Source organism: Cygnus atratus, chromosome 6 (assembly GCF_013377495.2).
Source record: "Cygnus atratus isolate AKBS03 ecotype Queensland, Australia chromosome 6, CAtr_DNAZoo_HiC_assembly, whole genome shotgun sequence".
Classification (NCBI taxonomy): domain Eukaryota; kingdom Metazoa; phylum Chordata; class Aves; order Anseriformes; family Anatidae; genus Cygnus; species Cygnus atratus.
This window is the reverse complement of record NC_066367.1, coordinates 28517400-28661578: the sequence shown is the minus strand read 5'-3', so window position 1 is coordinate 28661578 and position 144179 is coordinate 28517400. Positions and strand designations below refer to the sequence as shown.

At 39.6% G+C, this 144179-nt stretch overlaps 1 protein-coding gene across 4 annotated transcripts; it reads right to left on the bottom strand.

The window, feature by feature from the left end:
- Window positions 1-49974: 49974 nt before the first annotated feature.
- Window positions 49975-121639, bottom strand: GYPC (glycophorin C (Gerbich blood group)). Of its 4 annotated transcripts, none has more exons than XR_007708513.1 (4): window positions 121416-121639; window positions 94987-95037; window positions 92151-92441; window positions 49975-50287 (listed from the first exon to the last, which is right to left on the bottom strand). XR_007708513.1 is itself a non-coding variant. In XM_035571533.2 (3 exons), the coding sequence occupies exons 1-3, from the start codon at window positions 121447-121449 to the stop codon at window positions 92245-92247; spliced, it is 282 nt and encodes a 93-aa protein (XP_035427426.1). In that variant the 5' UTR covers window positions 121450-121637; the 3' UTR covers window positions 89216-92244. The 4 variants fall into 4 exon arrangements, 1 of the variants encoding a protein (XP_035427426.1); XR_007708512.1 differs by lacking the exon at window positions 49975-50287 and adding an exon at window positions 86455-89209 and having other exon boundaries at window positions 121416-121638; XR_007708511.1 differs by lacking the exon at window positions 49975-50287 and adding an exon at window positions 86455-89209 and having other exon boundaries at window positions 89902-92441; window positions 121416-121637.
- Between the last annotated feature and the right edge of the window lie 22540 nt (window positions 121640-144179).

Below are 144179 nucleotides of genomic sequence, written 5' to 3'. Positions count from 1 at the left end.
CTCCTTTTATATCCTATTTCCATTGTGCTTTCAATCTTGCAATCCCTCAGTGATGTCTTTTTTTAAGACCTGGTTAGCAAACACATGAGAAAGAAGAGCTGGTCACAGCTGTAACACTGTCAGGATTCATATGGATGAACGTGTCGCTTCTACTGCCTCAATGAGAAATGAAAGCTTTTTCTCTATGCTCTGAATTTTATAGTGTTTCTCCAGCGTTTTTTTTTTAAAACAAAAACTAAATTGCAGCTGATAGAGACAGTTGTCTGGGACAGCCTCTATTTTGTTCATCCCAGGCAGGTATTGATGGCAAAGCCAAAATACAGGAGGTCTGTGGAGTTCAGCCAACTTGCAAATGGGTTATTCTGCTATGGGAACCCAGCCTACTATATGGCAGCAGCTCTGCTTTCCTTGGGGACCACTTATGGTTGTGTCCCTGCTATATCCTAATTAGCCCAGAGGAGAAAATGCCTGGCTTTATCTGCAGGAATAGGTGACCATCACCTTGTTGTGGCTGCAATTTCTCCCAGAGGATGGAAATAGTATAAGTAACAGCAGCTACGTCTGAGACAGCACCAAGTTCTCAGTGTATTTTGGCAGTCTTGGTCATTCTCTAAGATTGAGATAGCTGAAGCACATAAGGGAGCAAACCTTTTGCCCTGTTTGCCCTGCTTTCTCATGTTTTGGTATAAATTAAATACTTGTATTCTTTTTTCCTACTAGCTGCCTGATGTTATGGTATTCCTTCTTATAAACATATATTATTCCTTAGAGACAAAAAAAAAATATAGATTTAAAAAGAAGTGGATGTATGATACTACTTTTTTTAAACAAACCACTCCGGGAATCATTTCCTCCTATTAAGTGTTTTCAGTGCTTTAGAATGAAGCTTTTGTAGGGATACTTCATTGCCACATTATGTTTTTCTCCAGGGTTTATTCCAATTACTGGAAATCATTTGAAATCCGGCTTGGACATAAAAGACATGTTAGGGAGAAGATAATGTGTGAAAGATATGATAGTGAAACATAGTGTGTACTTTTCTAAAGTTTTATTTACTTTTGCATTTACATCCTCTAACTGTCAGTAGCCAGATTCGGGGTGACAGGGCCAAAATGACCCCTTTACCCTTGTGAGACTGCTGCAGAACTGGTGGGTCTTTTGAGAACACTTGCTGTCCAGCAAATGTTCTCAATCATGTTTAATAAGTACAACATGTTTAATAAGTACTTTGTTCAGACAACTAGGCCTCTTAAAATGAATGGAGTCCATCCTTATTCTGAGAAATAACAACTCCCTTTATTTAATACAGCAACCTTTATTTGTTTGCTATGAATCATTTTAGGTTTTATGATCCATAGTTTTGCATGGTGTGCATGCTTTCAACACCAGCACTGGATTTAAAGTTTAACATTAGAAGTCTATATCTGCAATTCAGGAATTTTTCTGAACCTAACCCAGTGGAGATGATGGTTGAGTGTTGACTGTTCTCCAAGCTATTCTTCAAACATATCACATGCTGCTGTCAAAACCTCTCTTGAGTCTTCTCCAAGGTTGCTTGCCAACAAGGAAATCCATCCAGAACTTATGTGAAGTTTTTAATGTCACTCTCGCCATGCATCTTTGACAGCAATTCCATTGCAGTTTCATAATTCATTTACCCCAGCAAACCTGAAGCTGAGCCTTTCAAAATTTTTTTTTCATTTTGAGAATAGATCTGATAATCTGGTAAAACAACACTTAACTGGCACAAGGAGATGAAGAAAACAGTAGTTTTCAATTCTTTTTCTAATAAGTATATTATTACTTAGGCTGAAGCTTGTTTCTGTGAACCAGAAACTGGTTCACATTTTCTTTCTGGTTCAATTCTCTTTCTGAGAATTCAGGACTCTGTTTCTGATTTGTCTTTTTTCCTGATTTAAATAGTGGTTCATAAATCACATTTAAAAAAAAAAACACATTTTTTTCAGAATTGCTTATGAATGTTAATGACTGTTCTCATATTGAATGTCTGATCTCTCTGAGGTGGGTGTTCTGTTTCTCACCACCTTCCATAATGATGTCAGGAGTATAAAACAGTTTAAATGGCTACTATGGAAGGGAAGTTAAAAATATGCTGAATGAGGTTGTTCTGTTCACAAGCGCATCTTCTAGGATTCTCTTTTTCTGTCTTCACATAGTTCAAGTCACAGTTTTACAATACCTGCAATTTAGAGGCAAAGCTGCCCTGAGAATAAATGAAGGACTGTTTTTAACCTTAATACAATTTGCATTGTCCCACAAATATTTATACCAGTAAACTGTGAGAGTGCTGTTTTAGGGGTGTAGGAGCAGAAAGCAGGAGGGAGGAATAGGCCAGGAGAGAAATGACCTGTGAAGTTGGAATCTCGTGATACTACAGCCTTGGAGAAACTGCAGCGTAAACCAGTCTCACCACAGTCTCCGGCGTATACACTGACCTGGCTGCTCTGATGCTTGTTGTACACTTGAACTGACACTTTCCTACCAGAAACTCTTCATATTTTGAAGATGAAGGAAGGTGAAGAACTTGCAGCTGGCTCCAACCACTGGCACTGAGTTCTAAAGGGATGTTACAACACCATTAGTTCTGCTGCTATTTCTACATTTTGTCTCTTCACTTATTAGGAACAATATTAGAAACAATATATGTTCTGTAAATGGAAACAGGACAGAAAAAGATGCTTTAAATCACTTTCCAGCTATTCAAAAAAAAATGTTCTTAGAATATTGAGTAGTTGTACGAAAGCTGATATCACAAGCCATTTCTAACTGATAATTGAATTAGTCCCAAGTAGTTAACATTTCTTTAAACACCCCCCGCCAAAAAAAAAAAAAAAAAAAAAGCTTTTAAATATTGATCCTTCACATTTTCCAGGTTGGAAGTAAGAAAAGTTTTGCATTCTTGTTGGTTTTTCTTCCTACTAAGATAGCAACAAAATCCATATTTATGTACAAAGAAAGTAGTATGTTTTTTTAAAGCTACAGATGAAATGCTCTAGCATCTGTATTACACTGATTGTACTTAGGTACTGCTTGCTGCTGCAGTTGCTTTGACATTTCCGTTTTAATTTCTGTGGAAAAAAGGAAGCTAGTAAGAATATGGGCTGCAAAGTACACTGAGGCTCAAGTTCCTGACAAGAGAAATGACATTTCTTACTGTTATTATTAGCAGTAGCATCAAAAGAATGTCTAAAATCTGAGCTAACAGGATTCTTCTGTGACGGCCACTAGATAGGCACTTGGTGGGAGAGAATTCCTTTCCCAGTCAGTTTACAGTAAAAAATAGCCAAGAAGAACAAAATAGTCACCTTCAGCCTGTTTTTCAGGGATTCCAAACTGGGTCAGGGAATGAGATGAAGACAGGGTTTTCCCGCATCACGGAAAGCTACAGTTTTGGGTACTTATCAGGCATTCCACTCAGTTGTTTCAGCCATAAGAGGTTCCCACTTTTACCTGGAAATGGTAGAGGTGAGTGTAATTCTGCACAGCTCAGTTCTTCTAAAGACTGCATGGTGCGACTAGTACAGTTTAGTGAGAAAGGACACTCTTGCCATGACTGGGAAAGGCCAAGATGTCAGGAGACCAAAACTATCTTACAAGATTGTTCTCTTCTTCCATGTAGCAATTTTGTCAAAAAAAAAAGTTCAGTAATTTGTCCTGGGTCTCAACTGAAACAGAATAAACCGGTCTGCTTATTGCAACCAGTCCATTTTCTGCAGTAACACTACAAAAAAAAAGTCTCTTGGATGCAATTAACTGACAGTGAGATAATTTTCATAGTGGTGGTCTACAGATGGGTTATGAGTGAGCTGAACTGGGATGACTGAGATGTTTCTGATCATGTGAAAATGTCCTTAAGCACTGACACACAATGAGAGCACAGCTATTCTCTCACCGTATCTCTTTCCACTTACTGAAGAAGGAAAGATTGGACCCTTGGGAAAGATGTCTGGTAGCATGCTGCCATCATCAAAACAATTTGTCCAACCTGTGCATCTTCCATTTCTCTTTCCTAAGAAGTCACCAGGAATGGCATGAAGGAATTGCAAGCTTTGTGCAACATTCAGGAGCAGGTTGAAGGATAAGCATCTGACCTTTACAGAAGTTTTTTTTTTTTTTTTTTTTTTTTCTCCTCCATGTACAGAAGAACTTCCCAAAATATTTCACATGAACTCTACAGCCAGGAGCATCCTACCAGGTACTTCCAACAAATATTTTTCCAAGAGAACAGGTGATGTTTGCATTAGGAGTAGTTTGTTCCCCAAACTGTGGAGACTAACTTACACTGCAACATTTTTGATTGGAGTTAGCAGGGTAAGGCAGCAAAATTAATTAGGGGGGTTAATTTCTTATATTAGTGCTTGGATTCTGTTCATTTTCTTCACCTGTACTAACCATAATTTTTGCAACATCCTTTAGGTTTGCTTTAAAAGCTATTTAAACCCTGAGCATCTCAGGAACCTGCTGCAGAATATAGATATACTTTCTTGAATTGTTATCCTGTCTCCCAGTAAGAGAGCTTTGTGCTGTTAATTACAGCCTGAAGCCATTGAACACTACTGCTGTGTTAAAGTAAGTGGAAGGAATGCTCTATGTCTCTGAACACATGCCACTGAGCATGATGGGTTCTTTGTAATCTTGGTAATTTTTTTGGGGGTGATAATTTCACAATTCTTAAGAAATATTTTGTCATATTAAGCGATGTGGATGAAAGTCCTGTTTAATTATTGATGCACTGAGAGCATCAGTATGGATCTAACCTACTATCTGATGGTGACTCTTCTCCTGTACAATGAAGGTTGAATCTTCAGGAATGGCATGTTGATGAATTGATGCAAGGTTCATTGCCAACACTGTCTTGCATATTTTATGAGGTAAGCAAATGATGGGAAAGCAGGCTGAGTTTTCTCCTGGAAATTCTACTTTTTTAACGAAGACTGAGACAAAAGGCAAGCTCTCTTCCCCACAGGAGAAATCTTTCATATAAAATCAGTTTTTTTTTTTTTTCTCTACCTTGTGTGATCTTTGCCATTGAGAGAATGAATCTGTCCTTTTCATTGTCTATTTCCCTAATTTTGTGAAAGTTGTGATGACTAACAAACTCATTCCCTAATCTACTTTGTATAAGCATACAGGAATAACTGCAGATACTTTTCTGGAGCATTGTACAACATACCTGGTTGCTGCAAAAAATCATGCTGAAGATGATCTGATATGAGTGTAAATAAGGCCCAGAGTTAAATGTATGGGTGTGCAAAGTGATCAGCAGCCAATTCTCTGCACAAAAAGATAATTTCAGATCTCTGGAAGATAGTCTTTTCCTGGACCAGTGTTTTTAGTTTTTTTCTTCTTTTTAGACAGCATAGGAGACTGGAAGAGTTTTGAGTAGCTCCTCACAAAAAGTATGCTGTGTCTTGGTACTTTACATCACTTGTTGTACAGAGGAGAAGGAACCTGAAACCAACATTCACAGTAATTGTATCTATAGTTGGGGACATCCCCTAAAAATGAGTATTAATGCATTTGTTGCATAAGAACTACTTTATTTTGTGGACATAAGTTTTCAGTTTCCATCCTGTGCAGGTGGGCCATGGATATGGCTTAATTAACAGATGTGATACCATGAATTTCCATAGCACAATTCATAAATAATATTACTCTGTAGGTCACAATAAACGAGACTTCCTTGAGAGAGGAGTAGAGCAGAGGAACCATGGACTAGGTGGGTTTCAGCAACCTCGTCTAAGGCTGCATACAGATTGACATTGTATCTACTAGTGATAGCAGCCCTCCCAAGACTTACGAGCCGAAGGCGAGGGCCAGGCCTGAGGGCGAAGCCCAAGCTGAAGGCAAGGGCCGGGCTGAGGGTGAATAGGAGCCCAGATAATTTGTGGATGTCTCATCCCTGGAAGTTTTCCGGGCTAGGTTGAATGGAGGTGTCAACAACGTTGTCTTGTATCCAGGTTCATGTAGGGGAAGCTGTAATATGATCTTTGTCATCCTTGCGAGGGGGAGTGGAGGGGAATGCGCCGACCTATTCTCCCTAATCACCAGTGATAGGACCCACAGGAATGGTGTCAAGCTGAGGCAGGGGAGGTTTAGGCTGAACATCAGAAAGAGGTTCTTCACTGAGAGGGTGGTTGCACACTGGAACAAGCTCCCCAGGGAAGTAGTCACGGCACCAACCCTGTCTGAATTTAAGAAGCGTTTGTACTGTGCACTTAGTCACATGGTCTAAAATTTTGGGTAGACTTGTGTGGTGCCAGGAGTTGGACTCGATGATCCTTACGGGTCCCTTCCAACTCGGGATATTCTATGATTCTGTGATCCCTTCCAACTCAAACCATTCTTCGATTTTTCCCATTAGGTATCTACTGTAAGAGAAATACACTCAATATAGTGTGTTTATTCACTCACAGGTACTCATTACAATAGAAGAACAATACAAATCCAGCCTGTTATAATCTGTCTCAGTTGAATCTAGTCACTAAAACAATAAACCTGGAAAAGCTTCCAGTGAATATTTTATCAAACTTCAAACAGACACAAGAAAGTTCTACATAGTCTCCCAGGTAGCCAGCTAGCTCCCATGGAGCTAGCTGTATTACCCAAGGTAGAGTAGATACAGTCCATCACACTCAGTGCTACTTAAAACTTGGTTGGATGATTTTTCTTTTAAATTTGGCTTGTGACACAATAAGTTGCGAGCTCTGCTTGATCCATGGTGTCCAGTACAGGTATATTTGATAAGAAGTCAGAGATCAGAACCTGTTCCAACAAATGTGCAGACTAGAACCTGGAAAATTATTGTAATCTGCAAGCTGAGAAGTGTGCCTGTATACCAAATTGTAGAACACCATTGGAGAACGCTAGCATAACAAAAAAAACAAAACAAAACAACATTAAATGTGAGGTCTTTTGAATAATATCATTCTCCAATTTAGATCCAAGAACTTTTTCTCATTATCCAACGCATCTCTTCTGTACCCCTTGTGAAAAGACTAGCTGGGAATGTGAAAAAACAAAGGCTGAGACCAGAGCGAGCATATGCCTGTAGTTGTTTATGGCTGTTCACAAGTTGGTTAATAAGCTTTGCATTATGTTTTTTATTTATTTTAACCCATTTTATATATCAAATTTTATAATGCACTGTTCAAGTCCAATTTACACTCATATATAACTACATATTTTCATTTTGTTTTAAACTGTGCAATGATTGTTATATATTCAGTACCCTGTCTCATTAGATTTATAGATAAATGCTGCTCTATTTTTTTAATTTATAATTTAACATCATTCCCTCTGGTTGCTCTTTCTTTCCAGAGATGATAATGCATCTCTCCACACTTATATTGTGCCAAACATGATTTAGAAATCAAGAAAGGAAACACTTGCAGAATTTTTATTCCACCACAGAGCAGAACAGAGGTCTACTTCTGCATGTCCATTTTAATACTTTCCTCCTACTAAGTAATATCTGAGTTTGTACCAGACATTAATACGACTTTGGGTAGCCGCCCTTTAAACTTGTATCTGAATAACTACATTTATTAACTACAAGCCTATCTTCCCTTGAATATACCTTCTGTAGCTCAGTTGTCAGCCTTGGACTGGAAGCTGAGAACAAGATACAATGATCAGAAAAAGTAATTAAAGGTTCTTCTTTCCTGTAGTCGGTATGCAATTGATCAACTTTGAAAGAAAAACATAAACCTTAACAGAAGAGATGACATATTAGAACTAAGCTACACACATTCTTCAGAATTTTCCAGCTTGCATGGCAACAAAAGACAAAATGCAGATGTTTGCTACCACTCTCATGTTCACACCCTAATGTAACATCCTGAAGATAGAACTGAAGCAGGTAACATGGAGATAGTTATTGCTGCTCAGCTGGGAGGAGGAATGATGGCTGGACCGGAGTTCTTTCTTCGTGTCCGTGCAACTCCTTATCTCTGAGTAGAGGCATAGTTGCAGCTTTATTTTGTGAGCAATGTGATCTGGACCTTGGTGATATAGATGAGTGTGAGGAGGAAGGGAAAGGAAATACAGATGAAATTCACTCTCACACTTAAATAACAGAATCTCTATCTACATGTCACCTCCTTTAAAGCTGGGCAATGCCAAGACTGATCTACTTTGGAAACTAAACATGAAAAACTATTGCATGAGCACTATTATATATGTATTTATAAAAATTTAAATAAGAAAAATGAGTTATTTAAATCAACATGTTTTGATTATATTTAAATTCAATCTATGCCTGAGATTAATCTTAAATCCCCACAGAATCACAGAATTGAATGGGTTGGAAGGGACCTCAAAAGATCATCGGGTCCAACCCCCCGGCCAAAGCAGGTTCCTCTTTTGAAGAGAAACAAACAAATATCCTCGCAGAATAACTACAGAAATTGGAGTGTATGAGATTCACAACAGATTAAGATATTTTCTTTTGATAGATCTGTTCTGGGATTGCCCCCTTCTCAGGAGTTTTGAGTCAAATCAGGAATTTGCCAGTACTAAGCTGGAAACAGTACTCAGAAACATCTGATACTTTGATATGCTTCAAATGGTTGGATAGGATGCAAGTCATTGCTTTATACTTGTTTTTACCTGTCTGTGAGGGAGGAGCTTTTTTGTACATCAATCAAGCAAAAACATCAGAACTACCCATCAGGCAGGGGCTTGGGGAAATCACTATTGCTGCATATACCTAAAGCTATCTCAGTTTCTGAAGGATGTTTCTTTTGGTCATGGGTTTAGTTGGAGAATGGGACTTGGTTCAAAGTAGGCAGTGTAAGGTTGTGCTACAGTTTGGCACATCACATGGCAAAAGTTCTGTGAACCAAATGACTGCTTTCAACTGACAGTGGTCTCTGTCATTCATGCAACAGCGATGAGTGAATATTGACCTTTCTAGATTGAGCTTAGTGCTGGCACATGAAATTACTCAGCATGTGTCACCAGTCATATTTGCCTTCATCTGTCTCCACAAGCTGCTGTGTCAAAGTTGAGATGAACAAAAAAAAATAGCACATAGAGAGAGAGTAGTATTCTGTGCTGGGATATCTTAGCTTGGGAATTTGTTCTTCTGGTTGATTTCCAGTAATCTGAATGTCATGGTTCTTAAAGCACTACCTTAACCAAGTCACTTTAAAATAGGAAAGAGAAAAGGAAGGGAAGATAGAATAAACTTTTATTGACTTATTTTGATATTAAAGAACTATACTGACTTCTCATGGTAAGTCTAGAAACTCAATTTCTTATTATCAAGTCATACTGAGGATAGCTACAATATATAGATAGGTTTCCTTTTTTTTTTTCTTTTTTTTTTTTTTTTCCTGAGTATGTATATCAATCTAAGTAAATTATATACTTAAGCTGTCAACAAGATAAATGCATATTAATCTGGATTGAAAGGTATCATGAATATATTTCCAAAAACAGAGGTAAAGTTGTTATTGGAAGGTATACAGTGAAGTATCATATATCAATATTGTCTAACAAAATGCATGAAATATAAAGGTGACAGAATATTTATGCAAAGTGCTTAAACTGCTTATATCCATTCTTTTTTTCATGTTTAAGATTTAACTTTCATATCTTTGTCATTTTAAGGATGACACTGCTTACAACCTTAGCTAACTGTAAGTTAGAAATGCTGTTTGTGTTGGAATGTAGGTAAGTTATCCACAGTCTGAAAGTTTAGCTGAACCTTTTGGTTTACAAACTGGGATGGATATCTGGTGTGGTTAATTCTTTTTTTTTAAAGAGATGTCTGCAAAGAAGGCATTCTGGGAAGAAAGATGAAATTGTTAGACACAAAGATATGTGTTCACTGCCTAACTTCTTTTTTTTAAACCAATGACAGTGAAGTATATTTGTAGATTACAGTAAAGAGTTTCATTTACTATTCATTATGAAGATTCATTGTGGTCAAATCTCATTTTAACTAAAATATTTCCCAACACAGGTTATATTTGTAGAAATCAGTGTTCCCTCTACTAAAGAAATCTCCAAACCTTTGTACATTTTTAAAAGTCGTATGCTACCTGTGCGTGTATTACAAACTCTCTTACATTTCATTATTAAAAAAAAATTAATGATTATTATTGTTTCTAGGATCCTAGTACTGACCTGGCTGTGGGTGAAAACATGTTATGACCAGAAGGTACATGCAGCATGGTTTTTGCACATGAAGTTGCATCATTCCTGGTGTTTACTTATTGACTGTTTTCCCACACTTTTAAGGGAATATATAGAAAATTAGCACCAGAGACAGATCCTTGCTAGATGAAAACCATCAGACTTTGGGTGAAGCAGGAGAACTTCGACACAGAGGGGAACATTTCCTTCGTCATTATTTGACAAGACTGGTGTCTCTAAACAGGTCCAAGGATTAGACTGTAGTGAATAAATTTGTAAAACACCTGTCAATAGGAATAGATGTGTACATTTTACTCTCAAATAATAATTGTTTAATTAAAATATTCTACTGAAAAATAGTAAACCTAAGGGCCATGTTTACACATTATGGATTGAAAGTGAGAAGCGAACTAACAGATATATAACATGAATGAGAGAGAGACCAAACCCTGGGGGGAAGCAGTGAGCTGAAAAAAGTGCAGATATCAATGTTCCCTAAAGCTCTGGGGGACCAAAAGCAAATTTTCACTGATTTTGAAAGGGTTTTGTGAATTCATCTAGTTGGAGGGTCTGTGAATTTCTCGTTTCCTTTCTCACGTGCATCTAGTTACAGAGTATGGAGACCTCTTGAACTCCTGAGTTTGGTTTGAAATTTTTTAAATTTGCTGACTGTGTGCTTTTAGGTCAGGGGCTTCACCTCTGAGCCTTGGTCTGCCTGTTAAAACATTATAAGACTCGAGCAGTAATTGTACTGCTGTAACCACGCTGTGCTTTGAGATCCACAAAGGAGAATTGCACTAGTAACGCAACACATTACATGATGTAGGAAACTCATCCCTTCTCCTTGTTGTGGTTTTTTTTCAGGTGAGCATGATCATGGATTGGAATGGGGGATTTGAGATTCTTCTACTTTTTATTCTATTATTTCTTTTTCTATTATTTCTTCTTATTCTATTATTTCTTTTTCTATTATTTCTTTTTTTATTCTATTATTTCTTTTTATTTTTTTAAATCTTTTCTAGTTCACATCTAGAATTTGCTAGCTTAGCCAGCTAATTTCACCTTCTCTTTTATGCATTCTATTAAGAAATCTGAGAGTCTTTGGGGCATTGTGACAGGTTGAGTTAAAAATTACTATAATTATTGTGATCCCTGTGGAATTTGAAGTGTGTGCAGTTTATGCCTCAAGGGGCTGGAATCCTTGGAGACCCTATTTTCTGGGACAGCAAGAGCTGTGAAATATACAGCTCTTGATTTGCACTCAAGATCAGTCTTATTTGTACAGTTAAATAATAAAAAAAATGCTGATTTATACAATTTTGTTCCTGGGTCATAATTATGGTCTAGAATTAATTGAATAGCCTGGAGGTTTCACTGCTGTACATGGTAATGATTACTAAAAATTGATTCTCTCCTATATTTCTTTATTAACTTATCTGGAAATGACATATCATGAAGAACAGCTTTAAATATTGCTGTGCTGAGCAAGTTTGTAAATTGCTATTCAAGCTGTTTGTATTTTTTCTTCCTTGACTTTTTTAGGTAATTTATTATTTTATAAGTGCCTGAGCTGTAAGCCTAATCAGAAACATGATTTTTTTCCCCCCCATTTTTCTGAGTAAGGACATTTTACTGATAGCCTTCAGGATCATATATACAGGCCTTTCCCAACAGAAATGCTGGATTGCACCCTTCATACACAAGGCTCTTGCAAGCCCAGTGGGTTATTGTCACCAAGCATTCCTGGGCCAACTAAGCATGGGCTGTGTGTACAGGAGAGTAGCTGAGATGCTGTCTACTTTTGGCCACTTTGAAGCTGTCTTTTTTGGCATATGCAGACTCTGGATGGAGTGAGTTAAATGCACAGCTACAGACTGAGACCTTTGTTACTTTTTTTTTTTTTTTTTTTTACCTTAATTACTTTTAATTTTTCATTACTGTTATATCAATAGGCTTCTCTGGCGAGGCCCCCATAATGGATTTTAAGTTTTTATGGTGCAGTCACTCAACAAGGAGTTCTGCAAATGCTCTCTTCTCTTTGCTCACCCAGGTGGGGCCCAATGGGAAAATATAGGAGGGTTTGACTGTAGTTGATCAAATCCTGGGAAGCATTTGAAAGTCTCTGGGAGGGGTAGAACCATTCTGAGGTTGAGATTAAGATATAGATTAATTACATGGAAATCCTCAAGAAGGAAGATATAGTTGAGGATAACACCAGTTCCTCTGAAATTTAAACCCAAGCTATAAAGATGGAAGTGATGTTACTGCTATCTTTTTGTTAATGCTATCATATATGTTTAAGTTTTGCTATCAACATTATAGATATTTGTTCTCATGCTGTGAAAAGTATATTCTGAAAAGGCTTCACTTCAAGCTTGTCCAAATGTTTAATTTAGATAAAAGTTGACCATGGCAGAAGGAGAAGAAACCCATTATCTTCAATAGTATTTCTTCAAATATTACTACGTCACAGAAAATCAAATGAGAAACTTTCAAATGTATTGAAAATTAGACATTTGACCTTATGTAGGCATTTTTTTCCGGTGAAACTTTCCAGTCAAGATACAACTATGAAACTTTACATTTCCCCAGGTCAGCATTTTCTAGCCAACTATTGTTTTACTAGGAAGTTTTCATCTAGTCTCTTCATTTGCATTGAATATTCAGGGTCTAATGAAGAAAAATGAAAGCATTTTAATTGTGCATGTTTCAAAACCTAGAAAAGGATAAGAAATAAGGAAAATGCTCTATGTTTTCTGTTACTCTGGACTAACAATTATAATTCATTGATTTAAATGGATTTCAGCTGAGCTCTTTTGATATCAGTTTGACAAGGGAAGAAATGGTTTGTTTGTGACCTCACTGTGGTTTGCTTTGGCTGCCTCTCTAAGGTGATGAAATTATCTTCACCTCTAAAAGTTGTCTAAGACTTGACAAATGCTTGTGGCTGCCAGCAACAGAAGGTCAGACTTGCTGCGCTCAGGTCTGTCATTTCTAAGAGGGCAGATAAGAGGAAAGAGCACCACGGTCCCTCTCCTTATCAGCTGCCCAAAAGATGGGTGGCTATTGATAATGGCCATTTCTCATTTTTTCCCAAAGCAGAGAGGGCAGGGCCTTTTGCAGTATCTTCTCCTCCATGACAGCAGAGCCCTTCCAGGTATGCCTATGCTCTCCACAATGTCTCACTGGGTGATGGCACCATTGAGGAGGGCTTTTATATCCACTAACACCACTGTATTTTCATAACTTTCAGCTCCAGTCAGAAGAGCTAATTTTATTTAATGTCTTGATGGCAGTCTTGCTGCCTGTGCATCACTCACCACGTTGGACTTGCTGAGCGATGCTTCCTTAGTTCCATGAGCTAGATCTGTTCATGGATCATGCTCCTTTTTATTGCAGTAAGTTGCTCTGAGCAAAACAAGCGGCTGGGGCAAAGTTTAAGTGGGTGCCCATCACTATCACTGGTGTTTGTTTTTACCAAAGTCATTTGACATCACATTGGCGAAAGAAGGCTGAATGTGAAGGGCCATGGACATAAAGAGAATCTGGATGCCTTTGCTAGCAGCTACAGAGACCTGGTGACGTTTCATTGACTGCTGAGGACAGAGGCAGGGGACAAAGCATGGTGCGTGCTGTACAGCCGAGCCTTCTTCCTGCATTTTCAGCTTAGAGAAATTGTTTGTTATGATGCGAGAAACTTTCATTGATTTTTACGCCAGAAAAGGAGGAACATGGAAGAATACTCTATATTTATAGCTGAACAAGAAGAAATAAAATAATACTGAATTCCTCTTTGGGATGTTCATAGAAAATTAGCCCAGTTTGCCTTTCTGACATGGTGTGAAACTTCACACCAATTATTTAGGCTTCCCCCCATCAATGCCACCTCTCTCCTCTTATTAGCCCCTCTTATCTCTGCTGCAGATTTTCTGTCTCTAGAGATACACAAGAAAAGCACAGCAATAGCATTTTTTTTCCTGTTATTGTTGCCTCTATTTTGTTGTATATAAATGTACAAGGATGTCTCTGATTGTTTATCAGTTTTAGTGCTCTGGGCAATGTTAGAATTCAAGCTATCAAACTATTAAGGGTCTGTCTCCGCAGAATGTCTTCAAATGGATGCTAAAATATTTCTGTGTTTCGTGATGGACTTGGATGGGTGTGGAGGACATTCATCCCTTCAGGCAGAGCTGAGGATCAGGCCCTAATTGGTGTTAAATTTAGGACAAACAGCCACCAGTGTTTAGCAAGGATATGTGTTTGCCAGAGAAGAAGGAACCTCATGCTGTGTTGATTGATGCTGATTTCCATTCCATTATTTCAGGATGTGCACTACATGCTACCGAGAGGCCAATTATCAAAGGTTGTTTAAAAGACACACCTCTGAGTGCTGGGATTCATCATTAATTCAGGGGGTTATGTTTCTGCTTTTCCTGAGTACTCTATTCCACCCACAACAGAAGCACTTGTTTTACATGTATTTCTGAGTTTCCACCTTTGGATGTTGTCCTCAGCTTCCTGTGGAACTTGGTTCAGTGCTTCCCATAGGATAACACTGCTTTTGGGAGTGTTTTGTCCTCTGAAACATCATGGGTCCCTAAATCTCAGACCTGGGCACAGGAGTAGCAGCAAAAAGACAGTCCACAGTAATAGCTTATACTGTACATGATGCTCTTGGAGAAAATACAGGAAGCAAAAACCTTTAATTCCTTTCAAAAGGAATTAAATCAATCACCACAGAATTATAAATAATTCAGAAAGAAACACTACAATGAAGAAGAAGAACAACAAAACATCACCCCCACAAAAATGCCCACAACAAGAAAAAAAGTGTGTGGAAGAGGTGTGGACCAGCCCTTTGCCAGGGATGAGTCACACCAGCTAGGGAGGCAAGAGGAATGCCAAATTTGCCAGTAAATAACTGGTATTGCTTTACTGAGGGCTACAGCTGTTGCTTGGAGGGGTGTGAGGAGGGGGATTACGCCACCAGCATTGACCTGTGCCAGGTAGATTAGATCAGTATGTCTCACTCTTCCACCCTCAGCTCAGGCCTCACTGCATTCCCCAAGCTCATCAAGACCTGATTAAAACTTAACATTTATCCAGGTCTCTGCACATGCTACCTAATTAATAGTCACAACACCATAGTGGGGAAGATGAAAGCAATATTATTATCTTAATTTTACACATGGGGACATAGAAGCAGAGGGGGATGCTGAGCTAGTATTAAAGTGCCAAGCTCCCACACTCAGAGTCTTCCCCAGCTGTATTCTTTAATACACAGTCTGGATGTATGAATATAATGAGCTATCCGTTGGGTTTTCAAGATGCTGACCTTGCTGTAAGCCTCGGTTGCAGTCCACAAATGTGAAAGTGTTCACTCAATCTGAGAATGACTGTCTTTCCACATTTCAGTCTATCCCTAGTGCACCTGATTTCATTCCATTCAGGTGGCTTCATTATGTTTTTAAATGCAATGCTATCAATGTCTGGTCCATTCAGATTGCTTCTGGGAAAGTCCCTGGTTCTGATTTGAATCTACAGGGAAGACTTTGGTGGTATGGAAGAGAAATTAAATTGCTCAAAGTAATTCCTTTTAAAGGTACTTCCTATAAAATTGAGAGAGAGGGATTTTAAAATCTATTTAATAAAATATCATTAGAAAAAAATTGTTCTGTTCTATCCTGCAAGATTATCTAAAGCAAACTGTAAAAAATAACACATTTTCTAATAACTTTTCATATTAAATGAATTTGCTCTGTATCAATCTCTCTTTGCTATTGTCACTGGTCACTCTGAATAGGATTTGCCCTATGCCTTTTTACAGTCAGTAGACAGACATTTTCAGAGCAGAAATCATTTCATCCAAAAATAAGTCAGGTGAATTGCACCTTAAAGAGAGTCCTATTTTCCTCTGAGCACCAGAAGTGAGCAACGGGAAACTAGTTCAGGTAGAGTAGTCTACATTACATTCTACAGATGTTGAAAATTGGATGAGATGAAATCTGCTCTTTATTCTCATTTTTTTTCCCCTGCATTGAACTGTGTTGCTGATTTCCTGTGAAATGTCGGAGGTTGATTCAGTCAGCGTCAACCCTTCTGTGGACTCTTCATCAAGTCCTAAGGATCTCTCCCTGAAAACTCATCACAGATGTTAAATTTCAGCATTCTTCTTGCTTTAAAGGTTCTGCTCCCATGCAGAAATATTCCCAGGATGAGTTTTCTCTTTCCAAACCGAATTACTGTATTGTGAGTTTGTAAATTTCTGAGATATCCTTGGGGGGGTCACAGTTCCCACAGCATGGGGATGTCATCTTTGTCATAGCACTGCTGTGAAGTTTTGGGTAGCTTATGGTCACATCCCACAGCCACCAAGAGACTGCAGGCTCACCTGGGTCTCTAGCAATCTTCTCATACTCAAATAAATAAGTATCCTCTAAACACAGAAAGTGCAGAGGGCATTGCCATAATAGGTCTCCAGGGCTTTACAATGCAGTTTTATTTCCTTGCTAAATATAGCTGCCTGGTTCTTATTTGCCCAAGGGAACTAACATATTATTTAAAGGCTATTTTCTTTTTTGCTTTGCTAGGGAGACTGTGTATGTGAGTGTGTGTTTGTGTGTATACAGTATACTGTGAAAATTTGGTGGCTATTTGCCAAAGCAGATAATAACGTTGCAGCTTTAGTGTCTGTTTATTTCTCCCCTTTCTTGTCCAGCCCCATCCCTCACCTCCCTATTGATTTAGTGCAGCCAGTAAAGTTTTACAGTCCGCATTTAAGGAGGCCGCTGCTTGAAATCCATGAGGGGCTGCTAATCAGAACTAACTGCAAGCATCAGGTGCAGCAGGCATCTCTGTCCTGGCCTATTGGCTTAAGAGAGCATGAAGGGCTAATTTCATGGCTGATAAAGCTTTCTGTCAAGGAGGCCTCCCAAACAAATGAACATTGACTTTTCTTTACAAGGGATATAAAAATGGTCTTTTATCATGACTGCCTGCTTTTGCAAGGTAAGAAGTCACATCCCTGCTGGGCTACCACTAGCCACCTGGGACTATTTGACAGCCTATCGAGTTGCCCAGGCAAAATTTCCAAAAAGGACTTCAGAACCTAATTCCTCTTTAGCACTCACTTTGCCTTTGACTTTCTGGGTATTTTTAGTTTTTGATCCAGAGGTGACATAAACCACTGTCAGATCAGGCTTTGTGACAATTCCCTTGGCATTTCCTAGGAAGTCCAAAGGCTTTTACCATCTAAATAGGAACTCTGGGCATCTAAATCCCTTTCAGAATCTGGATCTTTATTGCTTCTCCTCTTTTGGTTAGCCAGTTTAATTCCTTCCTCCTAGTTTCATCTGACCAATCTCATGCTATCACCTATACACTCTGTGCACAACTCTTTTGTTTCCCTGCTCTGCCAGGAAGATGGGCTTTGACTTCTGCTGGAAGGGAGCACCCACCTTCCTGCTCATCTGAAGAAAATAATATTGATTATTTCAAAGCACGTGGTTTGAGAGCCTTTCTGTGAGAGGGAATGATGCCAACTTGATATCATTCAGGTGTACTTTTTTCATCCATTAAGAGTCTTCACCAATGGAAGCGGATGCCGTTTCTTACAAGTATCATGTAACAAGTAGTTAAGTGTGTGGTTAAAGACTGATGCTTTCAAGAAAATCATTTACTTGCATAAAATCAAGCAAGTGCTAGGATACTTCATAGAACGTGGTCTATGAAGCTTTTGAACATGGCATCATTTTTCTTTCATTCTTTCATGTTTTGATGAAATGTGATTTCAACCAGCAATACAGACTTTTCAAGGACACACTCCTTGCTTTTAATAGTAAGCTCTCTGTGTTTCTCTTTAAGTTCCTGAAAGAGAAATGTCTCCTCCAAATCTTACCCTGATCTCTGTTAATCTTAAATCCATTGTTCTTTTATGACTGTTTTTAAAGATCCTCTTAGGGCTGATTTGCACTACAAAGGTTATACTGCAAAAGATATTTTGGCTAGGGCCCCTAGCAGAGGTCTGATTTATTCTGGCAACAGGACTTTTGCATTTGTAGATAAATCACCCATTTGAACAACAGACACATTTCCATCAAAATGTTCATTTTGCCAGCGTAACTTCATTTACGCAGAGGGTTTTTTCCAGCAGAACGATGTCTATGCATGTAGCAGTTTTCTTTGTCCTGCAATTTGTCAGCATACCTGAATGCTATATAATATAGACTTGGCTTTCAGCTTAGGCTGTTGAATGATTCCATAAGCCAGTAGTAAAACAGTTTAAGTCTTTCGCTACAAATCCACAGGGCTCACTCTGGTCTTGTACTTAAAGCAGTCTCCCTGGTAGATCCAGCTGCACACCAACTAGTTCAGGAATAAGAATCAAAAGCACTGGATGTGATGCAGACTCTATATCATTGGTATTAGAAACCGGTGTGCTGTGCCTTCACCCTGCCAACCTCTGAGTCACCTGGCTCCAAGTGAAGCTTGCATTTAATTGCTTACCAAGCTATTTTTCTTGCCATCCTTCTTGAATGGTGAACTTAGATTGGGATTTTTCCCCATCTCTGTCTGCATATTGGTGGTGGTTTATGTATACCTCTTCCTCAACAGAGACTAAGAAAAATTCACGTCACAGAGGCAGACAGCTCTCTCAGGACTAGATACCAGACTTTGCCAAGACCTTTGGGATGTTGTGGAAGGATAAGCAGAAATTCATTTAAAATATCACATCTATGACAGTTTTTAGAATGTTATTTACATATAAATGAAAAACTGTGTGCCAAAACAAACTTGGATTTCTACTACATTACATGCTCTTGTTGTTGATGAGGGATACAGTCACAGGTAGTAATTATAGTTAATGCTGACAAACAGGATTTACTATAGGCAGAATTTTGCTCTGAGGTTTTAACTGTTTGCCTCGTGGGCTGTCTGAAGACATTGCTTGTTGGTCTCTTGCACTGTAACGGAACTCCCTTTTCTTTGTGGTAAACATTTGCTCTCCAGTTAAATTAACAAACTTCATACTTAAATAGACACACCATTTTTAGTCAAAAGACATTATTTTGTTTGTGGGCTGTTTACTGTCTCCCTTGCTTTATGTTATGGCTGAGATTTCAAGGCAGCCCTGCAGCCGGAGCAGGTCAGTATAGCTCCACTGAAACAAATGAGTCTTTGGAGGACAATCAGTGGTTGTAATGTGACTCTTAAGAATGTCAAATAGAGATACTGGTTCTTTGCAGACATGACCTGCAGAATGGACAGTTTTCATACATAGATTTTGCATTTCCATTTTAACAACTGAGTTCAAATATATTTCCAAGTTTCCCCTCCTGTCACCAAATTTATGACAGTTTTTTTTTTCCTTAAACATTTGCAAAATCACAAGGGTGGTTGAAAATTAAAATGCTTTATGGTAAAAAGACAGATATGATTATGAACATGAACACACCATCCCCCAAGGAAGCCCCAGTTTCCCCTTTCATCACGATTAAAGAACGTTACATATGAGAATATTTATGGAAGAGTTTATGTCATTGTATATTGCTTATGATTATGTAGTATACATTTACATTCTCTGCAGAAATACACAGTCTCTTTTTTGCTTCTTCACTTTCGGCTCTATTGTGTTTTTTGTAATATGTTATTGCAAGATGACTCTTAGGGCTTGCTTTGAAGAAAGAATACCTGGGAAGTAGGGCTAACATATTGCTTTGGGAAAACAAAAACAAAACCAAAAAAAACCAACAAACTACCTCTGACTTTTAAAAAGCTGAGAGGGAAAGAAAAAGGAAGATTAATTAGTTTAAACCGATAATTTTCTTTCTGCCCTTCAAAAATGTACTCTGTGAGTTGGAGGCTGTACAGTTTTCATAGTGTCCTGGTTTCAGTTAGGACAGAGTTAATTTTCCTCCTAGTAGCTGGCAGGGTGCTATGTTTTGGAATGGAATGAGAAGAGCGCTGATAACACGCTGATGTTTTAATTGTTGTAGAGCAGTGCTTACACCAAGCCAAGGACTTTTCAGCCTCTCTCTGTCCTGCTAGCGAGCAGGCTAGGGATGCAGCAGGAGCTGGGAGGGGACAGACCCAGGACAGCTGACCCAAACTGGCCAAAGGGGTATTCCATACCATCTGACGTCATGCTGAACAATATATAGGGGTGGCTAGCCGGGGTGGAGGGGGGGGGGGCCGGCTGCTCGGGGATAGGCTGGGCATCGGTCAACGGGTGGTGAGCAATTGCATTGTGCATCACTTATTTCATACACATTATTACTATTATTATTATTATTATTATTATTATTATTATTCTTTTCCCTGTCTTAATAAACTGTCTTTATCTCAACTCACAGACTTCACTTTCCCGTTTCTCTCACCCATCCCGGAGAGGGAGCTGGGAGGGTGAGCGAACGGCTGTGTGGTGTTTGGCTGCCAGCCGGGCTAAACCACAACACATAGTCTTACTTTATAGATTTTGTTTTCTCACTTGAACACCATTTTATGAGTGCTGCAATCATTCCTATTTCTGTTTCTTTGTTCTGGAAATGAAGCTGGAATCTGGAGACAATGTGGGACTTGCAGCATGTTTCCATCCTAGGCTCATGAATGTGCTGGAGAGGAAAAGTGAGTGTCTTGATTTTGGCTGGGACAGAGTTAATTTTCTTCCTAGTAGTTGGCATGGTGGTGTGTTTTGGATTTAGGATGAGAATAATGCTGAAAACACATTGATGTTCTACCTGTTGAAGAGCAGTGCTTACACTGAGTCAAGGCCTTTTCAGCTTCTCATGCTACCCTGCCAGTGAGAAGGCTGGGGGTGCACAAAAAGCTGGGAGGGGACAGAGACAGGATAGATGACCCAAACTGACTATGTGGCATCATGCTGAACGATAAAACATGTAGGTGGAGGATGGCTGGGCTTCAGTCAGCATGTAGTGAGCAGCTGCATTGTTCATCACTTGTTTCATATATTTTATATTTATTTTATGTTACTATTATTATCAGTATTATTATTTTCCCTTCCTTTCATGTCCTATTAAACGGTCTTTATCTTAACTTGGGTTTTACTTTTTATTTTATTTATTTTTAATTATTATTCTCCCCCCAGTCCCACAGTGGTGGCGAGCGAGCGAACTGCTGTGTGGTGCTTAGCTGCCTGCCAGGTTAAACCACAATAGTGCGATAGTTCCCATGGCTTCCAAGACATACACTTGCCTAGGAGGGATATCAGATTATGGTGTGTCAATTCAAGAGAGTCACAAGTCATTTAGACCACCTGGGCTGGAGGTTGGCCAGACACTGGATCCCAGAGCAGGCAACAGAGAAGTTGGCACAACCTGTCAGGCACCAAAAAACACTATCTGATACAGCACCAAGTGGGAGCTGTAAGTTGGCAGCCTAAGCAAAGGGAAACTTGATTCATTCATCACTTCCTTAATGCAAGTGCCTGAGAGTCTCTAAAGTGCTGTGAAAGGTGGTGATGTGGTGTGAACAGGGTCCTTGCTCCTGGAAGATGCTGCTACTCCAGAATGCATTGGCTCCAGAAACCCCATTGACAGAGCAATGCCTTATTGCACCTCCACAGCATCTAATTTCAGCTGGGACTTCAGCTTAAATATCCATGTGCTTAAGTACCTTGATTGACTACAGCTTAAAGGAATTCGCTTAAACTTAAGAGTAGGTTCATTGATGTTTTCTCTGCATGCTGAAAGAGACTTGAGCTTTATTCTCCAGGGGAATACACAAATCAAATGAGTCCTTACTCTTTGGACATTACACTCGTGCATGGTGAAGGCTTTAGGAGTCACTAGCTGCACAAGGGTCTTGCCAGGACACGTCAAGGAAGGACTGCAATGCAAATGCAAGGATAAACTGCTCAGTGTTTCTCCCAGCCTTGATCAACAGGCAGCAAATACTATGTCCAGTGTTTCCAGAAGGCAGATGAATTTTCCTGATGTACCCCACTGATTTTGGTTCACCAGTACAGCATTTTGTTCAACAAGGAAGAAAAGGCTAAGACCAGAGTTGGATTTCTTGACAACGGTCACCTGCCATAAGCCAAAGTTAAAAATATGCTTTCCTGGGTAATATGCGGTCTCCTCTTGGCAATCATGGTCACTTTTATGCTTTGAGCTTTTCCCATTTTCCACCTTGGTGATTTACTCCTTTCCCAGTTAAATTGCTTTTTAGCTGACTGTGGCAGCTTTTGCAATTTAACTGTGCAGTTTAGAGGTCAGCAGCAGAGAGGAATGATCCTCAACTGCATCTCAAGGTCCTCTCCAAGGGACAAATGCAAAGCGATCTATGTCCAGAATGTTCTCAGCAATGTATGTGAAGTCCAAACATGTTCAGTCCTGTCTATATTCAATTCCCCTTCTGAGAATTCCCAGCTTTTACATTGTTCATGGTGTGATTGTGTAAAAGGAAACAGCTTGATAATACTTGCAGGTTTGTATTGCAGCACACAACAGTGGCCAGACAGGTGCACACTAACAAGAATATTTTATTCCTTTTCTTTTGACTGCTGGGATACCCTGATTAGGCTATGGGTGAATTGTTTAAATACGAAAGTCCAAGTTTTGCTTTTAAAAAGAGTTAGTAAAGCCTAGAATGCATTACTGGCCTATTTGTCATCCTGGCATGGAAACCATTTTCCATCTCTTCTCCTGAAGCTGTTCCACTTAGTATAAATAATGAAATATTCATTAAGCTATGGAAAGAGACTGACTTTTTAGCCTGGGGGGCTACACTGAGTAAGAGACAGCCCAGGTGATAAGGTTTATCATGGATGTATTTGCTATTCTGGGCACGATCTGAGAAAATTGCCATGAAGTATTTTGGCTTTGATCCAGTTTGCCTTTTGCAACAGAAAAAAAAAGAAATATCATGGCAAATTTTTCATCAGCTCTATTATAGGCATGCAATACATGCAACAGTTCATAAGAAAAATGGGAATTAGAAAAATGGTGGTAGCGCTGTGATTGCTACCACCTTGCATACCATACCTGTCACTGAGCTGGACATTTCTAGATCAAAAACAATTTAGAAATTTAGTCTGAATTGTAACAGACTCAAGTGTTTGTGAATTAGAAGGAGTTACAGGACCCTCAAAGCTATTTGTGCTAGAGCAGCTTACACCACTAACAACTAAAAAGTGAAACTGCATATAAACAAAACTGAAATAGACTGGTTTTCTGCTACTCTTCTGAATGTCAGGAAGTACAAAATATAAACCAACAAAAAGGAGGAATATTGCTTATTCAAAATACATATTTTATATAAATAATATATAAAGATTACTTTTTAAACATTTTTACTGCCAATTAAAGTTTTTTTCTTATAAAGTGCAAAATGTTTACAAAATAAAAAATGTATTATAATATACCAGAATTACCCTATGCCTAAAACTGCATAAATTACATAACCATCATGGCCTGCAGAGATGTTAGGCAGACCAATATCTAGCCCTGTATCTTCAATTGTAATAAATATTAAATTAACTTGGGATCAGGGATTCTGGAATAAGAGAGAGACAGGTCAAGAGTTTTCTATTAGTCTGGGTTTAATGAGAAATGCATCATATCTCCCCAGTGAAGTCACTTGCACTTTCTTTGCAATTATCATTATGGCTAATCAACAACAAATGCTCACATCCACCACCTTCTAAAAGGAGTGGGGAGGAAGATAGATGTAAATTTTTAACACCTTGTTCGCCTTAAGTCCACATGGGAACCATGAATAATAGATGGTAATGGTGGTTAACACTGAGGACATCAAAAGGGGTCTTTGCATTTTATCCATTCCCCCTTTCTGCCCCACAGCAGCTCTCCCTTGCACACAAGGTGGCTTTTAGGGGCACCAGGCCCTGATGAGATATGTTACTACCTATTAAGGATGTCAGTCGACAGCTGCTCTCTAAACAGAGGCTTCTGGAAAATACTGTGGCTCCCAAGCCATCTCCAGCTGCTTGTCATGGAGGCTGGAGGCTGCTGTCCCTCAAATTTGCAGCATGAGCTGCTTGGTAGAAGCCTGTAACCCCATTCAGCTGCGATCAAGCAGATTAGTTGACTGTGTGTCTGTATCATGTTCTGGCTGACTCCAGTCACTGTAACCGAAAGGAGTAAGCGATTGATAGCACAGGCTGCTCAGCTGGCTGTTAACTTTCTTCATGGGGATGGCCACCAGGAGGTGGCTGGAGGCCAGACATTTCTCTCAGTTGGACAAATACACGTGAATGAATACATTGTCCAGTGTTTAGTTTAGTTTAGTTTAGTTTAGAAGCCAGCTGAACTCACAGATTACATTTGCATAAAAAATAAAATGAGAAAGGATCTGTTCTCTGACGCTAGGGGCACAAAATCAAACCTTCTCCCTCCATCTTCCCCAGTCCCAACCCCCAGTTTGGCTGTTCACAGTACTTTACAGGCACAGCACTCTGTTTCAGGATGTTTCCTGAGCTTCAGGAAGAGCTTGCTGGCACAGGCAAGAACAGTGGTAAAGAATATGGTAAAAATAAATCAAAATGGGTGATCATGAGTCCTGCTCAATCTGCTGGAATTGGTCAACACACCAGAGCTGACCAATGCCTTGCTGACAGAAGTTGTCCATAGTCTCTACCAGAGAATAACTGGCAGGACTTGGTTACCAGTCCTACATTTTGTTTGTTTGTTTTTTTGTTTCTGACAATTGTGGGGTGTCCTGGAACTGCAAAGGGACTCCCAGAGTTTGAGACTGGTGCTAAGACAAATTTGTCCCTTCCACTAACACAAGCTGCTGAGCTGTAGACCTGTGATAACCTCATGGTCTGGGAGACAGGAAGGCTGGGATACTGCCTGCTTCAGATTGATTTCTTAACTGAAATTGAGGACTATGTGCTGTGGGGCTGAGGAACTCTGTATGGCTCAACTGGCTCAGGAATATGTCTGATTACTATGACATTTTGTTTTCGGTAGAAGTGTTGAATATATCTATTAAAAAGGCTGTATCCTGGTCTTGAAACTGCATGATTGTGTTTGCCTATTTCCTGTTCCTAATGGTCTTCGGTAGCACAGGCAAGAGGCTTGGAGGAATCTGTCTCGCCACCTGCAAAGCAATCCTTCTCTGAGCAACTTAATACATTGGTTAGCCTCCTACACAAGTGTGCAGAGATGGAAAATCCTATAATCCACCAAGTCTGAAGCTGGATTTCAGTGTATTTTTTCAAAAAGCTTGTGCACTGTCTAAACTACACCATGGTGGAAAAAAAAAATAAAAATTCAGGAGCTGTTGAATACATGATAAATTACCTGGATCTCTGCTGGAAGCCAGAACAATACAAATGTTTAACTCCACATGGCTAACAAGGTTTCTCAGCTCCTAGTCAGTGTGGCACAACAAAGGAAGGGCTCAGATGGCAAGTGGTCAGATGGGCATACTGACATTTCTGGGGGAGGTACAGCTGCTGTACCTTCTGATCCCTCTCCTGAATGAATACCAGCTTATGCCTGCATTGTGTGTTGTATTTCAACAACATGACATTTGGGACAGATTAGGTGAAAAAAGTTCCTCCAAACTCTGGATTTATAGAGCACTTCTTTTCTTCACTGCAGAGGATCTGCAGGCCCATGCAGCATCAATCAGCCAAACATGGTGCAGATGAAATTGTGAGGTAGAGTCACGTCTGATGAGGTATCTCCAACTATTGGGAACATTGGGAGCAATGAACACTGGAAAATGGAAGGTAAACCTCACCGCCAATGTTTGTTCTTCTGTCTGGGGACACAGGGAACAAGACCTTTACCACTGGCATTTGCTCCCAGGAAGTTTTGATGCATGGGTACCTCATGCATCAGATAACCCCACTCAATTTTAACTCTTCTGGCCTTTGAAAGCCCTTAAGAGTGAAATCTTATATGCCAACTATCTGTATAGCTTTTGCCTTCTGGAAAATTGTCAGAGTCTGCTGTTACTGACATGTGTATTGACACCAATGGAAGCTTTACCCACCACTCTGCAAAAGTTCAGTGCTTTGAACTGAAGACATGAATGGAGAGGCCTGCTCTGAAGGAGCCAGTAGGATAAATTTCCTTCTTGCATCCCACAAGCCAGCTAAGCAACAGCCTGGTGAGGTGGGGCGATGAAGATAGAGAGAATATGACAAACTGAATCACATTGCATCCTTGTTCTGTACTCCAACACCAAGCTGTCTTGAACAAACAGGTTTTTTTCCTTCTGTTACCTGGTATTGTGACTTTTTTGTTTTGTTTTGTTTTTGTTTTTAACTGGAAAGTTACTGAGACAGAGCACAACAATAATTTTCCTTTTGTGTGTGTGTGTGTGTGTGTATTTTCCCCCCTTGCAGGGCTTTTTGCCAAGCTAGGAAGGGTAAGAAACCCATATAGACATAGCACAGCCAGCCAGGAAAAAGGATGTGGAATCAGGAATGTTTGTTCAACCCAAAGTCCTGGATGCAGAAGTTCAAGTTTCCAAGGCTAATCAGGGAGAAACACATTTCTCCTGTGTGAGACTGAGACCCCGGTCTGAAACCACTTGCTGAGATGGCTCCATTTCAAATCCCTTCCTATGGGACAGCAGTTTGCTGCTGGGACCTGCCCCGAGATGGTGATGTAGGCACAGGGAGGCAGGGATGGGTGTGGGATTCCACTGGTGCCTACAGGGAGCCGATTATTTCCTTTTCTGTTACTGGAAAAATAATCCTACCTGCCAGAGTGATGGCAAAGGTTTACAGAAAGGCCACCGGTGAAGTGTGGATGGGGGAAAACGAGCTGTGAGATCAACTTCGCCTGTTAGCACAAGTCTTATTTAATCAGTTTTGACCTGCTTTGAATTTGGGTCTGCATCAGAGGAGCTGCTGGGAAGAAAGCAGTCATCAGTGAGCACAATTCTTGTCATTATCTAGAGCATTTACTGGCTTGGGTGACAGGTGAAGAAACAAAGCCTCCTTGCAGCTGACAGCCTCCTCCTTCACACAAGGTCTGAAAAAAGAGGAGAGCTTTCCACTTCTTTTCTGTGCCCACCAGAAGCTCTGTTGTGCTAGGGACTGTACAAACTGACCAGGAGACAGGCATGGATTTGCTGAGGGGAAGGAAAAGAGGTTTCCTTTACTCACACACACCAGCATGATTGCTGCAGCATCTACTCACCAGCATGGGCAAAAGGGATGTTTTCACCTTGCAGCTGCACCAAGATCTGAGAGAAAACTGTGTCTGGAGATTACTTGCTGGTAGAAAAAACAGCAGATTGGAGAGTAAAGAAATGTTGAAGGAAACACTGTGACTAATTCAGTGTCCTCCACAGCTCCGGGACAATAAACCTTTCTTCTGCTCCATCTTAATATCACCATAACTGGCACTTGCTTTCTAGTGACCGTTTTTATTTATTTATTTATTTAGTTTTAGTTTTTTTTTTCTTTATCTCCCATGTGTGCAAGGAGATAAGAGATACTTCCTCTCTTTCTTTGAGGACTCAGTTTCATCTTGGCTTTATTTGGTGTCAGGCAAATGATCTTTTGCACATACTGATCAAGTAGCCTGCAGCTATCTGGGCTGTAGCTGTGTGCTGAGCTAGGTGGATCAGCAGAGTGCTGAGGGCTGTGATGAAGATGGGCTTATAAAGTCCCCAGGAGCCTATATGCACAAATGGAAGGGATGCTGGATGGAGCAAAAACCTGATGTTTTGCTGTTATATCCTGCTTGTTGCCACTTGTTGCAGAGGCTTTGCAATGGCCAGAAATTGCTAACAAGTACATACACATGCTGTTGCTTTTCCCTCTCTTCTCTCTCTGCCATACAGTCTTGCTTTGCCCATCTGCTTTAAACTCCTGAGACTTACCATATTTCTGAGAAATTCAGGTCAAACTGTCCCAGCTGAGAATATGCCACTCAGAGTCAACTTCTAGTCCAGGCAAACGTGACATTTATACTGCAAAATGTGATGCTTGAGGAGCCTAATATATGGAAGAGGAAAGGGTAAAGTTTGGGAACAAGAAGAGAGATGGGGCCCAAAGAGAGTGTTGTTATGAGCATCCTTCAGTATCCTACAAATGTTTTGGAGGCATGCCCAGAAAAGGTCAAGAAATTCCTGACTTGCGTGAAATCAGCAGGGATCTTGCTATGTGTTCTAATGGTTTTAGGACAGATGTTAAACCATAAGGTTTAGGACCAGTTGGAGGGAAGATTTGCTTTGGACTGATCTGCTGACTTGTGAGTTAGAAGTTGGCTTGGAGATGTGGTCCAGGATATATGTAGAGCTCATGGTAACACTTGGCACTACTAAAAGAAACTATTAAAAAAAATCCCAAACAAACAAACAAAAAATACCTGGTAAAACAATAAAAAATAAAAACACAGGGGAAAAATACAAGTTATCTGTAAAAGCCCAATGACCTTCGAGGGCTGTCTTATCTCAGAGGTCATGTCCATGAGTGTCAGGCACTCACCTATTTTCAAAGGAGCCACCAAAGGCCACTTTTAACCTCTCCAGTTCACCTCTATCACTGCTCAGCCACCTTTGATTTAAGTTAGATGTTTTCCTTCTTGGCCCTCCATCTCTGGTGGACATAACTGCCAGAGGTGGGGTTGGCTTTCCTCCATTTGCAGAAAAGTCTTGCTGAGAGTAATCTTCTTTAATGGAAAGTTAACTCTGTCTCCAGAGTGTCTATAACCACATGGAGAACAGGCTGCAACTTATGGCAAGATGCCTGAGTTAGTTTTAAACTAACTGTATTGGGGGCTGCAGAAAACCCATACAAATTACAAATTCTAGGTAAGGATTTATCAGGTCTTTTTTTCATTATCCTCCCTTAAGTGGATTAGACCACGTTAGCAGAAAGAGAGCAGACATGGAATGAGTGTTAAAACCATGCCAGATCTGAATATATTTGTCAAGTTATTATACACAGCAATAAAAGGCAGCAGGATTCCAGTAATAGTCAACTTAATGTGTTGTTAGTTTCAAGCGATTGTACATCTTTTCTCCGCAGAAGAATTGTTTGCTACACAAGCACATTATATTTAGGAATAAATAAAAACACACTCTAAATCATAGCATTACTGTGGCTTCGTTTCCATCTCGTGGGACCGTACAAATCCAGTGAACTGATACTAGATGAATTTTGCTCCAATGGGACACTGTATGCAGTTTGTAAGCATGTGTAAACCTTTCACAATACATTAAATTTAGTTAACAAATACATATGCCTACAGTACCATGGGTACTTTCTCTCCAGAAAGACAGTGAATTTCTTGCCAGCTTTCTACTGCAGACTCCATGTTTTCTTTCCTGTTTCAGGAGACATGCTTAAAACAAATCATGGTGATCTCCTGTCTAAAGAAAAGACTCAGGTCGAGCAGAGGATCACTTGCCAAAACTTGAAGTTGTATTCAGTCTGCTATTTCTGAAATGCGAATCCTTGGAATAAAGTAAAGATGAAAGCTGAAAAGAAGAATGGTACTAATAATTCTGGTTTGGGACCGTCTTCCATACCTTCATGCCTGATCTCTAAAGTAATTTGTTGTAGAAACTCCGTGTGAAGTTCATAATGAGATGCACTAGGTTAAGTAGGAAAGGAATACGCTTTGCTAATCAGTACATGGGCTTATTGTCCTAGCAGCAAAAGAAGCATTTGACAAGTTGGTTTTCAGTGATCTCCATCCTTGAAAGGACTCATCAAGGAGTATGAGAGATGTGTAAACAACTCAAATAACAATTTAAAGCTTTCTTTTTACTAAAAATAAAAATAAAATTCTGGACTTTTTCCTTAATGGAAATTGCCTTTAAAATATTACCATATTGCTATGAATGACAAAATTGTGAGTTTTAAAAATAAATAGGTAATGTCACAGCTTGCCTGCAACCTTACAAGCTGTGCTGCTGCCCGATGCCTCCCCGGCTACCACAGAACAGCTCCTAAGTCAGTTATGCTCCTGGTAGTGCGTGTGCACCTTTGCTGGGAGCTGCCACATTTTGGGAAATTTGGACACTGTTTTTACATATTAACTTCCAGTATGAATTTCCTGTGGCTCTGATGGATACTTTCATAAATAAACACATTTTCCTTACTGGTGTTATCTACAAGGAAAGGAGGAAAAGGCCTGAAAAATATGACAGATTTCCTCAACCTGAATTGAGTTCTCAACCAGAGTTTCATTATATGCCTGTGTAGTTTTCATCTTTCCTCTCCTTAGACTCATAGCCTGGAGCTAGCAGATTCTTGAATGTTTATAAAGACTCTTTTCCCTTATAGATGTATGTTTATTATGAGGAAACACAAGGAAAGGACTGGATGTCAGTGAATGAATAGTAAGAAACTTTTAAAAAGAGAAATAAATCTGAAATAATATACCTTTCTACTTCTGGGACTATTTAGTAGACATCTGTCTTTAAAGAAATCTATAAAATTTTAACCCAGAACATCACTGAATATCTTTAAAGCCACAGTTCTGCCATAGAATTCCTGCTTGTTCTAGGGCACATAATTTAGCGCTAGATGGCTTTTGGTTTTAACTGAGAAATGTAGGTGTCTAAGTATCTTTGACATGAAGGCCACTGTCTCAGTTCAAGGTAACAGCAGCTCCCTAACTTGGTGCAGTTCATAAGGCCAGATTTCAGGTATTACAGCAGTGGAGTCACAAGCACGGAGGCCCAAACCCAGGTCCACACCACAAAAAAGTAAACCGTCAGCATCTGTGTTAGGAAATACTTGGAGCCTTGACTTCCTTCATGAAAATGTCTCATCATATCAGTAGTCCACCTGAAATCAACAGGATCAAGAACATGATTTAAGCTAAAATGCATTTAAGTAAACTAAGAGGCAATAGCTCTCAGCAGGGAGATTTTCCTCTCTTTTGTGGACTATCCTTCTACCTGTAAATGTCCAAGGTATCCCAACAACGAAGATGTCCTTATTTTCAATTCCATACCCTACTGGGAAAGATAATCTTAACTTTTTGTATTTTCTGTATAATGAGCAAAATAGATTTTTTTTTCCCTCTCTGCTATTTTTCCCACCACTAAATTGTTGACATCTGTGTTAAGTATCTCAGCAAATATACACTTGTCATTAAAAATGAAAACACAACCTTCACCTAATTTTACAAACATGTTTCATTTTCTTCCTTTAATCATTCAGTTCCACTGATTTAGACACTTTCCTTTGTTTTTCATAATTAGCCCTGCAGATGAAGAACATGACAACTTCTGTAAAGGCTTATTAATTATTGGTAATAATTATCAACAGCAGAACTGTAGATGCATTTAAACAAACTCTAGAGGAAGAGAGGAGGGAAGGGCTGGCTGATATAAACGTCTCCTTCCTTTCTTTTTACTTTTCTAGTTCATTTGCTCTTGCTTCTTGCTAGCTCTTTCACACAGAATCTGCTCCCCCCCCCCCCCCCACGCTGTACCACTTTCTGCTACCTCTGCATCAAAATGTCTAGGACCAAAAATTATTTCGCTTATTGGTATTGTGGAAAATACCATTTCCTTTCCTGCACAGACAATTTAGCATAGTTTCTAAAAGTCAGTAAGTCTTCCAGATTGGCTGTAAAATGAATGAAATGAGGCAATCTGTAAAACTCTTAATTTTCATTATTCTGTTTAGAATCCTGTAATAAATAATTGTTTTGTGCCCTAGTAGTTATGGTAATTAAAAATAAATAAATATTATATTCAGTTCAACCAGAAGCAAAACACTTTGGAAATTTTCAGTGCTTGGAAATTTAGGAGGCAAAAGAAACTTAACCCCCTCTGTTTCGGGGTTAAACAGAATGTTTTGTTTGCCCTTGTCCTCTCCCCTCCCCCCAAAAAAATAAGGCTTTTGTTTGCCTTGTTGAAATATTTTTTATGTTTCAGTTCATTACATGCCTTTAATGAAATTGCAATTTCAAGACATAACACCCAACATCAGCTGCTGAAAAGATTTCATTTAGAAAATATTGTGATTATTTTTCTGATTTATTTTGTTAATCATAATTATTTTCTGATGTATTTTTAAGTTCTTAACTGAAACAATTTAAAAAGTATTCCTAAAAAAACTTCCATTAACTGAGATCTGCTTCTTCTTTGGAAAAAACAAAATGAAATAAAATGAACCTACCTACCATTTGTACAGAACATCTGAATCTCTTTGCCGTCACTGCCTCTTGTAATTTAATTCATTTCTCTACTGATTATCCTGTTTGTCTTTATTAGCTACAAATCCAATCACTGTCCTTTGTTGGGTTAGGCTTGCAAATGTAATTTTCTATTGTACATAAAAATCTTCCTCTTCTGACCATAGTTTTAATTATACTGCATGGGCATTGACAACCATAGAGTCTGTATTTATTCCTAGTCTGACCCAATCCCACAACATGACACAGACACATGTCCATACCCAAATAATATTGCATTAATCCCCAGGTGTTTGGAAGTGTTACTGGTGCCAAACAACAAATATTATCAGGGCTTATGTTTATATTCACAGTAGATTTCACTGTCTTTGGTATTTTACACTATTTGTTTGTTCCTGACTGTTATTTCTCCACATTAATCTTGAACATAGCTTAATATGGTAATTTTTGGTTTACTTTACCACTCTTCCCTTGATTTTTTATTTTGACCTTCCTTCTTTTTTTTTGGGTTCCACTTTGCAGATTGACTTTTTTTCTCCACTTCTCCATGTTTATTTGATTTGTCAGTCTTTCTGATGACCTAGGCAATTCCAATTTCTCTGAGATGGAAAGTTACCTAGGAGGTGAAGGAGCTAATGGGAAATGGATAGTTTTCCCTCTCTGGCTATTAGAAAGAGTTGTCCAGTCCATTCCTCATTTCTCTGAATTCTCTGTCATTTCTCAAGATCTCAAACCACTGCTGACCCTTTGACTCTCACCATGTATAATGAGGACTGAGCTTAGCAGCCTCTCCTGACCTTCCTTTACTGTATGTCTGGGACTTGCAACCCAGATTTCCCATGAAACATGTACAGCAGCATAGCTGTGCTAGGTAAATTGAGCCCAGATCTGTTGCAAGTGGGGAAGCAAGCCACCAAAAGGCAGTTGGGCTGATGTTTCTAACTTGTATCCCCACCTTGCTTTGGTTCTCTGGACTATATGACAATGTTGCCTTGCAAACCCTCAGCTGTTTCATGGTTAGCTGCAAGCAATTTGCTCTCAAGGCCACCTTGAAGGAATTCACCCTTAGGTGAGCTTTCTCTGAACCCAAACCGAACACTTTTATTTACACACAAAGTGGAAACACCAGAAGTTGCTTCCACTTTAAGTCCATATGCAGGTGAAATCTGCTGTTGTAGTTTTTGCCACCTGCCTTGCCCTAGAAAACAGCCCCCTTTCCTAATTAACTTGGAGTGCACAGTGCTGCTGCAAAGCTAACAAACCATTACCTGTGCTGAGAGCAGAGCAGGAAGGTGCCACTAGGGCAGGCAGCTCTGTTAATTACAAACTGCTACATCTCCTAATAGTGAACGAAGCTGCTCCATTGCTCCAGAAATGCTGCTATTTTCTCCCTCTCACAGTCTGATATATCCTGTAATCTGAAACGTTTATCGACAACTTATTTTTCACCAGAACCCTTAGTGTGCTCTCCTTTACTTTAACCTCCCTCTAATCTTAGCCAGCTGCAACCAGATGCACTGCTTCCTTTCTGAGATCTTCATTTTCTCGTAGCAATTTGGCCCCTCTACAAACCTTGCTATTTTCTTGACATTCTTTTTTTACTGGTCCCTTTTTGTCATTTAAAGGAATAAGATCTTATATAATTACCTTGTCTGAGAGCCAGAACTCCAGGGACCTGTATTTTGATGGCACGTCAAACAGTGTCACTGGCAGACTTCTCAAGCAAGAGTCACGGGTCAAGCCCATGCTGTACATTATGGAGTAGTTTTGGGGAAGGGCTTCAGTCACTGCTTTACCTGTGTTAGGTCCTCTCCAAGGCTGCTGTGTGTGGATATATTCTGTTTTAGAAAAAATGATGCAGTAAGTGCTGGGAGGAGCTTTACAGCACGTCATTCTGGGAGATGCAGTGTGAAGTCCTCAGAAGTAAGGTGAAGACTCATTTCACGAGAAACAAAAAAGCCATGCTTGCAGAAAAAAAAGAAAAAAAGAATTTCTGACTCCCCTTGAGATAAACGTAGTTAGAGATAACACATGCCAAGAACTGAGGTAAAGAACAGCTAGAGGAAGCCATTTGTCATGCAGAACAGTGACGCCCCATTTTAATTGGTCTCGCAAAACCTAGTAACTAGGCCACGTATTCTTGACATCCATCTACTGATACCTTCTTAATCAGTCAGCTATTTGAATATGTGTAGATATCTTTCTCAAACAATGGGAACTCCACAGCCTTTCTGTAAGGTGTACTAGGAGGTGATATTTTAAGATGGAAAACCACTTTTCCTTGGTATAAAGGGTGTAGGAATAGGGTTGTGAAAAAGGTGCCAGCTCTGTATGTAACACAGACACAGGCTGAATTTCTCGATGATAGTGGCAGTAAATGCAGGGACCTTGTTCAGTGGAAGGACAGGAGTGCAAGAGGGGAAAGGAAAGTACAACATATCTGCTGAAGTAATGGTTGCATTTTCCCCATTCCCAACCCCTTATGAACATACACTGTTTCTCCTGAAAAGCAGTGCTCAGCCCTTGCAGAAGTGAATCGGTGTTGGTGGTGTGGTTTGTGAGACAAGGTGACACATTGGTTCAGGGTTGCTGGAGCACTTGGCACCAGCCATGTTTATACAAGCTTTTTGTGTCATTCCCTTCCTGACTGGTGAGAAGTAAAAGGGTTGGATGACATGTTTTTCAAAACAGCTGCCACTATTTGTGTTCTTTAAAAATCTCGTATTTCATTACCTATAGTCTCCTGAGGACAGACTTTAGGCTTTGGCTGTTACATCCCAGTCAAAATGCCTTCCCTGTATCAGTTTCTTCTTTAGAAAATTTGCTGTGGAAATGAAGTACATGAAATGTGAACAGCCATTTGACATCCCTTTGGAAGTTTATCCAGAAATAAGTGTTAGTACTTATATGTCTGATCATCACTAAAATCTATAACTGGTGTAGTACCATAGCATTTGCTGGGAATAGAAATGAGATGCGAGGTTGGAGCAAACTGGGGAATATGACAGGAGGAACAGCAGCAATGGAAATGAAGGGGTTGGGAGATGCCTTAGAAACTTTTCTGTGAGCACATGGCAAGAAAGCTCACCCGACTTGCAGCACCAACCTGTAGCACTTGGAATAAGAATTGTACAGTGAATGCAATGTTTACTAAGCTGCTATTTAAAGACAGTATTACTGTATGTGCCTCACTTTAAGTAACTAAATAGATCCAGTAGATATTTGAGACTGAAATGTTCAAAGAACAACCAAGGATTTTGGCTGTGAAGACTGAAGACACTCACTTTATCATTTAACAAATAGATTTGGAAAATCTGCTTTTTGATTTCAGTAGATAAAGTCCTAATCTTAGAGCCATGTGTATGCTTAATTAACTTCAAAACTCAAGGCTTCAAAAAGAAATATGATGATAGGAATCGGGAAATTGCTGTTGCTACTGTGTCCAGCTCCTGGCATTGCAGACAGCTGTTTCATATCATTTCTTCCATGCACTGAATCATATTCCCTCAATAATTCCAGTTAGGAAATTAGCCTTCCCTATGACAGGCTGTTCTTTCTAGCATCACTGCTCTGACAGACAGGGAAGATTTTACATTTTCATTTTTCAGTCTAACTATATTCTTAGAGAGGCCACAACTCTTGCATGTTACAAAGGTCAGATTTGGAGACCTGAAATTGCCGAGCTCACTTTTCGCTTCTCCTCGTAACCCTGTTACCTCAATACCGGTAGTACATTTGTTATTGTCCAAGAGTGTACTCTCATTCATAAGAACTTGAAAGATTTACTAAAAATTCTTGTACCTGCAGTTTCCAAATGGTGGGTGGAGACAGCCTGATTTCCTAAATTTTAGTTCATCCAGTTCCAACTTTTCCTTTTGCCTCAGATGTGGTCATGCTTTTTCTGCTCTCTTGTCCCCAGCCTGAATTTGTCCACATGGCTGACACTACTGCCCTTATTGAAAACTGACACAAAGTATGCAGGGCCACCCTGAGAATATCTTTCATCTCAACTCTATCCTCACTGCTTAGTGGCCTAATCTGTCTCCTGTCACCTGAAGGAGGATCTGAGCCTTTGGATTATTGGTCACATTTATTTTTCAGTATATATCTGGAAGCTGGTCTACCTTAATGACACAATTCTCACTAGTTTCTCTCTTCCTCTAATAACATTACAGAAATTGCTATTCGTATCCAATGCTGAAGCTGGAGGGGGGAGCATCTATAACAAACTTCCAGCACTACTCAATAGAATCTCTTATTATGTTTCCTGTGAGCAATTTTACACAAATGTGGTCTGTTTTATCCATCCTGCCCCTTCTCATTCATTCTACTGTATCAAGCAAAGGCCCTCAGCCATCTTTCCTTTCCTTTCCTTTCCTTTCCTTTCCTTTCCTTTCCTTTCCTTTCCTTTCCTTTCCTTTCCTTTCCTTTCCTTTCCTTTCCTTTCCTTTCCTTTCCTTTCCTTTCCTTTCCTTTCCTTTCCTTTCCTTTCCTTTCCTTTCCTTTCCTTTCCTTTCCTTTCCTTTCCTTTCCTTTCCTTTCCTTTCCTTTCCTTTCCTTTTTTTTTTTTTTTAAATCTGTTTCTAAAACTACTGCAACTATAGTCATTATTTTGTTATGTTTATGTTATTCCATTTATGTCTGATTTCACATATAGCATTGTTTGTTCTAGGTCTTCTTTATGGCCCAGCTAACTTGTATTAACATAGCTTTTCACATTAAGAAATCTTCAATTTCTTAAACTAGGACAGTAGGACAGGCATGGTCATTTTAATAATTGGATCTTCATCCTGACAAATGGCAAATCTCACAGTTATTAATCACTGTTGGGACCAGTGTAGACCACTAGGCAGTGAGGACCTTTGGTTTGGTCCAGGTTGATCAATATAATAGGCCAATCTCTGCAGCACTAGGCTTCCTTTCTTTTTGCTGTTCATTTTCCTAGTCACTTCTGTTCATTCCTATTTTCTTGATATTTGATTTTCCTTTCATTCTGCAGTACATTCAGGGGTGGATTCTACACACATTACTCTTTTCCCTTTATTTAGTTTGAAACTTAACTACTTGATCTTGTCTGCCTTGACCCCATGATGACTTGGCAAAGGTCAATAAAATCCTGACGTGCATGGAGAATATGAATACAGAAATATTATGGCTTTACACAATACAGGAAATGAGGAGGCAGCCCAGGAAACTGTGAGGCAGTGTACAGAAAGCAAATGAAAAGATACACTTCATTCCCCATATTTTGCACAATTAAACTGTTGCACTCAGGATGTATTCAAACAGAGGAGTTCAAGAAGAGATTTAACATATTATAGGAAGAAAAATCTGCAAGTGCTTTTATGAAAAAAGAAACAACCTCAGGCTCAGGAGGCCTCTGAGCCTTTGATTTGCAGGAAGAACCACCCCAGGGGTCTGTTGTCCTGTCCTTTTTATCCATCCTTAAGCTTCAGATCATGAACCCTCAGCGAGGTAGCATTCATGTCATTCATATAATCTTGGATCACTTAGGGAGAGTTTACCCTTCTGTGTATCCCCTATTTGTTGACATTTTTCTTGTTATGCTGCTTTAATTCAAGGCAAAAGGAGAACATCATTGGGGATCTCATCAATGTTTATAAATACCTGAGGTGTGGGAGACAGAGGGATTTGGCCAACCTCTTTTCAGTGGTTTGTGGAGACAGGGCAAGGGGTAATGGCCACAAAATGGAGCACAGGAAGTTCTGCACCAACATGCGAAAGAATTTCTTGGTGAGGGTGACGGAGCACTGGAACAGAATGCCCAGGGAGGTTGTGGAGTCTCCTTCTCTGGAGACATTCAAGGCCCATCTGGACGCCTACCTGGGCAGCCTGCCCTAAGGAACTTGCTTTGGCAGGGGGTTGGACCTGATGATCTTTCGAGGTCCCTTCCAACCCCTACAATTGTGTGATTCTGTGAACATTTAGAAGCTTCTAGCTGGTCTTACACAACAGGCCTCTTACTAATTAATCACAAAACTTCATGGCAGTACTTCTTCATAGTAAACTGGGACAATCTTGTGACCAATCTTGGCCTTCAGTGCTCAGAGGCAGAGCTACACACGCAACTGTACCCCATGCTGCCTCCAATGTGCTTTGCAGTGTTTGCAGTTACTCCCTGTGTGCAGGGAGGGAAGTTTTTCATCTTCCAATATGGGCTGTGAGAATAAGCATACAAATTTCTAAGAGGCACATGACGTTGCTGTTAAAGCGACTGGTGTAAGAATGGGGCATTCAGTAATGGCAACTTGAATTTTGTTGATTGTTTTGCCTCTCAGATCATCAGACTTGCTTTTGTTTTTGTTTAAATGAGGCAGACTGAACTGAAAAATCACATCTTGCTCTTGCTGAGTATGTTGACTATGTATTCTGCAACCAAATCCATAGTGCTGGCATTACACAAAAGTAGTATTAGAGACACAGAGAGGTTGCATTTCCCATCTGGCCATGTCCATTTTTTTGGCTAGTCTAATACATTCTGCAAAGGGGAGAGAAATAGAGACTGCTTCTGCCCTCTGAAAAACAGAAAGCATTATGAAAAATAATGAAATACAGTAGAGCCCTGATTATCCACATGCCATAGGGAAAGCTGAATAAGCCTGAATAACAGAGGTTTCACATATTCAAAGGAATTGTCAGCATAATTAATAGATATCGGGGGACATGGCAGTGTTTTGGATAATAGAAAGTTTCAGAGCACTGAGGGGCAGATGAACCAAGGTTATATTGTAATATTGAAACTGTACTGTAGCTTCCATAGCTCTCATTTAAAAAGTCTTTCCTAATATCTGGTTACCGTCAGAGAATGTACTCTGTTTCAAAGAGAGAAAAAGAGATTGAGAAAAATCATTATGTGTGCTGCTTACAGAAAAACAGGACCAAGAATCCTGAGGTTACTGAAGAGAACAATAACTAATGTTGTTTCTATTCTTTTCTCCAGAAGTGATAAATTTAACCTAAATGAAACCGCACAACATCCTACCAAAGGGATAAACTCCTGCTTGGTTTAAATCCCTAGGACTTTCACTCTTTCACAGTGTCCATTCATGCATTGCCCATTTATCTGTGTACAGAAGCTGCCTTGCACTTGCCATCCACAGACCATTGCAGGGTAACAGTCTGTAGAAGCTGATATTTAAATGGAAACGTTTTAATGACAATTAGAATAAGTTATTCCTATTCCTTTTGCAAAACTAAGCTACATTCTGCTTGAAACATAAGGCACACAAACAGATAGCTGTGCAGACATCCCTTTCAAAACTAACATTGGCTGATCACAGGGCAAGATTACATTTGGCTTCTCATTCTGCAAACGTTGCTTTTCCAGAGATATTAGAATTATTTTTCTACATCCTCAATGAAATTTTGATCTTCGATCTGTGAAAAAATCCTCCTAAGGAACAACTCTATTAGCCATACCTGGGATCTGAAAACAAACCTGAGATGACTTTAAACTTCGAGATATTGAGAACTGTTAAAGGTTTGATCAATCTAACTGTCCACAAAGCCATACAGAGACCATCTCTTTTTGACATGAGCAAGTTTGCAAATCAACATCATGATATTCTTAGAAAATGTCTAATAATTATTTTACCGTATTTGGAAATAAATATCTGCATATAAGCAAAAGATTTTCTTTTTTTTTTTTTTTTTTTTTTTGACAATTATCTCAGCTTAGAGGAAGAAAACAGGTTGCTTTTACCAGTATACATTTATACATTTGGAAAATATATGCTCAAAGTGGCATTACTGACAGGAAATTTTTTACCTGATCTGTTTCATTGTTATAACTTGTGCTGAATATTTAATGGTTTAATGTACTGATGAATAATGCAATATTTTAATCTATTGGTTTCAAAATCCCACCCACTAAAGAAAACAAGTTCCTCATTTTGATCTGAACATAATAGCCGTACATCAGAAGCAGCTTCATCCCCCTTGCTGCAGCATGGATCCTCTCGTGCAAGGTGACCACCTCCCTGCCCATTCTCTTTGGCTAAATCAGCTTTGCTGTTCACACTCAAAGGGAAGAGGAGGACAACTCTCTCTGCTTTCTCCTGTCCTAACACTACTGTTGTTTTAACGTCTGTGTGGCTATTTCTGAACTTCATGGGGGAACTAATCCAGGCTAAAATTATTATTATTATTATTATTATTCTTTTTTTCCTGGGAGTATCTGGGACACTGCTACAAGGACACTTCTTTCTGGAAGTAAGGTTGGGTTTCTGCTAGCATAAAGCTCAGGTTGAACCACAGCATCACGTACACCTGGTTTGGTACTCTGGCCCAGGACCTCCTGAAACCCTGTCTTATTACAGATGTCAGCCCTTAGACCTCGTAGTTCCTGTGCAATGTTTCAATGTTATCTCCTGATTAACACAATGAGAACAATAATGGGGTCTGTAATGAGGGTATTAATGCTTACCTTACTCCAAGGCTTGTTCTAGAGACAATTGATATATGGTATTTACTTTGAAAATTCAAAATACCGTGGAACTACTAAGTATTTTTGCTGTGATTATCATTAGGTGTTTCATCAACAGTGACACATTATCTCTATTAGCAACAAAGTTAGGACAAAAGCATGGAAAACTCAAGGCTAACCCCTTGGCGTGGATCACTGTACAAACATAAGATTGAGTATGCTTTGCTTTCTGAGAGAAAGGTGCATAAGGGATCAATTATTAGAACTACACACATCCATGCTTGAAATTAAAATATGAAGAAATTTCAAGGATGTATAATGCAGAGCTGTTTTTTGAAGCATCCAGGCTTCAGAAGGCAGTCAGTTCAGGACCCAGGGCATTTTATTTGGTATATTCATTTTTCAAGTGATTCACCATGAATTTAAATGGTGAGAGCTCATATTTCTCTGTTTTAATTTACCGCAGCAAAGCAACTAGGTACCTCTTACAGCAAATCAACTCAGATGATTAACATGTATAAGCTGTTTTTTTTTTTTTTTTCCTATCAACAGTGTATTGCTTACATCAACAAATTTATGACATATCTACCCATAAAACTATTCCCTGGACTGCACAAAGTGAAAATGAATGAGGGAAAAGCCCTGCAGCAACTCCCCATCACCTAATGTACTGCTAGGCCAGCCTGAATAAGGAGGGTCAGAAGGAGGCTGGCCCTAACTCTGGGGTTTTACCAGAGGCAGAAATACTCAGAAAAGGTAATTTGTGGCTTGTGGTCTGGCAACCTTGTGTTCTTGCACCAGTAGATGGCTCTGTGGGATATCTGGAGGTAGGGTGGGCTCTGAGCTCTGCTAACAGGGCAAAGCCTGGAGCTGGAATTATACAGTGAAAACCAAGCTTTATGGCACTGCTTTCTTAAGGGAGAGAAATAGATGACTTCAGAAGAAAAAAGAAAGGGGGCGGGGGGGATGACAAAACAATAACAAACGCATTCTAGCAAAATTTCTTATTGCATTATGAAACATAAAGACTATCATGGTTGCCAGCCAAGGAACAGTCATGATTCTTTTTGGTTCAATAAGAAAAAAAAATCCAGCTAACTGACAGAAAAAAAAAATCAGTATGAATTACTTCAAGTGTGAAAGAACATTTTATTTTTATAAATATACAGGAAATTCACAACAGCTGAAGTTAAAAATATCTTTTCTGCAACCAGCCACTTAAAATTTATCAGACTGACAGAATTTTTGTGCAAGTATTTTAACTATTAACCAATATGAATGTCTGACACAATGACGTAAGTCCTTATGTTAGTCTGCTAGGTGATCTTCTCCTTCCAGCATCCTTGTCATTAACATCACAGGCAGACAAACTCCAGTACTAGATAGATACCTGTGAATAGTGAGTTGTGTTATCAGTTCTGGAGGTCTTGTTATACATGTTGATACATATACTATTAATATATAATATAGAGACTTAGGACCAGGAAGATTTTTTTTTTAATTTACTTTTATTTTTGTCTTTTATTCCTATTTTCTGGATAACTAGATCTAACACAGTAGGATAAAATATATCTTGCAGATCTCGTCCAATCTTTCCAACCTTGCAATGTGTTTTTGTTAGTTTTTGTTTTTGTAATGAGAATTTCAGTCTGGTGTTATAGTTTTGTTATAACCTCTATTGTCTTGCTCAGATACACATGAGCACAATCACCTTCATACTTCCTACGTCAAATGTTCAATTGACTTTATGGTCCTAAGATGGTATCAGAGGACAAAGGACCAGAGAGAGAGGATGGATGTACAGCAGTCTGCTAAGCAGCAGAGGAACTGTCAGAGCAGCACAGGGTGGTGATAGTGTGGGTAGGCTGGTCAGGTGAAGGCTAATATGGGAGAATGAATGGATGTGGGTGGAGGTGACCAGGAGTTTGGCAAGGAGACAGAGGGCAGGGTGAGGGAGCAGTGGAAGAAGGGATAATGAGATTACAAGTTCAGAGAGTTCAGGTGAAAACTAGCTTGGTAGGTAGGTGTGAGAGAAAGTTCAAGGAGGTCAATGGGCTCTTGTTGGAGAAAGTTGTGATGCACCACAGAGGAGGAGGAGTACTCCAGAGCTACAGTAGCCAGGAAGGCCACTCTGAGGTGGCCTCAGAGATAGATACTAAACCGGCTAGCTTAATTGCTGAACTATTTGAGCAAATTAATTACATAAATGTTGCATGTTCCTCATTTAACAAATAGAAAATTAAAGAGGTTTAAATTACAAAGCAAACAGCAATTAAGCCTGCTGCATCTGCACATGTGTGTATGCACCTGGATACCAAATCACTGTTACCCAGCACCAGGACAGTCTGCCTCAGTAGTAGCAGCTGAAGGGTAAAAAAAAAAAAAAGTGAGAATCTGACACACTGGTGAGAAAATCAGTAAGTGCTGCAATGTTTTTATGGGGCATGCTTTTAACTTAGACACATATTTTTATGATTTATTTTTCATAAATCTTTGTAATGTAAATGCATGCAACAGAGTACTGGAAACAAGAAGTTAAATCCTGTGATACATAAACATGCATGCATGCATATTGTTTTGGGAAATAAACTTGACTGAGAAGTGAGTCATTAAACCTCTGTATTTTTTAGTTAAAAGAAGAAGTAAGAAGGCTGGATGTAATACATTATACAGAAGTGAACAGAAAAGGGTCAGGCATGGTGTCAGCCTTGAAATTCAGATTAAGGCAATTACACAAACCAAAGGCACAAACAAGAAAGCCAGATGTAGTGAGCACTCAGACAAACACCCTCTTCAGAGGAGAGCAAGCAGAGTGAAGAGCTGCCATTCACCCCCGAATGTTATGCCCTAAGGCTGAAATATAACAGCTGGGGAACGTACTGCAAAATTTCAACTGAAGTGCAGATCAGCTCAATGTTCTGCTTCTGTGCATGTGGAAATGTGTTCAGTGCTTCCTGGGAGAGTGGGGACAAGGCTTATGGGAGAGCAGGGACAGGGGTTCTTCTCCTGGCAAAGGCTTTGTCTGTGCCTGCACATTGCTTAGGCAAGGTCAAAGTGCACTGATACCCAGCTGCACAAGTGCAACAAAAACTCAACAATTATGTTGATTTTATGTCTTGTAACAAACTGCTTCTCACCTTGCCCTCTGCTAACCTCTATCTGTTTCACAGATGCTCACCGCTTGTTTCTCTTCCTCAGTTCCTGTAATCTTTTTCCCCTTGTTAAGAGCATTTCTATTCCTCTTGGGTACCAATGTCCCTTTCCCTTCAAGTGCCTAACTGATGAACACATTTAGGCTAACCTGAGGGCATTGTTTCTAACCAGAGATCACAGCTTGACTCTTGCTGCATCTTTGTTAGGGCTGATGAAGGAACTGCATACCCAATCGCTTGCATGCTTTTCTATCCTATGGGGTGTCACCTACACATTATGCTTTGTTAAATGTAATCACTGCATTTTTGTCCTACTAAAATAACTAAGGAAATCTAACAGTATTTTAACCTGAACACAGATAGAAAAAACAAATAAAGATGTCAAAGTTATATACTTTCTAGCTTGCACTGAATCCCCTTTGTGACAATTCTCTCTCTTTTAACACAAAGGAATTATCAAAGCCCACACAAATATCTGCTCCAGTCCAGAAATGAGAGTCTTACCCTGGAAGCACCTGCATTTCCCCTGGGTATAGATGATAAAGCTTCACTGGGCACCTTTTTTTTCAGCTTCCAGGCATGAGCACAATACCCTGTAACTCACAGCACTGAGCGCTGCAGAGAAGGACAGTTTATACCTTGTGAGAGGATACAGGCTGAGGTCCTGGTGTAAGCTCCCAGCAGGAGCAGGTGGGAACTAGCCCTTGAGCATCCCCACACAAATGGGTCTGAGCCTGAACTCTGGAGATGAAGTCCCCAGGGCACTGGGGGGAACTTTCTCAATATGTTTCCAAATTTGTCTTCTGATTCAGATCAGGGCTTTGCTGATTTGATCTGGGAGCTACAAAGAAGTAGTTTAATGGATGTTGAGAATCCTTCCTGGCCATTCCACTTCTATGTTTTTGGACCATAGGCCCCGCACTCCTTTTCTGTACGAGCATTTCACTACAAGGCTGTTGTGCTCCTCAGGACAGAATTTATCTAAAAAGGAGCTGGGCATCCAGGGACTCTGCTGTTGTCTAACTTCAGTTTATACTAATTTGTGCCATGCCAGTTTTGTAAGATACCAAACATTGTCACTAGGGTGCTGTAAACTCTGGCTTCCCAAAGGGAGCAGGATCAGTCCCCACAGTGTGCTCAGAAGATGAGTTTCAGTCAAGACATTAACAGTCACAGGTTAGCTGCAACTCTTCTAAATGTAAGGACTTTAAATGTATCCTCTACTTTTTGTTCTCTCTCAGCCTCAGGGCTTTATATTCCAGCTCCACAGCAGTTCTTCCTTTTGTTTACTCAGCTGTGTAACACACTCAAAGAGTTTCCTTCTCAGAACCACAGGCAGAAAAAGTCCTAGTGCGACTGCTCAAGTGAGCAGCACTCTTGATCTGCACTAAATCAAGGGAAAGTCAAACACTTTTTCTGAATCTAAATTTGAGCTTACATGGGGTTTGTAAAGGCAGAAAAAATCCCCACCACTAACAAAACCTCAAAGTACGGAGTCAATGATGGCATTTATCACAAGCTGTCCCATGAATATGCATGCCTGTTTCCTTCCAGAAGGCTGTATTACCTCCACTACACAGGGAGAGAGAGAGATGGATAGAGAGGGCACAGTAACCCAGTTAATGGATAGCAATCTGATAAAAGAAATGCTAAGGTCAGTCTTCCACAATTCCTGCTTTTCCCAGAGTGGATATCTGTCTGCATGAGATTTGAAAAGCTGCGAGGGATAGAAATGACCTGCTGCCTGCTGCCATTTTACCAGAAGAGTGAAAAATAAGTGTCTTCCTCTTCATATCAGCTTCTGGGGAAGGCAGTCCCAGAACAGAAAACTGCAGTAGTCCCCAAGGCAAAAGTCTGAGTTAGGTTTTGCCTGCTGCTTCTTATCTTTCATTTCTGATGCAGTTATATATTGCTCAAGTTTGGGAAGCAGGAAAACTGGATTCCTCTCTGATGGGTCATCAGGACTGTTTCCCTTTCCATTCCAATGAGAAAAAAATCTGAGTTGTGTAGAGCAGCAACTACCTTTTCAACGACCAGCACAGACAGTTGCTTTTATCACCTGGGATGCTTGGGGTGCTGTTATAACATATATAGACCACACGGCTGAAGCCTTCTTTCCCCAAATCATGTGGCAAATCCAAAATTCGTTGCAGGCTGCCTTCACCTTTTGCTCCACATCCAAACAGCCATCTTGCTGGATCAGAGAGAAAGCCACCATTTTAAGGCTCATTTTCCAGGAAAGTTTTAGCGAAATCAGAAATGGACTCCCCCACTGTTTCATTTTTTACTTAGAAGGAGTTGTAATTCACCCTACAGCTTTTGAAAGCAAGGCCAGGAGTTCAAGCTGTCAGACGTATGCTCTAAATAGGAAGGAAACCAACTCTGATAAGTGAACATAGGTGAGCCTAAATCAAAAACTCCGGATCAAAACACTATTGGGGAAGTTCAAAAAGCCATTATGGGGATATAGATCCAAATCTTGCAGGTGGCTTTTCTTTTTCTGATAAGCTGAACCAAATCCCTACATCTAAAGGTCTCACATCTTTCAAATGCCCTAAGCATGGTGCAGATCTGAATTCTATGGTGAGAGCTGGGTGAGGCAGGCTGTCCTCATCCAACTAAGGATACTTGTCTCAAAACTGTTTTAAAAATGTTTAATTTTGTTAATGGAATCTGTTGTGGTTTAGCCCGGCTGGCAGCCAAACACCACACAGCCGTTCGCTCACCCTCCCACCTCCCTCTCCGGGATGGGTGAGAGAAACGGGAAAGTGAAGCCTGTGAGTTGAGATAAAGACAGTTTATTAAGACAGGAAAAATAATAACAATAATAATAATAATAATAATAATAATAGTATTAATAATAATAATGTGTACGAAATAAGTGATGCACAATGCAATTGCTCACCACCTGTTGACCGATGCCCAGCCTATCCCCGAGCAGCCGCCCCCCCCTCCACCCCGGCTAGCCACCCCTATATATTGTTCAGCATGACGTCAGATGGTATGGAATACCCCTTTGGCCAGTTTGGGTCAGCTGTCCTGGGTCTGTCCCCTCCCAGCTCCTGCTGCATCCCTAGCCTGCTCGCTAGCAGGACAGAGCGAGAAGCTGAAAAGTCCTTGGCTTGGTGTAAGCATTGCTCTACAACAATTAAAACATCAGCATGTTATCAGCGCTCTTCTCATCCTAATCCAAAACATAGCACCCTGCCAGCTACTAGGAGGAAAATTAACTCTGTCCTAACTGAAACCAGGAGAGAATCCTTTCCAGTCACTGAGAAGCTTGCTTTTTTGTTTTTAATTTTCTCAGAAAAGGGTGCTTTATTTCAATAAAAAATATCACAAAAATCCTTTACATTTCAAGTCAACTGGAAAAAAAAAAGAGAGAGGGAGAGAGCTGGCATTTTTTTGTGTCATCTCAACCTCTTTTTAACTTTTGATGAAAAATTATGGCTTGGCTGGTGATCTCCAGCTGAAGACCCCATCAAGCACAAGAGTAGCAAAAAATTACGTCTCAAGTGCAGAAAGAATAAAAAAATGACAGCAGTATTCCCAGCAATTACCTGCAATCACTTTTCTCTCTGTCCTTCTTCCTAGTAGCCAGGCCATGCTTTATTAATTTAATTACAGCTCTCTAACCTCCTCAGGTGGCTGTGATACCTGAGTCTGAGAACGGTGAAAGGAGCAGTATGGCAGAGAGATTCCTCCAACCCTTCATTTTAGTAATTCAAAGCATGGCAACTTATTAAATAACATCTTAATTGCCAGAAGCTCCAGAGCTTTTGTGGATCAGAGGTTAATATTTATTTTCTCTCCCTTGCAGCAGAACAGTGGTTCTTCAGCAGAGTGTATCTCTCTTCAGTCACCATGTGGTGGTGAGCCTGGCTGGAGGGAAGTGGTGTTTCAGAGGTTTGGGGAACATCTCCTCTATTTTCAATTTCAGTGGCCTGGTAATTATAAAACTCTACTCCCATCCACATTGTTCATTTTCATTAAAACTAGACAAGTGTAATCAATTCTCAAGTTTGCATTTGGGGACCTTTTACAAACTGCCCAGACAAAACTGCTCCAAAACACTGCAGCTTTTATTAACACTGGAGAAACTGAGAGCCTGGTCAGAAAGGTAGTGAGTCATCCAGACTCCTCAGTGCTATACAGGAACCGGCCTTTTAATAAGAAAGTTAAAAAACACCCTTTTCACTGTCTTCCTTAACCTAAAAACCTGATGCCATATCATCCATCAGGATGCTGGAAATTATATAAGCCCATCATTTACCACCAGTAAAAACAGATTGAGACTGGCTATGCAGTCTAAATTTGGTTTAATATTTAATGACTCATGCGTTGCATTTTATTTAATCTGCAGCAGTTTTCTGCCTCCTTATTTATTATAATCAACTTTATTCCCAGTAGTAGAACCTTGCAATTGGACCATATTCCCAGCTGCTTTGGAGGGTTAAAGAAGCCAGCTACAGAGTTAAGAAGAAAGAGACAAAGAAAATAAGAAGATGAAGGAAAAGCAAGATGGATAGAAAGTGAAGGAGTGGAAGAAATTGTGTTTGCCTATTTCTTTTAGATAATGGAACAAAGGATTTTTCAAGGTCCTTTTCAGTCCTATTAATGATGGGTCTACTTTCCATACTAAGTTATATGAAGGTCTCATAATCTTCATTACATTTTACCTTACTTTACCTCTGTGAGGTGAAGCAGGACAATTAGTCCTGGGATATAATGAGGAGCCAAGCGTCTCACGGCCCCATCCCACTAGGTCACCTCAGCTAGGTATTTATTTTTTTTGGCTCAGTGAGCTAGTCAGATTTTAGGTAAGGCCAAAGCCATGGAGAGAGGTCAGAGATCTGCTAATGGTTGAAGTGCTTAACTCTAAAAGGCAGTTCCTCAAAACCTGATGTACAGCCCCCAAGCTTGGAGTATATCCTCCAACGGAGCTTGGTCAGGCATACAGAACTGCCACGTGGTACAGAAACACACCATATGCACAAATGGGCCAGCCATCTTCTTCTGATAGGTAAGGTCACATATCTGGTGTGGAGAGCAGAAGGTATAACCAAGGCAAACCAAAGTCAGAAAGCTGAAAGAGCTGGGACATGCTTTCATCCAGAAAGCAAAGACAGAGAATCACCAGTGCCCACGTTGGGATGAGGAAAATAGGAAAATGAGCCACAAATATTGCCAGTGCTATAAACACAAATAAATCAGAGACAAAAGAAGGCCAGGGAGGCTGAGGAAAACAAATGCTTTAGGATATAGGAAGTTTTCAGAAAGAGATACATAATGTGATGATATAAACTTCTCTTATCATTTGCTTTGGTTACAGTGAAATAGATCATGGTTCCCATCTATTTAAAAGGGTTCATTGTCTTGTCTTCTTCAGTTACAGACTGATTGTTTTCAACTTTTATTACAGAATAACTTGTTGTATTGGAGATATTGGGATTGGGATTTTGCTATTTATGCAATGGAGTTGTTTGCTGGAAGGTGGGGTGGGTGTCCCAGCTGGAGCTCGCAGGGAGCAGTGCTGCCATTCTGGCTTCAAAAGAATTGCCCTGTCCTTGGACAGTGAAAAATTCTTCTCTGGATCCCTTGTAATGGAATTTGAGCTCTAATTTGAAGCCTGGATTGTCATATTATGTTTTATTTTAACATTAAATAGCTGACTAAAATAGTGTAATTAATGATAATTACTGAATTACTTTACACACTCTGGCATAGGGGTACATTGCTGATCCAATATTATGTGCTCAAGTAATGCCAAAGGGTTAGCACATTAACTTCTGTTATTGCATCATGTCAAGTTTTTTTTTTTTTTTTTAAACCTGTAATATGGCTTCACTTGCCATGGTACAGCAGCATTGCCTGAGACATGAAATAGACCTTTTAAGAAAAACAAACAAACAAACAAACAAAAAACTCTGGCTTTTTATTTAAAAAAAGGACATGATCAGGTTAAGTTCAAGGTGCAATAGAAAAAAAAAGCGTAGAAGGAGAACCATAATTCCAGTACAGCTGGACGTTACATGTTGGTGTTGAGGGGAAAAAAGAGAGAGTGATAGGTTCAGGGCATTATTGACCTCAGATTGCAAAGAAAAGGGTTCAAGAAAAGGTTTACATTTTCTGTCTCCTCATAATGCCTCATAACAATAATAAGAGTCCCATCTTATTCATTAGTCCATGTTGTATCCATCTCAGGCATGTTCATAGCAGGCAAGGGGAGACAGGGCGAGACAACAGCATACAGAGGTGCCATGCTTTGCCATTATTACTGTGGTTCCTGGCACCTCCCATGGAACAGGAGCTCATTTCAGAAATGACTGAAATATTTTGTATGGTTGCTAAGGCAACATTCTAGTAAAATTTAGTTAGCATCCAGGTCTTGTTGTTAAAACATTAAACCATTTCGCCACCTGAAAAATGAAAAAAAAAAAGAAAAATGAAATTTTTATATATTCACATTTCTTAAACAGTTCCTCTGTCCATTTCCAAGCCTGGAAAACAGTTGTATTTGCCAGGTATGGATGGAGAATCGAGACTGAATATATGAGAGGAGTCACAATAAGAATCACAGCTAGTGCTGGTCCTTTGCTGTAGAGGGAGGAAAGGTGGACCAGCCTTGAGCAAGACTGCTGCTCGTTGTCTTGAACTCAAATATCATGGTCATTGCATGATCTGCAGTACTACATAATCCCTTTTAACCAGTTGCTTCCACTGAGTAATTCTTAGAAAAGAGTCCAGTTGCAAACCACTGACTATATGGAGGGCAAGAGTCAACTCCTACCGACTCTGAGAGCTGATACTGAATATAGGAAAGATGTTCTTTATATTGGGGAGGAGAACAGTAAGGAAAGCCTTCAGACAAGGTAAAACAATTTCTGGAATAGATGGCAAATGGAAGAAGTTGTCAGGGCCCTTGAAATAAACAGCAGCCTTGGGATAAGGGTCTTCCTCTCTGTCATGTTTTAAATTCAAACAATCAATATGAAAATTCTGCAGATGAAATCAAAATGCTCCCTTCTACCTCAGAATAGGAGACAGGGATTGGTGTCAGGGTCTGCCAGAGGGATTTCTAATGAAAGAGGTTTGTGACAGTAATAAATCCTGTTCAAGGTTATTTACCATCCAGAGTCTGAATCTGCCACATCCAGCTCTGAGTTTTCAGCACGTTTGCTGCCCCTCCTCAGAGGGAGAAGGACTGTAGCCTGGCATGTAAGGATACAGTGTCATGGTGGAACAGACAGAATATTGTGAGACAGTTGGACAAAAGTCTGCTGTGAGGATGAGCATGGAGACAAGGAACCTGTCCCTGAGGGTCATTTGGAAAAGTCTTATGAAGAATATTGCAAGCACTTGGAAAGTTTGACAAGTTTGTTTGATTTTGACCCCCTTTATTATTATTATTATTATTATTATTATTATTATTATTATTATATTTTAATTTTATTTTTGGCAAAATTAGTTAAAGCTTGCTATAACACAGATATGCTTGTCTGTCTCACTAGGGATCCTGGTTTGGGAACTACTGAGATAAACAGGATTGCAGAACACGTTTTGCTGAATTTGAGAGCTCTGCTTTCATTCCAGTTTGATTATCTCAGTGTGCTACTTGTAGTTCATTAGTGTCATAAATTTAGTCGAGGTAGGAGAACAATGCCAGGTAATTTGGGTGACCTGTTCAAGAAACCTGGTGCATCAATGTAGGAAGATCATATCCTGACAGGTCCCACACAACAGCCAAACTGTGATCAACATTCAAAGACAGAAGAAGGCTCATGGCTTAAAAAGTAACATAAACTTATTGGCTGCTGTTATGTGGTAGACCTCACTAATTCAGCCACTGATCACTGCATCCTTCCTCACATCCCAGGCTCTCCCTGTTAATTCCAGTTCTTCTCTGGACTTCTGTTGGGCCATTTCAGCACACTAAGCCATTTAAAACAATTAACAATTAACAATTCTGTTTGTTGTTGATTTTTTGTTTTGTTTTGTTTTGTTTTTCGTTTTTTGTTTTTGTTTTGATATGCCAGCTTTCTGCTAGCTTAGCATGCAATTAAATTGCTGTAGGCTGTTGTGGCAATGCTGCCAGGGACGAAAGCTCCATGGATATTTCTTTGGCAGCAGAGCTAGCTGGGTTTCCTCTACTCAAGCTCACCAGACAGCTTGTGTACTGCTGTCCCTGACACATAGTGAAAAAGAATGGGAAGAAGCCACCTTTTACACACATTTGATGTGAGATATTAACACTTACATGGTTATTTACTGTAATTTAGATGATGTGCAGTAACACGCTACCTGCAAAAAATACCCTTTTTTTTTTTTTTTTTTTTCCCCCTAAACCTCTCAAGGATTAATGACAAATAACTTGTGAAAGTGAAAATAAAGGTTCCCTTTGATTTGGTCAAATCTTCTAGGTCCCATATATATATATATATATATATATATATATATATATCAGCACCAAAAAACAGGAAGCATACCACAAAATGTTTAAATAGTAATTGCTTTTCAAAAATTTGTGGTCTGCTCACTGCCATGTTTCATCTGCTCATCTTTCCACTGAGAGTGAAAAATACAGAGAAATCAAGCACAAGTAAATCTTTTCAAATTGGTCACATATCATAAAGAATTTGACCTCTTCTACTGATAAATGTGGGTAGCTATATGCCTTCAATTTTAACCCTGCTACCAACTAAAGTGATCCTAACTTCAATGTTATACATCGCAGTTAGGCTTGAAGAATCCTCAGCGGGCAACAGAAAACCTGATTTGGAGAAAAAAAGGGGAGATCTCTGGTGTCTGTGTGCTCCTAGTTCTAGAGACTCTAGTGGGAGTGTCCCTGCATTGTGCATTCACACACATTGTATGAAGGAGGTGACTTTTCTATTCTTTCTTTCTGTTGCCTGCATTGCCAGAGGGAAGGAGAAATACTCTGCGGGAAAATGTGTTTCTGTAATGGAGGAGATTAATTAATGTTAGCAAGAAGGTTATATTACTTAGATCAAGACAATTTGTATATCCTTAAGGGAACTAAAAAGAAATATGTATCTTAAAAACAAAACAAAATCAAAAACAAAAACCCACCTCTAAATCATAATTATTCTCAAACAGAAGATGGAATATTTTGATTTATAAATTTTAGAAGATCCTGGTGAGTTTTAAAGACCAGTGTTAAGGAAATTCAACTTTGGGAGGGTATAATTGAAATACTGTTCCTCAAGTTTATTTTCTCCAATGAAGAGCAGCAGCTTGTTTACAAAGGTTTACTTCAGAAGATGAATTAATGACTTGAAACCTAGAAATGCAGATGGTATCTTGTATAAATGTAGATCCCTTTTTATCCAGCATTAATTAGAATACAACATTAGAGAAATCATGTCAGTTTGTCCTAGATAGATTTAGAAAGTGTATTGTCTTCTCATTCAGAAGGTGTATGCTTTTTGCACAAAAAGAGAAAAAAATGAGATCTTTTGGGAATTAAGCAGCAATATGTCAGTGCCTGCTGTATCTCACCCTCACAAACTGCCTGGAAACATCTGTCCCATCACAGAAGTGATCAGCACAGAAAAGATTGGTGCCACCAGCAGTGCTGCGCTATGAAGTAAGCAGAGTGACCAGAGTTGCAGGGTAGGCCTTGACTGACTCTGTTACACTTTTCATCAACATAATAGCAACTAGAAGTGGATGCTGTCTTGGTTAAATCAGAGCAGACTTCAGGGTCCTCTGAACTGAGCTCAGTCCTGCACAGCCTCAGGGCACAGTGCTGTCCTGCTACCATAGGAACATACTCTTTGAGTTGCCAGAGCATGCTGAACTTTTTAATGTTACAACGTTCTTGTGAAACAAGAAAACAATCACCAAAAGATCACCAAACAAAAAAATCAAAACCTAGGAAAACGGTTAAGTGTTGCTGTGGGACATAAGTTAAGCCTTCTGATTTTTTCTTCAGAAAGAACAGATCTTCTAACATGAACTATAGAATAAAGATGGAGAGGAAAAAAAGTACCAAAACATTTACACGATGCAGAAACTTACAGCCTGATGTGACTAAATGAAAGCCCAGTCACCATGACCTCAAGGTCAAGAGCATTTTACAGACTTGAACTTTTGTCTTCAGTGAAGAGTCATCCTGGTTAAGTTACAAATATGCAGACCAATTGACAGTGTTACATCCTCTGGGAGCAATAAGATGTGGATATAGTTCTCAGTTTTACTCATTTGGGGAGTTATTAGTGACCTTTAAACTGTACAATGTTCCTAAGTACTCAGTGAAGCCACTAACAGAAAAGCTAAATTAACTATTTAACTTGGTACTTAGTCTGAGGGAAATCAGGAGATTCCCATACAGGGAATGAATCTGGAAAGAAAATGTTCTAGAACTGAAGTGTCAGCAGAACACAAAGTTATGCATTTCACAGCTCACCACAGCAGTCAAAGCACATGTTGAAAAGGATTCCTTAGGCTGATAAAATACACTTGGATTTTCAGGAGGTTCTGGGAAGGTAAAAAAGTTACTTTGGTAAAATATAAATCTGTGTAAAACAAACTTTTGGGCAAGTCATTGTGAGAAGATAGAAAACCTTATGAATTAATAACAAGCTACTAAAAAGTTATCACTTTTCAATGACCCCTGCTAAAATCGGTTGCTTAACACAATCCAATAGAGTGGAAGTTACCATAGAACTGGAGCTGTTCAAAATATTCATGAATGATATGGGAAAAGCATGGAGTAGTGAAGTGACAGAGTTTGCATTTACTCAAACTTATTTAGATTTGACAGTCCTGAAGCTGATGGTGCAGATAAATTGTTGCATATGGATGAAACAGAGAGGCTAAGTAATAAAATGGTAAATGGAATTCAGCATTGCTAGGTGTGAAGTAATGCACAGGGGAAAAATAGCTCTAGCTACCTACACACTATACGTTCTAAATTAGTCTTTGCAGATTTCCCAGAAAACGCTACCCCTGTGCTTGGCAGGGGTCAAAAATATCAACCAAATCATAGTAAAGAATTGTCAGTTAAAACCAGAAAATCCAAAATGTCTGTTGGAAATTATGAGGAAAGTAATAAGACAAGGGCAGGAAATTAATGCCACCTATAAATATGGGCTATGTCTATATCCCCAACATAAGCATAGACATGACACAGTTTGGATACGTGAACCAGAACAGGATCAGCCTGTTTGAGTGCTATGCCAGAACCACTGATATCTTTCGGACATGGGCTGAAAGATGACCTCAGGAAGGTCAGGAGAGGGGGATCAGCAAGAAGTATCCTCTCACAAGACCTGATTGAAGTAGCAGAGGATGGTGAATGTCATGAGATGCTGCTGACCCTCCCCTCTTGCTGCTGATAGTGGCAGAAGGCTGGGGCAGAGGCCCCTTTGGTCCAACACAGTGGGGAGATTTGTGTCTGCTTGTCTTTTTAGCTGTATTATTTGTGTAAATGCTTTCTGTTATTTACGTTTGGTAAATTCTCAATTTTGTAATATTCAGATTATCCACCCAGCTGCATTATATACCATAAGGTCGAAGCTACTTCTTATTTGTTGCTGTTGTGCTATAATAAATATTCATAGATTCATTACAGGTTATGGTTTCCCAACCTATGTTCGGAGGTATTATTTGATGGTTTTATTTTAATGAGGCACAAAAACTGTAATAGCCCTTTCAGAGTCTTATGCAACAATATGTTTTGCTTCTAAAAGCTAAATAACTCTTGTTTTGAATGATTCAGTAGCAAACTCACTTAGTTACTGTGTTGTGGTTCAATGGTCTGCAAAATTTTCTTTTTAAAAATACAAATCCATTATGTAAATACTAAAAAGCATCTTCAGGAAAACTAAGTTCATTTTTTTTTTCTTTTTTTTTTTTTTATTTTGGTTTTGGTTTATTTTTGTTTGTTTCAAACTTTGCAAGCTTGAGATCACTCAGCAGTCCTTTTTTTTTCCTCAAAGTATGCAAAACAAAATTGCTTTCTGACTAAAAGCATTGATGTAAGTTTTAGCCCAGAAGCAAAATTCCAACTGAGTTTAATGCCCCCTGAAAATTAAGGTAGATGAAAAGGGATTTACAGAGCACACCCTTGAGAAAGGATGTTAATGGTGTAAGGAACTCTGGTTTCAAAACTTGGTCAGCCTCTATTATTTAGTCCCTTCATCTTCTTGCTCCTGAGTTTCCTACTTTCTGAATGGTTCCTTTGCAGCATAGACGTGTACAACTGCCCCAAAACACTACCATCCACATCAGCTGGAGGTCTAAAACTGAATTTGTTCAAAGCTGTGGGAATGTTTTTTTCTATAAGTCCAGCTTCTTCCACACAGGATCGTGATTCTTTCTAGTGGGTTTATATGCTTCTGGTGACAGTTCTTGGGATTAAATTTTTAACATCAGAAAAAAAACCCACAAAACTCATTAAGGATCTTCATAGTTTAAAGGCTATAAAAGCTAAAATTGAGTGAATACTAAGACTTAACAATTCCTGTCACTTCTGGTGGAAGGTTTTGACCTCACAGACATGAACAGGAGAGGTATCTTCTAGCATGTATCAAGTCCATAAAACAGAGTCCTAAATGTGAACAAAACATTTTGTAAACAGTCGAGATGAGACTGAGAAACTAACTGAATCAATTTGTCAGACAGTGGTGTTTATTGTGCCATTAAGTCTACGTTATGAAAAGGCAGGTCATTAGCAGAGCAGGTGCCATGCTGATAAAAAGAAAACGTGTGAGAACTGGAAATGATTTGGGAAGAAAGTCACATTTTGGCTTAGTTTTCCTTTTCTAAACAGCACAAAAATAAAGTGTTTAATTAATTGTTTGCTCTGCATTTAACAACTTCCCATTAGTTCATTTGCTTAAGAGTAGCAGCAATCAAGAACACATTAGCTAATGTTGCAACTCAGGAAGGGAAGAGGCTAGAGGCAGGTGTCGGGGTCAGTGTGTGCACAGTCAAGGGACCATCAGTCTCCTCCTGCTTTAATTTGTCTGCGGGAGCTTCCCAGATTCACAGTGGCACAGTTGTAGTCACCAGTCATTTCCAGATGGAGCTTTGAAGAGTTTCATGAGCAGACAGAGCTGGAAAAAGTCTGTAGTCAAAGAATCGGATACTGGTGACTGGCACATTGTATTGTCCTTCTGTGAGTATCTATTAACTCTGCTGTGTGCGTCGTTCCCCATCAAGTAGGATGGTAAGTAGATTATGGCACCAAGCAGAAGCCATGGAGACTTAGAGCTGAATTAGTTCTCCTCCCCACATTCCCTTGAACAAATCACTCATGGCAAGATTTGAAAGGGAACATGAGCATATGCTTATAATTTTCAGAAGTTCATAATCCCCCACACTGTAGACACTAAAAGAAGCAGTGAAGAAGATACAAAAAGTGACATGTTTCCTGGTAGATACAAGCATATTTATTACGAAGAAAATTTTAGGGATCTGTTGGCAGAAGCTCCTACAGAAATTATAGCTTGGTAATTTTTAAAGGTTGTTTGCTGTTGTTGGTGGTTTTTATTGTTGGTTTGTTTTTGTTTTTAATATGGACATGCTGAGCAATGATTACTGCGTTGCACCTCAGTGGTAGCTGCATACTTGTTGTGAGTACAGACAATTAGATCTCCACACTCAGTTCAAACTTACTGAGATCTTTTGGTTAGGGATAAGAATTGTCTCTGTGTGCTATCTGGATCAAAATCTTTGGGCATGTCTCTAAAGTGATGAAATATTGTCTTTCAAGGATTTTAGAAGTCTTAAAAGAAGTCAGTGAATTATTCTAGTTTGGCTTCACTTGGACCATGATTCATAGCCTCACACAATTTGTAGATTAACCGTATGAGACATCAGAACTCAACTCAGGTCTGTCAGTTGTCCAAAGGCTACAGGAAAGAAACCCCTTTCTGGGGGACCAGAAAGCTTTATTTGTCAAGAAATTTTTGTCAGAGATTTTCTTTTGATTTAATTTGTTTTCATTAGAAAGATGAGGAAGATTTTGGATTTATTGGAGAGTATCTATTCGAGATACATCTAGCCCAGAAAGGCCAACTGGCAAGGAGCTGAGGTCTACTGAGATCTGCCAAGGCTGTAGTCCTGTCTCCCACCTCATGGGCTGTGGTGAAAGTTTAAACTCCTACTTAAGAGCAATGAGACACAACTGAATAACCAGGACTTACCATGTTACAACTAGTCAGCTGAACAGTAACCAGCCACATGTGTACTTTTAGTTCATTGTGAATATGAGGTAAAGTGCTTTGTCTTGAACCATCCCGGTAAGGATTTTGTTGTTGTACATCACAGTTGCTGTACTGGACAAAGGCAACTATAGACAATATAGTACACTAGGATGAAGTCAACATTCCGTATTTTCTCTCTACAATACCAATTATCAATTAATTTTGACAATTGATAGGTTTCCATTTAGGGATTAATTCATCCTTGCTTTTGGTTAAAAGTAACCCAAAACAGTATCCCAAGTTGGTGAGCACTGGGTACTAGTGGGAAGAGACCCAGAAAGTGTCCCAGACTAAACTATTGCAACACAGAAGCTGAATGATACAGCTTACTGTGTTTAAATGTGTAAAGTCTCATCTTCTTCTTTTTTTTTTTTTTTTTCTTTTCCCCTTTCTCTCCCTCCTGGGTACTTATATTTCTGTAAAAGCATGTTTAATCTTGGCCAATTAAACTTGCTAGCATGCAGCACTTAACAGGTCTTTTCTCTCTCTTTTATTTATTTATTTATTTTTTTCAAGAAAAGTATTTGTTGATGATGACAGTCTTTTCAACCAAAGGAGCTGTCTTTGAATTAAAAGGGATGATAGAAGGAATCATTAAGAATGAGTGTGAGTTTGGTTTCTGATTTTCAGATATTTTAGCCTTAACTATTTTCCTTTTATTTCCTGGTGTGTTTTAAATCAATTGCAAAAGGTATCTGCTTCTTTCACCTCCTCACAGTGGCAAGTACAGGTAACTCTGCAAGAAAAGCCAACATGAAACATAGCTGTCTGGTGATGCAGAAGAAAGGATGTACAGTATCTTCAAAATGCCCTCTCTTTAAAAGCACAGTGAGAGTCTAGGAACATTTACTGAATTCAAGCCATGACAACATGATCACTTGCTCCTCCAAGCACAGCAGAACTGGTAGGACATGATGTATTTGCAATCATCTAATTACCTAGTCTGTTCGCTTACCCCACTGTAGGGTTCAATACTCCTGAAACTTTTACAGATCTTGACCGTTTCTGCAGGAATGTTGTTGGGTTAAATCTATTTACTGCTGGTTGCTGTACACCCAGGAGCTATAGCACCAGCCCTTAGAGGAAGCCCATGTCTAAGCTTTGGAGTTCCAGGCTGGCTGCTGCTGCCATCTCTGAGGAAGAATGAGCATCTAGAGATACACTGATGGATAATTCACCACCTCCATGACATCTCTCACGCTCTGGTCCCTGCTTTGTCCCCTCATCCCCTTTCTTTCACTGCAGTGAGAACGGTCTGGCCCTACTCATCTTCTGGGGTGACAATATTCAGCTTTGCCTATGTTTTAGAGAAGTGGCTTTGCCCAGGTACCACAGCCTAGCAGAAACATGGGCTTCCCCCACAGCTTCCTACTCCTAGCTAAGAGCTAGATGAAGTCTTATTAGTGACAATGCAGAACTTTTAAGGATAATTAATTTTTCAGCAGTTGGCAATAAAAATATCATGATTACATTGTGGACATGAGATTCAAGTACTTTAAATGCAGATCTTGATGGAAATCAGATTTTAGTATCTGATTCAGACCAATCAACCTTTTTAAACAATAGCTAAATTCACTCAATAATTTTTGATCCATTTTTAAAAGCAAATGATAATTCAGGGTGCCTGACTGTCCTGCTGCCCAGTGCAGCTCTCTTGCAGCGAGGCAGGCAGGACACCCTGGCTGCCATCCAGCTGCACACAAATTTACCTTTTGAAAAATCTATTTTGGGAGCCAGAGCTCAAGATATAAGGTTTCTGCCCCATTATTTATTTAAGAAGAGGCCTGCTAAAATCTTTTAAAGCATATAAATACCTGCCATTCTCAAATCAAGACATAAAAAAGCACAATTATTTATTAACCATAACTCTGTAGAGGTAAGCTTTGCAAAACCATGTAGACTAGGCACTTGTGAAATCCTCTCTGATTTCAAAGGAAGAAAAAGATATACAGGGCTTCACTGCTTAGTTATGTTGTTGATATTCTCTTGACTGAGGTACTCTTCATATTTTTTCTATTTTGTCACTAAACCCCCCTGAACCTTGCTATCATAAATGACTCAGAGAGAGAAGCCAGAGATGGGATCGTGTCTACAATGGTGCCAATAGCAGACTCTAAGATAGGGTGTTATCACACAACAAAAGCGATTATGCTCTTCCAAACTCCAGGGCTGTTATCTTCACATTTAGTATCCTCATTTCCATTCCTCTTCTTTTGCCATTAATTATTATTGAAATACTTTTTTTAGACCCATTCTAACTTTAAAAAACATTGGCTAGGAAAAAAATCTGAGACAAAACAATGTATAGCTATAGGTGTGCTTAGTGTAATTCTCTTAAGTTTTCCTCATTTCTTTGCCTGTCATAGATCAATAAAGTTGCAAGATGCAAGGCAATAGAGCCACTGGAAAGCAGCACGGAACGTGTTGGGAAGTGCAGGTTGTCCTCTCTCCCTACAGCTTTCCCTAGAGCAATATTGGCAAAACAGGGTCAATGCTGTGCTCGCCAGCTTAAAGTGAATCTCCTTCTCACTGTTCTGTAAAGCACATTAAAACCTTTAACATGCTTTATGTAAAGCATAGTCCCCAGGCAAAATGTATGAGCTGGGCTCTGTCTGGGTCATTCCTCCACATTTTTGTTGCTGCCACACAGTGGGTAAGTAGCCAAGGGGGAGCTGCTCCTCTGAAAGGACCGTACAGCTCCCATTCCTGATTCAGTCTGGTGTTTAAATCACTTTGATCCCATCTCAGGCACCCTACCACAGCCTGGGAGGAACAACGGGTTCATTGGGTGTTCAGAAATTACCTCTCCTGGATGGCAAGAATCTGTGTTTATGGCAACACTCAGGATAGCAAACTAACAACAAGGACAACATTTTTATGGGGTAGTTTAGAGCCTCAGTCAAAAATAATGGACCATAATGTGCCAAACTGCCCATTGGTTCAAACAGAGGGCTGGCAGTAAAAATGCTTTCCAGTGTCCTGTGTACATTGGACCCACACACTAATAACCCTATAAAAAAGAAACATTTAATACTGAACATTCATAAGGTAGCTGAACAAAGGCCTTAGCCAGTCCCTGAGGAAGTCAGTGGAAAAATTCTCCTTGATATCAGCAAGCTTTGAATCTTCAGCTGTGTCCCATTTTATCACGAGGATGGCATGCAGTATTTGATCCCAGTGACAGATGCCATTTTCAGTAAGGGTAACAATCTTTTTTCTATTGCCTCCAATGTGCCAGGCCATAAAAATAAACAACTTTTACACCAAAGCTGTAAGATCATTTAAAGTGAAAGGACTTCTCTGTTTCAATTATGGTAAATGGGTGGGCTATCTACCTCTAGAAGAGGAGGGCATAAAATCTGAAGACTCCCAGCTTCTTTCTCTAATTCTGCCTCAGTATCCTTACACCGCTCAGAGGAAGAAAAATCTTCTTTCTGCTCCAGGTCAGACAAGGTTCAATGTGATTAATCAGACCAGTGGCAGATGAAGTCAACAAATACTGTGTTTCAATGGTATCTTTCAGGGATTCTTTCTGAGAAATCCTTTATCTGCTCCCTTTGGGCAGATCCTTACCTAGATTTCATTCTGTCAAAGCCTATTATGGAGAACTATGTCTTCTGCAGCTCTTCCTGCTGTATCTACTTGCTTTGTGTTGCAAGCTAAATAATGATGGCATGCCTTCCAAAGCCTTAACATTTGTTCTCATTTTGCAAGGGTCTCAGATAACTGTGAGTACCTGTCATGTCGTGACAACGGCAGCTGTATTCTTAATTAACACAAGTGACAGGGACTTTGACCAAGCAGACACACAGCATAATGCCTGAGATCTGTAGGTCCGATACAGCATATTGCTGCTTTCAGTAGCGAAAGAGTTGCTTGATGCAGCACTTTGCAGCAGGTGCCTACAAGTACATCAGAAAATCCTTCCAGGGTAGCTGTTGAAGACAGCATTGTGCACCTACAATTTTGCTCTTCAGCAGGACCTAACCTTTCATTTCAACCATCATCAGAAGAGAGAAGCAAGTCACTTCACAGTACTGCAGCTTATTACTCTCTAATACAAGCCTATGGAAGCTTCTGGGTGAAGAGAGCACCTTTAGAGTGCTATTACTGCCTGTGACCAGAGTTAGGCCTGACTATCTGGACTCTCTGGTAAGGGGTGGAAAGAAATCTGCAGTGGAGCCAATTTTTATTTTTTGTAATGGAGTTTACAGAAGATGGCAGCCAGTCCTGCCCATAATGAAGTGTCATTTTGATGTTCATTGGTATGGCAGCTGGCTCCTGAATGGCCTTCTGAGCATTATTATCATATAAATCAATGATGGAAAGAGGATTCCAACATAAGAGTGGCACAGGCTGTAAATCAAAGCAGAAATCTGAATCAGCATAAATGTCATTTGCCCACATTGCTTTTGTGACACTGCCTGTTCAAGTTAAGACAAAGTCTTGCCAGTGGTTTGACAGGGTTATCTGCTAGGTCTAGGTCTAGGTGACCTGCTAAAGACACTGGAATACTCAGTATGACCCATACTCCATTAGTCACCTGCTGGGCCTACCAGTGTCTATGATCAAAATCCTTGCTGCCCAAACTTGTGGTGAGCCTCATCTGGTGATGATGACTATTTGCAAGATAGTCCTCAGGTGTTGTCAGAGGGCTGACTAGATTTGTGACACTGCAGCTGGACTAGATGATCTTTGAAGGTCCCTTCCAACTGAAAAAATCTGCTCTACTCTGAAGCAATGGAATCAGATATTAGGGTTGGACCAGTAACAATGAAAAAAACATTAATTACAGCCACCAAAAATGTTCATAATTATTCACTGAGTAGTGCCCATGAGATTTATTCATTAATGCTTCTTTTTTGTACAAGCCAAATCTTCCTCTATGCCTTTTTAGGTCTGGAGGCTGTAAACCTCACATGTAGCACAAGCTTCCCAATATTTGTGGTATAATCTGAGGATGAATTGCACAGTCTAACTGCAAAATTATTTTTACTGTTGTAGTGAGAACATTGCTTGGATGACATAATACTGGTAAAGATGGTTAACTCTGATTCTCTCAATCCTAGAAAAGCTATTTTCTTTTTCTTTTTCCTTTTTTTATTTTTTTTTCCTTCTTTTTATTATTTGGCTTTGAAAGACCCATATGAATTTTATTCAGTGTTTCACAGAGAACAGGAGTTCTCCAGGGAGGAAAACCCCTGCATGTTTGGTGTATATTTCAGACACAGATGGCAGCTTTATAGCAGAGAGTTTGTGTGTAAAAACATTGAAGAGACAATCAAAACATCCCATGAACTCAAACACACTTAAACAAAACCAGAGGAAAATCAAAGCAACAATTTCTTGGGAATGTGCGGGATACTAATGAATATTGTAGATCAAAGAGCTAAGGGTATAGTCTCCCTGTGTTTGGCAGAGTTTGCCTTCCAGACTTACAGGCCTTATTCGTTGCAGCTGAGGGAGTAGTCCAAAGAACGAGCAGCACAATATTCAGACTTCCCAATACTGAGTTGTGCCCATATATTGTAGTTATAGGTGGCTAATAGTACTGGATTGCTAAACTTTTTTTTCAGATTCAGCTGGATTTACCCAATTCTAATGCAGAGCAAATAATAAAACATGAAATAGTCTGCAAAATCCAGCAGCAGCAACTCCTTTGCCTATAGAGATGTGCATCATGTGTGACATTGGGTGCTACTGTAGTGTAGTGCTGGAGATGAAATCATGCTTAGACACCCTGCATTAGATGAGAAATGGGGCATGACACACCATAATTAATATATTCCACAAGCACCACATTTTAATGGAAACCTTTTTTTTTTTTTTAATGGAAACCAACAAAATTGGCATTTGGGATTCTATTTATTTATTTATTTATTCATTTATTTATTTTTGTGTGTATGCATGTGTTTAAACCAAAAATTCAATTTTATATATAAGGAAACGTACTATTTAATTTCTACAATATTTCTGAATTGAATATTTTCCCTGTATTAGCTATGAACCATCCCAGATGAAAGAATTAAAATTAAGAAATGAAATAAAACTTCAAGTCTCCATTTTCCTAAGCTGGGAATGCTTTGACTTTTGCTAAATCTTAGTGTCTGAAAGCCAAAAAGTATGACTTAGTGTAAATCTTAGTGTCTGAAAGCCAAAAAGTATGACTAGCGCTATGCATGGTTGTTCTGGATTCACCTAGTCAGTGTTTAGAAGCTGTGAGCAAAGAGAGCTACTTTCTTAGTGAGCACCAAGAGTTAGGAAACATTTATCCCCAGGATAGGCTACGCTAAGATAGGCTAGTGGCATCTCTCTTCTCTGATAGAATAGGAAACTCTCCTCAGATATATGTGGTTTTGGACAGGATGCGGAGAGGCCATGTCATGTACCTCTGCTAGGTTTCACTTTGTTGAAACTTCACCCTCTCCCAGCATCTCTGTGTCTTTCTGGGAAGGATAATTAGCCTTCGAATGATAACCCAATTACAGAAACAGCAAGCCTGCTAAAGGGAGGCAAGAACAGCTCAAACTCTTCCAGGCAGGGAAGAGCAAATCTCAGGGTTTCTTTCCAGAGTTCCCCTCCCACCATGTTGTATCATGCTGCTACTTCCAGCTTTATCCTCTTTGCCTTTCCCTCAAGTGGTTCAATTGCTTTCATGTTTGCGTTTACAGATCTTGCAATGACCTGTCACAACATGAGCTCCCAGCAGCAATAGGAAAGATGCTGATTTAGGCTGGGGGTGGCTGAAAGCTCACTTCTTTTATTCTTCTTTCCAAATCCTATTGAAAAGAAGGAGTAAAAGTTTTCAGGGAGAGAGATAAGACCTCCTGGGTCTTCCCAAAATCCAGCTGTTTGCAGGTGTGTACTACAGAGAAGTTCACATGTATTGTACCAAGCATCCCATGATCACCAGTGCGTTATGCACAAGAAATGGTAGGAATATTGCTGTCCTTGACCAAACTTTGTGACCGGGTATCAGGGAATTGTATTGAACTCCCTTGAAGACTTCTACCTGTCTTCAAGTTCTACAAGTCTAAAATCAGGTTATGGTGGTATACAAGGCTTATGACTTTTCTATCATCCTTCAGTCATTTAGACTGTTTGTATTCACAATACTAAGAGTAATATTTCACTCAAATATTCACAAACCCACACAGAGATGAACAAAAACTTATTTATTCTGGGTAGGGAGGGATGCCTGCAAAAATAACTCCTGAGTCCATGCCCTTCTGTTTGCATTCAAATTGAACAAAAGTCCCTGCATGGCTACCCGTGGGAGGTATGGAAATCCTTACTTCTTCACTTACCTATAGGGAGTCCCAGTATATAGGTTACTAATAGTGTTACACCTCACAAAGGAAACATGACTGAATGTTTGCCATGTATTGCCAATTGGGCTGCATTCATAGCCCAGCAAACACTAAATTTGGGGTTGCAAAATGCTTGGACTGCTGTGTGTCTGAGGCATGGTGCACATTTAGCACAGAGTTACTGGTTCAGCAGTGAGCATTTCATTCAGGAAAAGGGCAGGGATCGATTGCACTATTCCTCTAAGCAACGTTGATCTAAGATATGTAAGATAGCTGCTTGGCTAAAGGACTAAATATGCAGCAGCCTGCATGGACACAAAGAAAATAACAGAAGGTGTCAGTGATGAGCTGCTAACATGAAGGGTGAAAATACAGTTCTCCTAACTCCAGCAAAATGGGAGAGGGTGGGGAGAAAAGGATAATCTTGTCATATTTTCAGTGCACAAACCAAGAGAGAGGAGCAAAATCTGGAAAAGCACTAATAGCAACAATTATGATAATGAATTGGTGAGCAAAAAATGTCATTTCAAACCATTAGTAGTGAGTTCAGTTGTATTTATTTTCCTAAAAAATAGCCTGCAAATAAAATGTTGATGGAATGAAAAATACTTCATTTTTTCACAGCACATCAAAATAGACTGTTTCAACATCTTTCCTTTCCTTCCTTTCCTTTCCTTTCCTTCCTTTCCTTTCCTTTCCTTTCCTTTCCTTTCCTTTCCTTTCCTTTCCTTTCCTTTCCTTTCCGTGATTCATCCAGAGGGACCAATTCATGCCAAACATTTTGTTTCCAAAGAAAGCAAAATTTCTTTTGAAAGCAAAAAATATTGAGTTAATAGAATTTCCAACTGTCATTAGAACACTGAAAAGCTTACAAAGATGATCATCACAGCATTGTTGTTAGAGGTGAAAAGCAAGAGTGGAGGTAAAGGGCATTAAATACCCTGTCTGGTCTATAACAATTAGTTATGCTGAGTCCCCTGATAAGTGCTGTTAATTAATCTTTAGAAAAATTTTGAAATGTCAGTAAAACCAAACACTACTGGCTACATTCTAAGTTCCTAGGCTTCAGCTCCGGCTGTCCAGACTTTGCAGGACACATGTTCATGTCCATCAAGCCATTTCCAAATTTTTCACAATTGTACCTTGAGTAATTTGGCAGGAATGAAAGTCTCTAAAGAGCAAATAACGCAACATGCCTACTCCTTTCCTGCCTACTCCAAAGACAGCTGAAACTAATGAGAGGCTTCCCACTGGTTAAATAGGTGCTGGAACTGGCCTATTGAGGGGGTGGTAAACTTGGTAGTGGTGGTGTTAGAAGGACTGGCAGAAGAAAGCAAACTTTTGATAGAGGTATGTGGGAAAGGTCATTTCACTGGGCAATGGAGTTGTGAGGCAGCAATAGGTCTTGTTGACTTACACACTGTAAATCTACGTACTTTGCTGTGGGGGCCCACTCTTATGCTGCATATAAACTTAAATTATTTGATTTGCAAATAGGCAGACAGACAAGTAACTTATTTGGGGCACACTGCTATTCAATTTGCATAGCAAATAGAGCCTAAGATGTGCATGAAAAATTCCCTGGACAACTGTATGCAAGTTGTTTAAAACTTTGCTTCTGCCTTGAGACATGCAGCTGGCTGAGTGTCATTTCAAGGAATGGATGAGATTTACAACATTCATTTTAGAGGTGTTTGCTCAGAAAATAATATCCTAAGGTTGCTTTGGAGCTTGCAAATCACTTCCCCACCTTAAAGAATTTATGACACAACATTTGTGTGAGTCTAGTGCAAATCTGGGGGAGAAGCACATTATGTCCAAGGCTGTAGAAATTTTATTCCTCTGTCCACCGAGGCTGCACAGTTCTTTGCTTGAACATAATAATTTCCTCAGTGTCCCAGACCATATTCTTCTGGCTTAACACTTTTTAGATGACTATGCTATGTGAATAAATCCAATCTGGAGGGAAGGGAATACTTCAGTGGGCTTTCCATGAAGACATTGGAAGAGGTGCTCAACCTGATTCCCTTCACTTGATTAGTGACTCCCCACATTCTTGCCAAGACTCCCTTTTAACGTTCTGTTTCTTAATTCTGTTGCTGTGGTTGCAGCTGTACAGAAGGTCTCAGATTTCCAGAGTGTGCACCGCATCCTGAGGGAGAGGAACCAACCCCCTTAGAGACACTCTAAATTTGACCATCTTGTCTCCTGCTGCCAATCAGATGCTGTCCCTGTTGCAACCAATAAGGTACTCCACTGGAAAAGAAACACTGGGAAAACATTAATTCTTTAGGTATGTTAAAGTAAAGTTAGCTACCTGAAAGCAATCAGAACAAACCAGTCTCTCAGCATAAAGCATCGCTGGAAGATCACAGCTCTCCTGTTGTGGTAACGTGCTACCTATGTTGATGTGTGACTATCTACCACTAGACGAACTTCCATCTTTCAGCCACAGGGAAACTAAATGCTGCTCCTGGAGCCAAGCTGGGTATGATAAGGAACCATACGGTTTCTAGTAAATGGATCTTGCCTGCATATCAGAGAAATGGCACAATAAAAATATTCTGTAGATGTAAAGACTACAGTACCAATATTGATTACAGAAATTGGAGAAAGATTAAACAATTTTTAGACCCCTGTGTCACTTCCTTTTCCAAACATCTAACCAGGATTATTCTCTTCATTCTTCAGCTGTGGAATGAGGTACATATTGTCCCCTTTTAGTGCTTCTACTACTTAGTGCAGTACCTCACTATCAGCAACTTTTCTGTCTAAATTTTCCTTTGCTCAGCTTGGTTTTAATAGCTTTCTGTCAATTTCCTCTCCAGCAGAAAGGTCCACACTTCTCAGTTTTTCTAATCTTTTGTTACATATGTTTACAATAATAATAATGCTTTTTTTCTTCTCTTTCTTTCTTTTTTTTTTTTTTTTTTTTTTTTAAATCATTTTGATGTACATACTGCCTGGAAATCTTGTCTAGGCATTTTGAGGATTTGGGACATTTGTCCATATTTTCTAGCTATTCCACAGATACGCATGCTCGAAAATGGTCCAAACCAGCCTGTGTGCCAAAGTTCCCTCCTGATTTTCTCTATTTATGGCTTGTAAGTCTCAGTTTGAAATTCAGTATTCCCATTTATGAGGTGCAATCTCCCATACTTCATTCTCCTATTGTCTTGAATGTCTTGCTCGAGTAAGCAGTCCAGCCCAAGTACTACAACATTTTTCAGCGGTGAGGTGGACCTCAAGGGTGAGCATCAGAAGTCCTTAAGGCGGGATTTTAGAAGAAGCCACTTTGTTGGCAAAAAAAGGAAAAATGACCATTTGCAGGGAGGAAGAAATGATGCAAGCAGTGGAGTTAATTTGGAGGGAAGAATTGTGAAGTATACTATCTAGGAGAGATTGAGGCAAACACTAGCTGCATCATCCTTTATGTCTCTGATTTTGGTGAATTCTTTGCAATAGGACTTTACTAATTCACCTCTTTCATCACCCTAGTCATCATTCCCACTTTCCTTCTCTACTGACTTGATTCAAGCAAACAGCAGCATCTGAAGCATGTAAGGAAAAATATACAGAATCTGTCTTTAAAGTGACCTGCTTCTTTTTTTAAGCAACTTCCATGCCCTAACCAGACTTTGGAGGTTCTCTGCTGGATAATGTAAAATGACACTAACTGGGCTATTTATATCACTGCAAAGTGACTACATGATGGGATAATTAGCAGTGCTATATCTGCTGGAGTGAGCAATAACACAACACATTTTTGTGTAAAGTAACACAAACAACAATGCCTGCAGGTTAAACAGTATCTGAGCAGCTGATAGGTCTCCTGAACTGTTATTTCCAGGAGGCAATATCTACCAGCTTCATTCATGCATGAGGTACAGTTGTAATGCTGGTTTTATTACCTCTTGCAGTACTTGCCCTCTATGCAGGTAAATGATTTTTGCAAGCAAGCTTGCTTTGGGCAAGTATGGGTATTCAAGGTATTTTGCAAACAAGTTAAGTTGTGTAGATTTGTAGATCTGCAAGCTAAAATGTGACTCTTGGATGGAAAAGTCCAAGTTCTTAGTCATTCAGTCTCACATTGTTACTCCTGGATGGAGCCCAATAACTTGTCCTGTGCTTTGGCTTACGTGTTACTTCAGAAAACATAGCCTGTCTTGACCTGAAGCCACAGAAGCGTGAGTGTGATCTTTTTCACCCATATCTCGGTAGAAAAGAAAGATTGTAGCTTTGCTAATGAGAGCCTTGTCTTTTTTTAATATTAGTACAGACACAGAGAAGAAAAACCTGTTATGCTCTGTTTCAGTGTATTTCAATGGTTAATCACACTCATTAAAAAATGTTTAATATGAATTTGCTCAAATTTAATTTCCATAAATTGTCAGTTACATTTTTCTCTGCAAGATTAAAGGACCATTTTGTATATGCTATTTTCTCCCCAGGAAGGTTACTAATGTACTAATCATGGCTATCTCAAGTCTTTTTTTGAGATAAGATCAAATTCTCTCCCTGTAAATATTTTTCTCTATCCCTTGAGCTATGTTTGTGTCTCCTCCCTGAACACCCTGTAGTTTTTCAACATCCTCTTTAAAATGTCAACACCAGAACTGGACATGCTATTCCAGCATGCAAGAAATGTGCCAGCATCAGGTGAGTATTGCCAGGCAGGGAACTAAAATCATTGTTATCCTTCTCTGCAGTGCTTGCCTCATCCAAAGAATGAGTTTGTTCACCCATTATATCACCCTTTCAAAGTATGTCGAGTCGTTCTTTTATTATGAACTATAAATATTACTCACTGGTTACTAGGGTTCAGTTCCTCACTTGTAATCTTTAGATCAGTAATACTGAATTTCCTTTGTCTAAGATGGTCTTTGTTTGGATATACCAAACTTTCAAAGCCAAAACTGCAATTGCCCTCATTGACCTTTACTTACCTTGTTACCCTCTCTGATGAAGAACAATTCCATATTTACACCCATCTCACCTATAGGATACCCCACAGGAAGGTGGATTAGGAACTCCACAGCTCAGGCTTGTAGTGTCCTGATTCAAATGCAGATCCATTTAATATTTCACAAAAGGATGAGGAAAGTCCTATTTAACCTTGGTAAAGAATAGCATTATGATTTTGAAAAGAAACTGTAGAGTAACACGTAGGTGAAACATTCTGTCAATGTTCCCGTGCTGTCGGCTCGTGTGAAATATGCCACCTCCATGACTAGAATTTGTCCTGTCTCCAGCTTGCAGCTGCTTTGTGTTAACAGAGATTCCTGCCACCAATTTATCTGGATTCCATAAGCAAGTCCATTTGAGATAAGACAAACTTTGGGCTCAAGTCTGTTAGGTATCCATCAGGACTTTGCCTGGCAAATTATCCTAGTTCATTCCAATGAGCTCTGACACAACAATTCATTATCTGAAGAGGAGAATAGCTCTTCACAAAGTGGAAGCCAAATACCTATTTTTTTAATATCAAGGTTATGCATTAAGCCTGTCCTGAACACCCCCTAGTGGTCTATAAAAAACATGAAGATTAAAATGCCATCTTGGGCGTAGAAGTCCTAGATTGCAAAGAGTTATCTTCTTGAATAAAGCTGCTGCCACAAAGTCAGTGTCTTGCTGACTGTATTATGCAGAGCACAGCTGTCAAACTTTAAAAGAGTCATTTAAGAGAAGTTGAGAACAATAAGAAAAATATCTAAAAAGTGTCACTTTCTAGCTAATTTAGCTAGCTTCCCTTATACATGACAGGTTGTGTCACTGTAGCTCTCTCAAATATCCACTTGGTGGAATGGACGTCCAAGTGGCATTAGGCCCACGGAGAACGTAAACGGGAATAACTGTTCATCATCTATCCCAATGCAGAGGCTAGCAGGCCGTGCTGATAAACCATCAGGGACATGTTCAGAACAAAGAAAAGGAAATACTGCTTTATTAAATGCGCTATTAAGCTGTGGTAGCTCCTTCCTTTGTCATGTCTGAGACACAAGGATCATGTGAATATATGTTAATTGGAGAAAAAGCCTTATAACCTGAGAGCTGCAGTGACCTCTCTCTGATATATGAATCCCTAAATCATAAACGTTTGGAGAATATTCTAGAAAAAATGAACCATAAGCAAAAGTAGGGGCTGGACACAGATAAGATGTTGATAGCAGGGTGGCAACAGGAGAGTGGGGTAGCAAGGTGCTGTGCTCATCCCTACAACAGGTCAGAGTGTGTGTGTGCTGAGTGTAGCTCATGTCTCAGTGAGCATGGTGCAACACTGAGATTGGACTGAAAAGCCCTCACCACACCAGCTGAGGTGTGCAGGACATGGGGGGGGGGGCGGGGAGAAAGTGCCCTCCTCCCCCTCCCCCAAGTATCCTGCTAGTCCAGAAAATTAACCTTACATAGTGTAGCCATATAGCATTGTACAGACCTAATACCTTAATTCAGATTACCATGTTCTCTGGGAAGAGCTATTTTTAGGAGCCCTTCACTAAAGGTCATTGCATTTTCTCACTGCAGTTTTTCCTCCTTCAAACTTTTCTCCATACTTCATCTTTGGCTACAAACGCATTCTGAAACCCAAGAGAAAAACACTATTTTGCACCCCTCTAGCCAAATTGGATGATTGACTCAAAAAATAAAATATAAAAGCTTCTCCCCAACTGTGTCTATTTACCAAATAGGAGAGGATTAGCTTCTTAGTGGAAGCCAGCACAGAAAGTTAACTGCACTGAGTTGCTACATTAGATTGAAAACCCTAGGTGACTGGTAGGTCTTATGCTTCCCAGATAATAGCAACATTTTTGGGAATGAAGCCCAGGGATGCAGAGATTGAGTCATAGAATCATAGAATATCCTGAGTTGGAAGGGACCCATAAGGATCATCAAGTCCAACTCCTGGCACCGCACAGATCTGCCCAAAAGTTTAGACCATGTGACTAAGTGCACAGTCCAATCTCTTCTTAAATTCAGACAGGGTTGGTGCAGTGACTACTTCCTTGGGGAGCCTGTTCCAGTGTGCGACCACCCTCTCGGTGAAGAACCTCTTCCTGATGTCTAGCCTAAATTTCCCCTGCCTCAGCTTAACACCATTCCTGCGGGTCCTATCACTGGTGATAATGGAGGATAGGTCACCTGCCTCTCCACTCCCCCTTGCGAGGAAGTTGTAGACTGTGATGAGGTCCCTGCTCAGCCTCCTCTTCTCTAGGCTGAACAGGTCAAGTGACCTCAGCCGCTCCTCATATGTCTTCCTCTCTAGGCCCTTCACCATCTTCATCACCCTCCTCTGGACACTCTTCAACAGTTTAATGTCCTTTTTGTACTGTGGTGCCCAGAACTGCACACAGTACTCGAGGTGAGGCCGCACCAGCGCAGAGTAGAGCGGAACAATCACCTCCCTCGACCGACTAGCAATGCCATGCTTGATGCATCGCAGGTTACGGTTGGCCCTCCTGGCTGCCAGGGCACACTGCTGGCTCATATTCAACTTGTTGTCAACCACAACCCCCAGATCCCTCTCTGCGGGGCTGCTCTCTAGCGTCTCGTTGCCCAGTCTGTACGTATAGCCAGGGTTGCCCCGTCCCAGGTGCAGGACCCGGCACTTGCTTTTGTTAAACTTCATGCGGTTGGTGATCGCCCAGCTCTCCAATCTGTCCAGATCTGTCTGCAAGGCCCTTCCACCCTCATCCGAGTCCACAACTCCTCCAAGTTTGGTGTCATCGGCAACTTTGCTCAAAACACCTTCTAGTCCTACATCCAAATCATTTATAAAAACATTGAAGAGGACTGGCCCTAAAATGGAGCCTTGAGGGACCCCACTAGTGACCATCCGCCAGCCAGATGTGTCCCCATTTGCCACAACCCTTTGAGCCCTGCCCGTCAGCCAATTGCTCACCCATCGTGTGATGTTTTTGTTTAGCTGTATGCTGGACATTTTGTCCAGTAGGATACTATGGGAAACTGTGTCAAAAGCTTTGCTAAAGTCCAAAAAGATCACATCAGCTGGTTTCCCTTGATCAACTAGATGGGTGATCTTATCATAAAAAGAAATCAAATTTGTTAGGCAGGACCTACCCCTCATGAACCCATGTTGACTGGGACCAATGACTGCACTGTCCCCCAGGTGCGCTTCAATAACTTCAAGGATCATCCTCTCCATAATTTTACCAGCCACTGACATGAGACTGACAGGCCTATAATTGCTAGGGTCTTCTTTCTTACCCTTCTTGAAAATTGGCACAACATTTGCCAGCTTCCAGTCCAATGGGACCTCTCCAGATTCCCAAGATCGTTGAAAAATAATTGAGAGAGGTCCTGCGATGATGTCAGCCAGCTCTTTAAGCACCCTGGGATGAATTCCGTCTGGACCAATGGACTTGTATGGATCCAGGTGGAGCAGCAAATCCTGCACACGTTCAGGGTCAGTTGGGAGTTTGTCATTCCCACCGTCATGGCCCTCGAGCTCAGGGTACCCTGGGTCCCGAAGCCCATCATCAGTGTTGAAGACAGAGGCGAAGAAGGCGTTAAATGTCTCTGCTTTGCCTATGTCATTGTCTGTGAGGAGACCTTCCCCATCTAGTAGCAGACCTATGTTTTCTTTGGTTCTCCTTTTTCTGTTCACATATCTAAAAAACCCTTTTTTATTGTCTCCCACAGACATGGCCAGCTTCAACTCTAGTTGGGCTTTGGCCACACAAATTTTCTCCCTACAAACACGAAGAGCATCCCTGTATTCCTTCCTCGTTGCCTGACCCTCCTTCCAGCAGCCATACACTTTCTTTTTTCGCCTAAGCTCCAGTAGAAGATCCCTGGTCAGCCAGGCCGGCCTTCTGCCCCGCTTGCCTGACTTCCGATATTTTGGAATCGCCTGATCTTGTGCTTTTAGGAGGCAGTGCTTAAAGATTGACCAGCACTGGTGGACTCCAATGTCTTCAAAAGGAGTTTCCCAGGGGACCTTGCTGACTAGTTCCCTGAGCAGCCTGAAGTCTGCTTTCCCCATATCCAGGGCTGAAGTTTTGGTGACAGTTTTCCTTCTGTCACCATAAATTCTAAACTCAACCACTTCATGGTCACTATGACCGAGATGGCCACCAATTGCCACGTCTCCCACAAGACCCTCTCTGTTCTCCAGCAACAGATCTAGGAGGGCACCTTTCCTAGTTGGCTTTCTTAGCACCTGCACCAAGAAGTTATCATCTAGGTGCTTTATGAACCTCCTGGACTTGCTTGTGTCAGCCGTGTGGTGATCCCACTTGACGTCTGGCAAGTTGAAATCCCCCATTAGGACGGGGAGTTGATCTTGAGGCATCTCTTAGTTCTGCAAAGATTAATTCATCGGCATTGTCGTCCTGGCCAGGTGGTCTGTAATAGACTCCCACAATGACATCCCCTTTATTTGTTTGTCCCTTAATCCTTACCCAGAGGCTCTCAACTTTGCCATCGCCAACTTGAAGTTCCACACAGTCCAGCCCATGCTTCACATACATTGCCACCCTGCCACCTCGTCTACCCTGCCTGTCCCTCTTGAAGAGCCTGTAACCATCTATTGCAACACACCAGCCACAAGACTCATCCCACCAGGTTTCGCTTATGCTGATGATGTCGTAGCTGCGGGACTGGGCCAAGACTTCTAGCTCATCCATTTTATTCCTCATACTGAGTGCATTTGTGTAGAAACACTTCAAATGCGCCTCCCTACACGCAGTACCTTGTGTAGCTGACCGAAGGGCCTCAGTAGCACACAGTCCCTCTGATTCTAGTGCACCATCCCTCAGCTCATCACCGGCATGCCTGGTTTTATCCCCTTCCCCCTTCGACTCTAGTTTAAAGCCCTATCTATCAGCCCTGCCAACTCCTGAGCAAAAATCCTCACCCTTCTCTGAGAGAGGTGCCTCCCGTCTGGTGCCAGCAGGCCCGGTGTTGCGTAGACCTTCCTGTGATCGAAAAACACGAAATTCTGCTGGTTGCACCAGTCCCGAAGCCGCGTGTCTGTGTCAAGAAGCAAGGTATGGTGGGAATTTAGAGTCATTGATAAAAAGCTCCTGGTCACTGAAATCTAAAATAGCTTTGGTAGAATTTGGGTTCAGGATCAAATGAGTTTGAGGCACTTAATGGTGAAGTGCTATTGTCAGGCATAGTTGCAATGCATAAATAAAGTCTTTGTTATTGACCTTACTAGGCAGTAAATACAGGCTTTCTGAGATACCTCAAATGCATAGGTCTACCTCTTCAAGGCACCTCTGTTCAATTTCCTATTAGGTCTAAAGGATCTAACTTTGTATCTCTATTTCTTACTATGAAGCATTTACTGATAGGAAAGCTGCTTCTGTAGATAGGTTCAACTCTGACTTTAAAAACTCTAATCAATCCAGGGGTCTTCAGGCTGATTCTGTTCTCAGTTAGCTCCGTGAAAATTGAGTAGCTTTATCAAAAGCAACCGATTGTATAAAAGCAGAGAGGTGGACAGTGTATACTTACTTATATGTAACTTTGTCTTCTAAATAACCTTCCTTGTATTGCTTTAAATCACAATATTCCTTTTCAAAGAGCATATGAAGACACTCCCTTGCAGAAGCAAAGGAGTAGCAAAATTTAGAGTATCTTCCTGTTTTCTATTTTACTCATTCCTGCATTTAATTAAAAATGGGAAAAATAATCTTAATATTCAAATATAAATAAAACTACTTTTGTGAACATTGAACCTTCACTCGCAATTCACAGACTGATGGATGGGAGAAGAAAGTCATTCTTCCTCTTATGTTATGCTTTAGATTTAAGGGTGATGTCATTACTCTGCAAAGTGCTTGCGTTATGGATGATGGTAGAACAAATTCTATTTGCTGTTCCTAATCTTCTTGTCTGTGACTAACTCCACATTTTACTCCCTTTACTTGCCTGCCACAATTTCTGGCTGCTATATAAACAAGATTACCTATTCTAAACATTGTAGATCGAACAGTCTATTCCCAGATCTCTGGGAATTCTAAGTCAGTGAACTATATTTTATGTAGCCTTTTAACATTAATAAGCAACTTTAATTTTGTTGGCTTTAGATATATATATATATAAATATATATACATACCATAATATATATAACATATATATTGTATATAATATATATATTTTATAACGTATAATATATTATATATATATAAAATCAATGACTTTTCAGGAGTTTGAATTAAAAGTAATTACACTTATGATATCCATATTTTTTCTCTCTTCTGTTCTGGTCTTGGTTATTACATAAAACTGCTGCTGGCTGCAGAAAATGTAAACAAAGCTGTGCTTTTTTAAGACAGACTATCCAGCTTGTGCAAAAGGTGATAATTAGTTAAAAGGTCTTTCTTTAGTCCTTTAAGACGTTATAATGCTTGTAGAACTTCCAAATTTGTGCTCTCAATATGAATATTCCTGTGAGTTAACTAACTTTGGACAGGCCCGTAACAGTAAAACATTGTCAATAAATCTTCCCTTTCAAATGAGCAGAACACTTGTTTAATGCACCTTCCATCTTTGAAAGCATTTTCTCCTTCATAAACCTTGAAGTGCTACAGCAACGCTGGAGCTGCCTGCATACAGAAGCTTGCCTGTCACATGTAAAACTCAAATTTCATATATCAAGGGCTTGTGTGAAAATTGCTTTGAGTGTTAATTGCCCAAATGATTCAGTTTTATAAGAGCCTCTCTTATGTACTCAAGTATGTCTCATAGCAAACTGAGTGCCAAGCTCCAATAGAGAGCCAGCTGTGCTTTGCTCCCAGATGTTTGAAGAAGATAATTCTTGCCTATCATTTCAGCCCCCTTCCCAAAATCCTGAGAAATTTGTTTAATGAAGTCATTAATGTACAATAGTAAATTTATTCATTTTTTCTGTTAAAAAATATATTCTTCCTAGGATGTATGCAAGTTTGCCTTGGCTCATAATTACAGTAGCACATTGTCAGATTAACTGTGCTGAGGAGATAAAACAGGAAGCCATCAGTTCTGCAAAATTAAGACTCTGCCAGTATCATTTAGAAAGGATCAGATCCCTCTGTTTTCAGAGATGATGTTTGTTGTGTTTGAGGTCATTGTAATTCTCCAATTTACCTATTCCAACACAAATTGCTGTTGGAAATTTAACAAAAACATACCCAGTCTTAAGTCACAGATTTAAGCTTTTTCAGAACTATTCTTTATCCAGATCTCAAATTTCAATGCATTTGTGTATCAGATCCTTGGCAAATTTACATTACTCAGTTTTCTTTTAAGTCAAAGTAGCGAGACTGCAGTCAAGAGATCTGTGTTAATTTACACCAGCTGCTTGTGGGCTGAGCTGAAGCCCTGGGTCCAAACAACAAGAAAACAGCCTTTTGCAAGGAGACCCTGCTCAGGCTTTGCCTATCAGTTCACAGGTACAGAGAATTTCAAGGAGAGGTTTTTTGTGCTATACAGTGATAAAATATTTGTGAAATCCACAGCTTGATCTTCATAGTGAGTGACCACCATGAATTCCTGCTCCTGTCTGACTCAGCTGTCAGAAGAGATTTCTCTCAGACTATGCTGTAAGTGGGTTTGAAAAACCTCAAATAGGTACTGGGTTAATTCAGCCAGTCTGTGACCAATCTGCTAGACTTTGTGGCCAGGCTGCTTTTGAACCACAGGTATGTAGATGTATTTATATTGCACAGGTGCTAGGATAGATGGGCTCACTGTTGACAGTTCTCAGGGTACCAAGGGAGAGCTCATCTGCCTTCCATGACAGAACATGAACAGGTCCATGTGTTTTTGTTTTCACCCACCAAAACAGCATTTCTAGCACACAGGGTGTTCTGGTCTTCAGCATCTGATTGTGCTGCTGGTGCAAGTTAAACTCAGCATCCGTAGCCCTTCAGCCATTGTCAAAGTTATTGCAAAGTCCATTTTCCCTGGTTCAGCCAGAGGTGATAAGACCCTCTGGAAAGCATTTTGTCTGTAGTGGATGGCTTTTGCAAGATTGCTGCAGATGATACAGAGATTATTGAGGTTGCACATGGCTCTGAGAGATGTGAAACAGCAGAGCTGCTTGTGGTAACTGTGGGATAGAACAGCTGGTCTGAAAAAAAAGCCACAGCCACGGAAAGCTGTGCAAGTCTGGGGTGGCCAGAGCAAGTCTAGATACTTCTCCTCTTCTCTGAAGCCAGATGAGACATTTGCTTGTGTCCCTATCAAATGATACACCCAAAATCGTGACGTGCACCTCAGGATACAAATCATTCCCTGATCTTGTTCCCACTGGGGATAATGGGTACATCGGTGAAAAGTTTAACACTCTCTATGTGGGCTTAGCAAAAAACCTTAAGAAATAGATTTGTACTGGTGTCTTGCCCTGCTAGCTATAATGTGAAATTCTGTGGTTCGTAAGTTTGCTTTAGTGAGGTGTTGTGCAGCCAGGACATGTTGCTCAGAGTAAACATGTGAGGTGTATTGCTGTTTCCCTCACCATCTGTAAGAACCTAGAAAATACAGACAGCAACATACAGGCAGAGACTGGCTCTCTCCCAAGATATGGAGATCTTTTTATTCATGCCACCTTTTTTTTTTGTCTTTGTTGTTGTTGTTTTGTTTTATGATTTTTTTTTCAGGTTTTGCCTGTAGAAATAGTGTTTGGATTAGGCTAGTTTAGCAGCCACAACAGCTACTGACAATTAAGCAAGGTGATGAGTGCAGTGGCCTCCTCCAGCTGCTCTGGCCCAGGTCCCCTTCTGTTCAGCTCCTGGGGCCCAGCCCCATGCCAGGAGATCTGGGGTCTCTGCCCAGGTTGGGGGATGTAGCTGCTACTTTCCCCTTGCAAATGCAACTGATAGCAAAGATAAGCACATATCCCAGAGACACGCAGACACAGAGAGGACACTGACATGAATGGTCACACAGGCCGTCCAAGGCAAGGACTGCCTTCAACGGCACTTAAACACCAGACTCCCATAAAACATGGTCACAGACATCCGAGTCTCCTTCCTCCTTCCCAGCTGATAGAGAAAAAAGTTCACTAGTGAAGGTTCACAGTACTCTCTAGGTTCACAAGCACACACACACACATCCACGGATCCTTTCAGCACCAGCACAGCCCGTCTGTACACCTAGCAGCCTTGCCTGGATCCTGGGCCCCTAACCTGATTTTACCTCATTCATGGGTTGCCTACTTTTTGACTAGTCCAGCTTGAAATTTGCTGCAAATACACACACTCATCCCTCAGGCACACCACATTTGCAAATCCTACTGAGAGTACCAACATAGACACCCCTGTATACCTGCTGCCCCAGTCCAGACCCGAGATTCTGCTACTTGCGAGCAGGTCCAGCTTGAATTTTGCTTGCGAATACACACACACGACCCACACACAGCAGTCTGGGGAAAATACAGCCACTCCCCCCCTGCAGCAGCCAGCACCAGACACACAGGCTCTGCTCTCCACACCAGGCCCCATGGCTCTGCTCCAGCTGCCATCACAGAGCCCACACCTGCATCACTCATGCCAGTCCCCTCCCAGTAGCTGGCTTGTGAACACACGCTGCTCCTGACTCATGTCGAGGAGAGGAGTAGTCCCCTTCCCATGGGGGGAGTAGAAGACCCCACCACGTGCTCCAGTAGCTGGCGTTAGGACCCTACTTGCTCCAGTAGCTTGCACCACAGTCTGTGGCCCTACACCCCTGGCCTGACTTAAGGAGCTGGGACCCAGTTCACTCACACAGGTCCCCAGTAGCTAGCACTCTGGGCTCAAAGTCTGTAGACCCCTCCCTAAGTCCGGAAAGGACCCTCCAACTTCTGATGCTAGGATCTTTACCCGCTCCAGTAACTGGCACCACAGTCCACAGGGCCTACAGCCCTGGCTTGACTTCATTATTTGGCACCCGTTCACTCAGTGCAGGTCCCCAGTAGCTGGTTTTCTGAACACAAAGTTTGTAGGACTCTTTCAGATCCAGAGAGTTATGGACCAGCTGCTGACCTTAAGACCCTCACTTGCTCCAGTAGCTGGCACCACAGCCTGCAGGCCTACATCCTCGGCCTGACTCCAGTAGCTGGCATGAATTCCACTCATGCACATGCACAGCTCTTGCCAGTAGCTGGCACATAGTCCTTTCAGCATGCATACACATAGGAAAGATAGCGCTAAAATGCAGAGATAGATAGTTAAGAAAAGATTTAATGAGGAAATATGAGATGACAGGACAGAGTGTGGTGATCAGGTGTACCCAGACAAATACTGGCCCACCCTGTTTTACAGGCATCTAGACATTTTATACACTTTTCTACCTATCCCTTCTCCATTCCTCTTGTTCCCCCTTCCCCTGTACATGCCTCCATGGGTTTGCAGAGCTCTTCAGCTTTCTGTACCCTCTCATTCTGGGGCCCCTTGGTCCACAATCTTATCAGAAGTGAAATCCAGATTGATCATCGTGGAAGCAGCTCCTGTAGTTTGATAGCCCATTAACCAGTGTGAGTGGGAGGTTTGCTTCTTGTTATTGTCTCCATTTTTGCTTTGTCAGGTCTGTGTCTCAGCATTTTGCTTATTGTTCCACCTTCTTTACTTCTTATCATCTCAGTCCAGAAATCCTCACACAGACAACCTTTCTGGGAATCAACAGTTCCACATTCCATTTATTTTCTTATCAATTAGTACAAAAGTAATTCCTATTACTGTCTCCCTTTCTTATTATCCCTTGCTGCATTGGAAAAGGTGCTTGACCAGGTCCCCTCAAAGGAGCAGATAGTCTCCTTCTACATAAACTTACACTGATATGACATATGAGTGGGTGTGTAATACTCTGTGCACCAACAGCTGCATGTACCCATCTGGAGCAGACGGATATGTCTGGAGGGATTGTTTTATTTAAGACATATTGCTTATAATATATACAGCATTAAAAGGAAAAGGAAAGAAAAAGTGCACTGAAGTCTCATTACAAATCTGGAAACACCCAATGCCTTGCTCATAAGACAAATGGAGTCCCTCACTCCTGCTTTCCCAGCACCTCATAGACTTTTTCCTTTTTGTCTGGAAATGCTAATCTGGCCATGTATAACTCATGTCATAGACTTCTTTGGATGGCTGGATGTTTTTGTCCCCCATTCCAGTGTCCTTAATTAGGTGGGCATGAGAAATCACAACCATCTGGCTTTAAAGTCAGTAGATTTTGTGGCTTTAGGTGTTTACAAGCCAATGCCTTTAGAAAGTTTTTCATCTTGGCATGGAGTTTCACTTCCTGAGCTTTGCAGTACTGACAGTGCATGTAACTTGCTTTTAACTAATAGTGTATTTTTCAGGTAGGAAATAATTTTAATAGGTGCACTGGCTACTTTTTTTTTTTTTTTTTCCAGAAAACCATAGAAAAATAATCCAATATTTAACTATTTCATTGTTAATATGCTGCAAATTGAACATTCTCTGGAATATTTTAAATATTCTTTATTTTCCTTATACTTCTTAGGAAATGTATAATTTCTACTTTAAGGGACTTTGCTAAGCAAATGACTTATAAGTGCAAATGTTACTGCTCTTCTGGGGAAGTAATTGTTTTTCTGCTCTTTAACTCACAGAAGGCTTGTGGTGCTTCTGCATTGTCTATAAGATACTGTACAGTTGAAGGAAGCCTCATCAGAAATTATTTGCTAGCTGCAATGGGAGAAAATGTCATCATGCCAATGATGACAATCATGCCAACTTCTTGTTGGGGCAGAGAGTACTAAAATTTATATTTGGTATAGGTTATTGAAAAGGCATGCTTGCTGAATACATATCGTGCTGTGGTAAATAGAGGCTTGCAGTAAGACACTTGCATTTTTTATATGCTATCCCAATGCATGCACCAATACACTTTCCATGTATTAAGTGTTTCTGACACACTAGGGATCTGAGGGGCACCAGTCTCAGCTAGAAGCTTTTAATTGCTTAGCTAAACCTGAAGAAGTTTCTGCTTTTAGCCCTAGTGGTCAAAGTCAGTTCTCAGTCAAGTGGTCAAACTCAGTCAAATTCAGTTCTCTTTATGACCAGTGGCTTTTAAGGTACCAGCATGTATAACTGTAGAAGGTCTTCACCTTTGTGGAAGACATTAAATCACTAAATGTTATTGTTAGGAATAATTGAGCTATACCTGAGATAGGTGAAGCTTTTGGCTTATTTGCACAATCTAAAGAGTTTTCTGGTCTACTTCTTATTCAAGTTAAATGGGGCTTTGAGCAGCCTGGTCTAGTGGAAGGTCTCCCTGCCCATGGCAGGGTGGGTGGAACTAGATGATCTTTAAGGTCACTTTCAACCCAAAGCATTCTGTGACTCTATGATTCTACAGAACAGACCTTAGAGGGGAAATCCGAAAGGAAATCTGAAGTCAGCTTTGACTGCCAACTCAAATGAAATGAAAATCCCAGAAAGCTACTAGTAGCAACAGAATGTGCCATGATCCTAATCCATCCTTATGCAGCCTTGCTCTGAAAGATGATGCTGTAATTTTCTCAAGCTTTCTGGAAGAATATTGCTTGAAAGCTTAGAAGGACTTAAGAAATACAGTCTTAAACTTGTACTCACAGCAACCGTGTAGAAAAGCCAATACTGGAAAATGTCTCCAGATAGTTACCAGATAAAAAAGATATGCTCTTGCAGCTACTCTCAGTAGTGACTACAGATATATATATATATTAAATACATAATTTTAAGAAACTGTATGGCATTTTCTCAGAAGTTTAACTTTCCATAATAATACCAATAAAATGAAACAGAGCCCTGGAAGATGTGAACTCCTGCCTGTACTCATAGCTAGGAAAGGAAGGGAAATGAATGATTATGTATATTTCTCAGCTCTGCCTTAACCCACTACATGTAAAGCGAGAGGGCAAGACCTGAGAAGACACTGCACAAGAAGAATGATTATTAGATAAAATGACACAAACACTTTCCACAAATGATACAGCAGAGCGAAAATGAAACAAAAATATTAGTTTGTCTTTGCGAAAGTTTTACCATAGAGAGTAGAACTGTTGGAAGATAAGTTGTCCTAGGGAATAATGACCTCATATCCACTTGTTTAGTTAAAACTACTTTTTCCTCAGACTGAATGTTTATGTACTCTTGATTACAGAGAGGAGACGATTATGAGGAGTTAAGAGTGATTTTTTTTTTTTTCCAAAAGTAATTCTACTTTGGCCAAGAAATTGTTTTATAGAAAACTTATTGTTTGGTCCATGCCTGAACAATATTCTAGTAAAGTTTTCTTTTACACCTTTGGTGTCCCCCTGCTTTGGGTAGGGATGCTGACTTATTTCGGGACTGTGACCTTCGTTTCAGGACTATGTCATTACCTTCTTTAGTGAAACACCAGTATTTGTGTGGGTTTGACAAAACTGTTTTATTAAGTTATAGTTTTTGATTTTGAGAGACAAATAAAGCATCAATAATCCCCTCACTCTCCTCAGAACTAGATGTCTGAACAGATCAGCCAGAATGTAATCAGAAACCTTCTGATCCTACAGCATGAGAGGACAAAAACTAGACTGGAGGGATGGGCAAAATGAAAAAATTGGGACAGGTTTTAAAAACCCGTGTAACTTATACCTCTGAGTGGGACAGTGAATACACAGAACAGTAGGTCAGATAAGGTTTAAAGTAATCTGATCCTGAACTATTTGCTCTGCTACTTGGGCCTATAATTCATTTTTCATTGCAGTCAGTAGAGCTGCAGAGATGAGAGATCTGGTTAAACTCAAACACAGCTGCCAGATGGGTTTTGGGGGGAAGAAGGGAGGAGAGATATTGAATGAGAAGACTAAGAAAAATAATTCTTTGGGAGCTGGGCAGAAGTCTCTATGACTGATTCTTGTGGCTTAACTTTTGGCATGTGTTCAGCACCTTGCTGTTCAGGGGAATCATCTTGTTCCTGATTCTGTGCCATACCTTTCATTTTTCATTCTGCTTTCTTACGTCCTGGTGTCAGGAGCATCACTCATGTCATGCAAAAAGAAAGACTGAGAGAGTCCTGAGCTCCCTTCATGGAATGATGGTCTTTATCCCTTCACCAGAAAGCTGAGAGATGTAATAATCTCTCTGATTCTTCCACTTCTGTTCTGGCAGCTAAGCTGTGCTGCTTTTGAACAGAAGGGAATGGAGATATTTCAGTGCTATAGAAGTTTTGAGCACAAGGTTCTATTTATGCATAGCATTACAGCAATATTAGAAAAGGTATGGGGAGCCTTGAGAGTCACACATACTTTCATGAAACAAGTTTTATGAATGGAAGGGAAAGCAGAAATTGACACTAAAGAATGGCAGAAAGTGTAATTTAATTGAAATACAATATAAAATCTTATTTGAATTAAATATGATTTACAGCAGGCTTTATTAAAATACTATTGATCACTCCGTTAGGTGTTAGAATGGATAAAGATGATTGTTCTCAGTAACTGAGAATGTGGTGTTGAGTTGCATTTTACCAGCATATCCATATGTCACAGAGAGAAGAGCTTTCAAGTAAATCTGCTAGCAATCCTCCTGGGAGATTAGATACTTTTTTTCCAAGATACTGTAGACTGAGTCACCACTCAAGTCTTCCTGGTCATTAGCCAAACATCAAAAATTACAAAACCTCTCTTTGTGCAGCCTTAGCAAGACTAGCTGCAGAAAGTTGGGTGTTAAATGCTTTTTTTTTTTTTTTTTTTTTTTTTTTTCAAGCTGAAATAGAAATGTTAATTAAAATCTTTGCTGGAAACAGGTTGATTACAGCAAGGTCTGGACCCTTTTCTTTCTTGTTGTAGTCAGAACATTCAGTACCAACTCTAGGTTCAGCATAGATGATTGAAGAGATTTGAAGGAAATCATACATGTGTGTTGAATGCCACTATGTGATGGCATGTACTGCTGAACACTTATTTTCACATGGTTTCCTTTTTTGTTATTTTTTTCTTTACTCAGCTCTTTGTTTCTGCGGTAAGCTTGTGAAATACTGATCAACCATAAAGGGAGAATTTTGTCCCAACACACTTTCATTATTTCTTGGCAAACAGCCAATGGCCAGTCTCCATGGGAAAACATACCATGTGCTGCTGCTGTTAACAGTACAAGCCATCACAGATTTGGGTTGCTGAAGCACCTCCAATAACATTGAATCTCACTGTTAGATGTGTCAAGAAGTCAAGGTCAAAATATCATATGCGCTGGCTAATCATGGAGGATCCAGTGGGTGTTCTTCAGTACTCCTACCCCCTGCTTGTCATCCCAGCAAGAACACTGCTAATGAACCTTTCAGCTACTGCTGGCCTCCTAGCAGTCTTACACATCAAAGTCCTGTGGCACATGAAAGGTCCAAAAGAAGAGCTGTTCTTACCTCATCTTCTTTGTTTATAGATATTAAAACTTATATGATCCACTATCTTTCTGGTACCCTGCAAGATGTAACCATTTTGAGGCATCATTTGACCCAATAGCATATTGCTTAAGAGCCACTGTTTTTTTTTATTAATATATATATATTTTATTTTTCCTACCATCAGCAATGATCTTTGCAAAAAAAGGTGGCAAAAGCAAAATAACAATAAATAAATATTACACTAGGTGTAGCCATAGTTCTTTAACTGGGGACATACTAAGTTAAAACAGAAGTTGTATGGAAAGCATGAAGAACGAAACAAAAGTGTTTGCACTTGGTAGTAGCAGCTGGGAGGAAGGCAGGCCATCCATCAGTAAATATTAATTAAATGTTTATGAGCCTGCCTAGAATTTTTACAAACACCATGCCTTAGATAACAAACCAGCATACAGATCCACATTGACATCCATGGGGCAGTATTCCTTCAGAGAAAGTAATTGTTTGATTCCTTATTTGAAGTTTGACTCTTTCCTGTATCTATCAAAAGCTTCTGTTGCTTTTTTTAATGCAAACACTAGCAGTATATCTTTTAGAGTTTGCATGCGCTATTAAGAAAAATTCTGGCCTCCTTATTCTTTTTGATCTACGTTCTTAGGTAAACAATATAATTGGTGATTCTAAAAGTTCATGATATTTTAAAAGCAAACAGAAGTATGAGAACAGTCTTTTAAATGCTGAAAATTACAACTTTAATTATAAAGTTATTTATTTATTTATATTTTTGCCTTTTTTTTTTCGGTTCAAAGTAATTTACACCAGCCGCATATTAATAGCTTTGAAAAATACAAACATTATAGTCAGCTTTAACATACAATCAGCAGTAAGCTTTGAATACTGTATCTGCTCTTCTTGTCATAGCAATGCTGCAATTCAAATAGACTTTAATACAATATACAAGATTCTTTCAACCATATGTACAGATTGAAACAACAGAAAAATGATGTAAAAAAATGAGATTATACTGAAAGATCAGCTCTTTTAAAGATTTCTACCTTAACTTAGAGTGTTTCTTTCTGACATGGGTGGGAATACAGTTTTCTTGCAAGAAGAATAAATATAGTCAGTGAAATTCTTGTTCTGTTGAATTCAGTGGAATTTTATCCCAACCATACAGGGAACCATCGCATAGAATAATGATTACATATTTCCAGTCACTGACAATATCTTGAACTAGAGAAAGACCTCTACTACCATAAACATTTAATTTCTTTGTAATACGGTTGGAATTTTTACTCACCATTTAAATTTTCCTTTGATATCATTAGTTTCCTTTATTAACTACCTGAATTTCCAGACCTTAAATATGTGTTCCTTGCTGGTTCAGGGGTTCTTTAGTGTTCTGTCTTTTATGAACTGCTGCTGTGAAGCTTCTGCATTTTCAAAGCACACAAAGCCTTCTTATGTGAAGAACTGAGAGATTTTAGAAAATGCAATAAACAGCTCTTAATATATTTAATAAGGGTGCTCTTTTGGTGTTTATTTTCTAACATTTTTTGATTGGACTGGCACATGCAAGGAATTCAAACACCTCATATAATTCAAAGAAATTTGTTGTCAGCATTTACCTTCAACAAACGCACTTTGATTTTTTCAAAGAGCACTATCTATTTTGTTTGATAAAAAAACAAAACTGCTCTCCATCTTTAGTGGCATCTAGTTATCTTCTCCCACTCTGTATCTTCTTACTAATTTATATCTTGTATTAGCATTTCCTGTACTCTGTAAGGAATTCTCGTAGGCTGTGGCTTACAATGCTATCCTACTTATCCTTCTGCTATAAATGTTACAGCATTTTTTCTGCATTCCCTGCTGAATGAGAACAGTCGTTTTTATTTTCCCGTTGTGGTGTTCTTCCAATGATTTCTAGATTTGATTTAAAAGAAAAATCCATGTTGATGTTTCTGGGGAAATCCTATGGTATTATTTTTAATAGACTCACAAAGTGATTTGGTCCTTTTGTTCTAAAAAGAAGAAAAATGTTTAAATCCTCTGCAAGACTGCATTAATGTGCAATGGCACTTTGGCCCCAGGGAAACCTGGAATGACAGTGGCCATGCCTAAGAAAAAAATGTGTACCAGGTCCAATAAATGGTAGCCAGATACCTGGTTGGGACTAACTGCTTTTGGATAGACTTACTCTGCTGAGCTACAGGTGCTGACACTAATAAGCAGTTGTTTTTGTGCAGGGGAGGATTCAAGTATTATACAAAATTACAAGAAATTCAGTTCCAGATGTTAAGGCAGGACAGGAGAATATAGAATATGGGAAGCCAAGTTCATTTTTTTTTTTTTTAACGTTTACGTAACGTTGACAAGAGACAGTTTAAAAAGAGATTCATTTCTCTTTGCCAGCAATATTTTATTTATTTTTTTCAGTGAGAGAATTTGGAAACTCCATGGATCCACTCTTAAAACTCACCAATGTCACCAGAAATATTACGTTTAACTTTTGTCATTTCCATATATCTTTAGAAAATGTGTATTCCTGTAAGATCATATTTATTCTGTCTCTTCCAAAAAATACTGTTCTTTTTCATGCATGGTTTTCTTGGACATTATTGAAAAATGATTTGTGTTTCTAAACATGGGCTGTAGCTTTCAGTGCTCGGTGGGATTCCAGAAGTTTTCACAAAGAATTAAGGAATCAGGACAAAATTCCTGCTTCAGGAATCATCATCCTGATCTCTTGTTTAGTGAACGCTGAAGGTTTAGAGCATTCAATTTAACTAACTAACCAGAGTTTGCAGTACTAGTTTTAGACCCCTTTTCTGTGAAAAATGTGTCAAATGTAAACTTTGTAAATCAATCTCAGACCAGGTGGGGCAGGTTTGATCAAACTTGACACTGGGTGGGAAGTCTAAAGTTAAAACTTTTGTGAAAATTGGCTCTTAGCCATCAGAGGCAGACATAGCATCCTCAGTGATAAAAATAAATGAATAAGCAAGTAAATGGCCAGTCGTAGGGATGCCATGGGGAAATCAAGGGGGATCTTGCTGGGAGCCTGGGTGACTGCATGTGGGAGTTGGAGGCATGGTTGGGGAAATGTGGCACCAGAGAGTCGCAGGACAACTGGACCCTCAGCAAAAGAGGAGCCTGTTTCCTTACTTCTCCTATTCAGGAAGCAAATTGTTAAAATCAATTGATAAAGGCTTACGAAAAGATACGGCTGCCAACCGAGACATCTTGATGCTGTACATAGTATTTGCTTTAGCACAGCATGTTGCTTGCAGAAGGATGTTTTGCTAATTATTAGTTCTGAAAGCAATAGGAAGTTAGTAATGCACTCTTTTTACAACTAAATTGAATGACTCAAGACAGTAGAGTTATTGTATGTGTAAAAAAATAGCAGGATGAAGCCATTAGAGTTCTGCCAGTCATTCAGATGTCATGGGCTGTCTTCATTACAAAGAAAAGTTTGTCCTGAAAAAAAAACACACATACAAATAAACAGAAAATTGCCAGAAAAACATATCTTCTCTCTGTTCAGCATGCTTGAGTCATTTCTAAATACACAAAGTCCTGGAACCCAAAAGGACACTATAAAAAAATAAACTAGCTGAAACTGTAGCTCTTGCCAGAGTCACTGCTCTGCAAACATTCAAAGTGGTTCATTACTGATACGGAAGCTGTTCCTGTACAGTTTGTTAGCATGGATGAATAGGGAAGGTAGGATAAAGAGATTTAATTAAGCTACTAAGAAGGGATATAGTCAAAGACCAGTGGTTGCATTCAGTTAGGGAAAGCAATGACAGAAAAGTCTGGCGTTGACTGAACTGGTAAGAATTGGCTGAGCTCTGCTCAATTCATGTTGTATCACCAGAAAACTCCTGTAGTTCAAATGTGTGCAGTTAACAGTCTGGCTCAATCCACTTCATAATTAAAATACTCAACCTTCCACCAAAAGAGACACTAATTCAGGTTTTCCCATGTTGAAACAGGTATGTCACAGTTGTCTAATTAGAAGCAGCAGGATCAAGTTGCAAACAAACAAACAAACAAAAAAAAGAAAAACACAAAACAGAATTTCATGATTGGGGAGGGAAGCTGGAATTTATTCCTCATGACCCTCACACCTTGCTCTAAAGTCAATTTTCTTCAACAGCCAAACCTACCTCAGGCAGTTCTGGGTAGACAAAAGCATACAGAAGGTGATGAAAGGTTGGTAGTCTTTTATAGGTCCTGATAGCACTTGAAGAAAGATTTTTGGTGTTCCCATGGCTTGTGTGAGAGATGCAGCAGAGCTCAAGTCACCCTATTTACCCTCTCCTCAGAGGCAATACTTACATTCTTATTGAGCTGGAGGGTCAGGAATCTTCAGTTTTACAAACTCAGTCTTACAGCTAAGATAAGTTAATTTCTCCAACACTTGTCCCAGAAAAATAAAAACAGATTCCTTTTTCAAAAGCCGTAAAAAGATTAAAATAGTAACGTATCCTAGAAGAAAACAGTCATATTTGAGCTCTGCTAGTGCTGGATTGCATGCATGTTGTACTGCACTAGCCACAGAATAGAATGTGGCTATGCAACAATATGTTATGAAAAAATATCTTAAGCATTTAGTAAATTTGGCAGGATTTTGATATTCTTTGGTTAAAATGCAAACACATGGAGATTCAAGATTCAAGATCTAAGGTATTGGTATTTTAAGAATAATTCAAAGTCCATCTACTTCAGGTACTGAGAAAAGACTGCATTTGTGATTGAAAGGATGAAAATATCCCAGTTCTCCACTTGGGTCATCACAGTCTTTTCTTGTGCTGATGTCTTTTCACTATAACGTTTTTGTGGCCAACATTGGTAATGTATGCTGGAGTCCAGGAGCTTTCAAGCTTTGATGCCAAGAAGTGACCATGAGTGTGTCTTGAAAGCAGTAGTAGAAGACTTTATGTGTGTGTGTGTGTGTGTGTGTATATATATATATATACACACACATATATATAGTATATATATATATATAGTGTATATATATATATACACACACACACACGATTTTATATATATATATATATATATATATATATATATATATATAGATCGAAACACAGGAAAAAACATATTGAGTTGAGCAGAGCTCATCAGTGCCTTATTTGTTATCTTGTATTTCTTCAACTCTATTTTCAGTAGTCCAGGGCACCATTGCAGCTGGGGATGAGCAGGTGCAGAAAACAATTATCCTATTTCCGGAGCTAATTGTGGACTTCAATTAGGAAGCTAGCTTACTGGGTTAAAGAAACTCATCACCATTGATTTTTAGGCAAGGAATAAGATTTTTTCATGTGAACCACTGTGACTAACCTATTTATTTATTTATATTAAAGCATTGATGGTCAATGTAACTCTCTTATCTAGGACAATGCAAAGGATATACCGAGTCGATATAGATGGAGACATCAATACAAGCCAGTGGCATTCAGATGAACAAGCTTCTTTTTAGTGACAGTCTCATGGTTGCATTTACAAAAGATTTATCAGTATATGCACCAGAACTGAATTCTTCTTCTTGCAGAAATCCAAAATCTTGCAAGTGGGTGTCTGAGAGACTTTTCCAATGCAAAATAAATAAATAAATACTTGGGCAAAAATATCTTACTTGAAAAAAATCTAGCTGAGCTCCACTGTTTCAAAAGGCCTGCTCAAACCAAGATGCTTTACCTTTTAATACCCATCTATCTATGCATGCATGCAGGGAACCTACCAACTAATTGGAATTATATTTGCAAGTCTACTGACTTATATTCTACAGTGTAAATTCCAACATTTTGCAGTTCTCAAGCTGCCATGCAGAGCAAGTTAGAAATAAATCCTTCATTCTTACATTTTCCATGGTTTTCAACAGTTTTGTTTCTTTGAAGTCTCTTTGACTTTTATGTTTTTAAAATTCTAAAAATTCAAAAAAGAAAAGTCCCAATCTAAATTCCCAACAAACAAACTCCCCTGTGCCAATAAAACTGCACTTTTAAGAGGAGGGGGGAGATATCTGGGCAACAAAGCTTATTTGTTCCAGCTACCTCAGCTTTATCTAGTTTAATGGTTTTTTCTGTGACCATTTAAAATTCAATTTCAGGTAGTTCTGTATAATATCAGCATAGGATGCATCATTAACTCCAAGAGGATGTTTTCCATTGGCATCTGCTATTTTCACCAAATGTCAAGGCTTGACATTTGCTATCGTTATCTGGTTTTGGTGTATCACTCATACTGAGATTTTGTTTCTTCTTATCTGATATTGATTTCAACTGTGACCAGCTGTGTTGCTAATAAAATCAACAGGCAAGTATCTGGCATTTAGCTCTTCACAGGCAGAGAAAAAGAAACAACCCAGTGACAAAATAAAGAGATACTTTTCAATTAGGATGCTTGCCTGTATCCTCATATTATCCATCTCTTAGCACTTTTGTTGATGTAGTATTTCTGATTGATTCCCTTCGGGAAGTCTCCATGGAAATCCTTGCCTCTCAGATGAAATATTCCTTTTTACTCTCATCCACAGCTTCCTGGAGAGCAGGGTCATTTTTCAAAGCAGCATCAGCACTTTCAGCAAACTCAGTTCCTTTTGCCTCATTGGTGTGGTAGGTGCCCTTATGCCTGTACATGTACCGGACCATCACAACCAGTAGGCAAATGAGGACAAATACCACTGCAGCAATCACACCTAGAAGAAAGGCACCAGTTAAATGCATTGTCAGTAATAAAATACAAGCAGCATATTGCAGCCAGGCATCACAAATTCAGTTACTTTATAGGCAAAAGTCTATGTATCACAAGATGTTCACATGTTGTAATGGCTAGGGTCAGAACGGATTACAGATGAAACAAACTGATGAGCTGACACTGTCAAAAGCAAGATGGGGTATACATACTGCAGAAATGCAGATCAAACTCTTGCTAGCTTTCTTTCAAAATCAGTGGCTTGATTTGCTTGAATTCACTGGAACTACACAGTTCATTCCACAATGAGAAGAAATATGACAACCTAAAGCAAAACCAATATGTTTCTTTCATCTTTATGGTACCATATATCCTGGGTAGTTTGCAGGAAACCTGATCCTGCCCCACTGAGAGTATTCAATTTCAGGAGGAGTAAAGGCCACTGAATATTTCTTAGGAGACATTCAACAAGTAGCAGGAGCCATGTGCCTGCAGTACTGCTTTATATTTGGGAGCTGCCATCTCATGCTGTGCTCTAATTAAGAAAGCTGTATTGTAATGAATGTGGAAGTGACACCTGGGAGGAGGAAGGGGTTATGGGTAGAACTTCTCTGCTGTCTCCCAGACTAAAACTAATCACTAGCCGTGTGTTGACTAGACAAAAATTTCCATAGGCAACCTAAATGTGCGTAGGACTAAACTGTGAATGGAAGCACTCCTAGTGAAGGAAAGTAATTCTCTAGGGATGATTGTGTACTAGGAGAACACTTCATGTCCTCTCTTCCCAGAGTCCTTCCTTTTTTTTTTTTTCTTTTTCTATAAAGAAAGGTGGAAGTCCAGAAAAAGAGGCACCACTGATAAGTCCATAGCTAAAGAAGTACAACGTCTATACCCTTCCTCTCAGATCAAATTGACCATTTAAGAATCCAAAAAATAACTAAAGTATTATGAAGCTGATTTATTGAACTTCTATGCTTTTTACATTTTTTTCTTTTCTCTCTCTCTCTCTCTCTCTCTCTCTTTTTTTTTTTTAAACACTTTTTAGATACCACTTGGATGTGCTTCTAAGCTCTTTAGCTGTAATTCTATATAAGTACACAATACTGAGCTGATTCTATGTTCATGTGACTCCAGGACCAGGGGATTAAAGAAGTAAACCAAATATTAAAGAAATACACAATAAGAAGCACCAGAATAGGATAATCCTAGGGAAAAAGAAAAACAAACAAACAAACAAACAACAAAAATGTATGTGGAGAGTGTGAAGCTGCTGTGAGGATGCAATAGGTAGGATTTCATCTGATTAACTGTAGGCATCTACAGTACAGGAGGCTCCATCTGAGTTAGTCCTCTTGGGCTTCTTCTACAGTCAGTAGACCAGAGGGTCTAGTGTCCTAGAAACAAATGTCTGTGTTTGGACAGATGAATCACTCCCTGGAAAGGCCTGCTATTCTGCAGTGACAATGAAGGGTGTGTAGAGAGTGCATCTCTTCTGTCCCCCGTGTTCAAGATATGTGTCAGCAGCAGGTATCTCCAAAGCTTTGGATTTATCAGCATAAGTAACCAAGTTTGGATACTCTATTGACGTGAAGATGGGGGACTGAACAGAACATTGGCAATGTGAACAGAAATGATAACTCTATCTTAAAAAATATGCTTGCAATGCTATCCCACAGATTTTATGGTGCCTGATTCTGGAAAGTGAAGTTATTGCTAGCAGAAATTAAATTGCTCATACAGAGAAGTTTAGGTTTACAATAATATCTTAGTTGCGCTGGGGGCTTCATCAGTTTTTAGGACCTCACTGGTATCCCTTGACACAAGAGGCTTTAATAGGCTTTAGATATAGCACAATATTAATAAGCCTAGGGGACTAAGTACAAATCAATTTACCTGCTACTTGTTCATAGAAAGCTGAAATTAAAGTTACAGGAGATGGGACCTGAGGGAAATATAACAGAACCTCTCCAATTTGCACTAATGATTGGTATACCCCCTTGTGAATGGCTGAAATTAGTGCGTTAGCATGGAAATGAACAAACACAATAAAAGTAAAAAGACAGGGTTCTCTCTGTGAACATAGCTTTGTTCATTTATCCTGACAACTGTATTTAGTTTAAATGCATGAGGGAGCTTTAATGGAACACCAGGAAATGCTCTGTGGTATGTTCTGTAAGAATAAAGGGTCCGTTGGTGTGAGTTAGTGTGATTCAAATCAAAGATGTCACACCAGTTCTGTATTATATGATAGTCTTGGACCAGGGAATGATGAGGAATATCAGAGGTTGACTTTGCTACTGGACATTTAGATTCTGGTCTAAAAGGAAGAATGGATGGGGGTGGTACTGCTTGATGGTTTATGCTCATTATCTCATCTCGTTATCTTGCCAATAGCCCCTCTGGGAGCAGATTTCCCACTGGCCTAATTAACTCTAATTGTGCTGCTCCTGTTGTCTTGTCAGCAAAGTAGGGGGTTTGCAAAATGCAAGAAACCAACCATCCTGCTGTTTTAATTCTAATGGTACCGCTAAGTATGATCTGCTACTTACCTCCAATAACAGCCACATCTGCTCCAGCTGAGGAGTTCTCGATGTCTCCATCTATAAATAGATCAGAAGATACAAAAGTTAATTAAAGAAAAAAAAAAAGGAGTTGGATTACATGTAACAGCATCAACTGTTCTAGTGGTGCTGTATTATTTTAACCTCTGAAACTCAGAACTTAAACAAGATCTCTCATTAGCAAAAGACATTTATGAAATATCTCATTAGAACTGGCTGTACTGTAACAGTTTTCTTTCACTATAACACTAGAAAAAAAATAGCTAGCACATTATGCAAACTATCCTGGCCCTCAGGGAAACACCTACTGCTTATTATGAGCAGTTACCTGTAACATCCTCCAGTGAATGATTAAATTAAGAGTGTTCAGGTACTGTGATTACATTCAGAAAGGTAGTTTTTAGGGAAAAGAAATATTGACACCTATTTATTTTCCTGTTTATGGCTTTTAGGCTATGATCCGGATCTTGCAAATTAATTTAGCTCTATTGATTTTAATTAGTATTTATTCATCTGGAATATTCTCTTTTTAATCTTAGCATTTATTTTATTTTAAACCTACATTTGGAATCAAGAAAATCCTGTTATGCATGTGGTGAAAAACAGTCCTTGCTTAGAGTAAGTCTGAATTTTGTGTTGATAAATCAAATTACTTTCTTTACTGGATTATAATTCCTTAAAAAATATATATAGTTTTGCAATTTGAAAGCAAAAGAGAAGTATCTGACATATCCCTTCAACGTGTAAGAAGTTGGTCTAAGAGGTTGTAAGGTGCTCAAAGAGCAGTTAGAATTTGAATTGCATTTTGATTATTTAATTATTGAACTTACTAAAAATATCCAAAACAACTAATGAATAGGCAGAGTGTTTTGGAGGGAAGAAGAACAAAAATCCTAAAAACCAGTGAGGATTTTTCTCTCCTTATTATCTGATATAGACCTTTATTGAAAGTAAATTCACATAGATGAGCATTTCTTTGCTAGCTTCTCTGTAGATGATCAAGGTACAGATCTCATCTTATTTTCAGCTCTTTATCTCATGTCATTGGTATCATCTCATTTACTCTTGAATTATGTGGGTGTCTGAGAAGGTGATAAATTCCTGGGGTTTGTTCATGCTAGTTTTATGACAGGACACTCTTAATTTTTTTATTATTGTATCATTTCTGCAATTCTAAATGCTTTTGTTGTCCTAACAAGGCAACTAGTTTTATGTGAGAGCTCTCTCTCCCTCTCTCTCTCTCTCTCTTTCTCTTTCTTCCTATTGGTAAATGCAGCAGATAGAAAAGTTCTCTCGAAAATGTAAAAATGTTAATTCCAAGTCCTTCTAATAAACTCAGCAGCGGTACTGATATCAATGGCTGATGTCTGTCTCTTTGGCTAAATGTGTGATAGCCAATGTAAGGGTAAGATAGTGTCAGAAGCTATCTCCTTACTCATGACTAGTCTCATATCAGATTGTAATAAATTGAGGAGAGCTGAGAGTGAGAGTCAAAGAATCCCTCTCTTCCCAGTCATGGGACATGTTTTTTTTCTGGAAGGAGAAAGGCCTTTCCTCTCCCACAGATGTCCTTCCCACATTTTCTTCCAGATGGAAAGATTGAGCATGCCTTGTGTAATTTAAAAGCTCTAATTATGTCTATATCCATTCAAAACCCATGTACCTCAGAAGAGATTAATTGCTTCAAGGTCAAACTGCTCTGTATTTCATAATGTACCAAATATATGCTGCATGCCAAAAAACAAGCTCCTCTACAGAAATCAAATACTTAAAGGTGTGAATTCTAAAGTGCTTCCCTAACCACATAACTTGGTTCCAAACATTAATTCCAGATCAAATCATGATTCATTAATTATAAAAAGGTAGGTGAGTAACTGCCAGTTCTTTTCTGTTCTTTCCATGTGTCTCTCGGATGTAGATAACAAGCAGGTGCCTTATCTCTGGTACTTGCCACCAAAGTGCTTTTAGATAATGGATTACAATATCATCACTTTGCAAAAAAGTTTTCATTGTAACACTGTACTTTCTAAGTTTTCAGAAGAGTGACGGCCCCATCCTGAGCTATCGTGTAGTTGGCACTGATCTGTTAAGCTGACAATGTTCTTGCCATTCAGCAAACAGCTAGCACGGTGATGAGGCTTCATTCACCGCAGTTCTCATTTTACTGCAAGGATGAGAGTCCTACTTTTCCTTTGTGTGTCCATTTTTTACCAGGCCAGAAAGGCCTCACTGTCACTCTCAGCTGGCTTTTGTTGACTTTTGCTGCATCCTCTGGAGTGTCAGGACACTGCAGCTACCGCCAACGGCCTGAATTTTCCAGGGTCTGCTCCCCAGAGCAGTTATGGAGCAAGGATGATGGAGGGGAGAGAGTGACCCTCAGTGCCTGTCTCGCAGTTCTTTGAGATTTCACTTTGTCCAAAAATAGCAATGTGATACATAGCAATATAATAATATTTCTAGGTGGGGGGAAGGTATCAGAGTCATTCAAGACTGAAATGTTATCACCCTTCACTAAACACGACTAAGGAAAATGCAAGGCATGTGCTCATCAAATGATGCCATCTTCCCAGTAAGGGGCCCAGTAAGGGTGAGACAACAGCCACCATCCGGACAGGAACACGCTTGGCCAAGAATCTCAGCATGTTCTTTTTGAACTTCCGCTTGGCCTGCGTGGGAAATAAACTGCAATGCCATAGGACTGAATCTTCAATTCCCTAAGCAGAAAAGATATTGAATGTACTGACAGAATTTTTAGCTAAGCAAATGTTGTTAGCTGGAGCCCTCTTACATCTTCTTTATTCTGCTCTTCTTAGCATGCAGAGCACTCAAAGGTCTGTACTTCAGTAACTGCTGTTGCACCTGTTTTGGTTATTTGCCTTTGTTTCAAAGACATCTTTTGCATTATCTATTGCTAAACTGCCCTCGCAAAACTTCCTCTCACTGTTATACTGGCCCTTGTCCATAGCTACAATCTGGTCCCGAATGTGTTTAGACAGTGTTGTTATTTAGTGCCATTGGTTACCATGAGACACAGAAAGCAACGAGCCTGGGAAAACTTGTTTTTCATAAAACTCCTGGCCATCAGAATGGGTTAGCTAAATCAAGAATAGAACATACAAATCAAATTGTCTGTCGTTGGAAAGTATGTTTCTAAAAGCCAGAATGAAGCAAAAGAAATGCCTTTGTGCCATGACCTGAAATTCATCAAATTCCAGTTCTGTCCATAAACTTACAGATACGGAATTTTGCAATAGAATGACAATTGCTACCTGTCTCATTCTTATCAGTCAAATCATGCCAAGAATGCAGCAGCCTCTGAAAGCCTCAGGAATGTTTCTGACTCTGTAATACTGCAAGTAGATCTCTGGCTTAGCACTTCAAAGGTGAAAAGCCAGTACAAGTAGCTTTCATGTTAACGTAGCCAGTGATGATTTTTCCTGCTAAATTTGTCAGTAAATCTGTTAAACCTTCTCCTCCAGGTGTGATTTTTTTTTTTTTTTACAATAAAACTTGAATTTTGTTAATTTTGATAGTTTTTCTATTTTAAACTGCTTCCACTCCACTTTGGATGAGGAGCACTTGTTTCAAGAAGGCAGGTCCAACAGTGAGAATGTTTGAGGTTCAGCTCTCTCCTTATTTTGCTATACATTTCTCCTGGCAGTTGTGACAGTTTCCTTTGTTCTTTAAATTCCAAATCTGAGTCACTAAAAGCTATAAGTCACTCCCTGCTCAAAATTATGATCATCCCCTTAAAATAATACATTTTTTTCTCCCTTTCTTTCATGCTTGAGATGCATTCAAGTCTTACTTTCTAGCTCTTTTCCACAGTTCTAAAGACCAAATACACTCTGTGGATGAAAAGTGAAGTTTTGGCATAATTTTGTGACATCAGGAAACAAGACTTTAAAGGAAACACAGAGTATTAGGACAACCCAGATATATCACAGAATCACCGAATAATTACATTTGAAAAGGATCTCTAGAGGCCATCTGGTCAGACCTCTGCTCAAGCAGGGCCACCCAGAGCTGGCTGGCCAGGACCACATCTAGAAGGCTTCAAGAAGGAGACTCCACCACCTCTCTGGGCAGCCTGTGCCAGTGCTCCATCACCTGCACAGCACAGAAGTGCTTCCTGGTGTTCAGACAGAAACTCCTGTGTGCCAGTTTGTGCCCATTGCCTCTTATCCTGGCACTGGGCACCACTGAAAAGAGCCTGGTTCTATCTTCTTTGCCCCCTCCCTTCAGGTATTCATAAAGATGCAAGACTTATCAGTAAGCTACTTTAGAAGTATAACCATGTGAAGAGATGCAAACTAAACAGGACATTTTGCTTACACGGTGAGAGGAAGGGGTGTATTTGTTCCTGAAATATGTAGGTATTCTCTCCCACCCAGCATAGAAAGCACAGATTTTAGATTATGTTTTATATTTACTTTATATATATAAAGTATATATATATAAAGTATATATATAAATAAGATATTATAATTATATATAATATAATCTACATAATTATATTTATGATTATATTATAAATAATAATAATTATATATATATATATACACTTTAGATATTTATTTAATATCACCTTATATTTCGGGTATTGTTTTCACCTGCTAATGGAGCTTCCAGAAAAAAAAATAAAAAAAATCCAGTGCTTCCAGTGCTTGCAGCCTTAGTGGTTTTTCAGTCAGCATTGTAGTTAGCAATTTAAATACCTACCTGTTTGCTTATTATGGATTTGCACAAGGAAAAGGCATGAAAAGAAAATTGTATTTGCTAAGGGATCACCTTTTGGAATATTTGACAAGGAAAACATGGGAATCATCCTACAGGATAACTCTAGTCTACTAGCGTGAAGTACTAAATCTTTGCTGTGCAATTCAGAAGGGCAACCTGATGGGATGACATATACCTTACCTCAAACTTCTCAGTGTCTCTCTTATTTCCTAAGATAAAACTCCAAACTAAAGGTGGACAAGTGTTTACTACTAAACAGCACTGAATACATAAACAAAAGCGTGAGCTTACAGGGATTCATCTTCATGAATCCCTTGCAGCTGTGAGAGATACTGCAGTTTTGGAGTGGGTGAGTCAAGCAGAATAAGTATACAGATATCTATGTGTGATAAGCAGCTTTTGCACTACAATTTACAAAGCCACTTGACACCAGTCAGGCAGCACTACTTCTCCTGCCTTTCCGGATTTTCCTGCCCACAGGCTTGTGCTTCTGATTCACAGAAACCTAAGCCAACCCTTATCATGATGCTCTATTGCTGTCTGCTTGTGGCTGTAATCTTGGACGTAGTCTTAGCTGCTAAATTACACTCAGGTAGGTCTCTAAGTGCTTTTCTTAGTGCTTTTCCCATTTGCTCTCCTATGTGCCTCTTTGTTGCATAAGAAACACTTTAAATTCATTCAACCCACTTAAATGATGCATAGTGATGAATCGTGCAGTGTTTTCCTTCTTAGGTATGCAGACTAGAAAACATGCTGTAAGATTTCCTTTTTAATTGGCTCATCTAACCTCTGTATGAAAAAAAAAAAAAAAAAAAAACCAACTCCTGCTGGTAGGACTTTTACAAGTGAGGAACAACCCAACGTGAGTTTGGTGTCCACGGATATGCTTTGCAGATACTGACTACAGGTCAAGAGATGTGTAAGTAGCCTGTAGGCTGAAATATGCCTTGAGAATTCAACTATTAATTGTTTAATTGTTTTGTCTTAAATATTATTATGATCCATCTATGGACTTCTGGTAAACAAGGGGTATGTTCAAACTGTCTAAGATCCAGCTCGTGATTCAAGCCAGATATGAACATAGTTCAGACAAGGATTTTCCCTCTTTATTGATTGATCTTTCACACATCATACATTTGAAAGTGAATTTTAAGTGTAACTTGAGGCTAATGAAAGACACTTTACTCAGCAATACCTACAAGGAGTCTAGTAAATTGTCTTTTTTTTTTTTTTTCCTGTATCAATTGACATAATACAAGATATCATATGCTTTTTGCTTTATTTTAAAAAATCTTAATTTTGAAGGTTGACTGCCTTTTCATGTAAAGATTTTGAGTGGGGGTTCAAAAACATTCATCACTGATCCAGTTGCTTCCACTGAAGGTGGGTGGTAGTAAGGTGCCTGATTGGGTTCATTAAAATGTTGTAAACTTTTGAATCTATGGAGACCACTAGGAAGCTTATGTTATTGTTAAAAACTTTTAACATAATTTCTGCAATTTTTATTTTTAAATAAAATAAATATAAAACTTTATTTCCTTTAACTGCTCCCTTCTCAGGGGCTCTTTTTGTTCGTTGTATGCTCTTGTACAGTCAGCACTCCTCTCGACTGTAAAAACAGATGTTAATGTGTCTCTATTGTCATCACTGATGCAAGACTTTTCTTACCCCACATTTAGCATTGAAGAACTAATGAAGTCTTAACTTCTCCATTGTTTATGCAACTGTGGTGTGTCCTCCTTGCCCTTTGGTTTATGTTTGTGCCTTGCCAACACATTGCATTCATGAGAAAATCATTAATCTATTAACCTTAGCATACTGATTTAATTTACAAGCTACAGTTAGAACTGGTTCACTACAGCTGCATGTGTAAAAACGAGTTGAACAAACTCCTGAAAACTTAATGTTAAAAATATGTTAATTGTTCAGGTTGCTCTCTGGCCTGTGTTATGATATCAGATGCATAACACTGAGGCCTCTCTGGATTTAAAAAAAAAAAAAAGTCATTATATATTTTAATATTTGCACTAAATGTGTAATGCCCAGGCAGAACTGGCATGTCTTATCCAAAAGGGTCATCAGCCTGAACCCATCAATTTGACACGTTCTGCTGAAAAAGCCATCACCATCTCCCATTAGATAACGAAACACATCAAGGCTGTTCTTTCAAAATTAAGGAACAGATTCTCATCTGTCAATCTGGACAAGAGACAGAATAATTTGGCTGCCATTTATATACTAAATTATTATAATGACAATAATGGTAAGATACAACAGCCGCATGATCTTTTGCGTAAGTAAATGGACTGTGCTCCGTGTGTAAAGTAAATCATGCAGATTAAAAATATCTACAAAATAAAAATGCACTGGGCCCAATCTCCTTGCTATCCCGGATAGTAAGTACTTTGTCATTCATTCTGAGAAGAAAAAATCCATTCTCTTTCAATTAAAATCATGGTCTGTTCAAGAGTTTTCAAACTGTATAATGCAGTAAGCATAAAGGGCATATTACATTAGTTTAATTAGATTAGGATTGCCACATAATTTTAGTAGCTCAGATCTGATTTTGGTATACAGTGTCATCAAATTATTTTGTACCTTTCTAGAATAGATAAATAAAACAATTTTTTTTCCCAATGTTTCAGGGAGTAATGGCATCACCCACATTTCTCTTTCTTTTGTTAAACTGAATTGCACTTGATATTTGGAGAAAATCAGAGATGGAGAAATACACTAAAAGTCAGTTTGTCAAAAAATAGTGGTATGATATCCCTTAATGATAAGAGGAAGAAAGGAGAAAGTGTTAATGACATTTGGGAAATTTAGTTGAAAAAAAAAGTATTTTCTTAAAACTGAACAGATACTCTATATTTTGAAGAAAAAAATCAACTAAAACATAAGAAATAGAAGAAAATGGTTGAAAGGGCTACATTATCTAAACGAACCACAGACTTTTTTTAGTTATATCAAACTTTTCTATTTATCCCCCTATCCCCCCCCTATATACATATATAGTTTTATTTTTGCTTACTAGAAGTATTTTTTCTCATTTGCTTGGGGTGCCTGAATATCAGCCACTTATTCTGATGTCATTTAAGCACAGTATATCCACTAAGAGAATTTAAATGACAGTATCCCCTTTAGAAGGGGCAGATTTAAATTTACATTTTTCCTCCATAACAAAGTTGGCTCACACTCCAAATGTACATTTTGCTGGGGAGATAAATTGATCTGTTATTGCTTCATTAAAGAAGCAGTGACAAATGAGATATGAATCAAACCAGAAGCTACAGTTCATGATTAGGCAGTCTTCCTGCATGTATGCTTCCTTCTTCCACCGTCCCACTCCACATTGGAACAGAATACAACTTTTTTTTTTTTTTTTCCAATAGGGAAGCTTTTGAAAGAAACACTGAATATCCAGAGAATCTGCCAAATAATTTCTGCCTGACTTTCCTCCAAAGTCAACAACTTCAAACTCTAGTCATTTTTGCTGACTCAAAATGAGAACAAAACAGTCATTTACTCATGCACTGAGATCAAAGCAATGCAAATTGATTAACCATTGATTAACAATTAACAATTGATTAAAGCAAAGCAATTGATTAACCATTGCAAATTTTGCAAATGATCACAGGTAATCAAAGTAGCTGAGGATGGATATGGTGAAAACCCATCTGAAAACCTGTACCAGATACTTAACCTCTAATTCTTGAGAAACAACCCATGAAAAGGCACACCTCACTGACTTAAACTTTACATGTTAGAAACATAAGCATAAAAATTTCAGCTGGAACATTTCAGTGGAAAGTCAGAGGCTAAGAGTTCTAGGAGGAAGTGATGTATTGACAATTCCTTCACTTGTGTAAATGGTTATATGATGTAGTAAGACAATTCAACCTCTGAAGTGCTTCTAATTATTTACCAAGATGTGCTTTTAATGTGTACCTACATGGTCTACCAGCCTCAATCTTGACTCTGAGGACTTTTGATGATGTCATCAGAGGATAAGGTGATCTATGTATTTTTTAATGTTGATGAGCTTGATTTTATAACCTTAATGACTCCGTAGGATTCGGTTTTAGTTCACATCTGAAACACACCCTTTTTCTGGATGTGTTATGATTCAAAACAAACATTAGTCAAAATTAGTCCCTCTAACTAAGACAGACTGAGCTGTTTGTTTTGTATTTTAAATATTTCCACCAAATACATTTGGTAGCATTTTTTGTGCTGATTTTCTCTGTGAAATGTAGCTGTTCCCGTTGTATGTCTGACTATCTGTCCTTACAGCCTTTAGAAGTTTTGACTCCATTATTCAGCTCAAATGGATTTTAAAGGAAGAGCAGGCAAAGACAAGCACTTTGCCTCAATTATCCTGGAAACTGCAGGTTAGAGAGAAAAGGGAGACCAGATTAGTCCAGCAGTGAAGGAAAGGCAGTAAGAACTCAGTAATTTTAAGCTTGGTTTGCAGCAACTGTTTGTCCAGTCACCACATGCTTTCCAGTGGTTATGCATGTAGGTAAAGAGGAGCTGCAGCAATGTCCTTTCCCTTCCCCTGCAGAACTACTGTGGAAGGGAGCCAGTGTATGTCAGTGGTGGGATTTAGGGGACATAAATCCAAAAGCAAGAGTGTCTCACTGGTTCTGCTGCTGGCAAAAAGCTTGTTTTAATGCACATGGACATGAAAGGAAAGGAATTTGACCATTAGTTTATTAAAGCTGCTAAATGTCTGTTTCTAGTTTTGAGATTAAAAGATTTGACCTTGTACTTAAATTACAGGTGATGTGACCTAGAAATCACCTGGAAGCTGGTGAAAGCCTGCTGTCATGTACAAAGATATTATCCTGACAATTCAAAGGATTTAGTGCCCAGTTACTATCCTTAGAAAAGTATAATAATTTTCCCAAAATGGTCAGGTTTCTTCCTTTATGTCTCATTCCCACCACCAATATTTTGTAGCTAAGCAGTTCTACAGGTGATAATTCTTGAAAACAGGAGATGGCTGTGCTCTGTTCCCCTGCTTATTTCATATGAATTGTATTCAGCTACGGCCAGCTCCCACACCAATGCTTGCCTAAGGTGCTTGTCTACTAAGCATTGCAAGTGGAAATGTCGGGATGTTTAGCATATGCTCTTTAGGGACACAGAGATCTTTCCTGGAACACTGATGAGGTTAATATTATTAATGGAGGTATCTGTAGTGGAAACAATCTTCGAAATGCTTTAAATATTGAACAAATTAAACAAAAAAAAATAAGACACCTTAGAAACTTGCAAGGCAAATATAGCTCAGGGCAACAACACTTCTCATTTTCCAAGGATTCTGCAATGAACATGCAGATTTCTTTTGCTTATCTTCTGCATTAAAAAAGACAAAGCCTGCTTTGTTATCTGAAAAGCATTTATGTGTCAGTCCAAGCTGTCTGAATTGAGTTGAGCAATTTTAGCAAAAATTCTTTAGCATCTGTCATTCATCTGAGCAATTCTAGACAGATTGTGCAATAATTGTTGGGGGGAAAAAAAAATAAAAAAGTCTCTCTTGTCCATTGTTTTTGGACAGTTGTCTGGCTTTATTTGGCAAATAGCATATTGAACACATTAACAGAGCTGAGCATTAAAAAAACAACAACAAAAAACAAACAACAAACCTGCATTGAAACCATATACTGAATATTTTTCAGTGAGGGACTTACACTGTTTTGAGATTCATTAGCAATTCATTAATAATGTTCCTCTCTCCTAATGAAGAATGAACAGTCAGTACCATGTAGGTGGAGAGATAATAACTAGCCTGATGAGATGTTTGACCACTAGAAAAGAGCCTACATAATCTACACTATATCCACAGGTGCTGCAGAGAGGACACCCCTTCTTGCAGGGAAATCCATTCAGCTCCTGCAGAAGTGTGATGAATTCTGGGGGAGGGAGTGGGAACTTCTCTTCCTATCAGCCAAGACGCCAACTTACAAGACTAGCATAGATTAGAGGCCTAGGTTTCTGGAGACTATAATTAGGGAAAATAAATCCCAACCATTACTGTTAGCATTGCTCAGCCATCCCTTTCCTAACCTGTGCTGAGGGCTTAGCCTTTCTAAAAGGTAGTCAGAGCCTTTGACATGCACTGATAAGCAGTGCTATATCTCTCCAACAGGTGCTTAAATAGTGCCTTACATGTCTGCATTAGGCATACTAAGTGCAGTCATATTTTCAGAAGCAACCTTATCCTGATGGTTGGAGTTATATGATCTTTAAGGTCCCTTCCAACCGGAGCCATTCTATGATCTTGCCAAAATGTGTTGCTAGTATATTCCTACATAGAGAAGAACATTCTTTAGTTTATTCTCCTAATAAGGAGCCATTTTTGTGTTACTGCTCACTTGAATGGCTCTCTGTAGACAAATGTTGACTTTCATACAACTTGGAGAACCATAATCATCTCTGAGGCTTCTGCTTCTCTTTTAAATCTGGTTGAAACTGGTTAGTGGATCCAAAAGTTCTTGATGTGAAGTGACAGATGGATGAACAGATGGTTAAGCAGACAGATAGACAGCAGGAACATATAAGACTCATTTCATTAGGAAACTGGACTGAAAACAGAAGTGGCAGTGGGTGGAAGTAATGGGATGAGATTCATATTTTGGTCACCAATTTAAAAAAATGACTTTTTTTTTTTTTCAAATGATTCAAAGAATGTAGGCAATGTCTTTAGTGGTTTGAACAACAAAGGAAAAGCCAAAGAGACGGTACTGAGATTTTTTTTTTTTTCCAGCTCCTTTTTTGGTCATAATGCTTCATTTTTATATAGTTTGGACTATATTTTAAACTTCTAAAGCCAGATTAAGCTTCGATAATTCTGGCAATTTCAATGGAGGATTAATGTGTGTCATTAAGCAAAGAAATATGGTCTGGTACTTTTCAATAGCAACAAATGCTTGCTAAGGCACTTCTCTGATCAACGTGTTTTTGGCTTACTGCAAAGCCTTTGGGCTGTTCCTTTCCTAAATGTATGAAATACACATGCGGGAAAGCTGAGACTGAATTGTTGTGATTTGAGCTGGCTGCTTACATTCCGGCTGAAAAGGGCATTCTTGCTCCTAACCCTTTTCCATTCAAGCTGATCCAACAGAAAACTGGCCCAATGGAAAAAAAATAAAAATAAATAAAAAAGGGGGCAGGGGTTATTTACTTATTGGTAAAATGATCCAAGTCACCACCATGTGGTCTGACTATTGGTTGCTCTGTTAACAAGGAGGGGTGTGTTAGGTGCAGACAGAAAGGGCAAAAGGCAGGAATGCTCTTTCAGGCAGGTAAGGAACATTATATATCTGCACTCAGAATGAACAGGTTCCCCTAAAAGCGAAGCACAAGGGTAAAAAAGAGCTGGATAAAACAAGATAATTCCTTGCTAGATTGCTCTTAAAAGAACTGAAAACTCAATTTTTTCACAGCCAAGTGATTCCTTTGAAATATAGTGGCTGTAGAAGGCCTTGGCAAAAGTTGAGGACATGGTATTGTCAGTGTAAGAATATATAGGAATGTACTAAGAAGTAAGGGACCTCTCAGCTGTAAAAATAGGGACCCTCAGGCAGAGCTCTGACCCTGCCCCTCCCTCCCTGCCTTCCTGGAGGGATGTTGCTTTGCCATAGATTAATCAGCAGCAACCACACTCTGCAGCTGCACAGCAGCAATCATTACTGTCCCATTTACACTTGTAGCAAAGCAGGGAATTGTTCCAACACACAAAGTGAAATACAAAGTGGTACATATGCAAGGTAGGATTCATAAAAGCACTCTCTGTTAAGCTGCGTCTGCTCACTTTGAAGTTGGTGGCAGATCTCACACTTTCCAACTGCACTGTTAAGCCAGTAGTGAAAGCTTTTAAAAAATCAATTTTATGAATATTAGAAACATGGTTGAACCAAGGATACAGACTCTGCCCATCCTCTCTGTTTTATCAATTCCCAGATTTATTCACCAGTTGATTCTAACAGGCTGAAAATATCTGCCTTCTCGAACAATCATGAAAGAGCTTGAAAATTTATCAAAGCTCTTTCATAACATCCCTAAACTATTTACCCTTGCCTCCAAAGAAGTGTGCTTTGGAATAGTATCAGAAGGTCAAGTTATCCCACTGAAACACCTATTAGTATAAAGAGGGAAAAAAAAAAAAAAAGAAAAAGAAAGAGAAAAAGAAACAGCATCAGCACAGCCCTGGAAAATATGAAGTCATAAGTAGAGTTCAGCCAGAGCAGGCTCCCATTAAACTTTGTTTAAGAGCCAAGTTCCACCCTGAGATATGTGTGAGCTGCAGTTTATTTCAGGGAGAGCTGCGCCGTACTCCATGTCAGGGCAAGGCTTGGACACAAGTGTGTATCTGTTATGAATCAGTGAAGAGAAGAGCCCACATCCCTTTTGCATTTTTTGGTTCCCTCTGCGTAGATGGAACAGAAATTTGAAAGAAGTGGATAAAACAGCCTCTAATATCACAGGACTTGTTGATTTTAATTCCCTCCTACCCAAGACCTAAATGACTATGTTCTAAATCCACTAAGTTACTCTCAGGATACTTGGTAGCCTTTCCTTGTGCCACCCCTGCTGTACATGCTGTATAAATAAGGAACATACACAGCAGTCTGGCTTTAGCTCCTTAAAGCTTTCCACTGAACATTTTCACATGGCAGATAGGAAGGAGCTCTACTGAATGATGAGTGAAGAAGAAGTGGCAAAGATTCCCTGCCCTCATCCTCTTATGCTTGCAAACAGAGGCTAAGCATGATGGCAACCCTTGTGCTGTGCTGAGTTGCATGGATAGCTTCAGGCAATATCCTTTTGCATTTCTGGGGCTGGCTCCTGCTACACAGCTGGCTGTTATGAGGGATGAGGGGATAAAGTCAGGGCCACATGCATTTTTACGTGGCTCCTGGAGGCACTGTGGTGACCTGGGGGAGCCAGGTGGAGGGATGCCTTGCTCCCTGACACAAGCTGTGCCTTCAGCAATGCTGAGATCCCAAGGTTGAATTCCTTCAATTACAAGGTAAAACAGCTCATTCAAGAAGAGGGAAGAGGGGGAGGCCAATCCTGCCAAACGCTTAGCAGGCGGTTAAAGTAATTCAAGTGAGAAACTCTGGTAAATGCAAAGGCTTTTATAACACAGGACTCCCCTTTGAACAGTGCAATATTAACTCTGTCTCAAGAATTTCCTATTCTTCAGCCCCCCAGATGGTTGTCCTGTCTTTTTACTCTCAATTAGCTGTCTGATGTTGGCTCTAATAGTGAAACAAGACCATCAGTGCTATGCTGTTACAGCACTTCCATAGGCAGAGCTCAACAAGCATTTAAGTCCTGGTTAGGGGAGAAAGCTCAGTGCCATCAGGATCAAAACAATCTCAGTAATCACTATTTTTTTTTTTTTCTGGATACCGTACCAGATGGGAAGAGGTGTCAGTATCCCCAGGAAAGGAAGTCTCTTTTTCTTATTGCTGGTGTGACCTGACACACAAGCTGGTGAAGGCCAAGGGAAACACATAGGCAGGTCTGGTGTGGCCACAACATGGTTTCAGTGTGCAATGTCAGGGAAACAAAGGATGGGAAGAATTGTTACCAAATCCCACTAACTAGAAGATGGTCTGGAAATATCCCAGAAAGAATGGGAAAGACAGAGATGTGTGTCCTGGGAGTCTGGAGAAATTATATGGCCCTCAGCCACATCTGTTTTGCCATGACTTTGCACCTACCAAGGGACTTTATTTTGCATTTCTTGCTACATCTCCCCCCACCCAGGATTATGTCCAGTACGGGGGAGAAGAAGTACAAATCCTTTTAGGGATATGGATGCATTTGCCCACAGATAGCAAGCTGCTACCTTAATATGCCACACAGTACTAGATGTTCCAGTTTCTCATCCAGTGAGGAAAATACACCCCTCTCCTCAGGAAGAAATCACAGATGCAATTTTTAATCACAAGACATTTACTCCCCCCCCCCCCCCCCCCCCCAGTGACTGCTGCAATTTCATATCTGACAAAAATAGTCAGCCAGGCATCCAAAGGGAATAGCTTGTTTTTCCCCTTCTGGTCACCTCCAGAAGCTGCTGGACTATGAAAAGTCCTGGGGTGAGCTGCTCAGCATTGGAAAGGGAGGGAGATCTACCCAGTGCTTGGGTACTTAGGTCACTTAAGAACAGAACAGTGGAAGCCATGGTCCCCTCTGCTCCGCTGATGGCCCCTGGAGAAAACAGGACACAGGATATGCTTCCTGCCTGGGGAAGGCTCGCAGCAGCTGGGAGAGAAGCCATGACCTTTTCCTTGAAGGAAGTACAAGTCATGAAGGGGGGAAGAGCTGGCTGTTATAGGCTGCATCTCATCTTAAAACTGTCATGCAGTTCTACCTCCTCTTGCTTTCTCCCTAAGTGTTTAAAGCTGATCTTAACTTATTTAGGAATGACACTTCTAAAACAGTTTCATCCATCTCTGCCACCCCATTGTTGCTCTAGTCAGTCATGAACCTTCTGACAAGAGTCAGATACAATTGAAATGAAAGGTTTCATTCATCCCAAGTGAAAGCAATCAGCAGAGGTAATCCAGGAGAAGGGCTTGGCTCATGCTCTATTTCCAGCTCAAATTTATGTCCCCAGGATGAAGAAATTAAGCATCTCGCACAGAATGTGAGAGGAGGAAGAGTTTTGTCTTAGATTAACAAATTTTAGTGAATTCCAGAAAGGGAAATCTTTTACCAAGAAGCAATAGCAAAGGTCAGAGAAATGCAAAAGCATTTATCTCCCCGGTCACATCCTGCCAGCCAAAAGTGGGAGGGGTGATTTACTCCTCTGTGGTACAAGGAGTCCCTTTTGGATCATTAATCCCCATGGAGAATGAACTCAGGGGCCATATACATATTTTCTTAATGTGCAAGAAACTTGAATCAGCAGGAAGTATTCTTCTTTTGGAGCATACAAAATAGGTTTATCTCTATTTGCTACTCCTTGTCTTCACACAGAGCTCTAGTTACCACTGATAAATCATTTTGCTTTCATTGAAATCTGTGGTGATTGTAGATGAGGCTGCTCGGAACTAAATTAAGACATTTGAAGCATAGTACTACTAAAAAGTGAAGATCTTAAATCAGTAAATTCTCATCCAAGCTCCAACGAAATCAATATGAGCAATCTCAAATTCCAGGGCACCATTATCTCAATGCCATTGACTTCAGCAAAGCAATGCTGACTTACAGTGAGTAAGGTGTTTCCTGAGAACATCTGTACAAACCCGAAGGAAGCAGAAATTGTCAAATATTTGTTTACATGCCAGGACTTCAGGTGATGAAGCTGTGTATTTGCAGCATGAACTGATCAGAGAACATAAACCACAAGTTATGGTAAGAGAGAGGACAGATCTGGTGGACATCTCTTGTTATTATTTTTACATTTCTTTATGGGTAATAAAAAGAAAAATAGTCTCATTTTACCTCACTTTGACTCTCTGAAACCACCCGAAATATTTCTACAATGATTCAGTTGCTAAGTGAGAAACATTAGAGACTGGTTATCTCTGTTCACAATACACAGACATTTACAAATTGCCACTAGCCTGTAATGGATGGCATTTAATACTTTTTAACTTGGCAAAACTTACTTTCAAAAAAAGTAAGGTAGTAGACAGCTACAGTGTTGTATTCCAGTCTCCCAAGCAACACTCCCTCTGTGCAAAGATTTGCAAGGTTCTGCATAAGTTTGGTAGATCCATATCCTTATTGCTGTAAATAACTTACAAGATCACAAATGTGGCTGAAACAGAAAATCCAAAGCTGGCTGGTGTCCTTGGATTTTATGCTCCCCTATGTGTGTGTGTGTGCATGCATCATCCCTTATTTTTGCTCTTTGTCACATAATGTGTCGCAAACTTAGGCTTTGACAAGTTGAAAAGTACGAAGATTAGAACAATCGTGTTTACATGTGTTACCACCTGCTACTTCATTTCTACCATGGTGTTTGAATGTTCAGGCACAAGGCTTTGAAACACTCCACCTTGAACGCACTTAAAAACTCTGCAGGATTTCCAGTTTGCTTTGATCTCCACAGTCTAGAGACTATCTCAGAGAATATAAATGAATATATTTAGCGGAAAATTATTTTCAAGGAGAAAATCCTAGAGTTCTTCCAACTCGATATGCTTTGCAAGTTGATGTCATACCTAAGGTTGTTTTTTTGTGTTTTATCTTTATGTTTCAGGAGGTCTCCTGGCATTTCTGTCCAGAAGGAGATACATGATGAGGTAACTTGGGAAGACAGATGTGTTCAGCTCTCCTCATTGTGAGCACAAAAGTGGCAAACAATTTTATGGTGATTTTTGTTTAGAAAGGAAATGGAAGAAGAGGTGATTTCAGTTCTGAGGAATTTACAGACTAAACAAAGCAAAATAAAAAGAGATTATGCAGGGGAGCTATGCAGGAGAGAAGATTGTTTTTATCAAGAAGGAGTAGGAAGGATGTGAAGGGAAAGATGGTAAAAGCTTGCTGTTAATATGACTAGGAAGGAGACGTTGATTGGAGAGCTGGAAACAAGGAAAGACTTGGCTAGCCCAGGCTATGAGCAAACCAGCTTCTTTCTGAGGGCTTTACAAATCTGTCTTTCCCATCTCTCACTACATGAAATCACCATGTATGACTGCCTTTTGGAAATGACTTGGGCTTAAGCTTACTTCAAATTCTCCTAGATGGGCAAGTGAATGGTATGGGAGTGGTGTCTGAAGGCATTAGATCCATCCAGCTCTAGGAAATGTGTTATAGAAGGTGATTTTTCCTTTTTTTAGGAATAATCCAGGGCCCAGACGCTAACCACTGCTTGAGCTCTAAGCATGGAGGAGAAGCCACCTCTCACTGGGAGCTGGAAAAGGGCATCAAAGGCAATCAAGAAGGTTTCATGAGAATTTGTCCCTTTTGATTAGGTGGTCACAGCCTGCACAGGAAGAGTCAACAAAGCACCCTTTTTCTCGTTGACCTTCTGCTATTCTTCTTGGCCATGCAGGTGTTAGCATAAGCCATTTTGCTACTCTTTAGAGAAGCCACTTGTTTCCATGACTGGCAAAGGAATGGGATGAGTAAGAGGAAAAGTGGCCAGGTATGCAGAGCATAATGAGTTTCAAAAAAGTTTTTGAAACTTTTGAAAAGGTTTTGAAAAAGAACAAGAAAACCATGGGTTCTCCTTTTTCCAAAGCAAAGGGGAAGCTGGAATGGAAGCATGGCTGTGAACGGCAGTTTTGTTTCCTGGTCTGCTCTGCTCAATGCCTCATGCAGGGTTTTCTGTAGAGATGCAGACTAATCCTGTGTATATCCCCCTGTTTCCACCAACGGCTTAATTGACATTAGGAACTGGTTGTAAAGGCTTCTTTAAAATAAAAATAGATCCAAATGAGTTCAGTAAGGGGAAAAATGGATTTGTGTGCATCAGAGACTCAAAAAATCAAAGTCCGCTGACGTAATTATGGAAATTCAAGGGAGACAGACAATAATAAACTCTCCTAATCGTGGGATCCAGGATGTAAAAAACATACCCCAGGTTGTAAATGAAAATGCCTATGTCATGACAGGAAAGATCTGGAGAGGGGGAGGTGTTGTTTCATAGCAAGCTGTGGAGATGAGAGCAAAGAGAAACCAATGGAGAAGAGAGATGGAGAAGGAAGACAGGGCAACTCCCAAAGGAAACAAGGCCTCAGCCCACTGACAAGAAAAGATTTATGTCTTCCTTGCCTGTGCTATTCTTCCTTCCCACTGCCAGGACAGTGGAATGTCCTTGACAGAAGTGAGGAAATGGTGTTTAACAACTGAGACCTCCATGACTGTCCTTTGCTGAGATATGAGCACTTACTAGTGGGCTGAGAAAGGGATAGGCATGAAGTACTAGGAGGCGCAGAGGATATCTGAACTAGACAACCTGAGAGGGCAGGTGTAAGAGAAAGGTAATATTCAGAAACTAGTCCACTCTGAGAGCATCTTTACATCAAGGTACTTCAAGAATTTAATTTTCTGCTGCCTGTGTTGGACAGGAGAGGGACTGCATTCATGACACTTGAATGAACCATCATATAATTAGAAGAACAACCTGTGCTAGCTCATGAGATCTGGTTATTAAAGGGCTTCCTTAAAGTCTCAAGAAATAACATTATCTACTGAAAATGCAATTTCATAATAAACTGGTAAATTTCTAGCCCTAATATGTATGAAGAAAACATTTAAAATCAAATTCAACAATATACTCATGTAGATCTCAAAAGATAGAAATAAAATATAAAAATACAGAGCACCATTTTAGTTACTTCAGAAATTTGGAAAAGTTGCACAAGTTTCCTGAATTCTTGGATGACAACATTTTTATGCTAACTTCACAATCCACTACAAATATTTTTTTCTCTCTGCTCATGTACATGTAACCTTTTAATCACTCTGGTTAAGTGATTTCTGAACTATTTGCATTACCTAAGGATTATTTGGTTTAGCTAAAGCTGGTAATCAGCAGCTGCTTTTTCATCCCCTATTAAGTGACTGAAATTTTTGAAATATCCAAACAACAGATGAGAAGGACCTTGTTTACAGGTTAACATGATTTTTTTTTTCCAGAAAATAAGCTTATTCTTGCATAGAGAGAAACTTGCTTATGCAGAGGCATCAAGTTAATCTGCAGTAACAATTCTGTGAAAGCTATTCCAGTATAAATTTATTTTTCACAATTTGAGGTTGCCACAGAATTACAGAATTCAATTGAATTGATTTTTGATTCTGTTTCCAAAGAAAGGTAGCTATTCTGTAAAGAATTAGTTTTATTTCACCATGAATATGCTAAAAACCTTTTTTTTTTTTTTTTTTCCCCTGGAAAATTTTCCTGGAGATGCAACTAGGCAATTCTTCCAGCACAAAGAATCTTCCTTCTCATTTCTTAAATCATTATCATCACTTTCCCCTGAATCTTTGATTATGGAGACACAGGTCCTGCAATAGCATCCAAGATGGATTCAGGCAAACGCTGTGCTGCTTTAAGTCCAAATACAGAGTGATTCCATTTTCTATACCTTTGTGAACTGACTGGTTGTGGCTGTATATACAGTCAGCAGAGAGACAGCTGAATCTTGTGTCTGCAAGAAAGGTTGAATACGGATGCTTCACTGATGTTTTACTATATCATATGAAAAGGATATTTTGTAATATTTTCCAACTTCTTATATATAGCCTAAATCTCTTTCTTGCTTTCCTTCTTGTTGTTGAGTTTATGCCTCTGCTAAGCCTTCAAAAATCTGGTCATTTTTCTGCTACTTCTGAAGGTATCTATCGTATAAAAAAGGAAAGATGAGCTTGTGGGTGTTGGTCTGTGAACAGAGATGCAGTCAGGGAAATAAAACTCTCTATAACCAGAAGTCTGACTAGTGAAAAGGCGTATAAATACAGAAAAGAGGTGTCTATACATACCTGTGTATGTAAGTATACATACAGATATAAACTATATAATAAATATACATGCACAATGCATATTATGTGTACATAAAGAATTCTAATCCACTTCACAGGTTTGCTGTTGCTAAAATAATGTCTCTTTCCAAATCTAAACACTACACATATGTAAAGACTTAATATTTGGTTCTGCTATGCTATAACCTTGTCACATGTGCTCTTTGTAACGTGGACCACCTCATCAAATTAGACATTTTAAACATGCAGTCCCCAGTAAAATAGGCATTTATCACTCACAATAACATGGAGCTGTCACAGGGTGTGTTCAAAAGCCCCCCTGCAACTTACTGATAAAAAGCTTAACTCCATTTCAGGGCTTATCTGAAGAAGAAAGAGGTAGACCCTCATGAAATAACTGAAATTTCTTTCTAAGATGAAAAAGAGAGGGAAAGGGAAGGGAAAAAAATCACATTAAAACTTAAATGCAGCAGAACAAGTTTAACCCATTGAGATTTTCAGTGAAGTTTTCTGCTTCATCAGGAAGAACCCTGTGGTGAAACATATGTCAGAAGAGAAGCAGATATGAGAAACTGGTCTCCTTTGCAGATGAGAAGATTAATTAAGAGGAAAATCACTTAGCCAGATGTCTCACTGGTGAAACTACATGTGCAAGGTACATCTGCAATAAGAGAGCAACAGAGCACAGACAGCACATTGGATTTCTATGCAAACATTGGAGAGAGAGGAATCTGGTGTGAATTAGATCATGATAACTTTTGGAGAAATTGAGGAACATGGATTTTATTTCAGCTACAAATTATGAGCTGCATGCTTATTATTATGTTGCATGATTGTTGCTTCATGTAGTTGAATTATGGGTTACAAATAAATTATCCAGAGCAGACGGTCCTTTTCTCTGTTTGTGTCCATAAACTGCTAGCAAACCAAGCCTGATTGCTCCAAGTGCCACTCCATTTGCCAAGTATTTTTTAGAATACTTAGCAGCAGGTGGATTTCTCATGAACTGTGGTAACTGTCTAATTCATTTGACTTAGAAAATTAAGTCTGAAGTAAGTAAAACATGGTCTGTGTGCTGCCCAAATACCTACCCAGCTATTGTGTTCAAGTATTCTTGTCACTACAGCATTGAGTTCTCTCTGAGTTTTTCATGCATTTCTTATCACAACTCAGATGTGAAGAAAAAAAAACAAAACACCACAGAAGAAAAAAACACCACCACAAAGCAAAGATCCTAATAGTGGCAAACACTGTGCTTAAAAGTTTTTCTGATGTTTCTGTGAGAAACAAGGAAGCCAGCTAATAAATGACTTTTAAGCTACAGTGGTGGTGTCTTTTTTTTTTTTTTTCCCCAAGCATGCATTGCATGTATTAAAAAATTATAGAATTATAGAGAGTAGGAATCAAAGAGCTCTTGCCCTAGTGGATATACTGGAATCTATTCTTGTTCCTACCTCGTGGCTGCTATACGTGACTTTCCATAGCCAAAAGCTGCCCATGGAATGGAAAGCAGTCATTTTTCTCCAACCTATAAACTTTCTGCTGCGTGTAGGCTACCAGCCTTTTGAGGAAAGGGTGTTTGTACAGCACCTAGAACAATCAGATCCCTCTTGAATTTCTCTGTGCTATAGGAATACTAATCCCTCCCCAACAATAGAGACAGGCACTCTGCAGAGCAGACACACAAACAGACTTTCATTAGAGAATGCAGTCCAAAAAGCCTGTTTCACAAAAGGCTTTGCTGATTGGACTCAGTCATTGGAACAGTGATAGATATGGGGTATATTACACAAGAGCCTAGAAAGAAAGGTGCAGCAGTATTGGCAATGAGATGCAGACGCTGTGCAATTCTGTGTTACTAATAGGCTTAACCACATACGCAGGCATAACTGAATCTTTAACACCTTCTACTATGTAAATCTTTTTTCTTTTTATTTTTCTTTCACTCTCTCTCTCTCTTTTCTTTTTCTTTTTTTTTTTTTTCCTTTTTTTTTGGGGGGGGGTGGGGGTGGGGGCAGGGGGGTGGGAGGGAGTAGCAGTGCTCAGAAATGCTGAAAAATCCATATTTTAAAAAAGCCAGTTCCTATTTCAATGGACACCTGTCCTCTGCCCCCAGCTTGGCAATTTGCCAGCAGTTCTGCTGTTAATTACTGAAATTTCAGGTGAATTCTCAGACTTCCAATTTACAAACTTTCACACACATCTCAGGCAGTGAGAGTGTCAAGCAGAAGCCCTAGGGTATAAAGCCAAATTTTCCAATTCATATGCACAGTGGTGGGAGACAAATATGTAAGCAGAGGTATTCAATTTACATAAATGCTTGTGGGACATATTTTGAGCCTTCTGTGCTAAAAATGAGAAGTTATTATAATCTACAGATTTCCTCATTTATAAATGCTCACAAGTTTACCAGTGAAGACCAACATTTTCATTATCAATAGTCTCTCCTTTTATTTATTTTTTTATTATTTACTCTCACAGACAAGCACTTCTGTTGATTAAGGACAATGAAAACAAATCTACTTTCAAGGCAGTGAATAATATGGTTAAAAGGCTACAGGAATCATTTGTGGCATTTCACAGCCCCTGTGTGAAGGTATTGGTATGGCTCCGGGAATTATCAAAGGACCAGTTTACAGCCCCTAGATGTACCGCATCATGAGTTATGGGGCAAGACTGCTCTCAGAACCAGGCTCACCATTCACAGCTTTAAGTTTTTTCACCTTTGTTGAGGGCCACCTTTGCCAAACTCTCAACCTCTCTGGAGAGGACAGCACGCACATACTGGACTCTTTTTGGAGATGCTCTAGCTGTCATTGTGGCAGGTGGAGAATCTGCACATGGTGGGACCAAGACCTCCTGCACCCGGGACAGGGCAATGCAGGGTTTGCTCCCCCTGAGCAGCAACCTCCATGATCTGCTCCTCATAACCCCTAATTCCTCTGAAAGCTGGTATATGGAGTATACGAGGCCCCAGATAAAACATTCCCAGCATGCCTGGAACAGATTAAATCCTCAGAGGTACAGATCACCTCCTCTGAGGGGATGAACACCTTTGACCCCCAAAGATAGCTTTGCATAGCTCACTGCCTCCTCAGACTGAACCTTCGACCTGGTGACGTTTACTTGCATGAGTTCCTCACCTCATTTGAGCTGCCCCATTGCCTTGAGACTGGGTCACTGCAGTCAAATGGGAAGAGGGCAAAAGCTTCAGTCTGAGTTAAGATTCCCAAACTTGTGGAATTCCTCCTATTTGTAATACGTCAGGTAGCTACTGCCTGTGCATCTGAGCAGAGGTAGGAAGAAGCAAATATATTAACAGAAAAAAAAAAAAGATGTATTTAAAAATCAGGAAGTTCACATCCCTGCAGTGAAACTAGGTCCCTTTAATAATGATAATAACAATAATAATAATAAAAAGAGGAAAAAAGAAACTGAAGGTATATTCACAACACAATATTGTATTGAATCCCAGCCAATGAAATTGAAACCCCAACTCCATTTTTGGTTTTGTTAGCAGACTTCTTTCCTTAGGTATTCCATTTTATTCCAGCCACACGCAAATGTTCATTAACCATGAATGATGGAATAAATACACTACACACTGTCTAACATCAGCAGACTGAACTGCTGGCTCACCTGCCTCTCCACCGAGTATACAGAGCAGGATGGGATATCAGAGCCAGGCATGGGAACTGCCTGACATTAGGTGGTACAGCACCCCCACAGCGAGGCAGAATACATTTGCTGTCTTTGCAGAGGTGAACATTTTAAATCTGAAACAGCAGTCTGCTCCCACCTGGATTGCCAGGATAATACTGTATTTATAGAATGAATAAAAATCCCTTATCAGCTGCAAGTGTATACAAGGAGATAAGCAAAGAACATGAGCAATTAGGTAACTTAACCCTGTTCAGTTTACATCAGTAGGCAGCTGCTCTGCGGTCTCACCTGCAAGTACACAGGAAATAATTAATATGTTCAGCATAGTCAAAGGGTTTTGCTGATGCTTTATGCATTTTCACACCCATTTCGAAGATTTTCACTGTATTTATGAAGAAGATTTGTTTTCCCGAACATTCTCCCTTCTTGGCAAACATCTGTTGCCCATGCTCTGCAGTGTCTGTCAATACACCAATTTTTGATATCTTGTAGCTTGCAAAAAATTACTGGAATTTAACTTAATAAATAAGACCCTTTTCCCCAAACCTGACCCCCCAAAACCTCAACCATTATAAAAATAATGCACCAGATTTGCATTATACAGGAATACGGTACTGACTTCCTTGTAAATTAATTTTGTTCTTTAGCTCTGCATTTGATCCATATCATTAAAACAAATGAACAAACAAAACAAAACAGAAAAAAACAATAACAGCAACAAAGAGATACAGACTGAAATAAAACACAGGAGCATCCTGTCTGAATCAGTAAGGGAAATTATGAGGACAAATGAAGAATAGATAGTCACTTTATTTCAGTCAGAATTCTTATTCTAGCTACACTGCAAACCACTTATTTTTTAGTTGCAATTGTATGTTCTTAAAGCGGTTCAAGCTGAGAATTCCTGCCTAGATTTTGGAAAAATATCAGAGAACCTGACGCATCAGCCTTTTTTCATTATAAGCATAGAACCCACCCAAAGAGGAACTAACACCTCATCCAGATCCACCTTATGGCCTTCTGTGTGGTTCTCTGACAAGCTGAATCTGTCAGAGGAGTGATACATATGGATTCAGGACTGTAGAACTGGTCCTGGACTTGCCACCTGGCCAAGCCTGTTACTAGAGATGCAAGGTTGGGTCTGGACCCTTGTTGATATTACACAATGAGCAAAATGCACCTCAGTGAGTCACTACCACCTTCTTGCACACATTTTGAGAGCACCAAGTGTCAGTAGTTTACGCAAGCTTTTGCAAACCCAAATTCTTAGAATCCTGAATTAATCTTATTACTTTTCTGTCAATAATAGAAAACAATCTAAAACAGAATCTATAGCTAACAAGCTATAATCTCCTAAACTGCTGAATAAAATAGAATAAAATATAAGATAAAGCTAGCATGTCATCTTTCGGATTGGTTGGAACTTGCAAAAAGGACTAATGGGTAAATAGAAATTTCTAGCTGGGATTCCAGAGATGTTGCTCACTGTGCCATTTCTGCTGGATCAGCCCGCCCCATTCAAAGCTTGGGAAGCATCGTTGCTGTTAACCTCCATACAGACCAAATATTCTCACAACAAATCTGGAATTGCTGGCACCTCCCAGCAATCCTGTCTGTACTTTCTGCTTTCATTGCTGATACCGTGGTATAATGAAAAATTCTGATATTGGCAGTATGTTTATTAAAAATATTACAAAATTACTGCCTTGAATTAAAACAGGAAAGATTATACCAAAACCATGAAAAAGATACAGAGTCACATCCTGTTATTGCAGCACCAAAAACTTAGAGTTTTTTCTATTGACTTTTCTGTTTATCAGACCAGAATCCATCTCCTTCCCTTCCACTTTCTTTTTTATACTATCCCCAAAGGAATGCTACCATGCTGCAGTTAAGCGTCCGTGCTCACTTGACTGTTCAGGCCAAACTATTTCTTTCCAAATTTACTAAAATATGCAGAGTTACGCCAGAAGAGGACTTGCCTTCCTGTACCCTCCCTTGCTGAGAAACTAATTTGCTTGTCCTTAAACCCACATTTCTAAATTTCCAGGAGCAGAAATGCATTGTGACTTTAAATATAGACTGTCAGTTTGTGGCTTGCGTCTCATATTACACACAGACAGCTTGAGACTCTAAACAGAAGTTGGGCAGCACCATTAATATCTTAGAAAAGCGTCAGTAAGCTTTTGAAACGCTCTCTATTTTCATTCCTGAAGGCGGGGTGGGGAGTGAAAATTATTTAAATGAAACCTTCCTAAGCCAGGGTTTAGATGGAAACGTTATTGACTTTGCTCCGTCCTAATCACAAGGCAGAGTTTGCAGAGCCCGTTTCAGTTCTTCACACACATGCACACGCACACACACAAAGAATTAAAAAGGAAAACAGTTTCATCACAACTTTTTTTTTCTTTTTTTCTTTCCAAATAAGTCTCTGGCATTCATTTTCTTTTTCTTATTTTTTTCCCCCTTTCATATGAAATGCATTTGAGAATCTTTTCCTTAAGCGGCAGACTGGTAAATCCACTCTTACTGTAAGGAGGGGGGATAAGGGTACTCACGTGGTTGAGATGTCGTATTGTTTTGGTAACTCATAATTTACGCCTTTGAAAAATGCCTTATTTGTGTTGACAGTCTCTCTTCCCTGCTCAGAACCGACGGCGGGATTGAACAGAACAGCTGGAAGAGCCCAGGAAAATGCGGCTCTTGTTCAGGCTCTCCTTGCCTGGCTCCTGACCCCTTTACAACTGGAAAAGGAAACAGCACATGTGTCATTCTCTTTTGCCTGTGTAGCTCACATGAGCGGGGAGGGGCACCCATTTGCAGATAGCAGTAACTGTATTCAAGTTTTGCAAGTTGGATGTATTCCACCCCTTTGCTTTTACTAGCCAGCAACCGGTGGAAAGAAAACGTTCTTTTCATTCTTAGCCAAATCCAGAAGCACTTATTAGATTTGCCTCTCAAGCCCCTACTGAGGACTGTTGATATTATTTAAGTGCAAAACTCACTGCTGTGTGAGTCCCTTCCAAAAATGCTTGTTGTCACTAAGTGAGATCAAAATCAGAGCTTTCAATTTTTGTTGCCCAGCAGCATCCTTACACTCACAGTCTGATCCTGTCCTGTTAACAAGTGTAAATTGAGAATGGCATTTACTGGGTCAGAGTAGTTATGTCAGTGTATAGCATGAACCTGAAATGTGCTCAGCCCAAGGAAGAACCTGTGGCTGAGGCACAGGCTGATGTGTGAGTAACTGCAGTCCTGGCTCTGACACAGGTTTCTTGTGGAATCCTGAGCAAACTGATTAATCTCTGCCTCAGTTTGTCATCCGTGGAATAAAGATTATATTATTTCTTTCCTCTTAGTTTTGGTATTGGTATTTTAATTAACAGGCAGTTATTCTTTATTAATAGGATATATTTATTGGTTTGTGTGGGATAATTTACGCATACTCCACAGCAAGTTCTTCAGCCTGGACTAGGCTACCAGCTGCCTTGTTTATATTGCTGCCATGTACAGCTATCTGTTTGGCTATCTGTACTCTATACTGCAGTCAGCAGTACACAGTTATTGTTAGTGTGCATACACAGTAGTTCACATGTGCTAGGACTTCTAGCTACTACCAAAATACAAGTAATTCATAACACAAATGTCTTAGATACTATGAAGAGTGGGTGCAGTTTTCATTTTCCTGGTCTCCAAGAGTCAGTGTGAATTAGCTGCCTGTCTGTGACAGCAAAAACACAGTAACCATTGGAATAGAAGTGGAAAAAAACAGAGTCATGAAATTCAGGCTGAGACTCATCCTGTTTTGCAAAACTGTCGCAGGATATTTCTGTGAAATCATCTCGGTGACCTCCTACAAAAATTCAGTGCTGTGGACTTGGTTCATAGTATTTATTTAACAACTACAGGATGAAAAGAATTGACTTATTTACATACCAATGCCAAATAACAGCTTGTTTGGGAGCACAGATACAGCAAACAACTTGGATCAGCACTTTCCACACTCTGGGCTTGTGGTAGAGAGCTCCGGAACATTTAGTGATAGACACAGCAAAGCAAGGCACAAAACAAAGAGGAAAAAATACAGCAAAAACTCCTGACATTGCTCCACTGGTTTCAACTCATAACATCGATTTACACCAGTTGGCTTCTTTATTGAAATACAGATGGGCATGTTATTTCTGTATTTGAAGCGCAAAGCACACAGGTAAAATTGGGTCTTTCTGTCCTGGGGGATGAGAAGGGTTGTTATGCAAATTTATTACATTTAAAATTTTCATTGTCCTGATCCCTGAAAAATCTCAGAATTCCTGTGGAGAAGACCTCTCAGCCACTGTAGCTGAATCAAGGGATGGAAGGTACTGATGCCTTTGTTATGTTAGTAACAGTAACATTTCCTAGACACTCTGTGATGGATTATTCAAAACTGCATACACATAAACAACTGGTCTGCCATAAACTGCGTCCTGTTAGTTCCTGCTGTTTAACCCCATGCACCTATGCAATGCTTCCTTTATCTGTCTTGGTTCTTGTTAAGGCTACTTTCCTACCACCAAAATCACGGGGAGAGACATGCTCAACTTTACAGAACAAGATTCTGCCAGAACCAAGCCCACATGGGAAAGTCACCTTTCATTTTCATTCACCTTCATTTCTTTGCTTTTCTTAAGATTTCTTTCTTTGCTTATTGAATAGACTAGAAATCCAAGGAAATCAGAGAGCCTGGGATCCATTTTGCAAGGCTGTTGCTTGCCCTCGAGCAGGCCATTAAAGAGACCCTCCCTGACCTTTCCCACTCGTCGTTAATAGGAAATATGTGATGTTGAAAAGGGAAGTGAGCACAACAGCTCCACACAGCCCAGCACACTTCCGGAGGAGCATGGGACCAGGGCACGAAACAAAGAGCAGCCCAGTGCTGTTTGCCTCCCCCGACCCTCCATCAACTGGCCTCAGGGGACAGGAGGCACCAAAGGAACCCAGAGCAAAAGACTGGCGTGGGGTGGGGCTCGGGTAAAAAATGTGGTTAATCATCATTTTCCAGCCTGTCTGAATTCCCTTGTAACCTTTAAAGGTTGCTTCCAGGAACCCCATCCTCCCAAGAAAGGCGAAAAGTTGGAGGTAACACAAGGGTAGCTGAAAGCATTTTTTTTATCTAAACACTTTGGCATTCATACAGGATCTACCAGATCTGCAGGATAATGTAGGAATGCTGGGAAGTGTGTGTGTCAGTCATGTGGCTTTCATCAGCCAATTACTTCGTCTTCTGGGGCCACCATATTCCCATTAACCTGTAGAAGAAGTATCTGTTTCCTGCCCTGGTGAATACGTTTGTGTCTCTAACCTTTGAAAGCTCGGAGCGTTTTTCTAAGCAAGGAAACAAAAATTCCCTTTTTGTCTCGGAAATGCTTTCAGATGTGACAGTCCTTTCAGGTCCAAGGGAGTTAGCTCAGAAGTGAGACCCTGTGATACAGCAGCTTCTCTTCCTCCTCCTAACTAGAGCTATGCAGTGAATTCATAATCAGACCCATATGGTTGTTCTCTTTGATACTATCTTGCTTCAAGGTAAATGGTATTTTACAGTCGCTCAGGCTTGGCAAGGTGATGTCGTGTGTTGCAGCTGTTGTTCCCAACAGGAAGGGAAGGTTTAAGTTGCACTTGAAGGAAAATAAATAAATAAGCTGGAAGAAATGTCTCTATCCAGGAAGTTATGCCTGACTAGGAAATTGGACTAGAAATCCATGTCTTTCCTGGATCTTTGTGACAAAACACAATGCAAAAGCTGCAATCTCAGCCTGCAAATATCATGACAAGATTGAAAGAGGTTGATCAGAAAGCTCCCAGAAGTATCCTTCATTGTCCACCCAGTGCAGCCTCCCAGCCTTGGAGAGGGTGTTTGGACCTTTGAGGAGAGGCTATAGCAGCGGCTGATGTGGTTCTGTCCCAGTTGTGGGTTCAGGAGGTGCCCCATGCCCATGCCCATGCCCAGACCCATGCCTGCACTGGCATGAGGCAGTGCTGTGTCCCAGCAGGCCACATGCTGCGGTCACCTGGCCAGCTGGCCAGCGTGACAAAGATGGCTTTGTCTTCTCCTCTGCTACAAGCTTCAGGCTGTTAAACACACCTGGCTGTTGGTGGTCTGGATGGATCCCAAACTCTGAAGACTTTCCACAGGTCAAGGAGAGATATAGCTACAGTGAAGCAAGAGCTAGGCTGAATCCTGACAGAGGGATACTTCATATGAGAGGTGCTTCAGGAATACATTTGGCTCTGGACACCCTCTGAATTGCCTTTTTCTGCTAATTGCCTTCCTCCCATCCCTGGAAGGAAAAATATTCTATTTATTTGTTACCTTATATTAAAGGGTCTCCTGCTTGACCTCAGGCATTTTTTTTTCTTCCAGTTTTTCCCATTTATTTTTGTGCTCAGAGGGTGGGGATTACTGGCCACATACTCCCCATACCATGTGTGGGCCAACTCAGGCCTGGTTTTATATCACGGAGAATGAAACCTCTGTTACCACGCAAAAGGATCAAAGTAGATTTGTTACCCAGGATGGACAATGGTGCAAATACAGCACACATTGTACATGGTGCCTATGCTACCAGCGACTGTAAGTGCAATTAGCCTGTGAAATCCTTGGGGCACAGAACAGGATTCTCTTTCTGTAGTCATAACAGTAATTGTTACTGAACAAGTTCTTGACCTTCACGTAAAACATGAAAAAAAAAAAAAGAAGGATTTACCCAAAGATAAGAGATAATCTCTTCTTCCTTCTTTTTATCTCAGGCATAGATCTTTCTTTCACCTCTCTGACTTCTGCTTGAACCTTTAGGTTATATTCCTGTCCCTGGAACACAGCCAGGTCCCTGGTTTGCCTCATCTTGTAACTGTTTTGCAGTCAAAGGATGTAGCATGCCTGTTAGTGTTTAATGTACCCCCACTTGGGCTGTAAGTTTATTTGGAGCAAGTTCTTTCCCATCTGTGTCTGTAAAGTATCTGTTTTCTCAGGGTAACCTCCGGTGTCTATACAATACAAATCCTCAAAACAAGTCATCTCTCTGTGTAGCACACGGTCAGTGAAATGCATATATAAGCAGTCTCTATGTCTTCTCTACAGCACTGTGCTTGGCTATCCTTGAACAGTAGTTTGTTTAATGATATCATGGAGACAAAACAGTCAAGAGCTCATTGGACAAAGTGTCACTGATTCTCTGTTACTGTCTAGAATATTGTCATGTCCAAAGATCAGGGAGGACAGCATTGGCTTTAAGGCATCTCCTCTCCAATCTAATACCCAGTGTTGCTGGAAATCATATCATCTGCTTGTACTCTAGACCAATCAACAGGATGTTGACATGCTGTTTGACTGCACATTCAGAACAGCAGAAACACAAGTTGGGTGGATGCGTTGGGGATACATCATAATATCAGCTCTTGCTGAGTTCAGGAAATCTGAGAACAGACTTTGGTACACGGGTTTCTCATAACAAAAGAACTAAAAAATAAATATAATAAAGTTAATCATGCTGAACTTTAAAACAAAGAAGAGGGAAGGTTTCCTCACACAACACAGATTTAAACAGTGGAAATCATCATTGCTAGGGGCTCTGGTGTTTGAAAACCACAATTCCTGTTTACATAGTTTGAACTGTATTATCTGTAGCATAATTTCAATAAGTTATTTCTTTCTAGGACTCCAAAATTGCATAACTCCAAACAGGCTGGAAATTAGAAGTTGAGAGTCCTGACACCTCTGGAGACTGGTGTGTTTTGTTACCCAAGTGTTAAATTATGCTTTCACTACTAGTTAAGTGCATATCAAAATCCTCTCAAAAGTTGGTTGTCCTTCCTCTGTATTGTCTTTGTGTAACGTGAACTAAGTGCTAAGCTGTCTTGTACTTTATCAAGGGTTTCAGCTTCTCTTCTACTCTTTGTAGTCTGGATGGATCAGGCACGGATGGGACACATCCAAAGTTAAAATGTTTCTATTACAGTGTGAATGCTTTAACCAACACAGTTACTGGGATATCTCCAGCAAAGGTGTTGGATGAGCGTATATGCTTTAAATCCGTTCTTGGGTCTGCCTCCCATGTTACAGAAACATAGAGCCAATCATAGTCAGACATATTCAGATTCGCAGATGATATTTCCTGAAATATAACAACACTGAGGTATTTGCACGCTCTCTCTCTCCCTCCCTCTCTCTCTTTTTTTTTTTTTTCCTTGCTTTTTAAAAATTTGAAAACTGGGCCCATGTGAATCTAATGAAGTTCAACAAGTCTTAGTGCAAGGTGCTGCACCTGAGTCAAGGCAATCCCAGTCATGAGCACAGACTGGGTGGAGAACTTATTAGAACTCATTGAGAGCAGCCCTGCAGAGAACCTTGGGGGTTCTGGTGGATGAAAAGCTTAACATGAGCCACCAGTGTGTGCTTGTGGCCCAGAAGGCCAGCTGTGTCCTGAACTATATCAACAGAGGAGTGGCCAGCAGGTTGAGGGAGGTGATTGTTTTCCTCTGCCCTGCCCTTGTGAGGCCCCATTTGGAGTGTTGTGTCCAGGCCTGGGGCCCTCAGCATGAGAAGGATGAGGACCTGTTAGAGTGGGTCCAGAGGAGGCCTAAGAAGTTGATCAGAGGATCAGAGGAACACCTCTCCTACAAAGAAAGGCTGAGAGAGCTGGGGATGTTCTGCCTGAAGAAGAGAAGACTCTGAGGTAGCCTTATTGCAGCTCTTCAATACTTAAAGGAGGCTTATAAAAAAGGCAGAGACTGACTTTTTGCTCAGGCAGACAATGATAGGACAAGGGAGAATGGTTTTAAAATAAAAGAGGGGAGATTATATTAGAGTTTAGGAGGGAAGTTTTCACTCAGAGGATGGTGAGGAACTGGAACAGGTTAGAGAAGCTGTGGATGCCCCATCCTGGGAAGTACTCAAGACCAGGCTGGATGAGGCCCTGGACAAGCAGATCTAGTGGGTGGCATCCCTGTCTATGGCAGGGCAGTTGGAACTGGATGATCTTTAAAGTCCCTTCCAATCCAAGCTGTTCTGTAACTCTACGATTTTCAGCTTACCTGTACTGTCCTCTCTGGACGAAACACTAAATTAAGAGTTCTTTCTTGTATAAATGCAAGGTCAAAAAGCTCTTGTTTCTCTTCCCTTCTGCCTCTGGTGAATTGATGGCTGAGAGTCTGTGCAGGATTACCAGCTAAATTTACTCAAAGGTACTTGTCCTGCAAAATAATGCTGTCCTGCTAATTTTTATGAGTATACTTTATTTTAGTTGTGCTAGAGAGCCTGAGCCTCATCATATTGGTGTTGCAACGGTCTGACTTCAGTTTTGTTATCTGACTGCTTTCCATAGCCTTGGATTAATTATAAAAGCAGAGATACTTCAACATAGAGTTTAGCGTTTCAACAGACTATCTGAGTACAAAGCTGGCATGTGATAAAGGCATAGTTATGCTGAATGAAACTACAGCCCAATGAGGACATGTATGATGACCCTGTGACCCTATAGCCTAGCATTGCTCCTATCATTCCTTTAAAAATAACTCTACAAAATTCCTAGCCCGGGGAAGGCTTGAACATCGTTTTTCTCATGGCTTATGTGATTTTAATTGTTTTTAACTTAAAGCAATCTTAAACTTACGTGCTTTTCTTTTATTCAGCAACTTGATAGAGCAATTACGAAGATGTTTGGTTTTACTGACTTAGTCAAGTTGCTTTCTTTTTAAGTGATTAACTAAATAACTAGGAGATGTACTCAGCAATCCTAACTGAGTTAATTAGGATGGCACCAATAACTCAGCACTGCAGCAGGAAGAAAGGGCTTACAAAACAGCACAGATCTGGGTCCTCTCAAGCTTGCTTAGGCTGCGTTCTCAGCTGATCACCGGGTGCAGTGTTGGTGAATCCATAGGTTATCACAGACTATTCCCAAAGTGGCAATTGATTGCTGCATTCTGCAGGCAAGGCATCCCATAGGACCACAAATATGAAGTTTGGGAGCTATCAGTTCACTTCTGTGGTGGTGTGGTTTTGTTTTTAATATTTTAATCTTACTCTGAACAATTTCTAAATCAATAGACATAAGGTTCTGGGAGCCCTGGTTAAAACCCTGGTGTAAACTTATTGCTAGAGTGTAGAAATACTTTTTCGTCTGCTCACTGGTGTGCTCTAAGGAAAAAAACAGGGGTTTTAGCCCCTGCCATACGAACGCGTCTTACCAGGAGAGTCATGTGACTGGATTTGCTAACATCCTGCAAACAGTTCATCCTACTGCTTTCAAATGACTATTTTCAAGATGCAAAATTAAATGGATGAGAGACTGTAAAAACAGAGCTCAAGAGAGACCTTTAATAGCCAAAACCAAACATTACCCATGTGATTCCCCACTTCCTGTTAGTGAGACACAAGTGGGTGCCTTGTTTTTCCTTTGCACTTTAAGAATGCTCCACAACCCCCTGCTCAATGAACAGTTTGTACTTCACTCGTAGTAAAATGTTCTTCTCCCTTGATTGTTGTTCCTGTGTCATCAGCAATACCTTTTTTTTTCTACAAGACTTACACAGTAGGAGTGGAAGAGAGAATTCCCTGAAGTACAGTAAATGCACTCGTTTTGACTATCTTTGAGGTCCACCCCCAGTAAATCCAGTTAAAATGGGATATGGCCTTAAAACTGTCTAATCTGTTGTTCCTGTTCTTTGTACTAAGTTTTTATATAAAAATGGGTATAACTGTCTGCTCTGACGGGAGTAAGAGTTTAGAGTGGTCTATTGAAATAAACTGCATGCGGATTTCTTTTTTAAACTGCAGGAAAGGCAGTTCAGCTGTATCTGATTGGCTCTACTTCAAGATTTTCAACATTCAGCAGGAGAAGAATATACAGCTGCAAAAACCAAAACAAAGCAAAAAACCTCCCAAACTGCACATGCTGGAATGGCAGCAAGCCCAACTACAAGAGCTTACCAGATCCACTCACAACAGGTCAGGCTCTGGGGCATACAATGAATGCTTTTGCAGACTAAGTTATACAATGAGTGTTGGTTTGCTTTAGTGCAGAGTCCGAATGTTTCACTCTAGATAAAATGTCGTAGGCTTTCTTGAAACTTGTGTAAATGGCATATATGAATGCCTTTGAAAATTTTAGCCATTGTTGCTGCAGCATTCCCATAGATCTGCTTTTTATGGTTCCTGTGTTTGTCCTGGAGATGGAAAGCATTAAATAGCAAAGAAAAGGAGAGATGCTGAAAGAGAATGTGTAGTGATCGCTCCTTTCTTGTACTGAGCTGCAGAGAAGTCTATTTATATATATATATGCTTCATTGTGAAATCTGCAATGCTTTATTAAGAAATAGTTTTCTTCCTTATTAAATAAAAGAGCTGCCCAGGAAGTTACCAGTCAGAACAATAAACATAACTACAGGAAAAATATCTGAATAATCTAAACATGTTTTCTTTAGCAGATAAATTAACACAAAATCTGGCTAAAAGGAGAGCTAGATATGTCAGGTAGAATTCAGGAGTGGAATTGGTTTGGATAAGGAGTTTTGGGAAAGACTGTAGTTCAGAAATTTCTAGGATCAGTGGATCTCATGTTTTATTTTTTTTTTAACCCCAAACATTGAATGAGATCTGCAGAAATTCTGTGTAACACCAGGGGAGCTCAAACTCAGTGATTATGAAATCACTGAAAAATGTCCTTATGGCTACTTTGATTAAAGAAAACAGAAAGCACTTCTTAAATTTAAGCACTTACTCAGGTCTTTTTCCAAGTTGAAAGCATGCCTAAAGATTTTGTTGATGATTGAAGACTGCCTATAAATATTCATATATGGACACTTCCTCTCCTACATCAGCCAAATTAAATTTCCTAATTATACAGACTCTACAGTGAGGCAATCTATTGAAGAAGCTTTTTAAAGATAATGGGTCAGCTTCATCTTATGTAACTTCAGTCACTGAAATATTGGTAACATTGTCTATTCCAATGCTCTGTATTCCATCTGGAGTCAAAGACATGGAGGTTTCCTGAAGGTGACTCATTTAGTGGAAGGACTGCAACACCACTCATGAGGTGTGATGAACCACATCACGTCCAACAATTTTGTCTCCCTCCTAAGAAAAAGCTCTTTGCTGAGACCCAAACATAAAGAATGTAGCATTTCTAGGAGTATTTTAATTTGCTACTTGTTTTCTAATATCGTTTCATGCTCCTCACAAGAGGAGCTAAATACAAGAGACCGCTCCTCTTGTATTTAGCAAATGCAGAGATTCCCTGCTTTTACTGTGTAATTCCTAGGACACTTTGGAATAGTAGATGGTCAAATACTTATTTAGTAAGCATAACTAATTATATGCACCATGTTGTGTGAATAAATAGCCGGAATAATTATGCTGATATACCAGGTATCTCTTCTCATTGAATAGAGTACCCCAGTATTGTCTATGCATAAGGTCATTGTGACTTGCACTGCTAATTGAGCTGGAATTTTGTCTCTCCAAGATTTTCAAAATGTTTAATTTGCTTGGAAAAAAAATATCAGAAGCACTTCCAACAAATAACGTTGTCCTTCTCCTTTTATGTTACCATATATTTCTTTTGTTACTAGCCCAGGGTCAGTATGAGCTGGCCTCTTAATCTGCCCATCCAACTTCTCCCAAATCACTGGTGGTGTGGCACAACTACCCTGCTGTTACTCCAGCCTAGACACCGAGTGTGTTAACAACTGCATCCAGTTAGCTGTATCTTGTAACAAATTAGTTATGCATGCATATGAATAATCTAACCTTGTCATTACTATATCAGTTAAGGTTTTTATGTTGTCCATGAAAGTCATCGTTGATTTACTAGTGAATTTAGTAGCAACTGAATGGTCATAGATAATATCTACACATTGATAACACATGCACACATACAAAAGTGTTAAAGTTCATAATCCCTTTTTAACAGTGTCAGGTCAGTGTCTTTCAAGTTTTGGAAGGTGTACAGGGAAACTCAGTAATTATATTCATGGACTTATTCTAATAGAAGAAATACTGAATGTTCCTAGCAAGTCTCCATACTCCGTTAGTGAGCTGATATCAGAAAATTGTATAGTTTGCTGGCAGAGAGCTTGCAATTATTTGGTTTCCTTAGAGAAGCAGAACTGCAGTATACTGGCAAAAAGAAGGCTGGAAATTTTGAGGTTTTAAATCACCGGGGGAAAAAAAACTAAAAGCAACACACACTTCAGATATTATTTACAAAGAGAAATGTATCTATAATATTGAGATTTGAAGGGCTTTTCTCCATTTAGAAGCTGCATTAGGTTGATCTAAAATTTAAATCTTAACCTAAAAATCTCTTGTCATTTACAAAATGACAAGTAATTGTGGACAACTGTGTAAAAATTATATCATCATTGTCCCTCCTTGTAAAATCTGCTCAAGCACAATTAGAAGTCACTGCATGTACACTTTAACCTTAACTGATGTCTTTTCCACAGATAAGCATTGACAACCCTTGATTTTTATTTATTAACCCTTGGCTTTGCATAGTGCTCTTCCATTTGGACTATGGCATAGAGCCATGATTAGAGTTCTTTGCTAACAAGTGAAGTCACTGATTTCATGCTCACAGGGTGAGAAGCATCTAGGACCACTCAATCTTTCTTCCCTTTTACTTGTATTGTCTGAATTTCCTGGGAAGGCCAGATGACTACTTGAAACTAAATGTGTGTTTTCACTTCCAAAACAAAACAAAAACATCAGCTGTAGATTTTTTTTTAAAAGTCTGAGATGAGCCACCAATAGCTGACCTCACCTCTCCTAGGAATTGTGGTGACTTAAGCTAACCCCTAAAGTCTTCCAAACATTTTGGAAAACAATCTACATTGACCTTCTCTATCTCTAGCTAGTTTTTTTTTCCTTTTTTGTGTGTGTTTTCTGGTTGCCTCCTGAGCAGTATATACTCACTTTTCTTTACGTCACAGGAGACAGTCTACTTTTTTTTCAGCGTTTTGCAGAGTTTTCCTTTCCATTTTGATAACAAGGGAGGTAGATATCTTTAAATATATGGGTTTATGGTTCAAACAAGGCCAAGGTCTTGCTGCAGAAATATATCTGTTTAGCGTACCAAAAATAAAATTGAGAGGTAATATGATTATTAATTGCAAGTATCTCCATGGGAGGGTGTGGGGTGGGGATGGAACCAACCAGGTACTCAAGAAGGTTTTGGAGTAAAATTTAATGAGTTGTTGATCTACTCCATAACAATGCAGATGGGGGGGAGGGGGGAAGGCAACTTTTAAATAAGTAAAAAGTATGTTTTTTTCCTATTTCTTGAAAGCTTCCAGACACCTTACTGGAAGATTTATGAGTCAAACACAAGTTATTAGTTGAATATCATTCTGTGGCCTGAGTGGTCGTGAAGATATTAATATCTGAATCAGTCAATGAAAATCTATGACCTGTAAAGTGCAGAGTATCTGACTACATGATCATGATGTCTTTTTTGTTCCTAGAGGCCGCAGGCTGATGAAACCACCTATATTAGCTCATTTCAGAGTTTGCTGTTGTAACAGTGCCCAAGAAATAGCTGTTGGTCCAGTAGTTACTGTAAACCACCTCTTTAGTTCTGCCTTTATGTGTATATAAGTAGGCTTGAGACCTATAAATTTAGACCATGAGCACAGAGGGTGCGGATTGTCACCAGGCGAGCTATCAGTGTGACATTTTAAAGCTGCTGGCTGACTGCAGAGTGATATGCAAGCATATACATGAAGCATATGGGGAGGTAAGAGACATATATCAGAGACAGCAGCTGGTATATCAGGTCCAGGACAGCTTCTACCAGGAGAAGAAAATTACAATCCCAGGCAGTGTGTCTTAACTCTTTTCTCCTTGCCTATGGAGACTTTTATTTCCTGTGTTTGTACAATCCCCACAATTTGTTTGGAAATGTAGTTCTTTTACCATATGTTACTTTTGGGCCTCAAGTACTGAAGTGCATCCTGTTTTCTGTTATCCCACTGTAAAAGTAGGATAAATCTATCACATTTGCACTTGGTACTGTGATCTTGAAAGAATAGTGTAACTTCACATTTATCTTTATGGAACTGAGAGTGCATTAAGTGTAAAATTTAATACATGTCCCCCTCCCTTAAGGAGAGGGCCAGGTTCTCTGCTGATGCGAAATGATAGACCTCTGTTGGTAATAAGAGATCCTGACCCAGGATTCTCTACCTGGAGAGAACAGTTGAGTAGGAGCGTATATTGTTTTCTACTTTATTTCATGACTTCAGCACAACTATTTTTCTCAGCATGAGCCCAAGTCATCAAAGTTTCTTGCTGTGGAGTCATTCACTACAGGCTTCCTCTGATATCCTGCTGTGGACATTAGTGTGATGCCATGAGCGCTCTCACACCTGCAGTTACAGCTACTATACAGATGGGAATCCCCTGGAAATCATGACATGCTTATCCTAGTCATGTAACCTCTTCTTCCTTGATGTGACAAAAATGTGCTCTCCCAAAAATAACCTCCTTGTTGTTACTTTCCCAAAATGCTCTCAAAAGGACTCATTGTTAGCATGGAAAGTTATGCTGACAAAACATATGGCAAACATAGAGGTCAAGGATGGTTTGGTGTGTAAAATTGAGAAGTAGGAGTTAATCATCTTATTTAGTAAAAGATAAGATTAAAGGCAACAGTAATGGTATTCTAGAAACAATAAGAAATTAGGTAATATTGCAGAACTATGATGAAACAAGGAAGAATAAAGAAGTGGGAGAGAGATTCTCTGCAGTTTTAGGAGGAAAAAAAAGGGCAAAAGAAGAGCGGAGACGATGACTATTCTGTCCAGAATGGGATGCAATAAAGTAAACCAAGCTACCTCTGAAGGTAGTCTGTCTGTCTCTGTTCAGGGTGTCAGGAAGCAGGGCAACTGTGCCAATACTATGTGGAGCTCTGCTACAAAGGAAAGCAGCCCTGGCAAAGCTCTTTACTTCCACAGCTGTATTGCTTCTGAGCATAGTGTTACTAAATAAACTAGCTTTTCATGACAGCCTTGCACAATGTAGGCATTTTCTAAAGTACCTGTGAAAGGTCACTGAAGAAGTTCAAACTGGTGATTCCTCCTGAGCAAGGTTCAAGTACCTGCAACACAAAAGCAATTTTAAAAGTAATCAGAAAGCAGGTTTTGTTGGCTTCCCAGAATGGGATGTTCATGAGCTAAGCCAACTACATGCTACCTCAAATACCTCTTAGCAGTGAGAACTGCAATCCCTCATCACTGTGCTGATTACAAACAGTGCAAAATATACATTTCTTTTTCCTTCTTCCTTTTGTTTATAACCTGTGCAACTGATACTGTCTGGTCTGTTTTACAAATTGCTGTCACCTCAACTTTCAACATTATCAGAAGCGTTTATCTCATTAGAATTGCTGGATGAGCAGTGCAATAAAGTAAAATTAAATTACAACAGTAGCTTGGGTATTAGTGGAGATGTAGGAAGATGACAGTGAGGAGAATGGCTGAGGAAGTTTTATAGTCACCCATGCCTGACACAACTATTATATGTAGCAACTATTCAAAACAGCTGTTATTTCTTTTTGAAGTTTGCTTTTAGTATCTGCTCTTATGGCTTTTAATATCTGCTCTTATTTTTGGCACTGGACTCCACAAAACCATGTATTAATGTTACTTCCTTTTATGTTTTGTGAAGTCCACAGCAGTCTTTGAGTTTGTTGATGTCTGGATGTTACTTATGAGGCATCTGTCTTGAAAGCTGTCGGTGTCTGTTACTAAATTCACTCAGTCTGGATTATACAATGTGAAATTCTACTGAAGTTTCTGGAATGAGCTCGTATCAAAGCAATGCCATGTGCCCCAGAATGGGGTTGCAGGCTCTGGAACCAAATGCAACCTTCTTGGAAAACTTTTTCTGGTAGTGCAGGTTCAAATCTACCATTAGGCTTCAAAAGTCTGAGTTGTATGTATGTTATTCACCAGAAGGGGAATATATTCTTGGAAAGCGATGGATAAGATAGAAACCAATACAGATGAATTATCATTGAGAGTATTTTGTCAGAAAGGAGTCTTCCAAAACAACAATAACAAGGATGAATCTTGGAATTACCTCTCCAGACAGTTGCTGGTGGATGCCATCACAAGAGATGTCGTTTCGTCAAGGTTAGGGCAGATATTTTATTCTTCTTTCATGTAGAAGATTCTTTTATAGTTCTTCATATATAGTTAAGACATCACTTATTTACTTAAATAACACCAATAGTACCAATAAAAACTGTCTTGGAAAATTCTTGCATCATAATTTGCTTTTTGAAATGTCATCAATTCCTTTTTCTCCTGTGATAAATATTTTTCATGGTTTTAAAAATATTGGGTATTGATAATTCTATATCAAGCAATTATAAATTCATATAATTCCTGTCTGTGCAGAAATATCTGAACTCAAAAATGAGTAAAAGCACCCCAAATCACTGAAAATCTTCAGGATTAGACTATGTCTGTAGATATGGCAAAAAATCATCATTTTGTCTGTGAAGTTCGCTGATACAATAGTGATCTAGGACGCAACTCTTGCATAAACAGAGTAACACAGGTCATGCAAGCAGAAGATTAATTGCATATGCAGATCTGTCGCCTACCTAGTTTTCCTATTTTTCAGGAAATGTAGCTCCAACATAAATAACATTCATGGTGGGACCAGGTTCCAGTTCTTGGAGATCTGTTCTTTCTTGTGTTGTCATAGTCTAGAGGGTAGAAGAGCAGACAGTATCTTTTAGCATGCAGTATAGAGTTCAGCCTCCCTAATTACTGAATACTGACATGGATTCTGCCTGCTCATATCTCACCTAGTTGACTGTAAATCAGTTATATTTTTGACTGTAGTAGCTTAGCTACTGTGTTAATAGGAAGTCATATAAAACTTACAAAAGCTGTAGTCTCCGCCCGGTGCCCTTTAATACAGTAGAGTCTGTGGCCACTTGATATGGAACAACGTTAAATATCCAGTCAGAAAGATACACAAAGGAAATGTCTCAAAACAAATGGAGTGCTGAAGTGTATTTTGTATTTATCTCTAATGTGTTATCCATTTGTTGAAGCATACAGAGTGCTTGCTGCCTGCTTTCAGGATGTCCTTGGAAATCAGAGACTATTTCATTGGTTTTTTTTCTGTTGAAGTAGACAAACTTTAAAAAAAAAAATCTTTGCTTTCAGTGCTTTTTTTGGAGGTGATCCGTGAAAGGAAGGAACAATATTCAAGTGGATTCACAGAGGGAAACCAGCTGGGTCACTCTAAAGAGCTGCACTTTCCCTTAAGGTGTCTGAAATGGTAGTGAAATCACCTAGCTGTTTCCTTCCTGAGTTCAACGTGTTTATTCTCCTGAGCTTTTTGGAACATTTCTCCATTTCAGACCATAAGCCTGTTCTTCCTCTGTCCATTCATCTATCCCTGTCTGGTAGTTATTGAGGCCTGGCTTTGTGTTGGGTGGTGTTGATGGTTCTCTCTCTATATAAATAACACACAAATATTGAGTAGGATGTACTTATGGTATTGCTTGCTCAGACTCTCACTGCTTCCTTTGCTTCCTCCACACTTGTAAAACTTATTTTAAAAGAAAGTGAAGGGTTTTGCTTAATTGAGGGTTTGTCTGGTTTACTGCCTTTCCTCTGATGTATTGCTGTATGCTTTCTGAAACCTTGGAAGTCTGTCTCTTCATCAACTTTTTGTTACCCGAATATAAAGTACCATTTGTAAGTATCTGATATTTTAACTGTTTCAACTAATATGCTTAAACTTAGCTCCTCCAAACTGAGGGTCTGATCCTGTATATCCTGACCAAATCTTGTCTTTTCCAAACAGCTGCCTTTAATTGAAATACTTCAGAATCAAACCTGAAAAAAGCATGGATAAAAAATGCTAGATCCTCATATTGTGGTTACCAGCAATGGTTTCTGGGTACCTGCTATGTTTAAATGCTATATCTTTGGATTTCTACAAACTAAATCCCTGGTCCTTTCCCCTGCCTTCACTGGTGTTGTTCTTCACTTGCCTATGCATGGTGATGTATCAAAGATCCTGCTGAAATCTGTAAGTCACATCCATTGCTCTGCATTTCAAAAGGTTCTGTATAACACCTTCAAAGCCATGAGTCAGACTTCTTTTAAGTGTTGCATTCTTAAAGATGCCTGCCTAATAAATGTGTTCACTTTCCTGTTAACGTATCACTTCAATTTAAGTTAGTAAATCAAAAGGTTGCTTCTTAGAGAAGAGCTAGGCATATGAACTTATAATTAATGTTTTGGCTTCTATGACCCAGTTTTGAAAATTGGAACGGTCCCATTATTTGTCAGGGTGTCACCTCTCTGCTATTTAGCACAAGGGGAAGAAGCTTGAGCTCCTAACGTAGCCCTCCATTCCTGGGGAATGGTAGCATCTCCAGGGGCCTGTGTTTTTTCACAGCTGTCCCATATCGATTCCCATTAGGTCACCAAAGAAAGGTAGGGCAGGTCAAATAACTTGGACAAAACTTTTGCTTCTGTCTGTGGGTTGTGTGGGATGTCAGCTCCAAACTGAGATGCCGCTTTTCCAGAGTTAAATATGTGTAACATGTATGAATATACAGATCATATTGATCCGTTTTATGACTAAGGGAAAGAAATAGGTGTTTCCAGGCCATGATTTGTCTAATCCTTTTTAAACATTTAATTTAGACAGTGAGAAATTGCAAATGAGAAATTCCTATTTTTGTCCACTTTCCATAAAGGGAGTCTAGACTACCTACTTTAGATGTGGATAGAAACCCTGAAGACTTTACAAGTTAGGTGATGTGAATTTCACCATCTGTGGCATGAATTTCACCATCTGTGTCTATACTGCTTATTGGTTCTTGGCAATAGATATAACAATATAGAACAATTCCACATTAGATGCTGTAGTAGGCGGTCTGAACGTGGTCTTGAAATGTTGGATACGATTCTCAAGTATATATTTAAAAATATATTAAGCACAATAAAGCCACAGTGATTGATACATTACAATAAAAGGGATTTTACTAGATTAGGTGTCTATGAATAGACAATAGACCTTGGTTCTTTATTCTGCTCAGTTTTATTAATTTATGATTTAGGTTTGTGTTTTGATTTGTTTTATCCCAAGTAGCATGTCCCTATAATATATGAATAACAAGACAGGCAATCTGGCATGGCTGGACAAACGTTTTTGTACATCCAGGAAGAAGGAAACGAGTGGTTTCATCACTGGTGGGACAATACTAGGAAGTTATTTACGGTCTTTAATAGGAAGGTGTGTTTTCCCAGGCCCCAGGAAAAAAAAAAGGAAGTGATACTTTGTGCACTTTTTATCAGTTTAGCAGCAAAGTAAAGAACCAGGAGAAACTTGGTCTGGCAGACTTATGGGCAGGAATTGAGGAATACTGAACAGTCAAACCTCAGTTGTCTTGTCCTCAGTTGTGAAGGGATGATGCTAGTGGGGAAGGGATACACAGTGACTATCTGAAACAGCAAAAGAAAACTGAGGGAGGGAGACTGATGTGATGAAATTGATGTCCAATGGGTACCAACTCATTTAAAAAATAGTTATTGGTGATTCAGACTTCAAACTGAATAATATTTTGTATGTAACTCTGCAGAGCTGTAGCCTGAATCTCTTAACTTTTTCATTAACAACTTTCCAGATGCAATAGAAATTGGGTATGAAAACTGTAAAAGATAACCAGGGAGGGACTTGCAAGGACACTGGAGAAGAAGGTAAGAATTCAAACTAACTCTGGTATGTTGGAAACATGGTCGGAAATAATCCGGTATGACATAATACGAAGTAGGAAGAATGAGACAGAGTGAGAAAGTAAAAATGAAGTGCACATACAGAGGGTGGGGAATAGGTAGCAGTATAATGTGATTTGTTCAACCAGTTGGAGAGTTATAACAGACGAACAAGCCATGTTATGTTCATGATGTCATGAGAAAATAAAGATATAAATGGTAATGTCACTCATTAAAATATAGAAAGTTGTCTGAGCTTTAGATAAACAAGACTTTAAATAAACCACTGCGTATATCTTCCTATAGTCCTCTACAGAAAACTCGTGAAGTATTAGAGGAGAGTTCAGGGGAGCTCAAGTGAATGATCACTGCTTTAGCAAACATGACCTGTGATAAAACAGTGAGAGAAAGAAACAGTGGTTTAGGCCCTTTCCAGCTGTTCTAAATATTTTACTGTCTTGCCTTAATTTGGGCCTGAAATAAAGCTTATATTCTACCTCAATATCTGGAATGGTAGACAGACAAAAAGATAATAGGAAAAATGGCAGTATGAAATGGCATTATGAGGAGGAAGCCTAAATAATCTTAGTTCAAGATAGAAAATGCATTGTTTTCAGCATGAACAATTTTTCATTTACATATTTAAAAGGAATCATTTCTACCAGATGCCATTTTGAAGGTTAAAAACAACAATAAAACACTGTTCTCAACTGGGTAGTCTCAAAGGAATTAATTCCACTTGGTTAATTAATTTAGTTCGGTGGACTTCAACACTGCAAGGCAGGGTGGCATATTAGATTAGATTCCCTGGATATCTACTAAGTAATAATAACAATTAAAAAAATTAACTACTTGTAGGAAGAATTTTAAAGCTTTAATTTAGAAATGGCTGTTTCTCGTTCCAGACTGTAGCTTGTGTTAGCTTGTTCTGGGATTTGGAGGATGAAACTGGGAACAAACAAAAATTCTGCCAAACTGTTCAAAATGAAAGCGTCTCTGGGGTGTGAAATAAATTATTTTAGCATTTATTTTGAAGGATTTCTCCATGCCAGTAGGAGCTCTGGATTTGTGAGAAGTTTGTAAGGAAAACACAATGCAACCAATATTGAAGGATAGAAAAAATTCCTGGGAAAAGGCTTGACTATCTTAGGCCTTGGAACCTCAGAATACTTTCCTACTCTTTCCTTCTCTCCTGTTCTCTTCTGACTCATTCTGTAACATATAACATCTTTCATATTATTATTGTTATTATTAATATTGCCCCTTTTCTCTGTACTTGAACTGTCAGCCCTAACTTCTATCACAGTGATGCCTACATACAAGGAGCCCAAAAGAAACACTGTAACTACAGCAGCTGAAATCATCTCCATGGGAAAGGAAAGGAGGGCACCACAAAGGTCAAAGTGATATCCTGGCAGCCCGAACACTTGCACTGGCTTCTTCCTTTTGAACTCTATCCAGAGGAGCTTTGCAATGCCCGAGGCAGGAAGGAGATCACTTGCTCCTGATTTCCAGGAAGAGCATGAGGAAGGAGACAGCAGTGCCTGGATAACCAGATAGAGAGCCAAATATGCCCCAGTTTCTTCCCTGTGCATCTCTCAGACCCCAACCAATAACAGGGCCAGGACGAGCAGATGTGCAGTCTTCCCATCTCTCTATGGATGCACTGGGCTCCCTGCACAACCAGATCCCTGCCTGCACAGCACAGCAACCTGTTAGTGATGCCATCCCATATGGCTTTCCACAAGATTGTGTCCTGAGGGAGATGTCATGTTGTCTCTTTTTGCTTGCTGTTTGGACATTTTCCTCTAGAAATAGATAATGGCCTGCAGAATTTAGATCTGTGCTTTCTCTCTGGAAAACAGTCTTTCTCTTCCCTTTCTCTATTCCTAGCTCTGTTTCACTAGCTCTCTCCATTGCCCTTCATACCTGTTTACCCCTTTCCTTTTCATCCAGTTCTGTTTCTTTCTATTTGTTTTCTTACCCTCATCTCTGTGAGAACTCTTTGCACACCCCTCAGGACTCCTTATTTCTCATTTCAGGTCTCTCAGCAGCTCCCAGAGCATGGATTTTTTTTCTTCACAGTAGAAAACAAAAGGTCTAGCATCCTTTCCCCTATCTCTAAGCTAAGGCATTCTGAAAGTGGCTGGCTCAGATAAACATGCATTCATCTCCAGTGCTCCCAGATGCATCTCATACAGTGTTCTTTATGGGAGCAAGATAAGACAGTTTTGTGCAGGAGATGAATATCTGTAAGCAGCATTAAGAACAAGAGCTCTGGTCACCAGCAGGGAAAGAGATGGCTTAAGTTCTCAGCTTCTCTCACAAAGGCTGTCCTCTCATGAATCAAAAGTGTGCTGGGAGAAGTACATCCCTCTGACACAGCACTGCAGCACAAGATACCCCTCAGGACCTGAAAGACCAGAACTGAAAGATAACCTGGCCTCTCTCTTACCTGAGAGAGTTTTGGATAGCCCATGACACACATCTAAGCACTATGTAGGGGTGGGGGGATGTTGTGAGAGAAGATTTTATTTTAAATGTCCATGTGGCTCAGTGAGCCCTGCATAAACACAGTGCAGGAAGAGGATGCCATATGTCACACACCCACAAGCCCTGATCTCAAGGGATTGCCTTACAGGAAGGAAAACACATTCCAGCAAAAGCCTGATCCTGGCTCCCTCTCTTTTACTGTTTCCTTTGCTTGGGGGTGTTTTCTGTCACAAGTAATCAAGGCCACAGCACCCCTGCCAGTCAGAAGGAGGGGTGTCCCGAGTCCCAGCAGCTGATACTAATGCTGCTTCAGCAAAAGGGCTGAAGATCTTCACTTTGAGGCAGAAGCTGGTGGCTGTGGCTACAGAAGCCTGCAGAGGTGGAGGAAAAGGAAGCTCTGGGAGGAATGTGAGCATAAATGTCCCAGTGGGGGACTAAGGGAGAGGTCCTGGAGTCTGACTGATATTCCTGTGCTTTTTCTTTTCTTTTCCCCACCAAAAAATAATAAAAAATATGGCTATTGTGGAGGAATCCCCACAAAATCCCCAGGGCATCTGGGAAGGGTGAGGAGAATATTTACCTTTCTCTGCTCACAGAAAAACAAAGTGAGTTTTGTGGTTTGATTTTTAACAGTGAAATTTCAAGCAGTGAATTCCTATTTCAGAGGGTGCAGGCTGTTTACTTTCATGTAATGTTTCTCCTCTCATGTTATCACTGTCAGAGGTCATTTCCTGAGCAGCCAGGAAATTTTTTTTTTTTTAAAGCAATTTATATTTCTAGGTGGGATTGGAAGGCAGGTTTGGCTAGCTTGCAGAAGAGTCAGTGAAGTGCAAACCCTTTCATATCTAGGAAATGAGACAGGTCAGGTAGAAATCAAACATTGTTAGTATCTGGCAGCTAATGGCTGGTCTGTGGGCTATGACTTCCTTGCTCTGGCTGCTCTCTTGTGTGAATTAATGTTGACAGTCTCAGCCAGCAGAGGGAATGTGTAGGTCAAGTTGGTTGAGTCATGTTGCCCATGACTCTACATCCCCAACACTTATGTTAGCGACTGGCTCCTGGTCCCAGGGTGTTTGTGCTGCTGTTCCCCTGGTTCAAAAAAGGTGGCTGTCATAGTAAGAGCAGACAGTAGCCACCACCAGCAAACCTCTTAATGGCCTTATTGCTAGTCTAAATAAGTACAGATCCTTCAGTCTCACTTTGTGTGTTGTGTGCTGATAGTTTTGGTAGCCGCAAGTGGCTTAGCTTCAGCTACTATCTCATTATGCACCAGAAATCAATTTTGAAAGTTGATTGATGGTAACATTCTTAGATTTTGAAAGCAAACCTCAGATTTACTTGGAAGGTACTGCAGAAAGTTACCACATAACTTCACTACCTGGACTCTTTGGAGTATCAGTTGAGGACGGATTGACTTTTTACGGAGTCGATGATCTGCAGCTTCTCTAAGCAAATAAATATGCTGTAGCATTTACATTATATGTTGTTCTACAACATATTCAGGTCTTTCAGATACCAGAAGGAAAAAAACTGAACGTAACATTTCTCTTCTAAACTGTGAAGATCCTGTTATTTACAATTTATTCATAATGTAATTTAAAGGCAATTTACTTCAACTGCTCACTTATGAAACCATTTATTCAGGAGAAAACCATAACACAACACCAAGGACAAGGCACCTGAAAGGAACCTCCCACTCTCTCCCTACTAGCAAGGATATTGGTTTCTGATACGTGTTATAGGCTTGTATTCCTTTCAGTGTTAGTATTCTGGCTTTTGCAGAGCAGAATTGATTTTTTTTTTTTAAAGACTTATTAAATTTCTTTGATTTTTTTTTCTGTTTTGAAAGTATGATGAATTAGACCACTTCACGATGTTGTTTTTGCATGTTATTTTAAATCAGAGTTGAATCTTAGTCATGATTTTTTTGACTTTTTTAAAAAAGCATATTCCTTTCTTCACTATTCCCCTCTTTTCCAAAATAACTGTCAAGTCATCTTATGAACTCATTACTTGAGCATGTGTTTGTTCATTGAGAG

What these genes read in the sequence shown, in the direction of transcription:
- GYPC (XM_035571533.2), bottom strand. Translation starts at nt 121,449, where the DNA reads ATGAGTTACCAAAACAATACGACATCTCAACCAC. An exon ending in CAATACGACATCTCAACCAC is followed by an intron (nt 95,038 to 121,415) that starts GTGAGTACCCTT and finishes ATCTATTTATAG; the next exon opens with ATGGAGACATCGAGAACTCC. An exon ending in AGATGTGGCTGTTATTGGAG is followed by an intron (nt 92,442 to 94,986) that starts GTAAGTAGCAGA and finishes CCTTTCTTCTAG; the next exon opens with GTGTGATTGCTGCAGTGGTA.